Genomic DNA, 144179 nt, shown 5'->3' on the forward strand with positions numbered 1-144179 from the left:
TTATTATCATCATTATTATTCCTCTTTCTTACTTGGTTAAGACTCTAAATCAACACTTTACTTACTAGGCCCATGTTCTTTCTTTTTGAATTTTATGTGAATCGAATGGACAGATCAGTTATCTCCGTGTTATTGGATCTTCTTAGTACTAAGAATTTTAATAATGTCGTCGTTTTACTATTCATTGAATGTTTACACAATTGTGAATAAGGTATTTATTTATATTCATTTTATGTTTCTATGTATTTTGATCGTGTGCAATATCAATATTTATGTACCAATTTCAATACAGGAGCATTCTTTATTAAATGTTGTAATATTCAATTAAGATATTTTACTTAATATATTCCCAATTGCATATTTTGTTTAATCACTGAATTAGTACGATTTATAATTGATTACGTTTAATCATGAATGATATTAATTTTATCACAATTTGAGTAGAGATTGCATGACTTCAGTTTGATTTTATTTTTACCATATATTAACCCAGATAACCATGTGCAAAGAACCTTAAATTGACAACCAAATTATGATTTCATCCCTTTTTAGCTCCCCCAACTTTTTTTTGTTACCCCGTCCTTTCACCCCCCCCCCTCCTCACGTTCAAATTCATTCCTCGTCCCCTGTCACCGGCTTTAATTCAAATTCTCTAACATTTCATACATTTACCTATTTTATGAAAGTAATTTTATTGTAACAAAACCTGTACTACAAGTTCAGCAGCACCTTGGAGGGTGGTATTAGGGATAGACGAGACATATTTACTCAGGAGAATAATTCAATAATGATAATAATAATGATGATAATAGTAATATAGGGTGTTTATATTGCGCGTATATCCACCTCGTCATGGTGGCCCAGTAGCAGAGCGTGCGCCTCATGAACGGGAGGTCGTGGGTTCGATCCTCGGCCGAGTCATACCAAAGACTAATAAAAAGGGGACCTTCTGCCTTCTTGCTAGGCGCTCATTTAGACTGGAGAAGGGTAATAATAAAATATATCATGCAGGGCCCGCTGGTAGAGCAGTTTCTAACTGAAGTGGCTACCCTGGGTAAATAAAACATTATTATTATTATTATAACAAACATATGACTGAAATAGTGAAGTGAGCTCTTTTAACGCCTGAACGCAGTGACTTTGATTGGCTATTTATAAAACAGATAATCATGCCGAGTCTTTGTACCATTGTACCAAATTGACATATTTAAAGAAAATAATTGATCAATAAGAATTATGATTTGAATCTGAAGATATATATATTTACTATCTGGCACCAGTACAAATGTAGTAACTAGTACAAGTGTAGTAATTCTTCTTTATAATTACCAGGCTGTTTACAAGAAGTCCCTACATACATGATATATCCTTCTTGACAAGAGTAGCTAAAATCATGCCCTTTCATGCATGTTCCTCCATTAAGCAAGGGTCGGGGTAACACAAAATGCATCTTGTAATACATCCAAATTCAAGGCACGATTTTTGTCCTGCATAACTATATATCTTTCCCCAATACCATCCTTCATGAATTATTTGAGCGTGGTGAGGGGGTAGCAAAAAATCTTGGAGAGCTGAAAGGGATGAAATCATAATTTGGTTGTCAGAATAAGGTCCTTTGCACATGGTTATTTAAAAAAAAAAGTTGGAGGGGCTGAGGTTCCGCAGTACCTTGTAGGGTGGTAGCATTTATTGTTTAGCATATAATCTCTTCATAATAACAAAAAGTGCTTAGAATGTACAGTTTTCGGGTCGTAATAAGAAAAGAATGCAGCTCGCGCTTATTATTCGATTGGTGAGAAATGAGTCACTACAAACAGTACTTAACATGTCTTTTACACGTCAGTATAATTTTAGCTCGCGCTTTGCGCTTTTATTTATTGTTTAGTTAGGTATTCATCTTGTTTGTTATTTAAAAAAACTGCTCAGAACGTCACACTTTCAGGTCAAAAATTATGAACTATCAAAAAGATTGAACTTTTGTTTTTGTAATAAATCTAAGTTTTATTTCAGTTTTTAGTTATGAATACCCCCTGAAAAAAAAATCATTTATTAGCAGCCGACCATGGATAGATTTTGATGAAAATATTTGACCCCCACCTAATGGCAAAAGCTGGATCCGCCCCTGTGATATTATAATATAAATTAGGTATGATATTAAAGTAGCTAAAAATCCGACGAGGTGTCAACATGTTGTGCCCCCCCTCTCAAGTTCGGAGTGACGCACATGAATCCATACATACGCACCCGAGCACATTCACCCTCAAATACACACGCGCATCTTCAAACATGTATTTTACAAATACAATGATCTTAGATTATGTATTCCATGAACAGTTAATAAAATTATTGAAATGTGAGCATTATTCGAAACAATGTCGACTTTTTCATTGGCAAACCATCGTATAGTGGCGTTTGTAGGGAAGAAATCATCTGGGGGTTTGAATTCTTAGGGGGAGGGGGGGGGGGTGGGGTATTGGGTATTGTCACAAGCAATTCTTTCTTATTTTAGCACTGAAGCCAAATTCTAAACTTTGTTTATTCAACATCAAAAATGTTAACAGGAAAAATTGATTAATGGTGTAATTCTGAAAGTTGTGTTTAAATAAAGAAAATAATCTAAATTTAAAAGGTAATGATAAATTACTAATTTTGGCCTTGTGATGGCAGTGTTATCGATTGAGTTGTGATATAAAAACCTATGTATTTAATTACTTTAAATAGGAAGGGCTATAAAGTATTCAGCTCTTGCAGGCTCTTTTGTTGTAGGTTCCAGGTTCTATTAACAGGTGGAATAAACACTTAGCATTCCAAGACCCGCCCGAGGTCTATTGATTGTACAGTGCACCTAATTGCTGTGCACAGAGAGTAGGATCACTTTCATTTTGTTACTCTTTGAGACAGGTTGTTTTCTGAGAAGCAAGGAAGATATGACCCTCAGTTTTAATAAATTTTGGAGTTTTCATACCCACAATGGTGGTGAGTCTATTTTATATTTTATCAGTATATTTCAGCTTTAAAAAGATAAATATTAGATTCTTCAATCTAAAAGGTTATTTTGGTCTGATTTTTTTATCCAGATTTTGTTGTAATAATTATATCAATCAAAAGCTTGTTTTCTGTAACTTTAGTATATAGGCATAATTGTACGTTGTGATGTTTTTAACTATTTCCGGCTTTAAATAATTATCACAATTATATTGCAGTGATGGAATGGTTGTATTTCAGTATTTTTCAGGAGTGAATTTTTGTCAATTTTTCTAGGATTGATATATTTATGCTGATGAATTAATTCTATCTAGATATTCAGTTGATGCTTATTAAATTATAAGAAAGACATGTATTGATCAAATGATTTATAAAAGTAATCATTGAAATGTTACAAATTAGGATTTGCCATTTTAGATAATGGGAATTTATTTAATTTTCAAGGGTCCTTTGGTCAGGGAGCTGTTACCCATGGACAGCCATTTTATTTTTATTTGTCCTCAACCTTTGTCAATCGTATAGAGGTTCAAGGCCCCTGGGAACGATTATTTTTACATGTAAATGTGATGTAAATAAGAAAATGCTCTAACAAAAAAGGAGGGGGTTACCTACAAGATATGAGTAATTTTGCTTATATTTCTCAATTTTCATGATTTTACCACACCTAACCGGGTTGCAGGGGGTGCTGCCTATGGGGAATAACACACACGCAGCACCCCAGGCAAATCTTGCGGTGCCTCAACATCCCCGCTTACCAGGGCCATATATAGGGGTTTAGCATAAATGCAGAATTTGCTTGCTCCCAAACACTTACTTAAGCTATGGTCACAATCCACCGTGCGGTTTTTTTAATTAGTACGGTTTTTTTTTTGGGGGGGGGGTAGGGGGGAGGCCACGACCGTCACGTTTTCCTGAAAAAGGTGAGGAGAGTGGAGAGAGAAAGGAGGTAGTACCTTAATGCACGTCAGTCGCACGTTCGTGAGCGGTTGCGTGTATCGTACTTTGTGCACTTGGTAAGTGAGTTGTACTAGTCCAGGATAGAAGGGGTCGAACCTTGTTTTTTTATATATACAATGTTTTTTTATGGTTTCTTGTCAATTCGAGGGTGCTGATTCCGAATCTGAATGATGCCACTCGTGTAACCTTGAGCATTTTCTGCAAATTGGCAAAATCCAATATGGCCGCCAAAATATTCAAATTACCCATGAAAATCATAAAATTGTCCACACATTGGCTTTAAAGTACATGCAATTGTGCTGCCGGAGTGAAATAATATCTGAAAAAATGATTTTTGTCAAAATATTTATTTTCTTGATATCAAAATGGCCGCCATCATAGACCCCTGTACAATATGAATGGGGAAAATTAATTTTTACAAAATTGAGCACTGAAATGCAAGTAATTATGATCTATGAGTGAAGCAATGTCTGTAAACATGATTGCTAACGATATATATCATTTGTTATGTCAGTTATGTGATAAATCCTGTATTTTGATATTCAAAATGGCCTTCAAAAGCCCTAACACTATTATGTACAATGTGAATGGTGACACAAAAAATCACAAGAGTGAGCACTAAAATGCATTTTGTTGAGATAAACGAGTGGAATACTGACTAAAAACATTATTGTTAACGAAATTTATTATTTAACATGCCATGTATGTGACAAACCCTGTATTTTGATATTTAATATGACCGCCAAAGGCCCTAAAATTATGATCTACGATGTGAGAGAGGACAAAAACAATCACAAGGTGAGCACTAAAACGTATTTTTTTGTGGTAAATTAGTGGAATACTGTCTTCAAATATAATTTGCAACGAAATATATTATTCGGGTTTCATATTTGTGTTAAATATTGTATTTTGACTTTCGAAATGGCCGCCAAAAGACATTGACTGTATTATGTACAATCGATCTGGGAAACCAATTTTCACATGAGTCAGCACCATAACATGCATATGATTGTGATTTAAGAGTAAAATATTGTCTGAAAACATAATTCCTAACAAGATATATCATTCATTCTGCCAGGTATACAGGTGATAAATAATGTATTTTGAAAGTCAAAATGGCCGCTACAGGCCCTAACGGTAGGCCTTTTATGTACTTTGTGAATGGGAACATATAATTTTAACAGAATTTGGCTTTGCTTGACTAAATGGTGTTGCATGTATGAGTGAAATATCGTCTGAAAATATGATTTTGTAACCAAATAGATCATTTCTTATGTTATTTAGGTGATAAATGCTATATTTAAATTTCAAAATGGCTGCAATATGTTTCTTTGTGGAAATTATCTTTCCCCATTCAAATTTTACATATTAAGATAAGGGACTATGGCGGCCATTTTTCATTTTTAAAAGGCTGCATTCATCACCTTTATGACACAAGCTATGATATATTTCGTTAGAAATTATTGGGTTTAGACAATACTTAACACTTACATAAAAATTAAGCCATTTTCATAGTAAACATTTTGTCAAAATTATCTATCCCCAGTTACAATGTACATACTACTTTGGGCTATGGCAGCAATTTTGAATTTCAAAGTAAGGCCTTTATTACCTTCTCAATCATTATGTGATGTATTTAGTCAGAAATCATGTTCAAGACCAAATTTTACCTATACATCACATAGTTACGTGCGTTTTTGGTTCTCATTCTGGTGATGATTAGTTTCCCTATACGCATGTTACAGAATTTGTAGGGGCTTGTGCGGCCGTTTTGAAAGTCAAAATACAGTATTTATCACCTATGGGAGAGGAAATGTTATATTTCATTAAAAAAAATCACGTTTTCAAACAATATTTTCCTTATACAACAGAACTATATGGATTTCATAGTCAGGCAAATCCTAATTCTTTCAAAAGTATTTGTCCCCATTTACATTGTAGATAACACTGTAAGGGCCCATAGGGGCCATTTTGAATTTTACAATACAGCATTTATCTCATGCATGAAAAATGAAATGATATGTTTCGCCAGAAATCATGTGTTTAGACAATATTTCACTCGTATAGATTACAATTACATTCATTTTATTGTTTTTACTCTTGTGAAAATTAGTTTCTTCATTCGCTTTGTTCATAATACAGATAGGGCCTATGGCAGCCATTTTGAATGTCAACATGCAGCATAATTACCGAAATTGCAAGGGAAATGATATGTTTCGTTAGAAATCCTTGTTGTCAGACAGTGTTACACCAATATTTCGCAGTTATTGGCATTTTAAAGTCAAACAAATTCAAAGGTTGTGAAAATTATTTGTCCTCTTTTATATATTGTTCACAGTATAAGGGGTCTATGACAGCCATTTCGAATATCATAATACAGCATTTATCACATTAGATAGTATACAAATGACATAGTTTTGTTAATAGTCATGTTTTCAGACAGTAGTCCACTCGCAGGTCACAATCACATGCAATAATAGTGCTCTTGTTTGAAAAAATATTTTCCCCATTCATATTCTACATAATAAAGTATACAGGGGTTATGGCGGCCATTTTGAATATCAATAAAATAAATATTTTGTCAAATATCGCTTTTCCAATTGGTATTTCGCTTCTGCACAACAACTACATGCATTTTATAGCTAATGTGTTGGCAATTTTATGATTTTCATGGGTAATTTGCATATTTTGGCGGCCATATTGGATTTTGCCAATTTGCGGAAAATGCTCAAGGTTACAAGAGTGGCATCATTCAGATTCGGAATCAGCACCCTCGAATTGACAAGAAACCATCAAAAAACATTGTATATCTAAAAAAAACAAGGTTCGACCCCTTGTCTATGGGGCCTATCCTGGACTATACGTGCTTATACGATCTCCGTGCGATTGATCACGAGCAAGTTGTAATGTGCCATGACGTTGGCAGTACAGGGCAAGCTGTCACCCGTACTAGGTGAATCTATAGCCCGCACGCAGCGAAAGTCGTGTCTGCGCGCTCACAAATACGGAGGCAGTACTTACCACGTACGTACGGGCAATGGCGGCGGAAGCCCAAAAAATTAGGGGGGGACCAGCTAAAAATTTTGACAAGCAAAAAAAAAAAAAAAAGGTTATCAACCAAAATTTAAGGGGGGACCAACAGAATTTCTTGACAAGCAAAAAAAAAAAAAAAAAAAAGGTTATCAACTAAAATTTTAGGGGGGATCGTCCCCCCACCTCAAATTTAGGGGGGACAGGTCCCCCCGCTTCCGCCGCCTATGCATACGGATCCTTAATTTTTGCCCACGTTTTTTCAAGTAGACTGCACTCGCACTTGCAAGTATGGCAAGATGCTGTATGGAACCAAGCCTTCATTTTGAAACAACCCCTGCTCCGCTTGAACGCAAAGAATGTACAATTTTAAAGGGCACATTAATCTAACTGTTTCTTGATTATTTTTTTTTTAGCTTGATCTTTTTATTTTTGCGAGTAATGCTGAATTCTCCAGAAGATAACCAAGGGGAAAAGGGAAGGAGTATGCCGTATATCAATATAATGATTTTTGACTGTCGGCGGTTAATCGACACCGTTATCAGTATTTCATAAATAAATTGAATTATTGATTGGTAACTGCATCCCGACCTTTAGTACATTGCCTCAATATTTATTTCTGGTTTACGTATGCAAATATTTGTCTAGAGATTATATATTAAGGAACTGTATGCATTATGTAGGTGTTTTCAAAGATGGCGTCCAGATTGGAAGGCTTGCAAGTTTTGGCTTTTGCTGCTTTTGTTCTTGCAGTTTGCTTTGTTTCAGGTAATCTGCCTATATATTCAATTTAAAATCATATGTTAATATTCATAGAGCTGAGATATCCGATAGTAAGTGAAAGATGCAAATTGTTGGCATTTACAGGACCCCGTAGCGCTACCTTCTAGTTTTTTTGTACAAATATTGAGCGTGCATTATGTTGATAATAATGACAAGTTATTATAGCTCAGCAATCTATTAAGACCCACCATGCACTCTAAAAATATCGGGTAAAAAATATCCATGAGGGTAATTATGTGTCCAACCAACATTGGGCATTTCTTTTTGGCATTATTTTATCCAGTGTGATGAAGATTTTGCCCATTCTAAAATAATTGATTAAAATTAGTTGGACACATAATTACCCTCGTGCTGGTTAGAATTTTACCAAATATTTTTGCAGTGTGTGCTTTATATACACAATTTGTTATCAGACCCACTGGCGGATCCAGTGGAGGGGGGGGGGGCACAGCCGGCCCGTGGCCCCCCTTGAGATGCACAATTAAAATTTGTAATGTAAAAATGCCGTTAGAACATAAATGTGCCCCCCCCCCCTTTGGAAAATCCTTGATCCGCCCCTCATCACACCAAAAATGAATTTTGACAAATTATTTTTTTAATAAAATCATTATATAACATTTACACAATAAATTTCAACAGATTATAGTGATTACTCAGTTTTTGAACAGAAAGTGATCTAATGATTATTATTTCAAAGGGTACAGAATTCCAGAGTAGAAATGTAGATATCAAAACATCACTATGGCGATATGCATTTGTACTGGTCTTGTTCTGTTTGGTTCACCAAGTTCTGATATGTTGTGGAGAGAGAGAGAGAGAGACGATTCTGGTCGAGCTTTATCAAACAAAATTAATAGTCTAAAAACGATACTTCTAACAAAAGGTAAGCTATTACAATGTTTTATTGAATTCAATAGTTTTAATATAAGTGTGGAACGCGTGAGACGGCCTAAGTCTCGGACTGGTCGAAGTTCCCGGTCGAAGTTCCAACCATGGAATTTGCTTCTGACTATATGAGCCTTTAAGCTGCAGAGAAAAAAAAAATTGATAGGACTGACAGGATAGGATTAATATAGGATTGATGGGACTGACGATGGTTGTAAGTGTAACAGATCTAAGGTCTTTTTTTTTTTAAGTTTAGTTGAACTGCATATGCAGTGTCAAGCCAGTTTTCATGCTTTTCCTCCATGTTTCTCAGATATCACTGGAAACGTCCCAGATGGCGCAGTATATACCGATTTGCACAGAACCGCCCAACTTGCAGAAAGAATTGTTTTAAAATGCGAGTTTTATGGAATACCAATAGGAGTTTATTGGAAGAAAGGTGACGACCCAAGCGTCTCCCCAATTTTGATATCATGGGTGGAAGGAGAATCAAGTATTGGATCTTGTGTGCATGACAAGACGTGTGAGATGGATGAAACTTATTCTTTGATCATCAAAAACATCACCATAGCAGATCAAGGACGATACATCTGCAGGGTTTCAAACCACTTGGGCATTTTGATGCACAACTATTCAGATGTGGCAGTATTTGGTGAGATGAATACAAATATAGGCCTAATTCATTGATACTCGATATCTAATCAAACCACATTTTTGTTAACGAGGATGTTGTCATTTACACTTCCTAACTGAAACTGTTAAAGTTAAATTAAGATTGAAATGTCAAAGTAAAGTGCACTGGTGAAATGCAGATCATTTAATCTTTATATAGTTATTTAAAATGGACGTGTATCAATCATATATGATTATTTACGTCTCGGAATGGCATTTAACGTCACCCGAGACGTGAGCAGCGTTCGAACCTCTGCATCTATCTGTAACTTCCACAAAGTAGCTTGGATTACAGAAGCACGCAACACTCCCGGGTGTGGCGTTCAATTTAAGAGGAAGAGCTTTGGATATTAAAATCTATAGGCCTAATATTTACAAACATGATATTCATTGCTTATTATTTTTAACATAATAGTTGTGCGACTCAACAATGAAGAGTAATTAATGAAAATATTGTAATTCACTATGATTCAAATAAAATATAAATATGGACACGGGCGCATAATTGGTCATTAAACTGGTTTCAATTGGAATTAGTTTGCATGGTTTGGTAAATAAATTCTTAAAAATTGCTCCACCGATTCCAGTTCAAATAGCTGGAAATGATTAGATTTGTACTTCCAAGGTTACCAAACTGGTTCCAGTTAGCAGTTATCAATCGGAGATCCAACTGGTTTATGTATATTGGATATTGATCTTGGATAACGTCTAATTCCAATAATTTCTCTATTAATAACCCATTTGTGTATATTGCCTGTATCTAGCTACTCCAATGGAACCTTTCCCGGTCATCGAGCAGTGTGAGGACCAGCAAAGGCAGAATTGTACTATACAGGCCACCGACGCTACAAACATCACATGCACAGCTTTGAAATACTTCCCAAGTATGGATCTTTTCTTTTTACATGGCTCTCAAAAATGTGGGAGTAAGGCTAGTATGGAGTGGACAAACGCAGATGGAACAAATAGTAAAGCGATTTTCACTGAAGCCAGACCGAGTGAGATACCATACACATGTGTTGCATTCAATATTCCTGGATCTGAAGATCAAAGAACAGCAACATTTTCAGTGGTTAGGCCCACTTTGAATGATGTCACAAGTCCAACGCTGTCCATTACTTCCACCCCCGGGGCACCAAGTTTTGGAAAAAAAGAAATAATCATCGTAACGATTGGTAAGAATTGACATCAGAATTGAACATTGTTAAGTAGCTTTTTTTATTGAAAATATATTCATTCATACCCATAAACAGGGGCGGATCCAGGATTTTCCAAGGGGGGGGGGCACATTTTTCGGAGGATAATTTTGACAAGCCCCCCCCCCAAAAAAAAAAAAATGTTTTCAACCACAAATTAAGGGATTGTTTTATCATTGTTTAAAGATTATCTATACAATAGATATCAATATGTTAATTTTAACTCTAAATCTTATGAAGTTTGTAATGTTAAGTGTGGAGTACCACAGGGTTCTATCTTAGGCCCTTTGTTATTTTTAATTTATATGAATGATATCATCAATGCTTCACCCTTAATTACTTATGTTCTTTTTGCTGATGATACTAATGTATTTTTTTCACACAGTAACTTAGACACGCTTGTAGCAGTACTAAATAATGAATTAAATAAATTGTCCATGTGGTTTAAATCAAATAAACTCTCCTTAAACATTAACAAAACAAATTTCATGTACTTTAAACACATCAATTCTAATCATATATTCCGTGGCTCCATTAACATCGATAACATCCATCTTGCTGAAAAACAAGAAACCAAATTCTTAGGTGTATTAATTGACTCTAATTTAACTTGGAATAGCCACATTCGTTACATTAGCACACTTGTTGCCAGAGGTATTGGCATAATATTCAAACTGAAATATTGTCTTTCCCAAAGATCACTATTTATGCTGTACAATTCTTTTATTTTGTCACATATATCATATTGCAACATACTGTGGGGTAATTGCAACAAAACGAAAATAGACTCAATTCTACGCCTCCAAAAGAAAGCACTCCGCATTTGCTCCCACTCGCAATTTTTAGCACATACTGATCCTATTTTTCGGAACCTTAAAACATTAAAAATTCATGACATTCATACTTTCCAAACTGCCATTTTCATGTACAAGTTCTCAACTAAATCTATACCTACACCCTTTCAAGATATTTTTGTTTACAACAGCAACATTCATTCATATCCTACACGCCACTCATCCAACATCCACCTCACAAACCCGATAACAATATTAGCACACAAAACGATCAGACATCATGGCCCAGACATCTGGAATGATTTGCCCAATGATATTAAACTCACTGCATCTATCTTTTCTTTTAAAGCTTCATTAAAGAAATATATTTTATCGAAGTATTCTTAAATATCACACCTGCACATTCACCCACTTGCTGCACACACACGCACACTTCATTTCTTCTTTCTCGTTTTCTTCTTTCTCCTTTTCTGATGATTTGTGACGTAAGATTTTCTTCCAGACCTACACCTATAGAATATTTGGTGTCCATGTAGCCCCTGATCCCCCTTTGGCTGCTATTACTCAAGCATTTTTTTGCTTATATAGTTTGCCACTGCATTTGTTTTTCACTACTTTGTCTTATCTTTAAATTGTATTCATGTCTAAATTTTGTTATAACACTGCTATAAATTTGTCACTTTACAATGTATTTTCAACGATTATGTTTATGTATTGTAAATTTTATTATTGACTTTACAATAAATGCAGAAACTCCTGCAAAAAAAAAAAAAAAAAAGGGTATTTCGTACCCGAAAAATTTGACAAGCAAAAAAAAAAGGTCTTCAATTTCAAAAGAGGCATTTTTACAATACAAATTTTTTATTTTGCTTCTCAAAGGAGGGGGGGGGCACGTGCCCCCTGTGCCCCTTCCCCCTGGATCCGCGCCTGTCCATAAATCATGGTTTTATGTACACTATATATACCGTATTATGAATGAAACATGTCAGGGGAAGCAATAACGGTCTTTGTAAGCAAGATGGTCTTTATTGACATGTTTCTTAGATATTATATTAATTCATTTGATTTTCGAAACTATTCAAGGAAACCTAACTCTGGTCTTGTTATAGAAAACTGGTCTCTATAGGTGGTCAATAAAGAAAGTTTGAACCTACTCTATACTAATAAATAACGTCATTACAATTGCATTCTGCAAACTTAGCTTTGAACAGTTGTAGCCGTAGATTATAATGTTACGCTCCCTTTTGTATATTACTATTACAGTACCAGCAATAGCATGTGTCATAGCTGGGATTGTGTTACTGTGTGTTTTTCAACGGAGGAAGAGCAGAGGAGATGACAGTAAGTACCTGTTTGCTATGCTCTAATTCAGTATGATTTATATGAACATTTCATTTGGGATTGTTTATACAAGATAAGATAACGTAATAATGTTATCATTATTGTCAGTGATTCATAAACACTAAGATATTTTACTATAATTGCTTAAAAGCCCGAATTTTCATTTTTTTTTCAATTTGATACAACTACTAGTATGCACTTGTTCTTGCCTATTTTTCCCCACAGATTTCCAGGATCAAGAAATCATGCAAATGATCCCCCAATTGAAACTAGAAGGTAATAAATACTTTTGTCCAAAATGGGAAAGCCAGATAAGTAGTAACTTGGTCATGAGTTAAAATAATGAGGAAAAACGTATACTTTTGAACGGTAACCCGGAATATGCCAGATTATAGACTTCGCCTCAAGTTCGAAGACAGGTTTTGACAATTTTGTCCATTATGAGTTAAATAGTAAAATAATCAAATAATTACAGGGGCGGCACAGAGAAGGAGGCGACCCTCTATGGTTTTTAAAGTAGTGAACAAAAAGAAGGAACAAGAAGATACACAGGTAAATGGGGAAGATAGAGAAAGAAATAAGAAAATAGTCCATAAAAAAGAGGTCATACATGTGTAACTATATAATAACTCATATCTTCTGATAAATGATATGGCGTAACCTTTAGGACGTGGTGTAACCCTTTATTTAAACCGACCTGGCGTCTCCTTTCCTATCACGGCAGTCCAGCATATGGTCATACTTCCAACCAAAGGGTTATTTTTATCTCTTCCTTAATTAATCTTTATACAGTGGCGTAACAGGCGGGGGGCAGGGGGGGTTCACCGGGAAAATAAAAAAAACGGGGGGAAAGGGGGGGAAAGAAAGAAAGGGAAAAAATAGGAAAGGAAAAGGAAAGGGAAAAGAAAACTAAGAAAAAAACAAAAAAAGGGAAAACGGAAAGAAAACGGGAAAAGGAAGGAAAGAAGAACAATTCTCCCCGATATACAAATACATTAGCATGATTAGCGGATGATTAGTAAGACGGGGAAATAAATTAAAGATGTCAAAAAGGCAAACAAAAGCGGGAAATGAAGGTAGAATGGAATGAGCCAAAAGCTAAATTGGAAAATAAAGAAAAGGGACAACATAAAACTAACATGCTGCCGAGAATTGACGATAACGAGCGGGAAGAAAGATGGATGGTATAAAGCATAATGTCGCATGAAAGTCTATCATAAACTTGCTAAATCTCAAAAGCTACCGGGGGCTCTGTCCAAGACCCCGTGCAGTGGGGGCTCTTCATCTGTAACCTTTAACGGCCCCTGTTCCTGCATTAAACTTTGCGTTGAAGCTCTGGCGTACGGGGTGGGGGGTCCCACAGCCAAGGGGAAATAAAAGAAAATAAAGGAGGCAGCGAAATGAGATGAATGAAAAAAAATACACGACATGATGTTTGCTATGATGTAAAAATCTATCACATAATTAGAATTTCATTTCAAAAGGCAATTTTTCTTTCTGGCTTGCTTCGCTCGCTGGCGACTTTTTACAAATTTTTCCACATTTGCTATGGTGTGCCCCCTCAGAATATTTGGATGATTACGGTACACAACTGCATTGAATTTATGTGTTGTGTGAAAGCTATATAGATATACTAGCAATTTGATTAAAATTAGTGGCCATCTGTAAGGTTTAAAATGGCTTAAATATCAAGACGTTCCGGGGCTTTAAAATTGCTTTAATATCAAGAGGTTCCAAGCCTCCGCCCCGGACCCCACCAACATAGCACTGTTGTATGGATGAGTTTGGACCATGGCCCCCAAAAGTTCTACAAGCAAACAAAAAAAAAAGAGGAAAGAAAGAAAAGCAAAGGAAAAGTGTATTATATTTTTTCTGAATATCAAGTCAAAATCTATCTTCATGTTAGATTCTCATGAAAAGGTGATATCGGGACTTATATTAAGCTACTTCTTGCCACACACGCCCTGATGCGCACAATCATAACACATCCTATTCACCGTGGCGTACAAAAAAGAGAGAAGGGTGAAATATGTTATCTTTTTTTAACATGTCAAAGTCTATCACAAAATTGGATTTTTGTAATAAAATTTTCGCTCGCTCGCTTCGCTCGCTCTCATCTTTATTTTATTGCCCGATACACCATATCTTCCCCTCAAAATTTTTGCCTCATGACGCCATTGCCTGTTCCATGATATGACCGGGAAATTTTTGGCTCTTGCCCCCCCCCCCCCCCCCGGCCACCGATCCCTGTTACGCCCCCGTCTTTATAACATTGTGCCAACACATCTCCATTCTAGGAAAGCTTATATCTGAATATTAATATCTGTATATATTTATATTTGACAAGCCCAACCCAGTTAAACGGCCACAGGCTCACGCACACACATGCACCAACGCACCCTAACACACTGTTTGCATACGGAATACTGTGGATTGTTTCTTTTCAGGAAAACTTTCGTTCTATGAACTATGGATGCTGGTCTGTACCTTGTATGATAACAAATCCACCAATAAGTTGCTTTCTACATTTCGTGCACTAAAGATCAGTGATATCAAAGAGGGTTTTACCAGGCGAGAAGCTTATGAAGCACTGTGTAAATGGAGAATGGGAAATCAAAGAGGGAAAGGATCTGATATGTTGAAGGAAGCTTTAGGACTTGGAGGTGCCGAACGAGGAAGGGAAGTCATTAGTGGTAATTAGTCTCATGTATATCTTTTATTCAGTGGATATGACAGTGGCGGATCGGAGGAGGTAGGGGTTTAACCAACCCCACCTCGGGCTCCCTAAAAATGATTTTAATAAGGAGTATGGGACATGGCCATGGAAATTTTCCTTATGGGTGCTGCTTGTATTATTATCCATGTGGAAGCGCCGTGGTGTAGCGGTTCTGACTCTCGCCTTGTAATTAGAGGGTCGTGTGTTCGAATCCCACCATGGCCTAGCGTCCTTTGGCAAGGCGTCAATCCACAATTTGCCACTGTCACTCAGGTGTTAAATAGCTACCCGGTAGGATGCGAAAGCCTATGTAGTATGCCTAACAATTGAGTCTTGAAACTCTTGTTGGAATGCTCCCCAGGGAGTGGAGAAGGTGCATACATTGTATGCGGGTATGCAAGGATCCGATGACCGGGGTAATAATATATATGTAAAGCGCTTAGAGACGTCGCGTCGTTTCGATGTGTTAAGCGCTATATAAATGCGCATGGGCGGAAATCCCAGGAAGGACAGGGGGACGCGTCCCCCCTACCATTTTGGAAAGGGGGGACATAATATCAAATGTCCCCCCTACTATTTGTGGTCTTTTATTATGGAAAAATACACAATTCAAAATCGAAATTATACACATGTATCCTCTAATTTCGAAATATATATAAACAGATAGTTTTTGTTAAGTACTTGGATAGGAAAAGAAAAGGCATACCGGCCCGACTACTCTCGAACTCGCATCTAGCCCTTTATGCCAGCAAAAGAGTGATGACATTGATGACATCGATGGCCATTGCCAATTTCATAACTAAAAATGACGAAAAAAGAAAATCGCCCCTGGATACTTATCAGTAAATTTAGTGTATAGATGGTAGATGAGAATGTTCCATACCCCGTAAAACATACCTTTGTTAAACCAATTAATTTTCCCTTTATTACAAATTTACTTGGAATATACGAATATTTTCATTGTTCGCGTACTCAGTAAAAAGAATATTCTTCATGAGTTATGATTAATCCTTCGCAGTGAATTTTAACTATGTTTAATCCCCCAAAATTTGTTTTAAAATACTCTATTAACGAGACTTTTATATTCCATTTTTACACAAAATTCGTGCCGTGGGAGGGGTCATCATAGGTAGATCCAGGGGGCGAAGCGGCGGCCCGCCCCCTACTGGCGGCGCAAAATAGGAAGGTGAGGAGAAAATAAGAAGAAATATAGGGCGAGGAAGAAAATTAAATGATGGAAGGGGAGGGGAATAATTGGAAAAACGAAAACTTTCAGGTCATTGTGCAAAAATAAAAAAAATCGCTCGCTCTTTGCAAAAGTGGAGGTGCCGTGGCCGAGTGGTCTTAGGCGCCTGGCTATACATCACTGGCGTAAATCCGTGTTGATGGGTGGGGGGGATGACTGAAATATTTTGGCATTTTTTTGCAATCATGTTTTTAGATATGCAAGGAATTGTCATTGATATGTCCACAGTGGCGTACCGTGGGTCACGGCATGGGGGGGGGACCAGCAAAATTTTTGAATGACTGAGTGAGTGACCTAATAGAGACATTTTGAGGACAATGTCATTAAACGGATATGTATCTCACTCATCAAATAATGCGAGCGCGAAGCGCGAGCTGAATTTTTTTATATTCACACCTAAAAAGGGACATTATAATCAAATTTGTACCTGTCTCGCTTAACAATGCGAGCGCGAAGCGCGAGCTGAAAACTTAGATAATTCAGACCTGAAGTGGGGCATTCTAAGTTTTCTTTGTAGGAATTAACCGGGACCATACGTATTTCATTAACCAAATGATGCGAGCGCGAAGCGCGAGCTGAAAATTTTTGATATTCAGATCAGAAGAAGGGACATTTTAAGGACTGATTTTAGGAATTCATGAAGAGCAGACATATCTCACCAATCCATGAAAAATGCGAACGTAATCACGGACAGGAAATGTTTCATATATACGAAGACCTTAACATGGGGCAATCACTTTTGAGTCATGAAAAAAAAGCATATGTCACTACATAAAACAATGATAACTCAAGTGCTAAGAATTGGTTTATATTGACTTGAAAACGGGATGTTTTGGTACAACAGGATTATATATCTCGTTAAACAGACAATGCGAGCACCAGGAACAATTGAGACGTAGGCCCTGGGCAAATTATGTTTCATAAAGTTATGATAAAAATGTTTCTTATGTAATGTAACTTAACATAGGTATAATATAATATAACATTATAATGAATAATATTTTCTTCTTTCCCACTACGTTTCTCTTCCTTTCTTCCTCTTTTCTCCTTTTCCCCCTTTCCCCATTTTTTTTTTTTTTTGGTCAGCCGATGGGGGGATGTGCCCCCCATGTCCCCCGTAGTTACGCCACTGTATGTCCATATGGCAAATACCCCTCCAATATTATTATCTTTTTTACCCCATGATGGTTTAATGGTTTATTAGAGATTACATTAAAAAAATTTGACATTCCATCTTAATCCCTTCCCAAAGACCCCAACATTGATGAATTGGAAGTATTTCGTTTGGAAATGGTGAACTGGCTCTTTATTTGCATTTTATGATTCAATAATATTATTTTATTTGTTAAGCGGTATTTTTGGAAGAATTTTCACCAATAAAACAATTATCTCTTGTGATTTTTTTTTTATTTCTTTCGTAAAAAGTGGGGGGGATGTTTGTACAGGCCATCCCCCCCTCCTCGAAAAGTGGGGGGGATATATCCCCCCCATCCCCCCCGGGATTTACGCCAGTGCTATACATGGAAAGTCAGGGGTTCGATCCCCGGCCGCGGCACCTATGCCCTTGAGCAAGGCATTTAATCTACTATGCTCTTTTATCCTGCTTTCAAATATTAAAATGGAAATGCTATATGCATTATTTGTAACTAGGTGTGCACTTGTTCAAAAAATAATAATAATACACAGCCATCTCTTTATTTCAAAACGTGCTTAAATATTTTTCACTTTTTAAATCGAAATATATAAACTCTAATCATTTATTTAGGAAGATATCCATCTTTTTCATAATTTGTAGGTTTAAATCTTTAAAAAAAATTAGCTCGCGCTTTGTGCTCGCATTGTTTATTGAGATAAACTGCTTGTTCTTTATTTCAAAAGTGCTTGAAAGATCCAGTTTTCAGATCTGAATATAAATAAAATTCATTTCGCGCTTCGCGCTTGCATCAGTAATATGGTTGAGTCGGATACTATCCCGTTTATTGCTATAAGGTGAAAAGAAGATTACTTTTTTGGTCGGAAAATAAAAAAAATCAGGATACGCTTCGCGCTCACATCAATTAAAATTTAGTTGGATAGCTACCCTGTCCTTGAATTTAAAATATACTAATAATACCAATTTTTAGGCCGGAAATGACATATCTTCAGCACACACTTCACGCTCGAATCTAATATTGTTAGGTAAGATTCCTAGCCTGTTCATGATTTGAAAAAGTGTTACGATTGTCCAGTTTTTAGGTTGGAAAATAAAGAAACTTTCAGCTCGCGCTTCGCGCCCGCATTAATTGTTCAGATTCCTATCTGTTCTTATTTTTTTAAGTACTAAGAATGTCCAGTATTCAGGTTGGAAAAAAAAAAACTTTCACCTCTTGCTTTGCGCTCGCATTAATTGTTTAGGTTCCAATCCTGTTCATAATTTGCTTTTAAAGTACTAAGAATGTCTAGTATTTAGGTTGGAAAATCAAAAACTTTCAGCTTGCGCTTCGCGCTCGCATTAATTGATTAGATTCCTATACTTTTCATATTCTTTTTAAGGTGCTATGAATGTCCAGTTTTTCGCTTGGAAAATCAAAAACTTTCAGCTCGCGCTTCGCGCTCGCATTCATTGTTTAGATTAATATTCCGTTCATTATTAAGTGCTAAGAATGTCCAGTTTTTAGGTTGGAAATATATATTTAAAAAAAAAATTTAAATTCCTATCCTGTTCATATTCTTTTTCAAGTGCTATGAATGTCCAGTATTTAGGTTGGAAAATCAAAAAAATTTCAGCTCGGGCTCGGATCTATTATTTAGTTAAATTCCTATCCTGTTCATGATTTAAAAAAAGTGTTAGGAATGTCCAGTTTGAGGTTGGACAATCAAAAACTTTCAGCTCGCGCTTCGCGCTCACATTAATTGATTAGATTCCTATCCTGTTCATATTCTTTTTAAGGTGCTATGAATGTCCAGTTTTTAGGTTGGAAAATCAAAAACTTTCAGCTCGCGCTACGCGCTCCCATTCATTGTTAAGATTCCTATTCCATTAATTATTAAGTGCTAAGAATGTCCAGTTTTTAGGTTGGAAATTCAAAGACTTTCAGCTCGCATAAATTGTTAAGATTCCTATCCTGTTCATATTCTTTTTAAGGTGCTATGAATGTCCAGTTTTTAGGTTGGAAAATCAAAGATTTTCAGCTCGCGCTCGCAGCTATTATTTAGTTAAATTTCTATCTTGTTCATGATTTGAAAAAGCGTTACGAATGTCCAGTTTTTATGTTGGAAAATAAAAAACTTTCAGCTCGCGCTTCGCGCTCGCAATATTTATCGAGGCCTTTCGTCTTTAGTTAGGAATACCTCCCTTCTTCGAAAAATGGATATATATATATATAAACCAAAGAAGACTAAATAGAAACGCCGTAAGGAGACATAATCTTCCAAATTTTCGGTCATAGACCTTCTTCAGGGATATAAATCATCCTAGAAGGTCTACGACCGACAATTTGGAAGATTATATAAATCAAAGATTCTTTATATATATATATATATATATATATATATATGTATGTATGTGTGTATGATGGTGTGTGTGTGTGTGTTTGAGTTAGTAACTCTGTAGAACATAAAAACGGAAAACTCAATTGTGTCCCCCCTTCCTTAAAGGATAGATTTCCACCCATGTATTTTAAAATGCGGAATATTATTATTATTATTATTGGCAGCACCCCCTGGAATTCTAATACCGGTAGGTGTTTTTAAAAATACGAAACGTAACCAAAATGACATACATGTATATTTCTATTCGTTTGCTCGTCAGATTTTCTGGACCAAAATAACCTTCACTTCCTAGGGTGTACACTCCCTTATTCCTTGTCAAATTTATTGGGACCAAAATAAACTTTATTTTGTAGTGTGAACCCACCTTTTTTCTTGTGAAATTTACATCAGCACCCCCAATTAAAAAAATTGTTCCCAGTGCCCTGGTATGGGAGCAAACTCCAACACACCTAGCTTCCCTGTTACTGGTCTTAGACTAGTCCTATAGAGATCTTTCAATTGTCTTTCAGAGATCTTTTATGCAACAAGTGATCTTTCAGAATTCTTTCCATGGACTTTGCCTGGTCTTTTACTGATCTTTCAATGATCTCTCATGAGTCGTACGGTGATCTCCGCAAAAAAACTTGAGAGACTGCCGAAAGATCATTGAAAGACTATTAAGACCTTTGAAAGTTCATCGGAAGACCGCTGAAAGACTATTTTTCTGTAAGACCCTTGTAAGACTGTTTTGAATCGTTTCAAAAAGTTTTGGAGCCCATGAAGACAACGAAGACCACTGAAAGATTGTTCAGGACTCGTGTAAGACCTCAAAGGCCGTTGTAGGTTCATTGAGAGACCTCTGAAAGATCAACCAGAATCCATGGTCTTTCAAAGGTCTTTCAGCGGTCTTGTTCTCTATGGAATGGGGGTTTTACGAGAGTCGCGCAACTCCCTCTTAGCTGTAGGATGGTCACTTGATGGTCTTGCATAACATACCTTATTTTATCACGATCCTGCGTCACGGTGTCCAGTTGATTTGAAAAAAAAATATCCTAAATGTTGCGAAGAAAAATTGCCTGTTCGCCATGCTCCGAGATAAGCGTAATTCAGAAATGGAATACCAGAGTCCTTGCCTATTAATCGGCAGTATGCAACATGTTGTCATTCCCTGAAACTGATTTGGCAAAACTCTACTCAAGAATTGATGGATCTGGAAATATATACATGTTTTAGGTACGTGTGATGGCATGGAAAATTCAACGTATAGAATTGAATGCATAAATCTGAAGTATACGTAGTAAAAAGTTATACAGTTATTCTCCGGACACCATTCTTTAGAACATTTTGGTGATATTGGACCGTTTGTCCTATATCAATTTTAAAGTAGAACTGATTATATTCTATGGTAACCTCTGCAAAAATTAATAGAACACAAACCATCTAGGGCAAAAAATAAAGCTGTTTGAATTCTGCTGCTCGAATTAGTGAACTAGTGCAATATCAACTGTATGCTAGTGTTAACTACTCTTGTTTTGCTTAGGCATTATGAGGGATACATCGAAGAACGTTTCTCCACAAATTCTGGAGCACATCTTATGGCATGTAAAAGATCCCAAGAAGTTTGACCGCCTCATCCAGGTGCTGACTTTAGACCAATCGGAGGAGAGAAAGCCTATTAAATTCACCGGGAAGACTGGCCAGGATGTTCGCTTAGCATTGGGAGAGTTGATAAAATGGAGCAGCTGTGAGTTTGACGTAAATCCTCTTGTGCTGTTGAGTTTGGCAATGGAGGAAGCTGGATGCAAACCAGAAGACGCACTTTTACTCACAGGTAAAGAAAGGCATACCCGTCTTAGATCTGAAAATTAAAGTTTCAATTGACTAGCAAACTACCTAGGCCACACCTTTAACATTTAAAAGACTTGCATATTTATTAATATTAACACTTGTTAATACTTGTTAAGAGGAAACCAACCTGGTTTCAATTTGATTACTCTTTAAGGCATATTTAACCGTCGATGATCTGATTTAAAAGATCAGGGCAAGTGGGTTTTCAGAATTACTACTTTGTTTTATTCATTTTCATACATTATAAATGCTTTAGTTATTTGGCCAATACACTCAATACACTGTTGATTTAATATCATTTCATATTTTCATATACGGTAAGGTTGTTTATTCTTTTCTTTGAAGCACATACTTTAAATAGTTGCTATAGATACATGTATTTCTAAGGAGGTCGTAATAGAATATTATATATTAATGCGATTTTCTTTGTAAAAATAGGTCATGGAGTGCCGTGGCCGAGCCTGTTCAGACCGGCAGAGATAGCGCGATCTAGCGCGCGCTAGATCGCGCTATCTCTGCGGTGTGGAAGGTACAACGTCGTTTCGGTCCGCCCAACAGCGAGCCACGGCGAGCCAAAACGGCGTGCCACTGGAGCACCTCTTGGGGGTGGTCCACGAGAGATAGCGCGGTCTAGCGCGCGCTAGATCGCGCTATCTCTGCCGGTGTGAACCCGAGCTACGATAGCACGCCGGAAGTCATCGTTCTACACGCGGCTAGCATAATAGGCACAGCGATATCGAGCTCTCAACTAACTAGTACGGGTTCGTAATAGCGCGCGAAATCTTTGACCGCTCTGACCTCATGACGTCACGCGTCATGGCAACAGGACCTTTCAAAAAAGGGGGTGCTACGATAGACCGCGCTATCTCACTGCGGTGTGAATCCGGCGAATGCCAATGGGCGGACCGTGGATCGCGCTACGATAGCGCGATCCACGGTCCGCCCACGGTCCCCCTTGCGGTGTGAACAGCCTCTTAAGGCGCCTGACAATACATGGCGAGTCCGTGGATCGATGCACGGCCGCGGCACCTATGCCCGTGAGCAAGGGATTTAATCTTCAACGCTCTTTTATCCTGCATTCAAATAAATGGAAATGCTATACGTATGTTTGGTAACTATATGTGCACTTGTTTTTGTTTTTTTTAAATAAAGAAAGAAAGAACAAAGAATAAGATTGACACACGTACGGTATGCATTTATTATTGAAAATTTGTATTCATTTTATTCGAAGGGAAGTTGTCGTTTGGCACTATATAGTAAAGTGTTTTGCTACTTTTCTAGTGTCAATCGATTGCTGTGTGAATCACGAATCGCGGCTTAATATTGCATGTTTACATTGAAATGACTATACAAAAGCCGTTACGTTGCATCTTATTTTAACGTATATTTTCCCCTTTTTCAAATCGCAGTTCCAGATGACCTCCAGGCACCAGTAAACCGTGACCAAGTGAAAACCTTCGTCAATAAACTGACCGGCAGACACTGCAGACGATTGGACTTAGGCTCAAAAGTCAGCAGCTGTCAAATGGATGATATCATTGTACAAAATAATAATCATTTGCTCAACTCATCGAAGATTATCTGTGAATGGCTACGTGAATCAGAATGTTCCAATTACGAAAAGAGATGCAGACTAGATGACGCAATAATAGAAATAGGTCGTCATGATTTAACCGGTAATCATAATCGCCAGTATTATTATCAAATCCAATCACGCAGCTACGTGCATGCGGAATCTTTTATGGATTCAGTTTAACTCAGATTACATCTGTTAAGTTTTAATGCCTGTCAAAGCATGAAACTTTCATGAATGTTAGTACAGGCTATTGCCTTCATTCAAGAATGGGAGGTAGTCAGATATTGACATAATCTACAAATCTAAAATTGTTTTTAACTCCATATATGTCAATGATAAACATGGTTAAACAAAACATGCATTTTGTATAACAGTTATTATTTTCACATTCCACAGATGCTTAATAATAATTACTTGCACGTTTTGGCCTTGACTGCTGAAAATGAAAGGTCAATTTCCTCAAAATATAAGCTCAGTCGGTAAAGCGGGGGTTTCGGATTCCGGTGACCCGCCCACTGGGCATTTTACCTGACATTACCCGGGTTGTAACAGGTAATAACATGGATATTACTACGGTAACAACAGTGGGTAATAACAGGGAAATAGTAGACCAATCCTTCCCTCTTATTACCTGGACCTGATATTACTCCATTTACCCAATATTTCTCAGTATGATGTAACTACTATTTCCAGCATTTTAATGATATCACCACCTCATATTACTCTGTTTACCCAATATTACCCAATTAATGTCGGCTCATTAAAAAAACAATTAGTGTCATTAGGGTCATTGAAGCACATTTTTACAACTCCATACTCTAAGCCATATCATCTTATCCTATCCTAAAATCCTACATCCTAATTCTAATCCTATCCTACACCTATCCACCAAACCCTGTCATTTACTTCTATATATTGAGCGAGTTTACAACACTTGACAAATTATGGTTAACAATTATTCAACCCTAAAACATTTTTCTAAAATTAATGTCATGATTATGACTAATATGATATATAAACTACACATTTTTCTGAAAATTTTCTGGGTGGAATAATTGCATAAACATAAACACATTAATTATTACAGCTATATTAGCTAAAATTTTGGCCATTTATTGTAGTAATGAATATTCATGAGTAACTAATATTCCCAGCATTTTCCTGATATTACCATCTGATATTACTCCATTTACCCAATATAAATGGGTTCCGCATGGGTTGGAGGTCTCGTTTCCATCTGAGTCCTATCTGGGCACCATGTGGGTTCAAGTATATGTTTTCATCTGGGTTCCATGTGGGCCCATATGGGACCCAGATATCCCAGATAAGAACCGTATGTGATCCAGATACTTTGCTGTCTGGGAATGGAAGCGTTTCAACATTACCCATTACCCCTTATCAACCTGTTTGTAACTGGGTAAAATGTTGGTTTCATCAGGGTGATAACAGTAATTTTTTGGATTTTGAAAATTTCGCTGGGATTGCTGTAAGATTGCTCTTATTACTAAAGTTTGCGATGTTATAACCAATCAAAGTCATTCAACATTACCCTTATTACCCCTCATCACCCTGTTGTAACTAGGTAAATGTAGGTTTCATCAGGGTGATAACAGTAACAGGTATCAACAGGAATTATAATTTCGGTAATAACATGGTAAAAACGGTAATATTTGGTGTTACTCAAATTTCCGGGTGATATTACCGGTAATAACCGGTAAAATTGGTAATCGGTAACAAATTGCCCAGTGGGCGGGTTCGATTCCCAAGTGGTGCGCTAGTGCCCTTTGGTAAGGCATTTATCCTCATTACCAGGTCCCTCGGAGAGGACCTTAAGCCGTTGGTCCCCTGGTTGCTTGCTCACAGGCATTTGTGCTTTCTTAGCAGTCAGGTAAAACAACCTCGGTATAACATAACATACATTTTTCAATAAAGCACATATATTTTATCATTGTAATTTGTGTTACAGCAAAATTTGTTGTCCTTAACATTTTACTGTATTTAATATTATCATAGTTTTTTCATCACCATTCTCATTAATACTGTGAATAAAAAACTGAATATTATGATAATCATCATAATGTTATTATTATTGCTATTATTATTTTCATTATTACTATCATTATTTCATATTAATATAATAATTTCACATCGTTATCAATATTATCATCATCATTATTATAGTTATCATTATCATCATTATTATTATTATTATGATCATTATAATGATCATGACAATTATAGTAATGGTTTTTTAATCCCGGAGATAATAAGAAATGTACTTCGAGATTTCCCACTTTAAACATCGATGTCATCTGAGCCAGTGAGCGTGTTATTTAATTTGTAAAGGAAGTGTTAGTGTGGGAATGGGCAGAAATATAAAATTGTAGACCTAAAGTAGGGTCAATCGCGGGGTCAAACGTATTAAGTGTATGTTTTTTCCAAAGACAACTTGTTTAAGAGGTTATTTTGCACACAGAGAAAAACTCATTTAAGGGGTGTTTGGAAATAATTTGGTCATGCGTGTGTACAGCAATACATATGCCCCCTCCCCCGGCTCGATTGAAGTTAAAGCAGGCGTTATGAAGTCTTTTATTCGGTAAATTGCCAATTCGTTTACTGCCAACTCGTCGACTCACCACATGGTTTACTTTCATTTAGTCTAATGCCATTCCGTCCATCAACATTTCATCTAACGACCATGGTCCAATCATCTCTTTGTCTAATCACCAGTTCGCCTATTACACTTTTGTCTAATAACCAGTTGGTCTTATACCCATTTACTTTTCATTCATTTTGCACAATTAACACTTTAGTTTAATCAGACCAAAATGGTATATGGACTAAATGGCTATTGGACCAACTGGTTATTAGACGGAATGGCATTAGACTAAATGAAGTAGACCATGTGGTGATTGGACGCACTGCATGATGGTAGACCAAATGATAGTAGACGAGTTGGCAATTGTACGAATTGGCATTAGACGAATTGGAAATAAACCTTTTATTTAACATTCCTGTATAGTGGTATGATGCTTTATGAATTCTCTGTTGAGAACATAAAAGGCATATTTGGTCATGGTGCGTCAATATCAGCTAACTATAATATAATCTTATCTCAGAATGAACGATAATGTACATTTACCGATATATTTTTCTGCTTTTCTCAAAAGACCATTTTGGGACACTTGTTCACCGCCGTTATACAGGTCATCTGACAGTGGTTACCCATCCAGATTATGATCGATTCGGTATGTATAGGAGCGTCGCCAGCCAGCCCTAACTTTTTCTTTCATGAATTGTGTTCAAGTCGCGTAAAAAAGAGCCAGTGTGATAACTATTTCTTACGATTTTCTCAGGGAACTCCCTGATTTTCTTTTTCTAGAAACCTCAAGTCATTGCTTCTCAGCGTCAGGATCCTCCATGGGCGGAAATCACAGGGGGGACGTGTCCCCCCTACTCAGTGTCCCCCCTACTCAAAATAGTAGGGGGGACACAATATCAAATGTCCCCCCGACTATTTTTTGTCTATTATGATGGTAAGAAATACATCATTCTAAATCGAAATAAAACATGTAATTTGGGACGAGATGACCGTACTTTTGGGATGATAACCTTTTTTTTTGCTTGTCAAATTTCCCGCCCCTTGTCCCCCATAAGCGGATCCAGGGGGGCCGAGGCCCCCCCCCCCCTATTGGCGGAGCAAAACAAGAAAAAAAAAGGGAAAGAAAGAAGGAAAAATGAAAAAAAAAGGAGGGAAAAGAGAGAACAAGAAGAGCACGACGAGTGCATAAAATAAGATGAGGGGAAGACTTGGAAAATAAAAAGAATCTTTCGTGCCACTATATAAAATTTTCGCTCGCGCTCGCATTGCCTGTTAGGTGATTTTCATATCTTGTTCAATATGGAGCTCAAATATCAAGCATGGAAGTCAATATACAAAACATATTTCACCTCGGAAATCGAACTTTCATTATTTTGTGTGATTTACAAATTGATTTTTTAAAAGTGCCCTGTAAAAATGTCAGTTTTATGGTCTGAATAATTTTATTAACATTTGCTGCTTGCGCTGCGCGCTCGCAAATTTTGATTTATCAGGTACCTATTATTTTCGTGTATTACATAGAGTTTTCAAAATATCCCTTTTCAGGTCTGATTGTCAAGACGTATCAGCTAGCGCTGCACGCTGGCATTTTGATTGGCGAGTTATGTATGTTTCAATATTGATTATACAACAAACTGCTTAAAATCCCCTTTTCATGACAGTTTATCAAAAGATTTAGCTCGCGATTTGCGCTCGCATTAATGGTTATATTTTGTAATTATGAATAGGATGCATCAGTTAAATGTCCAGTTTTTATGCCATAATATCATCAGATTTCGCGCCCTCATTAGGCATTAATAAATATGATATTGATTTAATAATTAAATTGTCCCTTTTGTTTCATCTCGCGCTTAGCAAGAGGAATAGGAAGATAGTCATCATTTTCATGACATGTCGTAAGGATGTCCCGGTCCTATGTCAAAACTCAAAGTAATAATAATGAAAATTTTAGCTCTTTTTTTAAGTGCGATCCATATCCACCTTAAATTTTCATACAAAGTGCTTGAAATATAAAGCTGTAATTTAATCTTTTTTTTCAGATCGGATTATCAAAGTTTCATGATTTTCATGATTAAAGATGTATTTAGAATGCCTAGATTCTAGGTCTAAATATGAAACACGTGCGCGCATGTTTATTCAAATACTCAACTTGTTCTCTATATTTAAATCATTATCCAGTTTCAGATAACAATATCAACATTTTTGTGCTCGCATTATTACAGTAGGAAGACCCCCTATTACTCATCCTATTCATGATTTACAAAACATTGATTTTGATTGATTTATTTTATTTAAACACGGTAAAAAGCCCTCGTTCAGCCTATGGCTGTTTACAAAACATGAACAGAGTGGCCCATTTTTAGATCTAAATCTCGATTTTTTTTTTCTGCTTGCGCTTCGCGCTCGCATCAATTGTTGAATTATATAGCTATCCTGTTCACGATTACAAAAATTGATTAAAATTTTCGATTCTTTCTTTAGAAATTTTCAAAAACTTTCAGCTCGCGCTTCGCGCTCGCAGTTTTTGATTGTTGAAATATGTAACGCCTTCATGACTAAGTGCAAGAAGTCCTTTTTAGTATATATAAAAAATTTCTGCTCGCACTTTGCGCTCGCATGATTAATACTCATCCTTTTCATGATTTACAAAACATGAATAGAGTGTCTCGTTCAGTAAATATTATAGGACTAAATCTCGAAATTTTCCAGTCGCGCTTCGCGTTCGCATCATTTGTCTACTTATATACATATTCTGCTTTCAGAGTTACAAAAAGTGCTTAGAATTTCCATTCTTTAGGTGAAAATGTCAACAACAAAAATCAGCTCGCGCTCGCATTATTCGATTGTTAGAGGCTAACTGCACGCAGTCTTTAACAGGTATCTTTTCCATCAGTTCATTTCTGCTCGCGCTGTACGTTCGTAGTAATTATTCAGTTGCATACACATTTTTTTCAGGATAACAAACATTGCCCAGAATGTTCAAATTTTATGAAAAAATACATAGAATTTCCAAAAAATTTGCTCGCGCTTCGCGCTCGCATCATATAAATAAGGATTATGATATTATATATGACTTTATAAAAATAAAGCTAAGAAGTGACTAATGAGGACTACCCCTTCAAAGAAACAAACACAAATCATCTTCGAGCTGCCGATCGGGGAAAATATGGCTGAAACAAATTTCCGCCCCCCCCCCTATTGGCGAAGGCTGGATCCGCCCCTGTGTCCCCCTACCTTTTGGGAGAGATTTCCGCCCCTGGGATCCTCGGTGTTTTATTGATGTATAAGGCATGTTCAAGTGGAATATTCGACATTCCGAGATACGGCTTCTTCCAGAAAATCAAGAATCAAAATAAAATAAATCATGGTTCTCTTGGAGATTATTTGGAGATATATCAGTACAAACAGAACAATTTAAGCATAATAATATAATTTAAGCATAATAAAATGGTAATCTTGGGTTCTCATAAATATATTAGTTGCAAGTTTATAGACGTGACAGTTTAAAGGACAAGACCACCCCAACAAAAACTTGATTTGAATAAAAAGAGAAAAATTCAACAAGCATAACACTGAAAATTTCATCAAAATTGGGTGTAAAATAAGAAAGTTATGACATTTTAAATTTTCGCTTCATTTCACAAAACAGTTATATGCACATCTCGATCGGTATGCAAATGAGGGAACTGATGACATCACTCACTATTTCTTTTGTATTTTATTATATGAAATATTTTGATTTTCTCGTCATTGTCATGTGAAATGAAGTTTCATTCCTCCCTGAACACGTGGAATTCCATTATTTTAACATTTTGTGCTTCAGGCAAGGAGGTCCTAATCGTCAAATTCGTAAAAATTGAAATATTGTATAATTCAAACAATAAAAAACAAAAGAAATAGTGAGTGAGTGACATCATCGACTCTCTCATTTGGATGTAACTGGCTCGTTCATATAACTATTTTGTTAAAAATAAGCGAAACTTTGAAATATCATAACTTTCTTATTTTACATCCGATTTTGATGAAATTTTCAGCATTGTGCATGTCTGATTTTTTCTATTGATTCAAATCAACATTTTTCTGAGGTGGACTTGACCTTTAAGTATGATAAAGAGCTAATGTACAAACTTAAGGAAATTTCTCTGACAGTTTGATATGCAGAAAAAATTAAACGCTCCCCCTGACATTATTAAAATAAGGTCTAAAGCCATCACGCTACAACACAAAAACATTTCGATATGCTTTACTTGTAAAGAGCACTACCAAGTTTATATTGAACAAAGTCGACACGTCCCTATCTAACTTAGATATCCTCTATGAGCGACATGGCATGGTCGTAACCTGGCAATACATTGGAAATCTGGAGTGATGTCGGCCACTGCGACTGGGGCAAATGATCATAATAATATTCAATTGTGAACATTCACTTATTTTTTACTGTATATAATGTTTGGGTCCACAATAAATCGTTTCGCCGCTCTCGCGTGTACTTTAAGAAGCTATATATGCTTTTACTGGGATAATGAATCGATTCAGGAAGAAGTTGTCAGATTATGAACTGGTCTTAGTTTGAATAAATTATACAATGAGATAGTTTGATGACACAATCATCATCCATTTTTTCTTTTATTCATAGATCATACAACTATCTTTGATGATGACCTTGATCAGTATATCGAAGTGGTAAAACCTCTCTCAACACAGAAGTGCAAAGAGCTTTTTAACATTTCAGCCAACATGGACGGTGCTGAACGGAACGAGAACATGATAAAGGATGTGCTGGTCAAATGGAGGGATAGGACTATTGCCCTCAACCAGGTCAACTCTGTAAAAGATTTCAAGATAATCATCGATCTTCTAAAAGATTATTCTGGTACGTCTGTGCTGCGTGTCCCTCTACCTAATGTTTGATTATGAGGCCTAATTCATTAAAAGGGGTCTAAAATCGGATATTACAACACTTACATGTTTTTTTTTATTTATTTACATTAGTATGTAGATTGGCAATGACCAATAAATACGTGGGATGTAGAGGTTTTGGTTTAAAAAAAGGCTAAACGAGAGAAGGGTGGCAGGATGCAGAAGAATGGGGGAAAAATGATGAAGGAAAAGGGAAGAAGGAAAAGGGAAGAAGAAGAAAGGTAAAATAGAAGAGAAGGAGGAGGCGGAGAAAGAAAAGAAGTAGAAGAAGATATGGGATGTAATGATTTGAAGATGGAAAAAAAGGAGATAAATGTAGGAGAAAAGGGAAAGAGCAAATCATGGAAAAGATGAAGTTTGCCATAGGAGAAGCAGTGTATAGAAACGATTGAATAAAGATCAGGACCATTTCCTTCTGTATTCGACAGGGTATATTATTGTATGTTTGTGACACTAAGCCAAAACAATAGAATTATGGAAATAACAACAATTCTTTTAAAAAGTCAATTTTCTGTTCATGAACGGATCATCTCCACATCAAATGGTCATGGTCAAACAATATACATGAATAACATGTTGCATTATTTTTCATTATTGGATTAATAATCTATCAATATAATTTCGTTTTTACAGAAAGTGCTCTGTCAGATGATGAAATATGGGAAGCTCTTGCGTTTGTTTTTGCATCAAAGAAAGAAGAAGATCTTAGCCGAAAACTTGGCATTGATATCTTCGAACAAGCTTTTGTCATGTCTGTTCGTGGAAAGATACTAGACAAGTTTCGAAATCCGTTTATTCGCAAGGCAAACAGAAATATCAATCGCAATGAGTTGCGAGAAGTTCTCAGCTGCATCGGACTTGGTGGTGAATTTCTTTGTCTATTTTTTTTATTCTTCTATTATAATAAGAAATATAATTGCAATTGCTTCATCAACTCCACAAATAATTATTCAAACTTTTCCCTTAATGAGACACAACCGCGTAGCCAGGATTCAATTTTGGAGGGGGCGGTAAATGCACGCGAAGCGTGCTAACACTTTTAGAGCGCGCACCCTATAGGGGGAGGGATATCGCGATTTTATATATATATATATAATCGAATTCAAATAAAAAGAAGGCGTCTCTTGCGTCTCTAGTACCCTTATCAACTCGAAATCAATTGAATTGCTGTGATAAAAAAATTGTTTTCAAAATAAATTATGAGCTTGAAGATTTGAAATAAGATTGAAGAATTTGAAATAATTCCTCTTACCGCACGAAGCGCGGAAGCTTAAACGTTTTATTAAAACTGAGATAAGAAGTGGTACAAAATTTCTTCTTTGGTCACATCAGATTTGATATAAATTTCGTTAACTCAAGTCACAAAACAGAGTAGAAAACGAGTATATATTGTGCACGGAAAAATTATTTATTCACGCAAAGCGCGAAGATTTTGATGTCTCATCAAATTCAAATCAAAAGAAGACGACTTTTTCTGCGTCTCTAGTATCCTTATTAACTCGAATTCAATTGACTTGCTGTAATTAAAATAAAACTGTTTTCGAAAGAAATTATTAGCGCCCCCAAAATGGGAAAGGATTGAGGAATTCGAAATAATTCCTCTTACTGCGCGAAGCACGGAAGCTAAAACGTTTTATAAAAATTGAGAACAGAAGTGGTATAAAATGCCTACCTTGGTCACATCAGATTTGATTTAAATTTTGTTACCTCAAGTTAACTCGAGTCGCAAAACAGAGTAGAAGACGGATGTATGCAGGAAGGAAATAGGCCATATTCCTTCCTACAAATGGCGTTGAAACTCTGACTTTTAGATTTTTTTCTGAAACTTTAACCTGTTATAATTTCTAGACTATAACTCGATTAAGAAGGAAAAACGAGCTACAAATGTGAAAGGGATAATGCAAGCTAGAAGAGGAACTTAACTGTCCTTTCCCATGCTCGCGAAGCACGGAAACCTTTGTGATTTATTTTGGAAGAAAAAAATTTTTGCTCATAATCATTAAGCGCTTCCTTTTGTTTAAGAAACTTCAGTGATATTAAAAATTTCAAATCAATGGCACCAAAAAAAAGACAAGAGATGGATATGCAGCGATAAAGAATAAAGTTTCATATTTTACACTCTTTTGCATTCAATTTGCCTCCCCCTTTGAGCAGATATACTTTACCAAAATTACTTGCTGAAAAGCGAAAGAGTATCATTTGGGGAGTCCGCTCCGAACAGAAGAGCCGACATTTTGTGTCAATGTAATAAAAGAAAATACTTCTCATGCTCTTTACGCCCATGTATGATTTATAGTTTCTTGCAAGAATATACGATTCTCACAGCCGGGAAGGGGAAAAACGGGAGTAGAATAATGGTGTGGGAAACAAAAGGGAAAAACGATTTTGATATTTTCCCGCGCGGAAGCAAAATTCTGTATGAAGAGAAAAGCTCAACGTTTCGTTAAGGTTTTATTCTTTTAACAAAAAAAAAGAAGGAAAAAACAAAAAAGTTATACCTTTCTTCCCTTTTCTCCTTTCGCTTTTTCTTTTTCTCCTTTTCCTCTTTTTGGGGGAGGGGGGGAGGGGCGACCGCCCCCTGGCTACGCGCCTGCTGGTGACACATCAAATATTGATAGATCGACTATTACTGTTGGGGTATTGTGTATCGAGTTTAGGTAAACTGATCATGTTTTAATACATTTTCATGGTGATTCTTAGAAAATGAATTTTCTATGGTTTCCAAGAGAGGTGCAACCGAAAAATATAATCCCAGCAAAAAAGAGCACCGAGGTAATGTAGATAAGATACCCTTACCATGCTTACTTTGAAAGTGATTATCTGTAAACCAAATTGGTGCACGATTCTCATGTCTTTGATGATCGTGGTTCTTCCATCTAAAAATCGATATATACGAGCATCCGCAAATTAATCATGAATCATGATTCAGGAAACTTAAGGATTTTAGCAACAGCCTCGTTTTCCTGGAGATAATTAAATTTGAAATTCATCAATTCACAATGTGTTTTTCTCGAATCATATAATAGGAACACTTGTTCCAAACGAAATCGAACGCCATCAGAACTCTAACAGACTGAAAAGTTTGAACAGACTAGAAAAGGAAAGGGGCATTTTTTAAAAGTAAATAAGGGCATATTGAATAGGGCATATAATTACAGGTTAAAATGTTTAAATTTCATTATCAAAAGAAAAAAGAAATCACGAAAGGGGCAAATCATATTTTGAAAGGGATTATGCGATTAAAGGATGCACTTGGAGAGGGAGGCAGAACGCTGAATACAGAAGCCGGGCGCTCATCGGGCACAAAAAGAGTATGTGTTTTTAGGACAACATACCTGATATGAAGAACAGGCATAATTATGAGAAGGCAAAGGGGCGCTCGTTAACACATAAAACGGGCCCTTCTCAGGTGAAATGGGCAGTGAACATGTTCGTGAGGGGCAATGATTCGAAAAAGGGCACTTACAAGAAGGCAAGGGGGCACTTGCTCACACATAAAACGTGTCCTTTTCAGGTTGAAGGGGGTACAGAACACGTTCGTGAGGGGGCATTTTTGGTACAATACGAGAAAGAGCAGTTGGTAACACCTAAAACGGGTCTTCAGGTGCAAATTGTGCAAAGTACACGATCGTGAGGGGGCATTATCAGTGCTTCAAAAAGTGGAGGGTGTGCTGTGCCCCCAGCCCCCAGGATCACCGCCCCTGATCAAATAAAAAAAACAATTACCAAATTACATTTCACTCATTTGTTTTATCCAGAATGCATTGCGAAAAGGAATGAAACAAAATATGTCTATGAAGCAGAGTTGATTCGCATCGCCTGGGATCTGCTGATGGGGGACATTCTTCCATTGATGACATTGCTATCCATAAAGCCATCAAAAATCACGAGTCACATCAGTATTCCGCCGGCGTTAGACCAACGGAGATGCACTGTGGATCTATTACAAGATCGTATGATAAAAACTTTTGTAGACAAGGAGAGAGATCGCGAAGATTTCTGTGGGGAACTTCGAAAGATCGGGTTTCTCCGTGCTGCATGCTCGACTTTCCTTGGTAAGACTTGGTTGCAGTTATTAAGAAATTCATGATAGCTCCATGTAATGCACTGACATGTCAAATCACTGTGAAATGTACTCGTTGAGTTGAGAACAAGCAGAGTGACTAATATAAAAATATCAAACTTAAGCTTAGAATTTAATATCGTTGCACAACATTAATGCATTCAAACAATACACGATTTGGTCTATCGACAGTTTTTAATGCAAATATATAATAGTTTATCGATTTTCTAGCATTGTTATTGCTTCATTTACATTCTCAAATTGAAAAAATATAAGGTTGGTTAATATAACCTACCGACTGTTGGTTAAAATAGAATTGCATGTAGAACGATGTATTTTTTTAACCAACAGTTGATAGGTTCATAGCCAACCCGGTAGGTTGGTTAAAACATTTCTGAGAGCGGATGTGATTGGAGAATACATAAAAAAATAGATATATCTTCGTGGGAAGCATCGCAGAAAATGGGTAAGCAAATAAATAGAGTAAAATTCGCAAAGCAAAATGCTGAAAATTTCATAAAAATCGGATAACAAATAACGAAGTTATTGAATTCCAATATTTATCAATATTTTGTGAAAACAGCTGATGATGTCACATCCCCACTTTCCTTTTTCGTATGTTATTACTTGAAATCATAATTGTTTCATATTTTCATACATGTGTGAATGATGTGTCTCCATTATGGTGGAATAAGTTGCGGCAATAAATAACTAATGCATTTAGTCGGTTGTCAATCCAATTGTTTTAGTTTTTGGTAGAAAATTTTTGAATAAACATAAATTCATATAATAAAATACAAAAGAACAAGTGGTGATATAACATCATCAGCCCATGCATGTAATGAATATTCGAGAAGACATGCCTAAAACTGTTTCACCGGAATAATGAAAATCTTTAAAATTTAATAACTTCGTTATTTGTTATCCGATTTTGATCGAAGTTTCGGCATCCCTTTAAAGCATGCTTGGATTGAAATTGGAAAACGTTGATACCATAGTTTTTACTTGCTAGCACTTGTGCAATGCTTTTGCATGAACTCTGATTAAAGTGTGAGATTAATTCTATCGTCATTTATAATGATCCGTTACTTGAGTGTCTGAGAAATTAAGTTCCGATAATTCTATCAACCACTTCATACATTATCATGATTATTACATAGATTATGGAATAAGCTTAAGTGAGCTGATGGACATAATGTCTTGCATCGGAGATGCCGAAATGAAACAGATTCCTGAACATATTGGCCTCAGTGAAGAAGATGTTAAACGATGTCAAGACGAAGAAGGGAAGACAGACAGACTGAAACTCATGTTACTATGGAAGCAGCAAATCCGACCTGTGTCTTACCACTTTCGTTTAGAGATCGCTGTTATTTTAAGAAAAGCTGGGCTGAACAGTCTCTGTGAAAAGGTCGTGACAGGTAAAAATATAAGCTTATGCATGTTCCACATTGTGTTTTGGAAAAGGTAACGAACTTTCTAATTTTACAAAAAAAAATAACAATATAGGTTGTATCACTTGAACAAAAAAAATATTGGCATTTGATCGATTGAATAGGTTTCTAGGACCATGTACCACTAAACACCATCGTTCTGTTATTGCAGATGGTTAACTCGTGTGCTAATTTTACGAAATGAACATAAAAAATGTGTTTAATTAAAACGTAAAAAAATCCAAACAGTTATTCAGGTGTTATAATCCGTCTTGACTTATATATCTAATTACCTGTCTGAAGTCCAAAGAAGAAATATATCCTACAAACAGAGAAATAGAGTGAATTGCAGAGTAACATTTTTAAAACTGCAAATCCACGTACTTTGTAACATTAGACGATCTCTCTAAGTTAAAAGGTAAAACTACACTGCGATGTTTTTTGCATTGACCACTGATTTTTTTATTTCTATTTGACAATCGGTGGATATTTCCATTTTGTTATATAAAGTTCATAACTTCTCGTCAAGCAGATTAAAAAAAATATTGTTATAAACCTTAATGGCCATGTTACCCGATACGTCAAAAAGGGAAAATGATCAATGATTACCTAAGAGTTTGGATATTTAAAAAGCTTTACTTGCTGCAAGTCGATTTTTTTATCTAAAGAAACGTGTGAGACATAGACAGATCCAGGGGGCTGAGGGGCCCGCAGCGCCCGCCCTTGGCCGAAAAAGGAGAAAAAAAGAAAAACAAGGGGGGAAAAAAAAAGAAAGTAAGAAAAAGAAGAGGAAAATAAGCGGAGGAAGGAAAGCAAGTGAATAAAATAGGGGAGGGGTAGATTTGGGAAAAAATCCTGTCACCTTATATATAATTTTCGCTCGCGCTTCGCACTCGCTTTAATTTTTGAAAATATGTTATCCCGTGCATCTTTTTCATGATTAAAATGTGCTTAAAATTTCAATGTCAATTTTACAGGCCTTAATATCAACAAATTTCACGCTCTCCTTAGGTAATAACATTTTTATGAATTCCTTATAACTAAATTGCCCCCCACTTTTAGAATGGAATGTCGGAAAGTTTCATCTCGCGCTTCGAAAGAGGAATAGGAAGATAGTCATCATTTTCACATGATGACAAAATGTCTTTAAAAAGTCTCGGTCCTAGGTCAAAATAATTATTGAAAAAATATCAGCTCGCGCTTCGCACTCGCATTATTGATTTTGACGATTTTATTTGTTTTATGCTTTTTCAGTTGATGATTGTTTTGCTAAGTGTACATTGATAATCAATACTACTATTACGAACTTATTTTTGTGAGTATGCAAATTAAGTAATGAAACTTAGTTTAGGGGGTTGCTTTTCATACAAACTTTTTTTCGGCAAGCCCCTCCGCTTAAAATCCTCTAAAATACAAAAATCATCTGAGGCAGCTAATTTTTTTATTGTGTAAATCAAGTCTAAAGACCTAATTATATATGATATTACGTTTTGTAATATTTTTTACTTTGTTATGCTTATTTATGTACAACATTGTGAAACGGAATTCAATAAATTAAATGATTTTAAAAATGTATTCAGAATGCTCAGATTATTGGTCTAAATATAAAAAAAACGCACACGCATGTTTATTGAGATAAGCAGTTTGTTGTTTATTTAAAACGTGCTTAAATTATCCAGCTTCAGATAAGAATATCAAAATATTTCTGCTCGCCCTTTGCGCTCGCATTATTAATGTAGGAAGATACCAAATTACCCATCCTTTTCATGATTTACAACACATGAATAGAATGTCTTATTTTCAAGTTTGAAATCTCTTTTTTTTCCGCACATGCTTCGCGCTCGCGTCAATTTCTTAGTTATATATACCTATCCCGTTCATGATTACAAAAAGTGCATGAAATGTCAATTTTTTTTTAAGGTCGGAATGACAATTATTTAAGTTCGCGCTCCGTGCTCGCATTATTCAATTGTGGCTTACTGCAAAAAGTCCTTAACAGGTACCTTTTCGATCAGGCCAGAACGTATATAAAATATTTCTGCTTGCGCTTCGCGCTCGCAGTAATTAATTATCTAGTTACATGATACGCATCTTGTTCAGGATCACAAACATTGCCCACAAAGTTCAAGTGTCAGGAAAACATACATGAAATTTCCAAAATTATTAGTTCGCGCTTCGCGCTCGCAATATTTGAAAGGGGTATAATTTCGGGGCATAATTTGTGATGAATCACTCCTTCATGTATTTACTATTCATCACTGATTCTTAAATAAATCGCAGTTGTTTAGTGAATACATTTTGTGACTCGCCCATAGTACATCCCACTGATAATCAAACGGAATGTAATCCTGTCGCAATAACACACTTTATGGTTAGTGCATGTATAAACACCGTAGTGGATTTCCAACTTTTGAACGATGCGTAATGATTCCAGATCGATACGATGCAGATTTATAAAAAATTACTATGCAATTTCTTTTCCTTTTTCCAAAAATTAAGATTCTAATTCTTGATAACTATGTTTAAATTGGGTAAGTACAATAATTACACCATCATAAACCGTCTCAAAATACACCAGAGAGGGAGAAATCCACGATTGTCTAATAGATAGAATCTTATCATTCAGTAAAGAAGAACATTGTAGTCCGAATTATTATGCACCCTTTCGAAAAATGTTCGAACGCCTATTCGGATTAACGTTTGTTAAAATGATTTGCAATTGCAGAGGAGTATAACCCGCATATACTACATCCCTGCACTTTTTGTTCAAGTAAATAATATATCCGAAGAGTGCTTTTTTATTTAAAGGAAGTTGATAATGTTCACTTTTAATTTCTGTGATTATAACCTACTGATGCATGCAGCTGTTTTTAATACAACTGTTTGATATCAAAAGGTGTGACAGATGTAGGAATTAATCTGCCAATGAAAATGTTCTTTCTTTCAAAGGTTGCTTTAGAAAAACGACACCTCATCCGCTCGTTGTGCAAGATATATGCACCAATATATCTGATGAAAAGATGGCAATTTTATGTGATTTGAAGGGATTAGAAAAGAAGGGGAACCGTAATGATCTGGATGCACACGTTTCTGGCTGGTTGAACGATTGGATGGAAGCTTTTGATCCTATGAACGAGACCAGCATGAAATATCGACGAGACGTTAATGACGCATTGTTCAGGAATGGATTCTACCAACTTGCTGTGGAAATCATAGCTTTAGAAAATAATGGTTAGGATCATGACAGAGTACATTTGAGCAATGAATATACAAAACCTCGTATAATTGTATCTTCTTGCCACTTGTTTAATGAGTTACAATCAGTGTTTTTCATTTTGTTTTGCTTTTTGTTTGTTTTATTTTGCAAGTGTCTTGGTTTTACTGCAGTTTGGAGTTTCATCGCTTATAATGTGCAGTGTTTATTCAACTAGTCGAGTTGAATGATCGTTAAAGGTCAAGTCCACCCCAGCAAAATGTTGATTTGAATAAATAGAGAAAAATCAAACTAGTATAACACTGAAAATTTTATCAAAATCGGATGTAAAATAAGAAAGTTTAGCATTTTAAAGTTTCGCTTATTTTTCACAAAACAGCGACATGCACAACTCAGTGACATGCAAATGAGTCAGTCGATGATGTCCATCGCTCACTATTTCTTTTGTTTTTTATTGTTTGAATTATACAATATTTCATTTTTTACAGATTTGACCAGAGGGACCGACTTGACTAAATCATATAGTATCAAACAATGCTAATTCCATATGTTCAGGGAGGAATTAATCACTGTTTCACTTGATAATGAGGAGAAAATGAGAATATTTCATATTTCATATAATAAAATACAAAAGTAATAGTGAGTGGATGACGTCATCAGTCTCCTCATTTGCATACCAACCAGGATGTGCATATAACTGTTTTGTGAAATTAAGCGAAACTTTAAAATGTCATAACTTTCTTATTTTACAACCGATTTTGATGAAATTTTCAGTGCTTATGCTTGTTGGATTTTTCTCTTTTTATTCAAATCAATTTTTTGTTGGGGTGGACTTGTCCTTTAGCTTTCTTCTTACAGTACTTCCACATTCGACGACCACTGAAGGTAGCTTATATCTTTAAACGGATACTCCAGGCTGAAAATCATACGATTTGAACAGATAAATAATCTTTGTCGATTTTTCATAAATCAATCAAAACAATGAATAGTTTATCAAAATTGGACAAAGAATAACAAAGTTACGGCATTTTAAAGATTTGCTTTATTCCGGTGAAACAGTTCTAGGCATGTCTTCATGAATATTCAATGAGCAAACTGATGATGTCATATCCCCACTTATTCCTTTTGTATTTTTTAAATCAGTAATTAGGTTTTATTCAAATATTTTCCTCCACCAACTTAAAAAACTACTTTTGTAGATTGACAACCGATCATTCAGTGCATTAGACATTCATTGCTGCAACTTATTTCATTTTAAGCGAGACATGTCGTTCACACATGCATGTAATTATACGAAAAAATGAAATTATCATATGAATTATGATTTCATGTAATAACATAAGATAAAGGAAAGTTGGAATGTGATATCGTCAACCCAACAAATGAATATCTATGACGATAAGCGTATAACTGTTTTCACAATATATTGCTAAACTTTGAAATTTAATAACTCCACTATATGCTATCAGATTTTGATGAGATTTTCTGCATTTTACTGTGTGAATTTTACTCTATCTAGATATAGATATTTTCAGCCTTTAATATCTACGATGGATAGACTAAGTTTAGAGGGTAGGCTTGTTTTATAGAGATTACATGATTGCCGTATAATGGTCAGTGCAAGGATAAAATGTGTCAAGTTTTCAAACTTCTATAGATATACCACTTGACATGTCCGTTGTATTTTTCAAACAGCATTACTACATCGTAATTTCGAATTAGTCTCATAGCTCGCTGTTTGCTTAAATATGTTTTTTATGACATTTAAGAGCTTTCGATATTGTTGTAAATATCAATATACGAGTTTTTAAATCCATTCAAAGTTTTCAAACTTCTATAGATATACCACTTGACATGTTCGTTATATTTTACAAACAGCATTACTACATCGTAATTTCGAATTTGTCTCATAGCTCGCTGTTTGCTTAAATATTGTTTTTTATGACATTTAGGAGCTCTCAATATTGTTGTAAATATTAATATACGAGTTTTTAAATCCATTCAAAGTTTTCAAACTTCTATAGATATACCACTTGATATGTTCGTTGTATTTTTCAAACAGCATTACTACATCGTAATTTCGAATTAGTCTCATAGCTCGCATGTTTGCTTAAATATTGTTTTTTATGACATTGAGGAGCTCTCAATATTGTTGTAAATATTAATATACGAGTTTTTAAATCCATTCAAAGTTTTCAAACTTCTATAGATATACCACTTGACATGTTCGTTGTATTTTTCAAACAGCATTACTACATTGCAATTTCGAATTTGTCTCATAGCTCGCTGTTTGCTTAAATATTGGTTTTTATGACATTTAGGAGCTCTCAATATTGTTGTAAATATTAATATACGAGTTTTTAAATCCATTCAAAGTTTTCAAACTTCTATAGATATACCACTTGACATGTTCGTTGTATTTTTCAAACAGCATTACTACATCGTAATTTCGAATTTGTGTCAAAGCTCGCTGTTTGCTTAAATATTGTTTTTTATGACATTTAGGAGCTCTCAATATTGTTGTAAATATTAATATACGAGTTTTTTAAATCCATTTAACGTTTTCAAATGATATCACCTGGTGCTCAGAGGTTTGTATACTCTTGAGTCTGTTCACACAAGACTGTTATTCTAGGAATACACATGAGTATTTGCAGTATACTACATGATTTGTGTATCTCTTGAGTTACGAGGGTGCACGAGATTGGAAATTGAATTCAGTGGATCCGCGATATATCAAGAGATTTAAAGACAACTGGGCCCCGTCTTACAAAGAGTTACGATTGATCCAATCAATCGTAACTCTATGGAAATCCATTAGTGTCATAACTTTTTCTACAGGAAATTTGCACAATATCATTTGTAAACAAAAGAGAAACACAGTGATTTTTTAAGAAAACAATTTATGCATGAATATACATCACAGCTAGAAAATATTTTGAACAAGCATGCATAATAAATGTTGACGTTGCTGGCCGTCCATAGTTGAGATTGATCGGATCAATCGCAACTCTTTGTAAGACAGGGTCCAGATGTTATCTTATGTGTCTTGTGTATATATTCTAAAATTATGATGGATATATATAAAGCAAAATTTGATCTAGCCATTGAATGATCTGCTACCACAGAGAGCAACGCAAATGGTGCACTAATTCTCGTTAGAATAATAATTTGACCTGCACTATGAAAGATTGGACTCGTGACCTTCTCACCACAGCTTTTATAAAACGATGAAGAAGTTAGCCTTTTGCCACAGCAGCATGATTAAGCTTATAGCCAGACGCGGGTTGCTCGTCCGGCGGCATTATAATTATAAACAATTATCCGCAATGCGAATGCGCCAATGTCAAGTACAGTTTAGTGTCTAGAACTAGAAAGCCTAATCACTTCTGTAGATTCTGAAGGGAAAAAAATAAGAATAAAAATTTGAAGAAAAAAAATATAGGCCACACACTTGCTATTTTGTGATATCAGTGCCTTTCAACACATTCCAAGTTAGCTCTGAAGGGTAAAACCCTACTATCTCAATCAAGTCACTGATTTTTTTTTTAAGTTTAGTGTTTGGTACAGATTATGTGTTGTAAGCTTATTTTCTGCCCCTTTTCACATTGTTTCTAAACTGTTTAAAAGTGATTATTTGTGATTTCTTTAATCTCCTTGAATAATTGTGAATATTGTAATTTGATGTGATTCTTGATAAAAACATAAATACAAAAAAGTCACCATACTGAGAATATTCGGCATGAAAATTAATTTTATCAAACTTAGATTGAACCTCAAAGCATTTTTGTTACATATCAAACATTAACCCGCTGACAACTGAATTATATAATTGTTATATACTTTGTATAAGAACCACTCACTTTCAGTAGTCAGCGGGTTAACTACAACGAAGAGAGACCAGTGAAATGCTTACAACAGCTATCGAATGATTATATATAAAACAAGTATTCGATTCTCTATAAGAAGAATGTTTTATTTGGTGCAGAGAATGTGTTTTAAAATAAATTTAATTTCATTTAGATTTCCGTTATACAAATAGTAATAATAGAAATGTAAATCAGTGAGCAATGTCAATAAACATACAATTCTGAATGGGTAATATTGATACAAATGGAACAAATAAACATGATAAAAGGCAGGTTATTTTAATTATTTTAAATTACTCAAAAGAATTCATTTAAAATAAAAAAGTAATTAGAGACAAGCAAAAAATGCAACTTTGTTAAAACGATGATCCGTTATTAGTAAAGTGTATATATATATATATATATATATATATATATATATATATATAATCAAAAGAAGACTTAATAGAAACGCCGTGAGGAAACATAAGAAGGTCTAAGACCGAAAATTCGAAAGATTATGTCTCCTCACGGCGTTTCTAGTAAGTCTTCTTTTGTTTTCATATATATATATATATATATATATATATATATATATACATGTACTCATATATGTGCATATATATATATATATATATACATGTACATACAAGCATACATACACACACCCATATATACATATATATATATATATATGCATATAGATATATATACACAACAAAAAAAGTAAGTCCCCCCTTAAACAACCGTGTAGGTAATTTTATAAGCTACCCTCTGAGTAAATGTTATGGACGTATTTCACTTCATGCTTCAGTGAGCACCGTCAGAAGGCAAAAATGTCACTTTTCAAAAGTCACAAGCCAAATGTCATGACTTTGATTCCATTTTATTGGAACTAATTCCACATTCTCATCATAAAAAATAGTCAGAAGGCTTGTAAAAGGTACTCTCTAAAAGACGATACAACTTTTTTGGCTAAATTTCACGGATAAATAAACACAAGTCCAAATTTGCTATAATTGGATTTTTTACACATTTATATTAATAAAAATGATAGAATAGGATGACAGTTATTTTTGGAAGAGTTTCTTCAACAATATTCATCGTTTCACGGTTCAATGAACATTTATTGAAAACAAAAAATACGATTTTCAAATATCATAGGCAAGTATTGGTTCATTTTGGGAACTAAAAATGATCTTTTCTCAACTTTTTCGTTATGTTCATGACCAATTAACATGCTTCAATGATTCAAAGGCGTTTAATTAAATATCCACGCTTGAATGAACATGTGGAATGCGATTAGCTCTTTTGTACGTTATTGGAAAAAATGCAATTTGTTACTATGGATATCTGTCACAAACCTCCTTGCATAGTTCATTTGATTTGATTTTTATGAAAATCCCGATGTTTAATGCATCAGTGAGCACACAATATTCGAAAATTATGCAAATGAGAAGAAAGTTCAAGGCCTTGGCCCCACTCTGTCGTATCGAATGGTTATGTTGGTGTGCGCGCCTTTTGGATAGTGTTACTCTGAAGCCATGTACGAAGTTACATGAAATAACTATTGACAGAAGTAACAAAAACCGTCCATGAAACAAACCCTCATTTCATATTTGTTAAAATTTTTACTTCGTCTCTCATAGACTTGTGTACATTATGGGTGCACATGTTTAAGAATAAGTAACCCCTTATTCAATACGGTGGAACTTTTTTTCACGGCTATATTTAGCAACGTCATTTGGCAGTAATGTTTATCAACCTATGGGCAGAATTCTGTGCAAAAATGAAATCGATTTGTTTATTTATGGATGAGTGAGCACGCATCAAAGTGGGAAGATTTGTATTTTCAATGTCACAGACTCATTTTAAAGGGTAATAAAGTGAATATTTGGGGCAAATTCGGTTTCAAATAAGACTTTAATTGCTATTGTTTTTATCATCCATCATTTCTATCACCACACACTTTCCGAACTTTAAACATTTTCATGGTTGAGCGAGCACATTCGAAAACTTAGGAATGAATACTCTTTATACTGCATAAATGTATTCTTTTCCTAACAATTTCTCATGATCAGTTTAATTTATGGACAAATCAGTGGTGGGTCCAGAATTTTAAAATGGGTGAGGGGCCTATAATCGGGGGAGCCACCAACATTTTCAAATTTTAACATGATCTAACAAGTTGTAGAGGATACTACCATAAACCCCTATGATGATACGTCACAATACAGGACCCGGGGAAAGGTTTTCAAAGTGGGGGGGGGGGGGGCTGACCATGCAAAAAATCACAATCGTATTATGGTCATTTTTACATTTTTGTACATGCTTTTGGAAAAAAGTGGGAGGGGGGGGGGACTGAAGCTCCCCGCCCAGCCACCCCTGCTTCCGCGGCCCCTGCAATACATTGTGCTCACTCAACCATGAACATATGATATCAAAATTGTGGAGTGGCTAAATGATGGATAGTAAAACAGCATAACACCATAAAATTCACCTAAAGACAACATTTGCCCAACTTTGTATTTGCACAATCTGAAAAACGACTCTTGTGACTTCCAAAAAATTGTCATGTTTAATTCAATCTTTAATCACTCATGCATGACTCAACCGATCAATCTTATTTTCCCCAAGGAGTTGCTTAATGGTGTAGAAAACCACCTACGGAATATCATCTCAAAATAATTCCGTTCAAAAGTTACAGCAATTTGATTTAGGGGGGACTTACTTTGTTGTGTATATATATATATATATATATATACATGTACTCATATATGTGCTCATATATATATATATATATATATATATATATATATATATATAAATTTACATACAAGCATACATACACACACACCCATATATACATATATATACACACACCCATATATATATGTGGTCTAGTGGTTAAGGCACCGGCGTTCAAAGCTGGGGGCCCGGGTTCGATTCCCGGCAGAGACATTTTTTCGGCATTACCAATTTTTCCAAAGGGTAGATAGCTCTGGGGAACCTTGATTTAAGCTACGCCTACCATTGTTCTCTTCATCCATTTCTTTACAATATTTAAATAAAAAGAGTTGCCAAAGCTGTTGTACATGTATAACTTTACACATTTGTATACGTTCCCCCTACGTGTACTGTATCAAAGCAATAGCTTTGATCCAGCTGAAGCATGGCGGCTTGTCATTGTTCGAAACCCACCTTCACCCGACAAAGGAAATTATAATTGGTATAGTGTCGAAAATTTGTCTATCTGACGGTCAATCGGATCGGGGTCGCCCTAGCCACTAACCCGTCTCTGTGGTCTAGTGGTTAAGGCACCGGCGTTCAAAGCTGGGGGCCCGGGTTCGATTCCCGGCAGAGACATTTTTTCGGCATTACCAATTTTTCCAAAGGGTAGATAGCTCTGGGGAACCTTGATTTAAGCTACGCCTACCATTGTTCTCTTCATCCATTTCTTTACAATATTTAAATAAAAAGAGTTGCCAAAGCTGTTGTACATGTATAACTTTACACATTTGTATACGTTCCCCCTACGTGTACTGTATCAAAGCAATAGCTTTGATCCAGCTGAAGCATGGCGGCTTGTCATTGTTCGAAACCCACCTTCACCCGACAAAGGAAATTATAATTGGTATAGTGTCGAAAATTTGTCTATCTGACGGTCAATCGGATCGGGGTCGCCCTAGCCACTAACCCGTCTCTGTGGTCTAGTGGTTAAGGCACCGGCGTTCAAAGCTGGGGGCCCGGGTTCGATTCCCGGCAGAGACATTTTTTCGGCATTACCAATTTTTCCAAAGGGTAGATAGCTCTGGGGAACCTTGATTTAAGCTACGCCTACCATTGTTCTCTTCATCCATTTCTTTACAATATTTAAATAAAGAGTTGCCAAAGCTGTTGTACATGTATAACTTTACACATATATATATATATATATATATATATATATATATATATATATATATATATATATATATATATATATATATACAGTGCGTCCCAGAAAAAACGAAACCGAGATTTAGCGATGATTTATCATAACTTCATCATATATAAAATAGACAAATGACCTACCAATGTAAAGCTTAGAATCTCCTCTTTCATCTGGTATTACTTAGATTATTCCTCATTCACGCATAATTGAGCAAAAACAATTCGAAGAGAGGATGCCAAAAACTCATTTGGCGGGGGGTATCTGAATTTCAAAAAGAAAATCACATGAATAAAAAGTTCAATATCTTCTCTTTTCTTTGATACCTAAATCACAGAAAATGGTCAAGTAGTAAAAAAGTTATGATCCCTCGAAACAATGCTTGTATTTCCATAATTTCATTAAATAAACGTGTTTTCACCGGTTTCCCACTGAAGCTATCGCACGGTAACAAAAGACTTAATGCATGGCTGATCGTCAACAAAACGGAGTGTCGAGTGAGTTTGAACGCTAGCCTGTAAAACCTCTTCATTTTATGAAATAATTGAAATTCAAGCCTTATTTCAAATAACCAGAACTTTGTTATTTCTTGACCATTTTCTGTAATTGAGGTATCAAATTAAAGAGCAGATATTGAACTTTTTAAAAATGTGGTTTTCTTTTTAAAACCCAGATACGGCCCGCCAAGTGACTTTTTGGTATCCCCTTTTCAAATTGTTTTTGCTCACTCATGCGTGAATGAGAAATAAGCTAAGTAATTTCAGACGAAAGAGGAGATTCTAAGCTTTAAAATGGTAGGTCATTTGTCTATTGTATTTGCGATTAAGTTATGATAAATCATCGATAAATCTCGGTTTCGTTTTTTGTGGGACGCACTGTATATAGAGGGCCCCCACCAAATCCAACTAGCTTCAGCGTCCTGATGAGCCGCCTGTGATCGAGGCGCGAAACCATTGGTAGACCAGGGCCCCGTTGCATAAAACTTTTGCCGGAGTTTTTTACGGCAAAAAATCAGGAAACTACGGCAAAAAAAAAATTGCCGGAGTTTTCCATTGCATAAAACTTTGCCAGAGTTTTTTACGGCAAAACTTTTAAAAAACTCCGGCAAATCAAGTGGGGTTTTGCCGTAGCTCCTGTACCAACGGCAAAGTCCTAAAAACTCCGGCAAAACTATTTCAAGGCAGCTGCTCAGGATATGTCCCAAGTACCATATACAGTATTCACCTGTCTACGGCTTCAAGAATAATTAGAAGGGTGACATAAGCCTTGTATAGGCTACGCAATAAGGTAATTACAGAAAATTTCATTTAATTTAGTAAAAATAGGGCCTAGGAAGATCTAGATTTTAAGTGAAGTGGGGGGAATAATAGGTTGTGGTTTAATTTTTTAAAATTTATCAACCCTGTGACAGCTCAATAATAAAAATCTTCTAAGATAGAATCTAATTCTAGTTTAAGTAAATCTTAATGATTATAGTGTTTTTGAAAAGTTATGCTGTGAATAGAGCGATGCAGTTGGACTAAACCCTTTAAATTACTAAAAACATAAGGCTTTAAAGTTGAACTTGAACTTAGGCAGTCTGCTCTTTTTCTTTGCTACCGTGACCTTTATTGTCAGAGCCTCCGGCTGGCGAGTTGGCCGCTGGTTCAACCTCTATGCGATATGCGACGATGTGTTGTTGGTGTACAGTTGTACCTCCTAAGCCGCCTCTTTTTTTGCTGTTTTTTACCATTTAACCATCTTTGTAAATCCAAATATTTACAAGTTCTGTAAGACATACCAAGAAATACTACCCTAAATCAACTGAAATACTCAGAAGTATGAGCTAACTTTATTTTAACGATTGAACAGACTTGTACTGCAAGTTCAATTTTACGAGGAAAACTTGAATAGCAGTCAATACGGCCTAGTCCCACACTTGCAAAAATAAGTTGGAACTTCAAAGTAAGATTAGGACGCGCTCATTGGACATCTTAATTTCTCACCTTTGCCAGTCTCATTTTTCTTTAACAGGTCATAAAAACTGGGTGATGATTGAGAAGGAGGGGCATGCCGGAGGAGGTCTATCTTTCACTCAAAACAGACCTAACTTGTATTTTTCTTCCCCGTCGCTCGACTTGCTTCAATCCAAGACAGACGACGATCGAGCACGTAAACAAAAGGGGAAATGAAATATCCGACTGATATATTTATCAAAACTTACACTATATAGTACAGTGACCCGAAATTTGTGTGGATTCCTTTTTAATTTCACACTTGTGTCTACATAGTACATGTAAGTAAGAAAAACTAGCCATCATCGAAAATCCCTGAACGGGGACAACTGAGAGATGTTTTATTTTTTCTTTGTGGTTGCTTTATAAAAGCCAGGAATAAAACTCAATTATTGATAACCTCAATGATGGGACAAAACTGTCCCCGAACATCTAACATACAATGAGAGAGAGAAAGAGAGATAGCAAGAGGGGGATTATTCTGGAAGAGGGGGGGGGGGTAAACAGCCTAGGCCTACACATTATATTTACATTGGATGAAAATATGTATATCCAAATTATTTGACAAGGAACAAATAATTAAATTCATCAATTCAATCACACCACCCCTCCTCAATGCCATTATTCAAAACATTATATTGTTAGAAAAAGTGGAGGAAAAGATTTTGAATCACATTTGTCCATAATATTTCAAAAAGGTTCTTTTTTGTTGTTGTTGCTTTCTTGGCAATGTTAAAAATATTTCCAAAATATCCAAATGAGCAATTTCATAAAACATAGATCCATAGTGTTGAAGGTGTGGCAATTATATGGGGGGGGGGGGGGGGCGAATAAGACTTAATGTTTTGCTTGGTAATATTTTATGGAACAATCAATAATATTTTCCTTTATGGGCCAACAGGGATGGTGCAATTGTATTTTTATATTCGGAGGCCAACCTAAAGGTTAAATCATTTTTTTTCTACTGTCAATTAAAATATCAGTCACACAAATCATACATCTCTTTCTTAATAATTCTCCTTTCTTTTTCTTCCTCTTCTCTCTCCCTTTCTCCATTTTAAACAATTTAATTCTGAATTATATATTTAAAATAATTAAATTTGCAATTGAGAATGGGGAACACTTATCACTTAAGAACAGTTTTCTTCTCTCAATTAAGTTACGATCACACAACTCAGATGTCTCTTTCTTAATACTTTCATTCTTTTTCTATCTCTTTCTCTCGCAATTTATCCTCTTTTAAACAATTTATTTCTCATAGAATTATACATTTAAAATAATTTTATTTGCAAGCGAGAATAGGGAAAAACTTATCACTTATTAAGAACAGTTTTCTTTTCTCAATTAAATTACGATCACACAACTCAGACGTCTCTTTCTTAATACTTTCTTTCTTTTTCTATCTCTTCTCTCGCAATTTATCCTCTTTTAAACAATTCATTTCTCATTGAATTATACATTTAAAATAATTTTATTCGCAATCACTTATTAAGAACAGTGACAGTCAAAAGAACTCGTTATGAACCATTATAATACTTTGAATTTAATTGAAAATAATTTTTATCAAGTCATATTTTAATTTCAATGCTAACAGTATCCCATACCCTTATATGCGTATTGAAAGATGTGATTGAATGTTGACAAGGTCCCTTTTCTTTTAAATCAACATAAAAGTACCATTGGAAAACGTTTTGCAGATGGCGAATTGCAAGGCATCCTGTTGGGCAATGCAGGATATAGATTGGAACTATGGCTAATGACACCAGTGTGAGATCCACAAACAATGCTGACAGATCATATAACAGACTTGCAATATGAACATGTATAAATAAACTTTAAAACTGTTCTTGCACAGGGATTCCCATCAAGATTTCAGAACCTAAATTTTTATTTTGCATTGCAAGGCATTTGTTCAAATTCTACCGCAGTATTGAATGAATAACATTATCTTCTATCTACTGAGATGAGAATAAAGTTCAAGTTTAACTTTCTCAATCCTGAAGAATGTAGTCTTTGTCATTTTTTTGTTCAAAATTATGAGGCAATGACATCAACAACTTATGTCTAGGTCACATTTGCCAGCCGGTGGCATTATGGCGAGTCAAAATCAGCCATTTTACTCATCCTTGTACCAGCTTCATGTAGGTGGTTTGTATAGTAATACATAAAACGACTGATTTCGACTAGCCGTAAGGCCACCAAATGTGACCATGGTATCTCATTTTCATATTACTTGCTAAAATATATGCTTTCTGAAATTTCCAAAGTTCAAGGTGATTTACTTCATTTTCTAAAACAATATTCAACAGGTTTCCAGTAAAAAAAAAATGCAGAGAAAGTTGCATTGTTTAATGTTACTACTGATTTCCATTAACAAACTGCTGCAAACAATTGTGGATAATTACAAAAATCAACATGGATGATTTTAAATGTTTGCAGCAGAGCTTGCTGCATTCTGAGCGTCTCCTGCTGAACTTGCTGCAGATCCATGCTCCTGGTACTTGGTGTGCTGGTCATAACAGGAAGAGCACCTTCTCTTCTCTTATGCTGGGTGTCATCTTGGTGTCCTAAAAATCAACTAGACCCCATCTACCCTGGATGTCAATGGTGCCCCGGGAACAGCTTGAGGTTCCGCCTCAACCACCTTTTCCTCCTCTGGCTTCCCCATGTCCAGAAGCAGGCTGCCTTATGTGAAAGCTGCACATCAAGAAAATAATTTTTGACTTAACTTTAATTACATCTTCAAACCATTCCGCATTGATTTTTTTTTAATTGACTTACTATGATTCAACATTTTTATTTCATTTTGGAAATCTTAAATCATTTACCAACTCTGAACAAAAATCCCTCAATCTGGCAATAGTAGTTGAAGCTACTTACTATTCCTTGCAGAAATTTTCATGAGGAAAGAAGAACTATCCCCGTTAAAATTCAGATTTAATTAATTCAAAATGAATGATAGGAATTCTATGGGTTAGGGATAATTATTCTAGCTTTAACAAAGTGCAGTAATACCAATGCCACAATTATAAATGTTCTCCATGCAAACAGGGATCACAGCAGAAGGATCTTAAAAAAAAACTATGAAGGGTGATTTTGACTCGCCTCACCCCAGGCGCAGATCCAGGAATTTCCAAAAGGAGGGGCACTTTTGTCCAGAAAATGTTGACAACCCCCAAAAAACTGGTCATCACTTGCATATATACACAGTACTTTCAACAATTTTTTGGGGGGTGTACCCCCCCCCCAGATCTGTGCCTACCCCCCCCCCCCCACAAACACAGGGGATCTAGGCCAAAGAAGAATCTGTCAATAACAAATTTTGAAGTCACTACACACAGAACTGTTCAGTTATGAAGTTTTCCACAAATGCAGCAATTTAATTACTGAATGACTGAAATAGACAAAGAATAATACTTGTTTTTTAATTAGTATTTAGCCGTGACACCAATCCTTAACCCGTTGAGGATCATGGGGGTACATTTGTAAGTTTAGAAATTTATGCATCCGCCATTGCAACATCAAAAGATAAAAATATTAAACACACAAATTTGCCAACGATCTCTGGTGAATTTTTACATTTGACCTAACCTGATCATTGTCACTCCCAAATATATATTTGCCAAGTTGAAGTTGAACCATCAAAGGGTTCTTTATTTATCACAGGAACGATGTATATTCAGGTGACCTTGATACCCTCAAAATAATTAAAGTATAATCAATCCTACATGCATTCTTGGACAAAGTTTAAAATCAAACAGTTCTTTACTTATCAGAATAATTTAAGAAAGACAGGATGGCCAGACAACCCCAAAACCTGTCCTCGGACCCACCTCTGATGGGTGGATGTAAAAAATTTATAGATATTTTGGATTAGTTGCATGACAATTACAACAAAATAAAATTTAAGAGATAGTGATCTTTAATTCTTCTTGATGCATATAAAATATATTCTTTACTCTTATAAATAAAAATACATACCAGTCTTTGTCTGATTCCTAGCATAATCATTCACTCTTTTGTTAGATCACTCCAAGACCGCCTCAGGTTGGAGGCAGTCCGACCTGGGCAGCCAATAGCATCTCCACACAGGCTCTCTGTCTGGTTTCTGCAAACCTTTATTTAAAATGCAAACACAAACAAATCATAAAATAGGTATATGCTATATATTAATTGAAAAGACACTCTGCACTTTGTCAAGATTGTCTAAATTTATTTGACAAAAATCTCATTTCATGGCATGTAATTAATATTATTTATCTACTTTGTAAGTTATCAAAATTTAAAATTGCAATCTATTAATGTAACTAGAGTTCAAATCAGGAATTTATAAGAAAGATGTGTTGTACTCTTTCAGTTTTATTCCATGAAAATCTAAATCAAAACTTGTAATTGTAAGAAAATAAGATTTCATCATTTCCAATGGACATATCAAAGAAAAAAAAATCAAAATCAATAATAATTTTCAAAGAATTGCAAGAGGTAATTAAATGAACTTAACTATTATTGATTCAGGGCTACACAATCACTAGCATAGCCAGGTGAGATTAGGTACATTTTCTAATTTTTTTTTTTTTGGGGGGGGAGGGGGGTTGTATAAATTTAATAATCAACATGAGGATTCTTACTCATTTCAAATATGCCTGAAACAAATTTTTTTCTTTCTATTCAAGAAGACGAAACCTTTTTTAAAAATTGTATTTTATAACTACTTTATGTTCGACATTATCAGGCAGTAATGACTTCTTCTTCATGAATATTCTTTTCACTTTGAGAAACTTTGCATCGAGATTACCAACATAAAATATAAGCCTGTCTATAAATACTTAAAATGGTAGCAATTAGAATTTTGGCTAATTTGAAATTAAGCTGTATATCTTACCCTTTTACATGGTGATTGCTAACCAACAGCCTTGTGTGGTTTCTTCTCAAAAAGTCACACATGCACTTGAGTTGCTCCAGTGTATATACCTCAACTATTTAAGCTGTTAGATATTGAATGAGAAAATAAATAATCCTATTAGAGAGTCACAAATTAAGACTAGATAAAGTCACACAAATATTTGCATTGAGATTACTTTCAGTATAAATTATTAAATGAATATATACTAATATGTTTGTGCCGGTGAATTAAACCATTACTAGGATAGGACATTTTGATGGTTGATTCCAATTGTTGGACTTATTACAGTGATTCAAACTTAACAGAAAAAAATTAGCTCAGTACAAACTGGAAAAAAATATTTGGATTGATCATTGAAATTCCCTTTCAGATGATAAATAACCTAAAGGGATTTGTTCATTTCTTCAACATAATTTAGATATGCAAATTTATATGAACTTAGAATATCCAAATTCCAAAACTGCAATTTTTTAATCATTTTTTATTTTCTATCTTAATCAAATAATCAATGATGTTATGTGCAATTGAGACCAAAATCAAAATTCTAGCCCCTTAAAAAACATAGTAATGCATGTTAAATACTAACAATACAACAATCCCATAGTCTCCATTCAGCCCCAAAATAACATTATATATATGATTTGTTTCTCTGCAAGAATTTTTTAATGAAGGATTTTCAAGATTTTTACTTTAGTGGTCATCAGATCATTAATTTCAATGAATTCAATTAATTGAAATAAATTGCAGTGTTGGATTATAACAAGCTTTAAATTGAGACCAATTTTTAATCTCTAGCCACTGTATAGATTCACGTTCACTGGCGTACATTTTTTTTTGGGGGGGAGAGACTATGGACCCTCTAAAATTTTCAAAAACAAAATAAAGGGGATAACAAAAATTTCGATTTTTTTTTTTTTTTTTTTTTTTTTTTTTTTTTTGTATTTAAAAAAAATGTTAAAATTTTTGATTGCTCAGTTTTTATTAAAAAGATTTGCCCCCTACGCCATTGTCAGTGTCAGGCCCCCTCTAAATTTTTGGCACATTACGCCAAGTACTGTTCATGATCATGATGTCGCAAAATCATGTGGGGTCACCTATAGCAGATCCAGGGAAAGGGGGTCAATTGGTACGACTGCCTCCCTCCCCCCCCCCCTATTTTATTTCAAATTTTTAAGGGAGAAATTAAAGCCACCATTCAGAGTTGTCAAAATTTTTGGATCGCAGCACTGCACTGTAGGCCCTAGTGCCAATTCGCGCCCTGTACTGTAGTACTGTACTAAGTAAAGACACAGGCTCTAGATCTGCACCTGGTACAAGAGAGTCTATGCGCCAACCATTAATCTAGCTCTACAGCTACGCACCTTTTTTAAGGGCCTACGTAATACTAATAATAGAACATGTACCTCACTCAGCCTCAGGGGCTTCACGGTGGAGACCTCAAACTGACTGACTGAAGTCTCAACAGTGACGGTGGTCCAAAGTTTGCAACTTTGGCTTTGCATTCAATTCAATTCTAACATGAAAAATTGATTTGAACATGAAATTTTTATTTAATGATACTAATCATAATGTAGAATGTGTGATCATAGCAAGAGAAATACGATAAATCGATAAATAAGCTTTCCAAACGTGTCGATGCAGTTGGTGGTTTCAGCTGTTGGCGCACCAAGTGCGACCAGCGCGGTCACATCACCATGCCGAAGCTCCGGCGGCAATAGACATGGCCGAGACGCAGACCCCGCAGGCGCTTGCGACACAAAAATGGAACGATTCAAACGTGTTAAAAAATCGTGAATCTCACTTTCACGGTGCGAGCACGGATTCAAAACAATACACATATATTTTTGCAACTAATTAATCGACCTATAATGATAAAAATAGCAAATATCAACACATTTCATTTAAAAAATATCAAGCTTACCGTTCTATGGAGTCTCCATGATTTTTTCAGCAGCCGCAGATACCGATCGCGATATCGGGGTTCATCCTCGTTCAAGTTTATTCAGTCTTAAAAAACTCTGGCAACTTAAAAAACTCTGGCAAAAGTTTGCCAGAGTTTTTTTGCCATGAAATTTTGACCGAATTTGAAACTCTGGCAAAAAACTAAGGTTTTTGCCATATAAAAACTATGGCAAAAATAAGTCTGGCAAAAGTTTTATGCAACGGGGCCCTGAGGTGAGGAAAATTTCTACAACGCTCTGCTTCAGTTGAAACATCGAGCACTTCCCTGAACTTGATACATCCCAATTTAATTTGTATATATATATATATATATATATATATTTATATACATATAGTGTGTGAAAGAAATGGATGAAGAGAACAATGGTAGGCGTAGGTTAAAGACCCTGACCGGTGTAAAAACAGTCATATATCAAAATAAAGGTAATGATTCATACAATACGAATATACCAAAAATATTACATATATCTCCTTCCATTTCTGACAAATATTAAATAAAAATCAAAGAAACTGCTCCTCCAAAGTACGCTTCGATTGAGCACCCCCACGTCGCCTGGAAATGATGACGTCACGTTGTGTCAGGAGGGTTGTGATTCCATAGGTTTGTGTACAAAAGCATTGGGTATTTTCTTCCATTTCCATGTTATGAATCCAGTTTTTTTTTTCGTTTTCAGATGAAAATGGCACTCAAAATTATTCACTGTTCAAATTGTTGTAAACCTACAACTATTCACTACCTTTTTTGTGATTTCTTTGTTTGGCTCTTATTGGGCCTAAATTGCTATGTCAGGAAAAGTTGTTATACATAATCTAAATGCAGATAGAATTGAAATCTGCGCCAAATAAGCAGGAAATAAAATATGGCAAAAACTAGTTCAAAACTGTAGATTTCATAAATTCAAGCTTGTGGGTAAAAATATATGTGATATCCCTCTGTGATAGAAGTGAAGAGAATGAAATGCGTTATCTGGAAAGCAAAAAATCACCCAGTTTTTCTGTGTACAAACCTATGGAATCACGACGCTTCTTACACAACGTGACGTCACGGTCTCGAGGCAGGTGAAAAGCACAATAAAGCCTATTTTCTAAGCGGGGTTCGAAGCCCGATAATTGGAATATTCACAAGCAAAATACTCAGCTGGGAAGCGGTGAAAATGCATAAAGCATACCTTGCTGTATTTAATAGCTTATAAGCTTTCGATTGGTATATAATTTATCAATTTCATTTTCGGGTCCGGTCTGGATCTTTAAATCAAGGTTCCCCAGAGCTATCTACCCTTTTTGGAAAAATTGGTGATGCCGAAAAAATGTCTCTGCCGGGAATCGAACCCGGGCCCCCAGCTTGGAACGCCGGTGCCTTAACCACTAGACCACAGAGACGGGTTAGTGGCTAGCGCGACCCCGATCCAATTGACCGTCAGATAGACAGATTTTCGACACCATACCAATTATAATTTCCTTTGTCGGGTGAAGGTGGGTTTTGAACAATGACAAGCCGCCATGCCTCAGCTGGATCAAAGCTATTGCTTTGATACAGTACACGTATATATATATATATATATATATATATATATAAATGTGTAAAGTTATACATGTACAACAGCTTTGGCAACTCATTTTTTTAAATATTGTAAAGAAATGGATGAAGAGAACAATGGTAGGCGTAGCTTAAATCAAGGTTCCCCAGAGCTATCTACCCTTTGGTAGATAGCTATATATATATATATATATATATATATATATATGTAGTGTGATGATAAGTTTACTTCTACCAATCGCTGTTGAGTTGTGAATATTAAACATAATGAGATGAGGCGAGGCCAACTCAACAGATGACGCAGGACACCATTATTTGCTTTAGCTTTCGTCTTTTAATTGAGACTTCGTCAGAAGCGTCTGAAAAATATAAGGAGATACAACATCCAAGTTTGTTTTGCACATCAATGAATTATCACCAAGTTGAATATATTCCATAATGACAAATTAATGAATGAACAGATAAATCAATTAATGAATAATAAATAATTAATTCAATTAAAATAATAATGATATAAATGAAAAAGACATACCTGTAATTACAGACTATTGTGATAGTTAAGTATGACCGTATCCTATCTCGTTCTTTAGGAAAGTGGCAAAAATTGCAAAAAGAAAACATTGGTTGCTGGTTAGTGAAAGCGCAAAGCGCAAAGCGCATTGGTAATGCGCATAAAATTTATGTCACAATGAGTATGAATATGAGTATGAATATATATATATATATATATAAGGGGAAAAATTACAGCAAACGTGTAACAAGAGCATGTGCATGTCAAGGTAGGTAGATGAAGATATAAGTGGGATAGATGGGGAAAGGAAATCTCAGGTAGGATCTGAATAGGAATATGAAGGGATGTTTTGTTCAAAATGAAGTCAATGTAACAAAGCAAGGGTAGAGGGTCCAAAGAACAATGCATTTACACAGAAAGAGAAAGACCCTCATTGGCAAATGATGTATTTTAACTTATACCAAAGATTATATGTTTCATATAGTACAGTTCAAAGTTTGTACTGCGTGTAGCACAAAAAAATGTTAAATGACACTCTAGGTGGGTATGATATTGAATTTACAACATTATATTTTCTATATGTTTACAATAGTAAACAATTTTCTACAGCTTGATTAAATTTTATGTGATATGGTCCAATTATCACAAGGATATGAACATTTTAAACCTCTCCATCCAAGTTTAGGACAAGAATTGTCCGTCGAGCTCTCCTTAAAGCAGACATCCGAACAATTGTATCGATTGAAGCATTAAAAAAGTATTTAAAATCCTTTGTTTTCTTCTTACTTTTGTTTAATATGTTAATGTAATTTGATATGACCATACACACCCACACAATCAAACATTCTTTGTAATCCCTCCATCCCTCTGCGCCTCGGAATAGTTTATTAGATAGATGGCGCATAATGAATGCTGTGTTTATTATTATTATTATTATTAATATTACATGCCTGCGCCTTCTCGGGCATCAATTTGAAATCAGATCAACTAGCCATAATTTAGTACAGAAAAATGGTGTATCAAAAAATAACATGCTTATGAAAAGAATAAACAAAATTAATTTAGATATATACTTAAACTATACCAATATTTTTTTACTGAGAAGATTGCCAAGTCAGATTATTGTCATTATATATTTAAGAAATTATGTTCATTCAACAGCCTCTAATGAGATGTGATTAAGTAATGACAACATATATTTTGTTTACTTTGAAATAACATAAATTATATTCTTACCTTGTAATCACATCTTCGTAAAGGGGTTGAATATAATTTTCCAACATTTCCTCCTTATTCAAGGTTGAGAAAATTGGTGAGGACTTTGTACAAGAACTAAAGAAATTAGAACCACTAAATCTTGTATGCACTGGTATGTAGTCAACCTTTGTGTTAATTATATTTGGGGGTTCAAATAGTACTATTCAGGAGGACCATCGTGGGCCAGCAATGGTTTTCATGTAACTTGATGAACTGAAAATGTGCCTGGAAAATCGCAATTAATCTTATTACTTTTTCTTTAACCTCCATTAAAAAAAAATGTTTTCGATTGATCTCTGTATCATGAATTGTTAAAAACTTTATTAAGGACTAATTCTCATATTGAACTATCAGATGCAATTTTGTGGCATGCTCAACCTTAACACATACCATGCATACGATAGTCAAACATACTATCCAACATTTCCATTACATCTCTATATTCGATTAAAGATTATTTCTTAATATGTATTCATAATTTATTTTTTACCAAGTCAGAACTTATAAACAATATCTATTTCAGTCTTCAAAGTAGGTCTAGTTCTGCTAGTTAATATTTGACCCTGGTCAAGAGAACACTGACAACATCAACAAAGAAAATGAAAGCAATATTCATTCGACATCAAAGAGTTTTTATGAAACGTTTGAAATCACTTTTGGTTAAACGATTGAAAAATATTATCACATTTATAGATCAGTTCGTAGTTACCTCATGTACAATGTGACCTGTCATTTATTTCATTATGATAGACAGATTTCAAAGCAAGATATTACGTAAGCATGCCTTACATAGCAAGATTAAGAAATTGAATAGACCAGGTGACTAGAATAGCACATCAATAAACACTATGAACAAGGTATTTGTTGCATTTCTACTTTTGAATGCATATTATAGCATGTTGTCAAACTGAGAAATTCCAGTCGTTCGTGGACGCGTTGTTGTATTTGTGGATGTAAATGAAAAACACAATTCAAAAGAATATATGAATAATAAAGACATCAAAGTAGGTGATTATCTCATTAAGTTTTAAACCACTATGTCACTTTACTACCAATGACCTTCCTCTGATCATGCGCAGCGTGGAACCACGAACTGGCTTATTGAGACTGAACAGAGGCTAGATGTTTTTTCTTTGTTATCTAGTCATGACTATGAAATGTGAATGAAAGGTTATAGCATCGGTTTACGAAGACAATATTCATACAAATACCTTGTTTAATGAAATAAAAGAGAAAAACAGAGAATTACAGTGAAATTGCGCAAAGATTATGATAGATTTTCATATAAAATTTGTCAAATTCTATTTGCCTAATGTTTGTAGTGATTGTATGTGTTGGAACATACCTATAAGGGTCGCTGCCCTATTTTCTACACACAGGGACATAAAGTCAGGTTAAATATGTTCATATTCGGGCTTTCGCCGTATTTTTTGGAGAAATTGAAAACAAAACATTTTTGGAAAGGTTATTGCATGAGGATTCAGAATAATAATGTTTCCATTTGCACCGTGACCTATATGGCCGCCATCTTGGATTTTTCAAAATGGCCGCCAAAAATAGGGTTTTCGACAATATCTCAGCTTCCAAGTAACCTAGAATCATGATTTTGACACCTAAACCACCATTTCTGAGGTCAAGGAATCTATTGTTAACAATATAATCAATTTCAATAAAGGAATAAAATAATTTTTATGATATTTTCTGTCCTTTTCTACGTATTTCCAGACTCGAACTCATATTAAAGTCCAAATTAAGTATTCCAAGTTAAGCAACCTGAATATACCTTTCAATAAGGGAGATGTTAAACCAGTGTGTCATACATGCTTTTTCTAATCATTTATCATGTATTTCATGTTACGTGATCAAGGTCAAAAGTCACTTAGGTCACTGAACTTTGACCTTGTTTGGGTAAATCTTAACCAAGGTTAAATATTTTGAAAGGTCATAATAACCTTAGAGAGGACATGGGTAAGAAAGTACCATAGATCATCTTGCATGAGTTTCAAGTCACATGATCAAGGTCAAGAGTCAGTTAGGGTTAATGCACTTTGACCATGCTGTGATTTCTCTACCCAAAATTTAAGCATTGCTAAGAATTTGATTTTTCAAGCTAGGCCTAATTTTTGCAAGTCCCTATTCTATAAAACTCCCATATAATGTTCATCAAGTACCAGCAAATGGACAAATGACTTTCAGTTCTCCATGTGAACGTCAGTGGTCAATGGGGGTCAACATTGAAGAAATTAAAACGAGATTAGATTAGATTGTAGATTTCCAACAAGTTTGAATTTATCAATCAGTATTGAGTTAAAGATGTATATAACGATTAACAGGTATCTGTAATTCAATTACTATGATTTCAGGTTACTGGGTCAAGGTCAAGGGTCATTTCAGATCTATTAATATGGATAAGAACGTATATTTTGCTCATAATCTTTAAATATTTCATCACAGTAAATGAAACTTTTATAAGATATTTTTGGATCACAAATGTTATCAAATGAAAGGAAAATTTTCAGTCAAGGTAAAAGGTCACTTGAGGTCAATGAACTTTGGATGTAAGAAAAAATCATTAATCTTACATGAATGGTTTTTTGTTTTTTAAGTCAGCACTGGTGCTATATTGAGTTATTTAGTGCAGGTGATGCTGCCAGCAGTGTTCCACTTTGTTTAAGTTGAAAACAATATTCCCCAAAATAACATTTGACCTCCTACTGACCTGAAATTTCATTCATCAATTTACTTGATAACTTTTTTTCATGAAATATGTCCTTCCACTTTCAAAGTTATGTTAACACTTTAAAACCTCACATTGGTTAAGACTTTAATGTTGATACCACGAACATGGTCAAAGTTCATTAACCCTTAATGATCTTTGGCCTTGAGCATGGGACAGCCTGAAACTCATAGAAGTAGATCAGTGATACTTCATTACCCATAACATGTTGTGGTATCAACATTTCAATCTTAACCAAGGATTATTTTTTTGAAATGTCATCACAACTCTGAAAGTACAAGGATATATTTCATGAATATTACATATAATAGTTATCAAGTGGGCATGTCACCAAATCGACTGGCTCGTCTGGTCACTTAGATTACTTAGAGACCATCAATGGTCATTTGGTGTCAATAAATTGTTGTCAACTTACTAAGTTAAATTTTGACAGATCGCCTGACCTAGAAAAGAACTACCCTACTTGTAAGATTAATATTTATTTTCTTTTAAGAAAAGAGATAACCAGATTTATTTGATAATAAAGTTTATTAACTTCAAATTACATTTGACCTTGACTTAAAACATTCTTTTCATTTCATATCATTTGTGATATCAAATATATCGGTTGATGCAAACAGGTTTCATTTATTGTTATTAAGTATTTTTTCAGGTTATTAACAAAATATTAATTCTTATCCCAGTTAATTGATGTGACATGACCTTTGACCTTGTACCAGTAAAATGAAATTATTCTCGTCTTTTCCCATCTCATTTCTGATATCTTATATCCGTTATATGCATGTTTATCCTGACTAATAATTTCAAAAATTGGTCTAAAAAAAATCCTACCCTTTTTAAACATATTTTAATTGAGTTGACCCCCAATTAACCTTTGACCTTCGCTTAGTAACCCGCAAGTCATTCATCGATTTACTGATTAGGAATCAAATGCATGTCACCGGAATCAGAAACCCCCGTTTTACCGACTGAGCTATCGGGCCTCTTTTGAGACATGAAAGATTTTTTTTTTCCAAGTCTTCACCTCACCCTATTTTATTCACTCTTCTGTCTCCTCTTATTTTTCTCATTTTTTCTCCTCTCTTTCCCCGTTTTTCGGGGGGAGCCAGGCCTTTCCCTGGATCCGCCTTTGCCCTGTCGGCGGATGGTAAATGGTTTTTTTTTTCTCTCGCGAGCTGATCTGAACCACAAATCAGGAGTAGTACTGCAACAAGTCGGCAATGATACATAGAGTCACCGTAGAGGTCTAGTGCCAGTAGACCATTATGGTTATAAGATGAAATTAATATGCCTATTGGACTAAATGATGATTGGACGAGATGGTGATTGGACCTATTGGTGATTGGACCCATGGCAACGATACCAAATGGTTGTTAGCCGAAATGGGTTTAGACAAAGTGATAGCGAACCAACTGAAGTCAGACCAAATGGAACATGGACGAAATGAGAGTAGTCCAAGTGGTTATTAGACCAATTGGCTATTAGACCAAAAGGTAATAGACGTGGTGATATTGGACAAAGTGGATATTGGACCAATTGAAAAAAAAATACAATAAGACTAAATGGTAATAAACAAAACAGCTAGTAGACCAACTGGCTATTAGACGAGATGGTAATTAGACGAACTGGTTATTGGACTATGTTGATAGTTGTTGACTAACTAATGGTAGACGAAATAATATCAGACCATGCGATAGTGGGAAAAGGCAGTAGACGAAATGGCAATAAACCGAGAAATATCCATACAAAGAGTAATCCTGATTTCCAAATCTCTTTCTCTTGTCTCAAAATACTTAGTGAAAGCATATTTTATATCTTATCTGTAGCTCGAGTCCTGAAGAAAATACCGCTGCGACATTATGCGTTGCGACATGTGACATTATGCGTTGACACTTTGCTGCGACATTATGAGTTGCGACATGTGACGTTATGCGTTAAGCCCCTTTCACAATTGACGTACGACCACTTGCGACCTTTTGGTCGTGCGACAGGCTGCAACAGGCATCAATCGCCAGTCATCTCATAATATCGCACAGAGGCTTTCACAGTTGCAACAGCTGTCGTACAACAAAAACAACCAGTAGAACCCGTTGCACGAGGAAGTCGCTTATGATCCTATTGTGCTCGTGCGATCACATGCGAGTGTTGCACGAGGGATTGCGAGGGGAACGGTCGCACACAACGGTAGTGCAATGTTGTAAGCCGTCGCGATCGGTCTTGCAACAGTCTTATGGCCCATCATATTATCGCACCCAGTCGCAAGACAGGTCTCTGTACATGTAGGTCGCTAGCACATGTGCAAGTGTTGTACGACATCCAGTCGAGTAAATGCGACTACTTAGTTGTGCCACCTCTCGCACCAAGTCGTGCAACGTTGAACAACACTCCCACGATGATCGCCCGACCGATGGTACGACCCCGGATACGAGCTGATGCGAGTGAATCGGTCGTATTTGATCGCGTTCGGATTTTGAACATGTTCAAAGTTCAGATGTGACCAGTCACGACCACCTCGAGTTCGTGCAACCGTATACAACGACTGCGAGTGCTCGCAAGTCACCAAGAGATCGATCGTGCAACAGCAGGAAAAAACTGTTGCAGGCGGTCGTAAACTGGTCGGATGTCAATTGTGAAAGGGGCTGTACGGTCGCATACATGCGAATGCAACGGTAGTGGAATGTTGTAAGCCGTAATTTCGATCGGTCTTGCAACAGTCTTATATTATGGCAACCAGTCGCAAGACTGGTCTCTGTAGGTATCTAGCGCATGTGCAAGTGTTGTACGACCTCCAGTCGACTAAATGCGACTATACGTAGTTGTGTCACCTCTCGCACCAAGTCGTACAACGTTGAACAACACTCACACGATGATCGCCCGACCGATGGTACGACCTGATGCGAGTAAATCAATCGTATTTGATCGCGTTTGGATTTTGAACATGTTCAAATTCAGATGCGACCAGTCACGACCACCTCCGACCACCTCAAATTCGTGCGTTCGTCTACAACCACTGCGAGTGCTCGCAAGACACCAAGAGATCGATCGTGCAACAACAAGAAAAAACTGTTGCAGGCGGTCGTAAACAGGTCGTACGTCAATTGTGAAAGGGGCTTTAGAAAAACTACGACATTATGCGTTGCTGCGACATTATGCGTTGGTGCGACATTATCGGTTGTAACAGGCCCCACCTTCCACACCTCGCGCAAATCGGACTCTAAAGTACTATATAGTACACATATAGTGTCGGGGCAAAAAGGACATCCTTGAGAAAACATTTTGATTTTGTTTTATCATCCCCGCATATTTGACCCTAAACACGTATATTTTCCCGAGCGAAATAGATACCCTTTTTTCAATATTTTTGTGTTTTTGACACCCTTATCACGTTACGTATGTAACGTGCCCTATCTTGAAAAAGACATCCTTTTTACGTGTTTTTTTGGTCGCGCATGGTATCCACTCGTCAATGTAAGTGCCCCCCCCCCCCGGGATCGAGATATGCATCGTGTTCGATCATGATTACACCCCACCCCTGAAATGCCGGCACATCACGTTATAACTGCACATTTTGGTAACAAAAAAAATCCTGTCAGGGATAGGTGCACTATCGGCACAAATGTTACAAATTTCTTTAACCAAAATGTGCCTTAACATATCGTTAAAACACATTTAAGTAAATTGCACATTTTGGTAATTTATCAAAATGTGAAGTAACAGGGACAATCTTAGGTATTTTTCAAAATCCTCGCACATGGATGAACTCACATTTGTAGACGATCCCCCTTTGCACACTTAATGCATGAGTCGCTCTGCCTTTGAAATCTGTCTTCGCAATCTACTCGACACAGTCTCTGCACATAATGGGCGTCCCCTGAATTACTCTGGCCATGCACGGATGCTCTTCTACAAAAGAAACAAAAACAACATACAAGTTCCTTTTGTTATTGAAAGGTGACACGTGGATTTCGAAGCGAACACGCCCTACATTCAACCGCAGTTTTTCTACTAATCTTACGAAGGGTATACTAGTCGAAATAGATAGAGATTTGTCTCCTGAATGAGTTGTTATTTTTGACGTTGATGTGAATGCGCTGGGACCCTCTCCCTCTACACTGAAAATGGCGCGAATGATATATTTTGCTTTTCTCGTGATCGTCTGCGCAGTGTCGGTGTCTTCATCACCAGCAGAACTAGAGCTGACCAAAGAGAAGGTAGGGTACCAGTCCGAGACAGGTTGGAAATCACTTCAGCCAGGCAATAACCGTATGGGTCTATCCCCGCAATCGGTAGGCCATATAAGTTTTCATTTTTGCTTTGCTCTGTTTGTATGCAACTGTACTGGCGTAAGTTATGGTCATGGGCCTGGGGCAATGGACTACAAAAAAACTTCACTACCTAGAAAAAGGGGGAAAAAAGAAAAGAAAGGGAAAAGGAAATAGGGTTGAAAGTAGTATATCTATTTCTGAATATTATGTCAAATATATTAAAGTTGTGTAAAAAGGTACTTTTGTTCCATACGCCATTTTCTGGCACCTCTAAATTTTTGACTCATTACGCTATTACGCTATGTGCAACTTACCCTAGAGGACTCCGTGATAACATTTTCTTTAATGATTTTGATATTGTCATTGTAATGACAATATCAAAATCATGAAAATATCGATCATCACGGAGTCCTCTAGGCTATGTGAAACTGTATACCATTACAAGTATTACTTACATTTCTCAATGATATTTTGTCTTCAGGGGCACATTCAAAATAGACGCGATCATTATTAAAAAAAAAACGATGTGTAGATCGATATATCTCTTATCTAATTTACTTTCACAGCCCGCAACTATATTGCTGTACACACGCGCGACCACTGCAGACCACCTGTTTTAGAAACCCTAAAACAAGTTTTATCCATTGGTCAAATATATACCCCATTCAAGTATTTTCGCGTGGATTTTTTTTTTACAATTTTGCCCCCTCAACAAGTATAACTCCTAGAAATGCCCCCACTACCATCCTTTTTGCCCGATTCTGGCCTTTTTGACACACGCGCGTGATGGGTCATGATCAGCATATACTACCCTTTTTATGCAGTTTTTTTTCGTCGCGCGAGTGTACAGCAGCACTGAGTGCCCCCCGGTTTACTATGTTGCATTTTCTGAAAAGGGGTGTGATCCCCTCCCCCAATGTTAAATAATTCGTCTCTATCCTGCCAACTCGACTTCCTCATTCAAAAGTTATTTTTATAGACTTAATGTACACAATGAAAATGAAATTTCAAAGTGACTTAATGATGCTAATTGTAATTATTATCTAATAACTTTTTTTTTAGAAAGTCAAAAAGGGGCCTAAGCTTTCGATTCTAGCAGAATCTTCGTCGGAGGCAAAATGACAAACATATAAAGTGGAACAACCATAATATAGACCACAAACAAGCTGTTTTTTAGAGAGCTTCATTAACCCCTCCAGGGTTTACTGAGTTTCTAAAGTAAATTTAATTTCACGTAATTCATTAATCACTTTGTGTGCATATGCCTACATAACATAAATAACACAATAGTTTTTTTTTATAGAAATTTGTCTGATTGATAAAATTTAATGCGAATGTTACACCATGTGAATTGCGAAAGCATTCCAGAGATTCGTAAATCGGGTTTTTATATACCATGTAAACCTGTAAACATATTAGGCCTAGGCCTATCTCTTATTTTTTTAAACAACCCCAAAGTTGGTTAAGATATGAAGCTGTTGATTAAAATAGTCCAAATTCATTTTTGATATAATTTTGTCGCGGTGTTAATCAAGTTTCATATTTGAACCAATGTATAAGTTCGTTGTAAATATTCTGAGAGGGTAATATAAATCCATCTAAGAGCTCATTTGGATTGCACCCTATGCAATTTTAATTCATTTGAATTTGGCTAGAGTGAAGTAAAGACAAGCATGTACATGTGCAACTATTTTCATATGATAGACCTACTGACAATGTCGTGTGATATACTTGACGTCGATTTCAGGAATGTCTCTCTTTAAAACTTTATTCAAACAAAAAGTGTTGGCTTATGTTGTTTATTTTCATTTGGTTTATGAGGGATTTGACTTCAATTCAATTATTTTGCAGGCTTAATATCGAGTCGATCCATTCAAATTACCAACTAACATGCGTTACAAAAATATGGAAAACTACCTAAATTGATGTGTCTGGGTTGGGGATTCATTTTTTTTAATGTAATCATCCATTATTTTAGGAAATATTCTTATCCTTTCATCGTCAGATAAGAGAAAAAGGTCGTATGTTATTCTCCAGCTTCCGTCAGAGATCCAAAACCTTACTAACGATGAAACTTGAAGAATGGAAGTCTGCTGGCAGGCTTGAAGAGAATGAAGATGTTGCGGAGAAATATCGACATGTTGAGAAGGAAGCCGAATATGAAATCAAACAGCGCATCGTCGATGCCGTAAGTAAATATGTAATTTTACACCTCGAGAGTGTTTCTGTGATCATCATTAGCAAAATGTTAGAATGTATTGTAATTTTGAAACCTGAATCTGATAGCATATTGGGGAAATTATAAACAGTAGCAATTTGAAGCGAGTGAGCAAATAATTTGACCATTTGAAACGTAATCTAAAGTTGCGACTGATAATTGTAATCCTCATCATTCTCCCCCACTCCTCGTTTTTCTCCTCCTTCTTCCTCCTTTTTTTTTTTTTTTTTTTTTTCTTTTTTCTTCTCCTTTTTCTTCTTCTTCTTTTACTTCTTCTTTTTCCTTTCCTTCTTCCTTTACTTCTTTTACTTTTACTTCTTCTTCTTTTACTTCTTCATCATCATCTTCTCCTTCTTTCTCTTCATCTTCTTCTCATCATGATCAAATTATTCTTCTCACCTTCTCTCCCCCCCCCCCCCCATATACTCCTCTCTATCTGCCTTTCACTTACCTCCCCCATTCTCACCTACAGATGAATGGAGATGAACCAGTGGTTGATCCCGATATCCCCCGTCAATCCGAGGAGGTCACTGCTTTATTCATGAGGGCGCTCTTTGCTTCAACGTATGCCGAGCAGACAAGTAAAGAAGATGACATGATGCGAATACTCAAAAGCATTTTAGAAAACGAAGAGCATTGATTCATTGAAAAGTACTACGCGTATATGAATACAATGAGCTTTTGTTTTTGTTTTATAATCAGAGTGACAAACTTAGATTTTGAAAATAGTAATCAGTGTCGTAAAAAAAAATATTGAAATGCAACGTGCGAAAATGAGTGGTGTCCATTTTCAAAATTAGCGAAAAAAATTTCATTAACCGTTAGTAATTGCCGTTTTATGCGTAAACCTTGATCTTAAATTATCAAACTTACTTGAAAAGTCGAACCGAATTGAGTTGAATATTCTCTCCAATTAAACCTGCCAAAATCATGCTGTTAATTTATTGCAATACAAATGATACCAAAATATGAGCTGTTTATTTACACCATGCGTGACATTTGTCGAAGAGTGAAACCTTGCTGCAAAATTACTGAATGAAATTATTTTGTTTCAAGCAGGGGCCGCGGAACCGGAAAGGGGTGCTGCGGGTACTTCAGCCCCCACACCTTTATCCAAAACTGTGTACAAAAACATATAAATTACCATCTGAATATGATTTTTCGCATGGTCAGCCCCCTCCCCCCATTTTCAAAACCGTTCCGCGGCCCCTGTCAAGTTGACGATTGGTCTGTTGCTTCGTAATTATTTAAGACATTTGAACTTTTTTCCCATGGAAATTCACTCAAATATCTCGAGCGCTATAGTGTATTTATGTTTTCTCTTTTAAAAATTTCTACATTTGTGTATTTTCATCTTTCCGGTGTGGAGAATGGATGGGAATGGAAATAGTTTTTAGTCTTATTATTTTGTAAATTGATTTCTATGATAGTTTTAATGGTAATTTATTTTACTGGCATTTATATAATAAGTCCCGTCACCTATTATGTATTCAGGATTTCGTACAACCTGTCCACTTGCCTACAACCTGTCACTGTTATAACTGTACATTATCATACATGAAAAGCCATTTATGATGAGTAGAACTAGTACTGCTAACAAAGTACAAAACATATAAATCTTCCAATTCGTTTTATTCCCTTTATGTGTCACGTTAATTTAATTAGTTGATCTAGGCCTACTATATTACAACGGATTTTTTTTTTTCAATTTCAGTTTCCTCTTTTTCATTCTTCATTTAAATATTATGGATATAGATATAAATATGTATATTCATATGTAGATATAGATACATAACTTATTTACATCAATGTTATCAATTACATGCATTGATGTGTTGTCATATGATATATTATAGAGGAGACATGGAATATCTGGTGCAATTTGTCATCTTTTTAATTACTTATTTGCATTATATTATCACAATTTGCTGTTTGCTGTTTTGTTTGCAGTATATCATTTTAAATTGTTAAGTAAAGTGTTAGGTAATAGATGCATCATATCAAGTCAAAGTGCTCATTTCATATCATTGTTAACAGTTGACAAATATTTGTGAATGAAATAAATGAATTTCGTATTTTAAATCTTTTACATGTTTATGTTTTGCCTACAACTTTTACAGAAAACTACATTCTGTGTGGACTATTAATTACTGACCAGATTGAATTTTTAAATGGAAACCGAGAAACGAATAAAGGAAAAGAACTGTTTCTATTGAAAATGAATGCTGCTAGTAGTATAGATGATATAATTGACGATAATTGATGGTGGTGGGGGTGGTTGTGGTGATGCATGGACCTGTCCACGGAGGATTATTCACTGTTACTGGGGGTGCAGTGACAATGCTCAGCACCCCCAGTAACAATAGAATAATCCTCCGTGGGCCCTGTGGTGATGACGATGATGGTGGTGGTGATGACGATGGTGGTAGTGACAATGACGGTGGTGGTGGTGGTGTTGACGATGACGGTGATGAAATTACCAACATTTTGTAGTAAAAACCTTTTTTTCGCTTGTCAAATTTCTCGGAACCAAAATAACCTTCATTTTGTATTCACGGCGAAACCCTTTTTTTGTGCTTGTCTAATTTCTCGAGACCAAAAGACCTTCATTTTGTATTGAAACCCTTCCTTTTTTTTTTTTTTTTTTTTTGCTTTTCAAATTAACATCACCACCCCCAGTAAAAAAAAATTCACAGCCCCCCCCCCCTGCTTTTGAACAGTTGAAATTCAAACAGAATCTAATATTGGTTCATAATATCAGCATCAGGAAATTGATCGGGACCCACCTGTAAATATGGCAATAGATTGACATAAAAAAGAAACTACCTCAGATGAGCAATTACCTCAAGAGAATATTAAATGCATCATGAAATGAATAATTGCATTTCTCAGTGATAGATATTTAAATGTATCGCAATTATTCGACGAGACCAACATTTATTAAAGCAGGGCCCTATGCCGGCATCATCGACTGCCAATGGTTGTTGAGCAGGGTCGTACTAGCCAGAATTTGATGTTGGGGGGAATATTTTAACATAACTAACTAAACTTCAACATCACCACCACCACCACCACAACAACCATCATAAAAGTATTCACGACCATCGATATCACTATCACCATCATCTTCTTAAACATCACCACCACCAGCATGACCAGCGTCATCATCATTATAAACATCACTCTCACCGCCATCACATTTTAGTCGGCACAATATTTATTTCAAGAATTTAATACACCATACACTGACCACTCCTATTCTGTTTTATTTAGAATGGGTCACAATAATTTCTACTCACGTGTGAAAATAAAAAGTATCATCTACAAGCGAAAAAATGTGAAAAGGGCAAAGTATTTGATATATCATTGACATAATACGAAAAGGAGCGGCCACAAAATCAACCCCTTGGCACAATACAATCGACAGTTTGAAAATACGCCAAAGATGGACTGCCAGTCACAATGGAATAGTTTTTAACCCTAACTTAACTGGGCTATTTCAGACCAGGGGCCCGTCTTCCAAAGGGTTGTGATTGATCCAATCAATCACAACTATGGAAAGCCAGCAACGTCAAAATCTAAAATAAATCTTTGTTCAAAATATTTTTCTAGAAATTATGTATATTCATACATTCACTGTTTTGTTGTCACTTCGGTATGCTTCTCTTTGTTTTCAAAGGACATTCTGCAATTTCCTAAAGAAAAAATTATGACAGTGATGGATTTCCATATACTTGAGATTGATCAATCGTAACTCTTTGTAAGACGGAGCCATGGATAATCATATACAGATCTCGGCCGCTGATTGTCCAATCGCCGTGAAAAATTGCATGCGCGTCGAGCTGGATATACACCACAATACTTTATGGTAAAATTGTCAAAAAAAAACCCACAACAAATTATATTTTTGATAAATTATACAAATAAGCGCATGAAATTTGTAGTAAATATATTTTTGCCTTTAACTAACTATAAATTTGTTTTTCTTTTCCTCTTCTGAGGTACTTTATTTCATAAAATCAAATAACAATATAATCACATGTATACAAAATTAATCAACAGGTGTAGAAAAAAATGAGTATATACAAATGCAGAAATGGTAAGAGTATCTAAAACAGAAACTTTTCAAGTTCTTCTAACACATCTTTCTTATTTTTGTATTTCCACTGAACACAATTCCTGAAATCATTTTTAAATACCATCCAAATTGATTGACTATATTAAACAATTTATTCCTAAAGTAATTTAACATATATACTTTGTACACTGCATATTTTGCGTAAATTAATAATAGGTTAATCAATATAATTTAGACTCACTGATTTTAAAACCAATTACAATAATCTTTTCTTCTAAATAAATGTCTTTTTTAAACCAATCTAATGTTAAAATGTGAACCTTTTTCCAAAAAAAATCAGTTACTTGGTGACATTTTAACAAAATGTGAATAGATGATTCAGGTTCGTTACAAAATGAGCAAATAATGTTTGACGAGATCTTCCATTTAAAAAGATTTTCTCTAAAAGGCAAAATATTGTGCAGTAATTTGAAATTAAATTGTCTCACTTTATACATTTTTCAACTTAAAATCCAATACGTGCTTCCATTCATAATCTATTGGTAGTTGACATATTTCCCCCACCACCTTGAAACAGGGGGGTTCTCTTGTTCTGATTCATTTAGTAATAAATAAAAATGTTTTGCTCTCATGCGACAAACTTTAATGAAATCACCAGATGATATTTCAAACATTTCTGGTTAAATTTCTGTTTCATCTTTTGTGTAAATTGTATTTCTTATTTCACTCACCCATACTTTTGGAAATGCCTTTTTCAATTTAGAAAATTTAAAATTTATTAACAATGAATTTGTGCCCAATCATCTTTGTAATGAGTCACACGATATCCACTGCCCATTTTTAAAAAGGTCACTGACTTTTTTGATCCCGTTAGCTTTCCACTTTTTAAAATATAAGAGGTCATTTCCATGTTTAATATTGCTGTTGTACCATAATACTTGATCGAACACATCTTTAACGTTATAAAAATGAACATATCTCAGTTCACTCCAGTACACAAGTAGATTGACATAAAACTCTGGTAATTTGAACTTCGTACATAAAAAAAACAAATCTTTACTCGGACAGTTCATTCTCAAAACCTCCGATACATCTCCAATGTGGTTTATCCAGAATTTAAAAAAATAGTCTCCATTGTGACTTGTCACCTTTAAGGTATTTTGTGAACCAAGATAATTGTAATGATAAAAATTTGGTTCTTAGGTTTACCATATCTAAACCCCAATTTGCTGGAGAGCGAGTAACAACCGCTCTTGACTTTTTCTTTTTTTGAACCCCAAAGAAAACTAAATTAATTTGTTAAGTGTAATCATGGTATTCTTTGGAATTGGTAAAAAAATTTCCATAATATGTCAGGTTTCTCATTTTCCATACCCTCAAAAGAGATCTCACCTTCTCAATGTTAAGATCCCAATTTAAACTTTCACAGTCTTTTTGTTTGGCGGAAATGTATACACCGAGTTCCCTTTCTTGGAAAGAGGTAGACATAGCATTTCTTTTCATTAAGTTTAGTTTTGGGCCTGCTAAAAGACCAAACGTTTCAACTTCTTTCAAAGCCAAATTTCCAGACTCTATAGAGTTTACAAAAATAACAGCGTCATCTGCCAATTGTGACATAACGACATTCTCTTGAACAATACCAACTGGCATGACTGGATTTTCAATAGGAATTCGAATTCCATTAATGTAAGCATTTTGCTTTATTCTCACTGCCATGACTTCGGCGACCAGTATAAAGAGGAGACCCATAAAGGGCAACCTTGCTTCACACCTTGCTCTATTTTGAATTCTTGGGAGACCCAACCATTATTAATTACCTTCCCTATCGCATGGTTATAAAGAGTTTTAACCCAAACTTTAAAAGTTTCTTTAAACCTCAGTCTATCTAGTAACAGAAAAAGGAATTCGTGAGTAATTTTATCGAATGCTTTTTTGAAGTCTAGAAAAATTAGAATTCCTGGGGAGTTCTAGTAGTGAATGTTCAATAGTATCTAAACAAGGCGGATATTTTGTACAGAGGAACGTTACTTTAAATAACCAGTCTGATCTGCGGGGTGCGGAGACTATGTTTTCTAACGCAGTATACAATCTTTTACAGAGTGATTTTGCAAGGGTCTTGTAGTCAATGTTCAACAATGAAATTGGTATCCAGTTGTCTATTACTCTCTTGTCACCTTTTTTATGCAACAATGTAATGACAGCCTTGACAGCCTGTTCTGGCTTTCAGACAACTCTTGACTTTCAAAGCCTTCGTTTAAACTATCGATCAACATCTACGTCAAATCATCCCAGAAGCACCGATAGAATTCAGCAGTTAGTCCATCACTGCCGGGAGATTTGTTATTTCTCCATGTTTTTAACGCTTCAAAACATTCCTTTTCTGTTATTGAGCCTTCACAAGCCAACTGGTGCATCATCCTCAGAAAGAGTAGTTAAATTTGTATTTTTAGGTACTTTTTTATTTCGGAATGTACACTTGAAGACTTTTTTTAGTATAAGTCTTTGTAATATTTTGTTATTTCTTTAAGAACGTTTTCATTACCAGTAACGATTTTTCCATTTTTATTTATACAGTCAATTTCTTTTTGTTTTCCATTTTTCTGTTCTAAATTGAGAAAATACTTGTTAGATTTTTCGCCAGATTCCATCCACCGTTCGCGAGATCTAACAAATGCGCCTCTACATCTATGTGCATACCATTTTTCAATATCTGTTTTCAGATCGTTCATTCCTTGCTATGACGTTTTTTTCGTAATTACCACTGTCAACATTCCTGCACAATAACATGTACTTTTCGTACGTTCTTTTATACCATTCTGTCTTTTCAATTTGCTTTTGTTTGGCGAATTCCATGGTAAATTCTCGAATCCTTATTTTACACGTATCCCATTTGGTTCTTGCATTCATATAGCATTGAAATGATGTAGAGTTTATAATATTCTTAATTTTGTTCTTATAGTCAGAATCATATAATAATGAATTATTAAATGTCCATGCCCCCTTTCCTCTCCTAACACTTTCTATCCTTAATTTTAGTGATATGGCACAGTGATCACACTTGATTGCAGGTCTGATATCAGTACTTTGAACATTACAATACAATGATGAAGAGATCAACCAGTAATCAAGTCGAGATGATATACCTAACGATAAATGACGCCAGGTGAATTGTTTTCCGAGTGTATACCATTTTCGCCATACATCACTTAGACTAAATTTATTCTGAATATTTTGTAACCCTTTAATTTGTTCATAAGCCTGTGAACAACCTTGGGTATCACGCTTGGGATCTTGTACACAGTTCAAATCACCTCCAAATACGAGTAAATCACCTTTTTGTTTTATATCTTTTATCCAGTTATACATTATCTTGAAAAATATTTATTTTTCAGATTTTATAGATGGGGCATATACATTTAGTAGAAAGTAAACTTTTTTTCTTAGCACTTAATCTTACAGCAATTGCCCTTCCGTCGAATTTCACAAAAGTTTCGAGTATTTCAATGTTATCCTGTTTCTTTGTTATAGTCACAACGCCTTTAGAATGATTTGTTCCATGGTTGAAAAAGCACAGTTCACCACATTCTGATCTAAACGCATACTATTCCAGTTCAGTTGTTATGAAGGTTTCTTGTAATAAAATTACATTCGCTTTTTGAAAAGATAACCATGAAAATATAACGCCTCGTTTTTACTTTATTCCGAATGCCTCTGACATTAAGAGAAATGAGGTGTAGATTCTGCGTTTTCAAGTTAGAACAGATATGGACCATCTCTGCACCTTTCAAGAATAATTACTGTTCGATTCTTCTTTTTTTTCCTTTTTTTCTGTTTTCTCCTACGCTTGACGGGTTTTTTCCTTGTTTTTTAGGGTTAGGTGTTTCAGGGGATAGATACGAGTCGGATTCTTCTTCTTCATCTCCTGAAGCTGTTGCGTCTGTACTATTTGTTTCTTCCTCTGTGACTGCCGACTCTCGCGAACTTGCTTTCTCGCTACGTAGGTATTCAGATATGCCTGGTTGCCTGGACGGTGAATTATAGGATGGTCTAATACCACATGGTCTACTTATCAGTTCGTCCAACTTCACATAGTCTAAACTCATTTCGTCTACAACCAGTTCGTATAATATCCAATTCGTCTAATTCCCACTTGGTCTAATATCAAATTCGTCTAATTTCCATTTGGGCTAATAACCAGTTGGGCTAATTTCCACTTGGTCTAATATCCAATTCGTCTAATTCCCACTTGGTCTAATATCCAATTCGTCTAACGAGCAGTTGGGCTAAAACCATTAAGTCTAATTTCCAGTTGGTCTAACACCACTTGGTCTAATTTCCACTTCGGCTAATTTCCACTCGGTCTAATTATCATTTTGTCTAATTGCCACATGGTCTATTGACCGTTTGGTCTAATTTCCACTTGGTCTAATTTCCATTTAGTCTAATGTCCACTTGGTCTAATATCCAATTGGTCTAATGACCACTTGGTCTAATAGCCAAATGGTCTAATGACCACTTGGTCTAATCGCCAATTGGTTTAATGACCAGTTGGGCTAATTGTCACTTGGTCTAATTTTCATTTGGTCTAATTCACAATTGGTCTAATGTCCATTTATTCTAGTATAGCATCATTCATTATTATTTATTTTATCTAGAATGAGCAAATATGGTATGTAATGGATAAATACCATGCATCAGTTAATACATATCGCCAGGATCCGGAGGGGTAGAGCCGGGGTAGGGCTGGTAGGCGCAAAACCTCACCGTGAAGGACTATCGATGATGAGATAGTCGATCATCAAATGAATTATTCTAATCAAATAATTCTTATAATTAGGCCTGTATATCGATTATAAGATGATGATGAAAATAAAATCATACTCATAATCATTACATCACCGCATGCACATTTACAGAACAATAAGTTGGGGACCTTGTAGCTTATAATGGTCGAATGGCGGGGTTTCATGAGAATAAAATTATGATGAAGAAAGGAACGAAAATATAATGTAATTGATTGTGTGGATACGTATTTGGTAACCATGTTTATGCCTCTTTTAAATCATTGTGATGCACCATTACGGACGATACTTGAACTTGATGGCCTAGTTATGCAGTTTGGGGGATTCCAAAACTACAAAGCCATTAGATCATGTAATTTTGTTATGAATATTTTGTTTAGTTATTTCAATAGTTAGTTTGGAGGCAAATAACAGACCAATTAGATATAGTTTGATAACACTATACAGGTCTATCGGGTTAGCTCCAACAACATCACTGCGACCATCTTGGTAGCAGCCACATCATTCTGACGTGTAATAACACAGTATAGTCTACGCTTGCAGACCTTTATCAGTTATCACCACAGTAGTCATTCATCTTATATATCTTCTCATTCTGTTTTTTGTTCTACTTCTTCGCCTCCTCCTTAAAATGGATTGGCAAGGTTCCCACCCCATCAGGGAAATCAGGGATTTTTTTACGGTTTCTCCAGTCAGGGATTGCCTCAAATCCGGGGAAAATGCCTCAATTGAGGGCAAAATCAGGGAATTTTGATCGGCCCAAAAGTCGAAAGCACGATAGTCATTCAAACTCTGTTATATTTTGTTGTATATTAAAACAGCATTCATTGAATGACATGTTATGGTGTTTTTTTTTAGTGTAGCCTCTTTTACTACAATACAAGTATAGGCCTACTGGTACATTATACATGCATAACTAAAAAAATAATAATACATGTAATTTACTGCAAACTTAGAAAACATGAGAAACTGGGAATGGGTTTAAATAATTCGGGAATTTTTTAACTTCATCAGAGAAAAATCAGGGATTTTTGTTTTTTTGAAAACTTGGGAACCATGATTGGGTAATTAAGCCAGCGTTAACTATCTACAGTAGATCGTATACACAGAGGTGCATGGATAAATAAATAATATCGTATTTTTTTCCACCTCTATATTATAGCGTTATTTTACAGAAAAATAGCAAATTTGATTGTTTTTCACCAAAACCTTCAAAAATCCCCTGAAACAGACAAAAAAAATCACCAAAGTTTGTTTAATCCCCATATTTTTTTCGTCCCCACAGGCTTTCGAAAATCCCCATATTTTCAAAATTCAGTTGGGGACGAAATAAACGTCACTCTAACCAGGTCCATGCTCTAACTGTACTCCAATATCGAGGGGCGCGCGAGTGAAGATTCGAAGCCGGCGCGCGGAAAGTAACTTAAAAATTTCACAAAAAATTTGAAAACAAGTCACCATGCAGACTTTACAAATTAGACCAAATGGCATGTAGACGAAATGAATGTTAGACTATCTGGAAATTAGACCAAGTGGAAATTGGCCAAAATGGAAATTAGACCAACTGCACATTAGACCAACTAAATAATGGACCAAGTGAGGATTAGACCAACTGCACATTGGACCAACTGCAATATAGACCAAGTGAGAATTAGACCAACTGGTATTAGACCAACTAGTATTAGACCATCCGACTATTAGAAGAACTGGTATTAGACCAAATGCAATTAGACCAAGTGACAATAAAATACATTAGACGAAATGGCAATTAGACCAAATAAAAATTAGACCAAGTGACGATTAGCCCAAATGGGCATTAGACCAAGTGGCTATTAGACCAAGTGGTCATTAGACCAATTGGCTATTAGACCAAGTGGTCATTAGACCAAAAGAGAATTGGACTAAGTGGGTTTAGCCCGAATAATGTTAGCCCATCTGATGATTAGACCAAATGATAATAGACCATCCGTCAGTAACGCTTTCTTTTGTTGTGATTGGCGGCTGCTTTTAACTATAGATATGTAGCTAGTAGAATTGTATTTTTGTGAAAATATCAATTTTTATATTTCTAACAAATATCTTTAAAAAAATGCCAAAACATATTTAATTTCCTATGTATTTTATCGTTTTTTATTCTCATGTATTTCCTTGATTTTTAGAACCTTGGTATTCAATAAATCAATTTAAATCAACAAAAATTAAAATAATCATTCATTTATGATTTTTGGTTAAAAGCACAATTTGTATTGACTTTGTACACGGAATCACGTTTTTGAGCAATTTTGGGTGTCAAGTGACATGCACTTACAAAATGTTGCGTAATTTCGGAACAGCCTACCCGGGCGCCGCAAAATTTGGCCTCAAAAGATGCGGCAAGGCTTGAAAGTAAAATGTCAGTGAGCGGCGCGGTCAAAAACTTTCGCACGGCGGCGTAGTGATTAAATTCGTCGAGGGGGGGGGGTGATTTTTAAAGTATTTATCGAACCAAACCCACGCAACGCGAGCTGCTGGCCGAAAGGGGCAAATACCCGACCCCGATAAACAAGAAATATAGATCGCAAGTGAGCGGCATACAACATGACCTCCATGGCGCAACCACATTTCTTTCCTCCCTTTTTCAGCATAAAAAGAATCAATCCATATAAGCAACAAACTAACTTAAAATACATATATATCAGGAGTGTGAAATACACGAAACTTGCTAAATATCCAATTAATCGCACCAGACCTTCAGTCATAGAATGGTTTGATTTATTTATTTTAACATTCCAATTACAAAAGTATATACAAGTGTAATCATTTTTTCTCAGCATAACATAAAAATAAGCAAATAACATAATGAATAAAATATGCATATATACATTTTTACAATCTAATTGAAATATATTTATACCTGATAAATTTCATTTTTTTTAATTATTAAAACAAATAGCAGAAAATAATATATATTTACATATCTCGACATAATACATTTTGAAACGTGGGAGACCTCCATCTTCAGCTTAGAGCTTGAAATTGATAAAGGCCTCGAAAGGAAAGGGATAAGTTGACTTGATAATTCAAAGTCAACAACTAGTCCTGATTGACATTGTGCAAATTTCCTGTAGAAAAAATTATGACACTGATTGATTTCCATAGAGTTACGATTGTTTGGATTAACTCTTTGTAAGACGGGGCCCTGGATTTTAGCTTTTTCAGATTTTATATGACGATCCCAGTAGGCATTATGACATGTATGATTTGCGTACTCTTATTCCGAAGACGCAAGTCATGAATGTTCATATTGGGGTCCGGAACTAGTGGGAAAAATAATTTCGCGATCCGCTAGAGTACTTCACTTGATCACTCTAACCTACAACGACGTAATTTGATTGAGATAATGTCAGCGAGTTTGTATACTAGACTTTACCGGTCAATAGGTTTCTACCAAATATTTTAGGTACAGCCATGAAGATGAAGGTTAATATGTCAACAATTGCAAGAATCTTGAAGGTCGCATCATATGACGATAAACAGTCGGCAATCAATCCTGTACACAATGAGAAGAAAGAGAGAAAATTGATACAACATTGGTATATGAAAATAAGGTAGATGCTTTAGGGAAGTAGGGCCTATGGTGGCGATTTTATGTTATTGGGTGGGGGAGGTGGGGAGAGCAAGCTAAGTTTACTGCCTATGTCCATTTCAAGGTGACAATCAAATTTAGTTTCTGCCTCACCCACCCTCATTTGAATCCACCCCTTACCAAACATTTTATATATAATAATAATATTATAAGTCTGAATCAGTCCCTTACCAAACATTTTATATATATTTGCGTTTGGAGACTGAGCGCGTAACAGCGGCTCTTTCCTCCTCTGCACTCTTTCCTGTTTTACTGTTTATTTTGATTGTGTTTTAATTCTCTACCACCGACATTAAGAAATATTACCCAGCTTGAGAAATTCAAAGTTCAATTAAAAACCCACCTCTTTCAGAATGTTTGATTTAGTCAATCGCGCATAGAGACCTGTAGGTGTTATGCGTTTTTAAGAAATGTACTATTATTATTATTATTATTATAATATCAGGTCATACCTGCTGAGAAGCCACCCAGGAAAGCACCAAAGCCAGAAACAAAATACAAAACTCCGATGATCAACGGAACGTTTTCGTTTGAAACAGTGCTCTTTATAACAAGTGGTCCTAGAACGGCCCTTCCCGCGATTGAAAGACCACTGAAGTATGACATCATAAGCGAAACGAAGTAATAAGGTAGGAAGCCATCACATGCCAAGGCAGCAACGTTAATAACCGACAATATTAGGTACATGTTGGTAGGATCAAAGAGCCTGTTGGTTAAAACACCGGATGATATCCTTCCAGAAAGATTCCCGATAGCCGCACTTAAGGCTATGAAAACTGTGTTTCGTTCTGACGTTCTTTGGAGTGCTTTTGGTAAAAGGAAAGCATGCCAGCCGGTGTAAATGAACTCTAGCATGCAATAAGAGAGAATGACAAAAGCTAAAAGCGGCTTCGAGTAAAACTCCGTGCTTCTCCACCACTCTACTAATCTTCTCGTTAAACCATTACTTTGAAGGTTACTGCACTTTGTGGATCGTTCATCATCATCATCGTCGTCGTCGTAGTCATCGATCGGTGTTATTTTAAGGTAACTGCGCGTGAGATCTTGCTTCGTTTGAGAACACTGATGAGCGTCGCCGTTCTCAGAATCATCAATATCCAACCTTGGTAATGAGTCTTGATCGAATCTATCTTCTGAACCATGGAATCTTTGATTGAGTCCCATCTCTGACGTACTGTCCGATTGACTTCTTCCATCACCACCATCGTATTGTGCATGGTCTCTTGGATCCATAGATGCCTTGATGGTCATACCACATGGTATTAGATGCGTGGTAAGTGCGCCGATGAATAGTAGAACGTCCCGCCAACTGTAGACATCAATCAGCGCTGTGGCTAGGAGAGGTACTAGGATCATACCGACTGGGTATCCACACGTCGATATGGAGTACAGAAGCTTGAAGTTTTCACCAGCAAGTCTGTTTAACTCCTTTAAGCAAGTCATCCACATAATGCTGGCTCCGATTCCTGTAAATATATACAAGCTTATTATTTTCATAAGACCAAGCAACATCCAATTAACTAATAAATTAATGGGATACACTTTACCACATTTTAATGACCATATACAACACTCCAACGTCTTAGGACTTATTGTAACCATTGTAATTTTATTTTTCCCATAATGATTTTTTGTTTTCTCTAAATCATATTTTCTATGTGGGCAGTGGCGTACCGTGGGTCAAGGCATGGGGGCACCAGCAAATTTTTTGGTCACATGGTGGCCGCGCGAAGCGCGCTCAATTGCGAGGTTGGCTATACTGACCTGATAGAGACATTTAAAGGACTGTGCCATTAAACGGATATGTATCTCACGTATTAAATCATGCGAAGTGCGAGCTGAAAATGTTTGATATTCAGTCCTTAAAAAGAGACATTATAAGCAAATTTTCTAAATCATGATACCGACCTGTCTCACTAAACAAATAATGCGAGCGCGAAGCGCGAGCTGAAATTTGTGTATATATTGACCCCAGCCATGCCAACTAAGGACATTTTAAGGATTATTTTGGGGGAATTCATGAAAAGCATACATTTCTTACCATATTTATCTAATGCGAGCGCCAAGCGCTTGCTGATTTTCTTAAAATTACACCTGAAGACACGAAGCACTTTTAGTCGTCATTGTAAACATGATCTCACTAATCAAATATTGCAAGCGCGAAGTAAGATCTGATTTTTTTTTTAATTCAGACCAGAAGAGGGGCATTCTAAGGTTTGTTTGTAGGAATTCACTAACCGAATGATGCAAGCGCAAAGCGCGAGCTGATTTTTTTTTATATTCAGACCAGAAAAGGGGACATTTTAAGGACTGTTTTTAGGAATCCATGAAGAACAGAATATATCACCAATCTAATGTGAACGTAAGCGCGGACAGGAAATGTTTTCTATTCAGACCTTAAAATGGGGCAATCACTTTAAGTAGTCATGAAATAGAAGAATTGTGTCACTATATAAAACAATATAATAACTCGAAGTGCGAGGAAATATATTTGGTGTATATTGTCTTGAATACGGAATATTCTATGGTACAACAGATAATGCGAGCACCAGGAATGATGAAGACATAGGCCCTGTTACAACCGATAATGTCGCACCAACGCATAATGTCGCAGCAACGCATAATGTCGCAGATTGCGACATTATGCCAAAAGCATCCGACGCATAATGTCGCAGTCAACGCATAATGTCGTAGTTTTTCTAACGCATAACGTCACATGTCGCAACGCATAATGTCGCAGCAAAGTGTCAACGCATAATGTCACATGTCGCAACGCATAATGTCGCAGCGGTATTTTCTTCAGGACTCGAGCTACAGATAAGATATAAAATATGCTTTCACTAAGTATTTTGAGACACGAGAAAGAGAATTTGGAAATCAGGATTACTCTTTGTATGGATATTTATCGGTTAATTGCCATTTCGTCTACTGCCTTTTTCCCCACTATCGCATGGTGTGATATCATTTCGTCTACCATTAGTTAGTCGACAACTATCAACATAGTCCAATAACCATTTCGTCTAATTACCATCTCGTCTAATAGCCAGTTGGTCTACTAGCCGTTTTGTTTATTATCATTTAGTCTAATTTGTATTTTTTTTCAATTGGTCCAATATCTACTTTGTCTACTCTCATTTCGCCCACGTTCCATTTGGTCTAACTTCAGTTGGTTCCCTATCACTTTGCCTAAACCCATTTCGGCTACCAATCATTAGGTATCGTTGCCATGGGTCCAATCATCAATAAGTCCAATCACCGGGATTTTCTTCAGGACTCGAGTTACATAACTACACAATTGACGGCAGCGCGAGCCGAGAAAAATAGATTTCGGATCTAGGAACAGGACACTCTTTTAATGTTTTGTAAATCGTAAAATGGATGGGTAACTAGGTATCTTCCTACATTAATGTTAATAATGCGAGCAGAAGTTTTTTGATATTCTAATCTGAAACTGGATAATTCAAGCACGTTATAAATATATAGCACAAGCTGCGTATCTCAATAAACTTGGGTGCTGAGTGCGCGTTTTTTTTTAGATTTAGACCTCGAATTTAGGCATTTTGAATACATGTTTTAATCATTTCATTTTATTTCCGTTTCACAATGTGGTATGTAATGAACATATCATAAAAATAAAGAATATAACAAAACATAACATCTTATAAAACATAATAAGGCCTATACATTTGATAAACACAATTAATAACATTAAGCTGCCTGAAATGATTTTTTTTTGTATTTTAGAGTAAAACGGAGGGGCTGCCGAAAATAAGCAATACTTGTATGTGAGGCCAGCCCCAAAACTTAGTTTCATTACTTAATTTTACACAAATGCATAAATAAAACTTCGTTATAGTAAAACAATAATAGTAATAATTATCGATGTACACTTTGCAAAGAAAATCGGAACTGAAAAAGCATAAAAATATAAAGCGAGAGCGAAGCGCGAGCTAAAAATACTTCATATTCCAGTCCGAAAAGGGGTAAATTTAAGCACTTTTTCAAGCACTATGCATGAAAATTCTGAAGTGGATGTGGATGCGAGCGCAAAGCGCGAGCGAAATTTTAGCCTATATAGTACATGGTGATTTTTTTTACCTGGTTGCTAAGAAAGCATGAATGCTTGTAAGCAAGCAACCAGAGAACCGACGGCTTAAGGTCCTCTCCAAGGGACCTGGTAGGCATAATGACTATTATGCCTTACCAAGGGACACTAACGCACCAATTAGGAATCAAATGCATGTCACCGGAATCAGAAACCCCCGTTTTACCGACTGAGCTATCGCGCCTCTTTTGAGACATGAAATATTTTTTTTTATTTTCCAAGTCTTCACCTCACCCTATTTTATTCACTCTCCTGTCTCCTCTTATTTTTTCTCATTTTCCCTCCTCTCTTTCCCCGTTTTTCTCTTTTCTTTCGTTCCCCTTCCTTTCTTATGCGGGGGGGGGGCGGGGGAGCCGGGCCTTTCCCTGGATCCGCCTTTGCCCTGTCGGCGGATGGTAAAGGGTTTTTTGGCGCTCGCGAGCTGATGTAAACCACAAATCAGGAGTAGTACTGCAACAAGTCGGCAATGATACATAGAGTCTAGTGCCAGTAGACCATTATGGTTATAAGATGAAATGAATATGCCTATTGGACGAAATGATGATTGGACGAGATGGTGATTGGACCTATTGGTGATTGGACCCATGGCAACGATACCAAATGATTGTTAGCCGAAATGGGTTTAGACAAAGTGATAGCGAACCAACTGAAGTCAGACCAAATGGAACATGGACGAAATGAGAGTAGACCAAGTGGTTATTAGACCAATTGGCTATTAGACCAAAAGATAATAGACGTGGTGATATTGGACAAAGGGGATATTGGACCAATTGAAAAAAATACAATTAGACTAAATGATAATAAACAAAACGGCTAGTAGACCAACTGGCTATTAGACGAGATGGTAATTAGACGAAATGGTTATTGGACTATGTTGATAGTTGTTGACTAACTAATGGTAGACGAAATGATATCACACCATGCGATAGTGGGGAAAAAGGCAGTAGACGAAATGGCAATTAACCGATAAATATCCATACAATGAGTAATCCTGATTTCCAAATCACTTAATTCTCTTTCTCGTGTCTCAAAATACTTAGTGAAAGCATATGTTATATCTTATCTGTAACTCGAGTCCTGAAGAAAATACCGCTGCGACATTATGCGTTGCGACATGTGACATTATGCGTTGACACTTTGCTGCGACATTATGCGTTGCGACATGTGACGTTATGCGTTAGAAAAACTACGACATTATGCGTTGACTGCGACATTATGCGTCGGATGCTTTTGGCATAATGTCGCAATCTGCGACATTATGCGTTGCTGCGACATTATGCGTTAGTGCGACATTATCGGTTGTAACAGGCCCTAAGCAAATTATGTTTCATAAAGTTATGGAAAATATTACTTATGCATTAATATAATATATCTAATATGATATAACATAATTTAATATAATATACAATTATTTCTTCTTCCAGTTTCTTTTTGCCGCCAATGGGGGGGGGGGGTAGGCACGTGCCCCCACCCCCGTAGTTGCGCCATTGTATGTAGGCCTACTCCTGCTTTTTAACTTTCTGACATTATGTCAGCCATTAGATCGGATGCTGGAGCTCCTGATCAGGTGCTAGAGTTCCTAGCTCGAATTGGTTTATCATAGTGTACAGTTTCGTATTATTGGGCACATTGGCTTACAAGAAGATTTATTTAAAGGGATGGTCCAGGCTGGAGATATTTATATCTCAATAAATAGAGTAAAATTCACAAAGCAAAATCCTGAAAATTTGATCAAAATCGGATAACAAATAATAAAGTTATTGAATTTTAAAGATTGGCATTAATCTGGAGAAACAGTTCTTGGCATGTCTTCATAAATATTCATTAGGTGGGCTGATGATGTCATAATATCCCCACTTGTTCTTTTGTATTTTATTATATCATGGCGTAATTTCCTTCAGCAAGAAATTGATCCACAATGTGCTGCACTCAACCAAGTTGAGGTGAATGGGTACCGGTATGCTGTTTGCGCTATAAACGACTAGCTTAGCCGGGTAATATAGGAGCGCCTTGAGCACCTAACAAGGTGGATATGTGCGCAATATAAATACCCTATATTAAATGAAATTAGGTTTATTCAAAAATTTTCTACCAAGAACTAAAACAATTGGATCGAAAACTGATTAAGTGCATTAGTTTTTTATTGCCGCAACTTATTTCATCATAATAGAGACACATTATTTACACATGTATGAAAAATGAAACAATTATGATTTCATGTAATAACATAAGGAAAAGGAAAGTGGGGATATGACATCATCAGCCCACCTAATGAATATTCATGACGATGTGCATATAACTGTTTTCACATAATATTGATAAACTTTAAAATTCAATAACTTCTTTATTTGTTATCCGATTCTGATGAAATTTTCAGCATTTTGCTCTGTGAATTTTACTCTATTCATTTAGATATAAATATTTTCAGCCCGGACCATCCCTTTAAATCCTAATGTACATGTTTAGCTCCTGTGAGTCGTGTGGAGGGTCCTTGGATTGACAGTAAGGGAACGTGACGATACTGTCATCGAAGATTATAATGATTGATGACACACACAAAAAAAGTTTATATATATTATATATATAATTTCAGGACCTACCCATAAGAGCAAACAAGATGAATGCTACTGCGTTTGTTGTTACAAATGCCAAAAGTACAACGGCACAGGACTTCAGCATGGCGCCTATCAACAGAAACAACCTAGTTTGATTCCATCGGTTGTTGAGGACTCCAATTACTGGGGCTGAAGGAAAAATGAAAAGAAAGATTGTACGGGATAATGCTTTACCCACATCAGGATCTTTGAAGAGTACCAGTATAATGTATAGGTCTTTCTGTTATTCAACAGCTCTCCTGGTGACGGGAAGGTCGCCGATTTGCGTCCAGGAGCGCTTCAAAGTTTTTCGTAGGAGACTTAAATTGATGTTTTATCGCTCACTGATAATTTGTATATTTTACTTGTTGGCAAAATTACACTCTACAGTGTAAAGTTGCACTTTTTTTTTCTAATACATTGATCCAAGCTGAAGGCTGTCCTCTAAAACCATAATGTGTGGTCATCCAAAAAGGTTTATTTATTTATTCAGTCATTTATGAATTTATCTATCTTTCTATTTCTTTATCTATTTCTTTATCTATTTCTTTATTTATTTATTTACTTATTTATTCATTTATTCATTCATTCATTTTTTTAAATTTTTCAATGAATTAATAAATTGATCGCACGAGAAGTAGAGAGTTAGAGATTAAAATATCCTGAGCATCAGTACAAGTATATTCATAATAATTTCAATAAGGTACCGGTATTACATTGTAGATAAATAACGATTGATAACTGGTAGAATATGTAAACACAAAAAGCGGGTACGTAACCAAGATAAGCAACAAATTACTGGCATTGAGACATTTAACACTTAAATTGACAATTTGACTGCAAGAAATTACTTACGCGCTGGGAGGGGAACAGATATGCTTTCTTAAACGAAATCTCCAAGCTGAATAGCTGGTAAGAATGGGATCGTTACGGAGATTCAATGGCATACTGTCCCAAATTATAGAAAACTGGTAAAGAGTCGTTTTGGAAAGCAGGGGCGTCGACCCATTTAGGCCAAATCATGAATCAACACGGAGAGCGATCGTCAACATTTGGCGTCTGGCGAGTTATCAGATATGACAACTTTCCTTCATCTTGATTGGCTAAAAAGCACATGTTTATAATTGTTACTATGGTAACTGTCCGAAAAAAGAGACTTCTTTTGATAAAACTTTCGACAAGTTTTCGGTCAGATATAGTGCATTAAATCATTCGAAGTATTATAGACTTGAAAAAACAAGTCATTAGCCCATTGGTCAAAATAACCAGTGTGTTGTAACTGTTGTTGAATATTTTGTTCGACCAAAAAAAAATGGTAAAAATCAACCAATTTATTGGTTAGAATCTGCCAGAATTTTGTTTAATATTGTCCATTCACATATTGGTTACTTCGACAAATCAATTTTAAGAGCGTGCCTACTAGTCCTGTTAGGAAAAAAACCGAAATGATGAGTCCAATTTCTATACCCATTTTTGCAGAAGTTGTCTGAACTGATTTGGACGCATCAATGTCCATTACGCCAATGACCTCAACCGTTCCAATATGTAAACTTGATATAGGAAACATGGTCAAAACTATAAGCGATACATGCTTACGGACATGAGACATTCCATTTTGGATCACTCCACCCTCATACTTTAAGTGCTATGGTGTGTTTAGACCTACATATAATTTATAATGGAATTTTTTTCGCCACCCACATATTAAACATTTTGATTTCGTTATCTATGTATTAATTCTTTTATCGATTTTCACTGTGGCCTCAGGCACACATTGTGAGCATTGTCATATCCCGAATAAAGGTAGGCCTATATTGTTGGTAGGGGCCTTGGTAAAGGCAGCAACCACTATTATAGAATTGGCTATAGCCAATTCATAGTACTATATAAACCATATTGTAAATCCTTATGAACTGAGTCAAAATTGTGAATATCTTCCATCAGCTTATTTGATTCGTCAATTGGGAGGCAAAATCACGAATGAACATTCCAAAGGCGCTCTATTACACAAAGCAAACAAACACACCCACCCACACATAAACATACATATATATATATCTACATGTATGTATATAAAAATAGTCTGCTTCGGCATATGGAATAAAGTAATCACAAAAGGTTTAGTAAATGCCGTGGAAATAAAATCGTAAATTTTAAAAGAAATTAAGAAAAGAAATCTCAGACTAGCCAGGACAAATATACATGTACATGTGTACATGTACTATGCAAGACACAAAAGGGTACAGCACACATATATATACAGGCGCGGATCCAAGATTTCGTGGGGAGGGGGGCCCAAGTTTGACCTGATTTTTGGCGCCCATGTGTACTTTTCGAAAAATGGCGCCCCCTCCCTCCCGGCCAGGCTAACTTAAATGCCTTAAATGTATTTTGAATTATCTTATTACATAATCACATTAAAAAAAAGGCAATTAAAGACTACTTTTTTAACGTGTTCTTGAAAAAAAATAATCCATGAATATATAATGTAATATCAATGGGAGCGCGAAGCGCGAGCGATTGTGGGGGGTCTCAATTTGGGTTAACTTCTCACCAGAGTAGGCCCTACTAGAATATTGTGTGAACGGGAGCTATAGTTTCTTTACTAGTTGTTTAGAATAACCTTCAATAATATCAATGATAACCTCTTGGGAATAATGCAATCTCGAAGCAATCGACTCAATCTCCTCATCAGTGGCGAAGCTGTGATTTATTCAGCAGGGTTGCACGGGGGGGGGGGGGCGCTTGTTGAACTTTTGTAGAGGGCACCAAGAAAAAAATAAAAATAAAATGGGGGGGGGTAGAAGTTAAAGAAATTCCGAAATTTTATTCTTAAAAACACATTGACGTATCTCACAAGGCCTAAATAAATAATGATAACGCGAAGCGCGATATATTTGACATAATATTTGGAAAATAATATTATATTTTTTTTTTGGGGGGGGGGCAAAACGCCCATATCCTAACAGTCATTTCCTAGCTTTACTTTATAAACAACATTAATGTGCAATAATCTCATAAGCCCTATGCGAGATAAAAAAAATAATAGAATTTCATATATTTTGACCTGAAAATTGAACATTCTGGGCAATGTTTGTGAACCTGAACAAGATGCGTATATATGTAACTAGATAATTACAACGAGCGCGAAGCGCGAGCAGAAATTTTTAATGTGCGTTCTGGCCTGGTCGAAAAGGGACCTGTTAAGGAAGTTTTGCAGTTAGCCATTAAGACGATACATATTTCAACGATTAAATAATGCGAGCGCGAAGCGCGAGCTGAAAATTTTTGATATTCAGACCTAAAAGGGACATTATAAGCAAATTTTTTGTAATCGTGATACGTACCTGTCTCGCTAAACAAACAATGTGAGCGCGAGGCGCGAGCTGAAATTTTTGTATATATTGACCCCAAACAGGGACATTTTAAGGACTATATTTTAGGTATCCATTAAGAGTATAAATATCTCAGCATAGTCATCTAATGATAGTGCCATCCTTTGCTGATTTTGTTAGAATTACATCTAAACATATGAGCACTTTTTGTAGTCATTGCAATCATGATTATCATGTACGCATCTCACTAATCAAATACTGCGAGCGCGAAGCGCGAGCTGAAAATTTATGAAATTTAGACCTGAAGAGGGGTATTCTAAGGCTTGTTTGTAGGAATTCACTAAGTCCTTACGTATTTCACTAACCAAATGATGCGAGCGCGAAGCGCGAGCTAAAAATTTTTGATATTCAGATCAGAAAAATTGACATTTTAAGGACTGATTTTAGGAATTCATGAAGAGCAGACATCTCACCGATAAACTAATGCGAACGTTAGCACGGACAGGAAATGTTTTATATTAAGACCTTAAAATTGGGCAATCACTTTAAGTAGTCATGAAAAAGAAGCAAATGTCACTTCATAAAACAATAATAACTCGAATTGCGAGGAAATATATTTGGTGTACATTGATTTGAAAACGGGATTATACATCTCGTTAAACAGTCTATGCGAGCACCAGGAACAATGAAGACATAGGCCCTGAGCAAACTGTTTCATAAAGTCATGAAAAAAAATGCTTCTTATGTAACATAATTATGATATAATATAACATTATAATAAACAATAATTTCTTCTTTCCCCATTACGTTTCTCTTCCTTTCTCCCTCTTTTCTCCTTTTTTCCTTTTCCCCAGTTTTTTTTTTTTTTTTTTTTTTTTTGGGGGGGGGGCACGTGCCCCCATGCCCCCCTTAGTTACGCCACTGTATAGGTATACAGAACTCACCAATCAAAATGCGAGCGCCCAGCGCTAGCTCATAGGCCTTCATTTTTGACAATCGAGACACCTGAAAAGGAATATTTTGAGAATCTTATAAATACACAAAGATAATAGGTAGGCCTACAACATTTTAAAGTTTCGCTTAATTTCACAAACCAGTTATATTCACATCCTTGTCGGTATGCAAATGAGGAGACTGATGACATCACTCACTCACTACTTCTTTTTGTATTTTAGTATATGAAATATGAAATAGTCAATTTTTCTCCGTTGTCGTGTGAAACAACGATTAATTCCTCCCTGAACATGAGCAATTAGCATTGTTTAATACTAAATGGTTCAATCAAGTTGGTCCGTATTGTGAAATCTGTAAAAAATGAAATATTGTATAATATTCTAACAATAAAAACAAAGGAATTAGTGAGTTAGGGACATCATCGACTCTCTCATTTGCATGTCACTGAGTTGTGCATATCACTGTTTTGTGAAAAATAAGCAAAATTTTGAAATGTCATAATTTTCTTATTTTATATCCGATTTTGATGAAATTTTCAGCATAATGCTTGTTTGATTTTTTTCTATTTATTCAAATCAACATTTTTTGGGGGTGGACTTGTCCTTTAAGAAATGAATGCGAGCGCGAAGCGCTAGCTGAAAACTTGTTTAATGATGAAATGAAAAAGACATTTTCAGTTGTTAGATTAGAATATAAAATATTTTCAGCTTGTGCTTCTCGTTCGCATAAAAAAACTGTGAGGTCGGGATGCGTATATAACTAAACAGTGATGCGAGCGCGAAGCGCGAGCTCAATTTTTTTTTATATACTGACTTAATTAAGAAGGACTCTTTTAAGGTATAATTCCTATTCTAAAAGTTTTTCCTTTTTCTCTTCGTCTTTTTCTTTTCTTTTTATTTCCTTTTATTGCGCCACCATGGGGGGGGGGCAAAAACTTTGCCCCCTGGATCGGCCTATGTATATTGACTTGAAAAACACTAACATTTTAAGGACTTATGTACGTGTGATCGATGGAGAGGATACATACCTCACTAATCAAATATTGCGAGCGCGTAGCGCTAGCTGAATTTGATATTAACCCCTTTTCTGACCCTGAACAGGATACCTATCTCGCCAAACAAACTTCAAACTCGAGCACATTGAGTTTTGTCTATTATCGTAAAAACGGAATATTTTAATTCAGCCGCATTAATTTAACCTTTTTGGGCAGGAAATAAATTTCACTATAAACAGGCAATACGAGCAATGTTGCGCCCCCGGTCGAACCTAAATTTGCATGGAGCCCCCTAAGTTCAAGGTCAATTTGGCGCCCTCGGTTGAACACGAATTTGGCGCCATGTTAAATATCACTTTGCCCTCCCCCTTCTGAAACATGTATTTGTCGCCTTATGGTCAAACATCAAATTAGCGCTCCCCTAGTTCGAACATCAATTTTGCGCCCCGCTATTTTGAACATCAATTCGGCGCTCCCCTAGTTCGAACATCAATTTGGCGCCCCTCCCAGTTCAAACATCAATTTGGCGCCCCCATCTAGTTCGAAAATTAATTCGCCCCCTCCCCCTTGTTCGAACATCAATTCGGCGCCCCATAGTTCGAACGTCGATTTTGGCGCCGCCTAGTTATAACATAAATTTGGCGGCCCCCTCCTTCGAACATCAATTTGGCGCCCCAAGTTCGAATAGCAATTCGGCGCCCCCTAGTTCGAACATGAATTTTGCGCCCCTAGTTCGAATATCAATTCGGCGCCCTCCGATATCGAACATAAATTTTGCGCCCCTACGTCGAACATCAATTCGGCGCAACTCCACCCCCCCCCTACGTCGAACATCTATTTGGCCTTCCTAGGTTGATCATCAATTTGGCGCCCCAGTTGGAATATCAAATTGGCGCCCCTAGTTCGAATATCAATTCGGCGCCCCCTAGTTCAAACATCAATGTGGTGCCCCTAGTTCGAACATCAATTCGGCGCCCCCCCCCCCTAGTTCGAGTATCAATTCGACGCCCCTACATGTAGGTCGATCATCAATTCGCCCCCCCCCCCCGTCCCGTTCGAACATCAATTCGACCCCCAGCTCGAACATCATTTTGGCATCCCTTCGAACTCAATTTGGCTTCCCTAGTTCGAATATAATTTCGCCCCCCCCCCCTAGCTCGAGTATCAATTTGGCGCCCCCCTAGTTCGAACATCAATTCGGCGCCCCCCTAGTTTGAGTATCAGTTTGGCGCCCCCTAGCACGAACATTGATAAGCCCCCCCCCCCTAGTTTGAGTATCAATTTGGCGCCCCCAGTTCGAACATCATTTTAACATCCCTTAATTCGAACATCATTTTGGCGCCCTCCTAGATCGAATATCAATTCGGCGCCCCTACATGTAGGTCCAACATCAATTTGGCGCCCCATAGTTCGAGTATCAATTTGGCGCCCCCTAGTTCCAACATCAATTCTGAGCCCCCCTAGTTCGAGTATCGATTTGGCGCCCCCCTAGTTCGAACATCGATTCGGCCCCCTCCCCCCCCCCCCTAGTTCGAGTATCAATCTGGCGCCCCCAGTTCGATCATCATTTTAACATCCCTTCGAACATCATTTCGGCTTCCTCCTAGTTCGAGTATCAATTCGGCGCCCCTACATGTAGGTCCAACATCAATTTGGCGCCCCTAGTTCGAATATCATTTCGCCCCCCCCCTAGCTCGAGTATCAATTTGGCGCCCCCTAGTTCCAACATCAATTTGGCGCCCCTACGTCGAACATCAATTCGCCCCCCCCCCCCGTTCGAACATCAATTCGGCCCCCAGTTCGAACATCATTTTAACATTCATTCGAACATCATTTCGGCGCCCTTTTGGTTCGAACATCATTTTCTTTCCTCCTCTTCCTTTTTTTTCTTCTCGTCTTTCCCCCTCTTCCTCTTCCCTTTTCTTCTTTTCTTTCACACCTTTCTCTCTCTTTTTCCTTCTCTTCTTTCTTCCCTCTTCCTCTCTCTCCTTTTCCTTTTCCCCTTTTCCTCTCTCTTCCCCCTCTTCTTTCCCCGCTTCCTCTTTTTTCTTCCCCCTCCCCCTCCCTTTTTCTTCTCTTCCTTCCCCCTCTTCCTCTTTTTTTCTCTCTCTTTCCCCTCTTCTTCTCTCCTTTTTCTCCTTTTCTTTTCCCCTCTTCCTCTTTTTTCTTCCCCCTCTCCCTCCCCCTCCCTTTTCTTCTCTTCCTTTTTTTCTCCTTTTCTTTCCTCTTTTTCCTCTCTCTCTTTTTTTTCTCTTCCTTTCCCCTCTTCCCCTCTCTCTTTTTTTTCTCCTTTTCCTTTCCCTCTCTTTTTCCTTCTCTTTCTTTCCCCTTTTCCTCTTCCTTTTCCTTCCCTTCCTTCCCCCGGCCTCTTCCCTTTTTCTTCTTTTCTTTCCCCCTTTCCTCTCTCTTTTTTCTCCTTTTCTTCCTTCTCCCTTTTCCTCTCTCTTTTCCCCTCTTCTTTTCCCCTTTCTCTCTCTTCTCTTCTTTCTTCCTTCTTCCTCTGTCTTTTTTCTCCTTTTCCTTCCCCCCTCTCCCTCTCCCCTTTCCTCTTTTCTTTCCCCCCTTTTCCTCTTTTTTCTTCCCTTCTTCCCCCTCTTCCTTCTCTTCTTTTTCTTCTTTTCTTTCCCCTCTTCCCCTCTTTTTTCTCTTTCTTTCCCTCTCTTTTTTTTTTTGCCGAAGGGGGGGGGGGGCCAAGGCCCCCTCGGCCCCCCCCATGGATCCGCGCCTGTATATATATATATATATATAAGTAAGTAAATACTTAAGTAAATACCTGGATGACATATTCACACCTATCGTATCTATGCTCTATATATATATATATATATAAATATATATATATATACATATTATATATATTTATATATATATATAAGTAAGTAAATACCTGGCATATTCACACCTATCGTATCTATGCTCTCTCTCTATATATATATAAATATAAATATATATATATAAATATATATATAAACATATATATATATATATATATATATATATAAGTAAGTAAATACTTAAGTAAATACCTGGATGGCATATTCACACCTATCTCTCTCTCTTAACTGATCCCTCCACTTCTTTGGAGATTCCTGGAGTATCTATCGTATCTATGCTCTCTCTATATATATATAAATATATATATATATATATACATATATATATATATATATATATATAAGTAAGTAAATACTTAAGTAAATACCTGGATGGCATATTCACACCTATCGTATCTATGCTTAAGACGTACGCCAAGGACTCCTCAGATGTCCTTCGTATTTTGGAATCTGTCACACTCCCAGCCGACGGACCTCTAATCATATCTTTACCCTTTTGTGTCTTGCATAGTACATGTACACACATTTGTCCTGGCTAGTCTGAGATTTATTTTCTTAATTTTCGTTTTACCCAAGACTCTCAAGAAAGGTAAAAAAGGAAACATAACTGAATTTAAATCTGAATTTTAACACATTCCTTATTCTGTTCAAAGATTCAATCCTTGAAATGTCCCTTTTAAAGTTCATTATAGATCAAAACTTTTCAGCTCGCGCTTTGCGCTCGAATCTATTCTTATACATGTGTACATCATATTAATGTACATATTTTTCATGAACACTTCATTGAAAAATAAGTGGTATTCAATTGCCTTTGGATCACGTGATTATGAAATAAGATAATTCAACATGCAATTGAGGCACGACTGTGTTCGCCTGGCAGGGAGGGGGCGCCATTTTTCGAAAAGTACACAGGGGCACCAAAATCAGGTCGGGCCCCCCGGGGTGCAAAATCCTGGATATTCGCCTGCCTTGGATACTTGTTTCCGTCTCGGAGGTGTCACCGAGTTTCAAAACCGTCTTAAAACCATTTCAAAGTAGTCCCAAATATGTCTCAGCGAAGTGAGATACAGTACACGTGAGATGGAATGGAACATCAATTCTTTGGTAATTATATACTCGCAATCTATCGACACCCCCCCCCCTCGAATTTCTTAATGCAATGCTTGCTCGAACTTCTATATAAAAATTAATACAGGATAAATATTTTCAGACAACATAAATCTAACCATCAAAATAACCTACAGAAAAGAAAGAGTTGTAAATTCAATGGAATTGATAATGGCTGTCACAATGGGTAACCCATTAATAGTTTATCATCTCTAACGCGTTAGAGATGATAAAACATTTGAAAGGTTGGAGGAGTGACAACATTTTCTAAATGTTGCATTTACCACTTTAAATGGTCCTACGCAACACTTAAAATGTTGGATTCAGCTTTATACAAGGTTGGATGTAACATTTGGAAAAGGTTGTCACTCCTTCAACCTTTCAAATGTTGATTTAACATTCGAAATTTTAGAGAGCGGGTAGTTTGTGTCTTTACCGCATTTTGATAACCATATAAAAAGAAGATTAAAAAGTAGTAAAGAAAATTGTTCTTTATAATAATGATAATAATAACGGTAATAAAAGTAATTCTTATACAGTGCGTATCAATAAAAAGTCCTCCACATTGAAAAATATACAACATGTTGATAATTTTTTCACATATATTATTAGGCTTTGGTCTCATCTATCAAATGAAAGTATAATTTTTGATAGAATCTTACGCCTGAGTGAGCACTGTCCATTTTTGTAAAAGTCACAGAAATCGGTTTGCGCAGAGATGATGATTTTCACGCTGTGTCGATGGAAAACGGCGAAAAAACAACTAACCGCGCTGTACATTTTGATCTTTTGGGAGACATTTTTGGTTAATGGAAATAAAACAGATACATTTTAACTTTTTAAACATTTTTTTTCTCCCTAAATGAACATTTTAACCCTAGGTAAACATAACTTTTAGGCTGTTTATGCCAGCTGGATCTGAGGACATAAAATGAAACAAACCATTGTAACCAAAAGTTCATTTCAGACACCTCCAACCTTATTTCTTTAAGTTTTTTCATTTAATTAGAAGGGGTTTACATTTCATATTTCATTTCATACTTCTTTCTCCATACTTTCCCCAGGCATGACAAGGGATAACAGGGCAAATAAAGCCTGTTATTTCATGCGAATCACTGCTACATGTAAAGCAGATATTATCGCGATGGTCTAGGTGTGTGTGGGGGTGGGGTGGGGGAAGTGGCGGTCAAGGGAGTTTTTTTTTCAAGGAAATAAGTTAGAGAAATGAAAAAGATATCTTCAAATCAATCTTTTAGCTAATTAAAAGGCCATGCACTCTTCATGATTAACGTCTACTTTACTCCATATATAACTATTTCCAAATTTTACGCAAATCCTTTTTCACGAACTTTTTAAAAGTAAGTGGTGCTCACTCAAGCGGATAGATTTGTCGATAGTCGTATCGTCACTCGCTTTAAGACCTGTACCAATATATAAATGTGGAAAAGCTTCAAAGTGTAATTTTTTTTTATACGCACTGTATAGAAAGAAAAGGAAAAAAAGACAACGGTAGAAGGCAGAGGAAAATAACCAAACTGTGGCTCACAAGAAATGAGTTTTGGAGATTTTTGTATGATATTCGTGTTTTATAAGAAAGACCAAAGTGGTAAGAACCGACTAGATTTAGAGATGATTGACGATTACGATTGCTCAAAGTGTCAAATTGAGTGGCACAATTTGCGATTTGGTTGTCGAGGTTCTTATTTACAATAGCTAAAATATGAATTTGATTGCTGATTTTTAATCGTGATCGCATTTCAGACGAGACTAGTTAATGTCAAATTCATTTTTGATAGTTTGAGATTGACCGGGAAAACCTATAATACAAAAATACGTACGAAATAGAGGATTAATCCCGAATCATATATGACTTTATTAATATAAATATTTTAATGCTACAGTCACATAGACTTCTACGTTGAATAATGTCCGCTTTGCGTCCAAACAGTAATTTTTTCTGCGGATGCACACGGATGCCTTCCCGTCATAGTAAGCAGTGAAAATAGTGATGATTTCCTCCATCCAAGAAAACAGAGAAATATATAAGAAATGATTGGATAGAAGATGAAATAAGAATAAAACAACAAAAAGTAATTAAACACAGGCCTAAATTATTTGTGTGACTGTAGCCTAACCTTTACAGGGGAGGGATATTCTCAGGGGAAGATGTGTGGGGGTATTTGTCTATAATTTGTCCTTGGAGGTAACTATCTAGGGTACGGAGCCTTTAAAGCGCGATCGACTTGACAACATGGGAGATACTATATCTTGCCATGTCAACATAATAAGCTTATTATGTCGACATGGCGGGATGCGTTATCTTGCCAAGTCGACTTATACAAAATTGTATGTCGACATGGCGACATACGTTATCTCGCCAAGTAGACTTATAAAAAGTTATATGTCAACATGGCGAGATATCTGGATTCTCGACGGGACTTGTACTCTTCATATCTCGCCATGCCGACATAATAAGTCGACATGGCAAAATAAAGTGATAAAGTATCTCGCCATGTTGACATATAACTTTTTATAAGTGGACTTGGCAAGATAACGTATCTTGCCATGGTGATATCATAAGCTTATTAAGTAGACATGACAAGATAAAGTATCTCGCCATGTCGTCAGGTCGATGGCATTTTAAAGGCTCCTTACTAGGGGTAATTATCCGGGGTAATTGTCTCGAGGGTAAATTTCCGGGCGCGGGGTAACAGTCCCCGGCGGTAAAAATATGGAGATAATATTTTCCTTGGGGGCGATTGCCCTTTGGGTTATTGTTATAAGACCAAATGGTCATCATTCGATCTTTTGACCTCTCGATAACATTTTGATCTCACTATATCCTGATCATAATTTTACACACACCGCGGACTGTCGGACCCGCGGACTAACGGACCCGCGGACTATCGGACGTGGACTATCGGGCTGTAACCATAATTTTAAGCTAACTATTTGCATTCACTGATAACTCCGGATGAATTACTTGATAATAACAACTGCAGATCAACTCGAATCCAGATTTTTCATTACATCTATTTGGCTTGTCACATATACTCTACTCGTAATATTTACCAATCGTTTAATTTCTTATATGCAACGCATGTCCCCCTACCACCCACCCCCCCCCCCCCCGAAAAAAAAAGAAAACCAATGGAAGGTCTCTTAAACCAGCGCTTCTCAACCTTTTTTTTTACTCAAGGACCACTTTGACTCTCAATTTTTTTTCGAGGCCCACCTACCAAAATTTTAAGAAAGCGATGTGACTTGTCTCGACTCAAAGATAGACAATGATTATAATGATGAGCATAATATTAGTGCGTATAACTTTCAGTAGCCCGGCCTTTGAGCCCCTCCTCCAAACATTATACAACCATGGCAACATAACTTAATAACAAGAATGTTGAATACCTTCAACTTTCGACACACATTGCTTATGGTTTTGCATCACTGCCAGTCATGATGAATCCTCGCCCTTTTTAAATCGCTTTAAAAAGGTCAATTTTGATGAAAGTATGTTTTCGTGAAAATTGAACACAAAGCCCCGAAGCACGTTCAAAACAAACAGTTCAAAAACTAACTGCATTCGCAAAGGTCCGGTAAAAGGGCGACAGTGAACTAAATTCTACACAATATGCATACATGATGAGGTTCACATCAAAGTTAGATCGAAACCATCATAATGTGTATGCATATTGCAACATGCATAAAGCATGCTTTATCTTTGTTTGACCCACGTAGACCGATCAAAGATAACATATTCGGGCAGTCGGACAGGTCCAGGTCTGTGAAACATATTGCAGTTTTCCCCCATCTTTTTTCCTTCCTCTGGAGCTTCTCGCGGCCCACCTGGAAGAGCTTCGCGGCCCACCAGTGGGCCGCGGCCCGTGAATGCTTACGATCGGCACTGGTCGAGGCACGCGCATGCGTACTCTCAATCCGAAGACGCAAGTCATGAATATTCATATGTTGGTCCAGAACTCGGTGGGAAAAATAATTTCGCACCCCGGACATCCAATCCCCGGACATCTATACACCCCAGACATCCACCCCGGACATTTACCCCCGGACATCCACTCCCGGACATTTACCCCCAGACATCCACCCCCAGGCATTTACCCCCGGACATCCACTCCCGGACATCTACCCCCCAGACATCCACCCCCGGACATCCACTCCCCGGACATCTACACCCCAGACATCCACCCCTTGACATTTGTGGGTAAAGTGCATTACATTTGTGGGTGAAATTATTACATTTGGGGGTAGAGTATTGTTACATTTGTGGGCGTTAATTATTACATTTGTGGGAATAATGGGTGTAACATACCCCCACATCAATACGTGGATACACTGTACATGATATCATCTATGGCTATGTTATGCCTTTCAATTGATGTTTGCACTTTGCGAGCGAATGGTCAACAAATATATATCAAGGGTTATGGGAACGAATATAAAAACCTTTAAAAGTTGCTTTGGTCGTTTAAACTAATTATATTCTATAGATTAGACCGACGAATAAAATAACTTTTCAATAGCGAAATGAAACTTCAAAAGAAAATCACGATCCAAAGTTTAAAAAAAAAAGTTTGGGAGCATTATCGCTGCATTGAATAGCGTATTTTTTTGGAAAATCCGGGACCCGCACCACAATTAAGCGGCTTAGCAATGACCGTAGAACAGTTTTATACGACTGATTGCATTGCATGTACAATTAATCAATCTTGAAAATTAAGTGTACGATTAATCGCTAACCTTTGTATTATACGGAGCCCTGGTGAAATTATACTTCGGCTATAGATTTTTGAGCGTGAAAGCGGTAGAGTTGGCAACCATGTCCTAAGGTGTCTATAGTCATAAGCAAGCCATTAGCCTTATACAGTGCGTATCAAAAAAAGTTTACACTTTGAAAAAGTTCTGGGAATTAAAAAATATACGACATGTGGGTAATTTTTTCACATATAATCTTGGGTTTGGGTCTCATCTATCCAATGAAAGTAAAAGTTTTGACAGAATGTTACACTTGAGTGAGCACTGTCAATTTTTGTAAAGCTCATAGAAATCTGTTTGCGCAGAAATGCTCGTTTTCACACTGTGTCAAGGGGAAAGGGCGAAATCAAACTTACCCTGCGAAACATTTCTCATACATTTCCCTTGCAATTTTAGTCAATTGAAATAAAAAGAATACATTCAAGCATTTTGTAACAATTTTGCCACCCAAATTGAAATTTTAACACTTAGTAAGCACAACTTTTACCCTTTTTGTGCCAGCTGGATCTGAGGACATAACTGAATCTGAACAAAAGTTTATATCAGACATCTCCAGCATTTTTTCATTAAGTTTGTACCATTTAAAGTGGGTTTACATTTCTTTCTTTTTTTTCATTTTAAACTTGTTTCTTCACACTTTTTCCAAGCTTGACAATGATTAACAAGATGAAAATCAAGCCTAAGCCATTTCATGTAAATCACAGCTCAGTGTAAAGCAAATATTGTCTCGATAGCCTCGGTGTGTGGGGGAGTGGGGTGGGGCACAATGCACTCTTCGAAGTGTTTTGGGCAAGAAAACAAGTTAAAGAATGTAAAAGATATCTTCAAATCAATTGTACTAGCTAAATTCTGCATGTTCTTCATGATTAAGATCTACTTATATTCGCATAACTATTTCAAAGTTCTGCGCAACTCATTTTAAACTAACTTTTATTTTTATTATATGTCAATGATATTATCAACACATCTTCCATTTTATCATTTGTATTATTTGCTGACGACACAAATATATTTTTTTCTCATAAAAATATAACTTCCCTAAACAACATATTAAATCTTGAATTGATTAAAGTTTCACATTGGTTTAAAGCAAACGAACTATCCTTGAACTCAAAAAAGACCCACTTCATCCATTTTAAACATTCTCATATTACAGATACTCCAATTCACTTACAGATTGACGGTACACCATTAGAGCGGAAGACTCACTCTAGATTTTTAGGCGTCATCATAGATCAAGCTTTGTCTTGGAATGAACATCTGCACCATATCATTATATGTATCTCGAGAAATATTGGAATAATTTCCAAGTTGAAATTTATTTTACCTCATAAAACTTTACTTCTATTGTATAATTCGTTAATACTCCCGTATATAACATATTGTAACGTTGTTTGGGCTAATTGTGGTTCCACAAAACTTACTTCTATTTCTAAATTACAAAAAAGAGCAATTCGCATTTGTACAGGATCGCATTATTTGGCTCACACCGATCCTTTATTTTTTAAACAAAAGACATTAAAACTTGCCGACTTATATACTATTCAAATAGCTATAATTATGTTTAAATATATTAACAATCTGCTCCCTTCGTCTTTTGATAACATGTTTAAATTTAATAGTTCTGTCCATACTTACCCAACACGCATATCCGGAAACTTTCATCTCTCTAACCCCAGACTGTTAATTGCCTCTAAATCAATTCGACATCATGGTCCAGACATTTGGAATGATCTTCCAAACAATATTAAAACTTGTTCAACCATATACTCATTAAAAGCCACTCTAAAGAAAACTATCATTCAATCTTATCAACCCCTCGCTCCAAATTAAAACATTCACTCAAATATCAACATTCGCTATTTAACATTCTGATTTTACTCAACTGCTATACAGCACCTGCACCTGCAATGCACCCACTTGACCAGTAAATATCAATCTAAGTCACGAATCTTTTTATGAGGCCGCCATCCATTCAAGCCTAACCGCTCACGATGGTGGTCTCCTGCGTTCATTTATTACATTATATATATATGTTTACATTTATAAAAGATTAATTTATACTCACACTCTTATTTGTATTTATCATGTAATATGACTACATTGTTTATATTGTGAATTATTTTGTATATTGTAATTGTAAATATTTTTGTATTGTGTTTTTGAACGCAGAAATAAATGCAAGCAAACAAACAAAACAAACAAACTTTTCAAAAGTAAGTGGTGCTCACTCAAGCGGAAATATTTTTCGACAGTTATATCGTCATTTGCTTAAATGGATCATTTGCTTGAAATGTGGCCTATAGGATTTTTCTAAGTGTAATTTTTTTTTTTATACACACTGTGTATAGACTTTATGTTAGTGACTAGTTAGGAGCTTACATGCAGTGACCGGACACATACCTGATGAGAAAATGTATTTAAAAAAATGAATACTAAAAATGGTCAGTGTTTTTAATCAAAGCTCGAGTAGGATGTTTCTGGCAGCATTTACTTTGCATTTTTTTTCTTCAAAATTTCTGGGAGACAACGGGGGGGGGCCATATTTCCCCCATTCCCCCCCCCCCCCCGGCCTGGTGCCGCCACTGCGTGCAAGAGCTAGGCAATCAAAATACATGTACTACTTCTAGCATAGGCGGATCCAGGGGGCCGAAGGGCCCGGGACCCCCCCCCCCCCCCCTATTGGTGGAGCCAAAAAAAAGAAAAAAGGGGGAAACTAGAAAAAAAAGAAAATTTAAGAATAGGGAGAAGTGGAAACATAAAATGAGGGGGAGACTTGCTGGAAGATAAAAAAAGAAATCATGTCACTGTATATAAAACATTCGCTCGTGCTTGCCTTTTAGGTGATTTACATATCTTGCTCAACTTTAATTGAGCTTAAAAATATCAAATTTTGAAGTCAACATGCCAAACATATTTCAGCTCGGAAATCGAACTTCATTATTTTGTTTGATTTACAAATTGATTTTTTGCTGAAATTTCTGTTAAATGGTCTAAATATTAACATTTTCTGTCCTCGCTGCGCGCTCGCTAAAAACAGTGGTTTGTCAGGTATATTATTTTCCTGTATTCCATAAAGTTCTCAAAATATCCCCCGTGATTCAGGTCAGATTGTCAAAACCTGGTCAAAACTATCAACTAGGACTGCACGCTCGCATTTTTATTGGTGAGTTATGTATACCTTCACTATTAATTCTATAAAAAATTACTTAAAGGACAAGTCCATGCACCCCAACAAAAAGTTTATTTGAATAAAAAGAGAAAAATCCAACAAGCATCTGAAAATTTCATCAAAATCGGATGTAAAATAAGAAAGTTATGACCATAAAAGTGTTATGTGCACATCCTGGCTGGTATGCAAATGAAGAGACTATGTACGTCATCCACTCATTATTTCTTTTGTATTTTACTATATGAAATATGAAATATTCTAATTTTCTCCTCATTGTCAAGTGATACAATCAACGATCAATTCCTCCCTGAACATGTGGAATTAGCATTGTTTAATACTATATGGTTCAGTCAAGTTGGTCCTTATATTGTCAAATCTATAAAAAATGAAATATTGTATAATTCAAACATAGAGATAATTCAAACAATAAAAAAACAAAACTGAGTGATGGACATCATCGACCATAGAGATGTATACTAATATACTAATTAGTATACATCTCTATGTCATCGACTGACTCACCTGGTTGCGGGCCTGGTTGTGCATATATCACTGTTTTGTGAAAAATAAGCGAAACTTTAAAATGTCATAACTTTCTTATTTTACATCCGATTTTGATGAAATTTTCAGCACTATGCTAGTTTGATTTTTCTCTGTTTATTTAAGTCAGCATTTTCCTGGGGTGGACTTTACCTTTAAAATCTTTATTTCATGACAGTTTATCTTTGAACTTTTTTAACTTGTCTTTTATGAACTTTTGAACTTTCTGCTTTGTCACGTGTCAAGTCAGCTGATTGGTACCGCTACGTACGTACCAACGAACGTAGAGGGCAGCAACACACAAGCGTGTTGCTCTAAGGAAGGTCAACTCCGCTCGAATTTTGTGACCACTTTAAAAAATAAGGTGGGGTTTTGGGAAATTTGTCGAGTTGATTTTTTTTCATTTGTTAATTTCAAATATTTTTAATGAACAATTATTAGATCGGTTATTCTGGGTATAAATATTAAAAATATTACTTCTATTTTTAAAGAAAATATTTAGCTTAAATAATCATGATTTTGACATTTTCCCTCATTTTGGAATATTAAGCCTGTAACGAGGATACCTCATATCTCTTATTTTCTTCTGCTGAATTTCGCTGCACCACTAATAAATGCATAGACAACCACCCTAATAATCGAGGTCATTTTTCTGGCCTGGGTGCGCCGAGTCTGGCCCGGTCGCGCAGCTAGCTACGTTGATGATGCGCTGGGGCTTCAGGCGACTCGTCATAGATCTAGCAACTTAGACAATGACGTCTAATTTGCCTGGCCTGATTTGAAGTGTAATGGCTTCAGGGCTAATGTTTATCAACGATGATTGTTCAAGGTTAGATTTCAAATTTTAAATGTCATTTGACTTTTAAGTCTATAAATCTGAAATAAAGGCGCTGTATCCCCGAAATCCGGGTCTAAATTTCAACTCTGAGTCCGAGACCATGGCATGGACGGCGAAAAAACAACCCATGCATCGGATGCATTGCATTTGCTGCGCGCTGCGCTGCAGCTGCACTAGTGCACTGTGATGATGGGTTCAGCGAAGAGCTCAGAGAAAATAAGGTGGTTATATTCAATCCCGAAATGCTTTGCGAGTGGTCACAAAATCGTCTCGACGCAAATCACCTAATACAGCCGTCTGGTGAAATCGCTGATAACAACAATCACCGATTTGGTAATGATTTTAGTTTCCTGAAACTTATATTTGTAAAATTTTAAATATCAAAGTATGTTTTTATATGTATGTATATTCCTCAACATATTTTTTAAGTTATCTTTGATATTGTTGTAGTCATATTCTTTCATATTCGTTTTTTGATCGCTACTAATTTGTTGTTGTATTTGATCGGCATTTGATTTCGTTGGCATGAACAATAAAATACGCGCGTAGCTCAGCTGCATGCGCGTATCGAGTTGACCTTCCTTATAGCAACACGCTTGTCAAGGCCCTATATAAACAAGGTTGCGACACCGGAAGTAGCTGTCATTTGCTCATGGAGCTTTTGAATAGTTCCAAATTCACCGAAGTTTGTGTACAAAGTCAATGGGGGAGATTTTTCGACAGCAAATTTCAGGTAATAACAATTGTTATTAAGAAAAACAAAATGATAGTTTTTAAAGAGAATTTTATGTGCTTCATTTTGATATGATTGGTTTGCAATAATTTTGAATTTTAACATGCTTTTTTACTAATTTTTAATAGTTCCAAGGCGTAAACATGACAGTAAAGATACGGTATGGGACTGGCAACTGTAGCCGGCAGTGCGGCTGGCTCAGTAGCCCGATATACGCTGTGGTTGTGTTTCCTGACGGGTTGGGTCCGGACTCACGACATCTCCTTTAATTTTGAAAAGTTTACAAAAAATACAAGCAATGTCTTTGATTTTTTTTTTAGCTCAGAATGTAAGAAAATATTATAAAGAACAAATAATGATGGTGATAAGCATTAACCAAGCTATATTTTTTGCTTTATTTTGCTGAGAAGTGAGATAAAATTAAAAAAAAATGAAAAAAAGTCAGTGAGATAAACAACAGCAAGACTAAACTTCTACAAATACAAGGCTTCATTTTTCAGTGTCCGGACACCAAACCCCTCATCGATGTTCCACAGATCCAAAACAAATTTCCTGAAAATGAATCCCAAATTTTCTGAAATTCATAGACAATTCCTGGAATTTTCCATTTTGATTTTTCAAATCTGGCAATAATAATTAATACAGTGAGCCTAAATTTGGTCCAAGAAGTGACCAAAATCAAGAAATAAAAAATTTTTGTTCGTCATGTCCTCTTGAAAAATAGGAACAAAATTACGAAATGACGAGGGCAGAAAATTTTGAGCTCCGACGACGGAGCCTATGTCTGGATCCGGAGGAAGATCTAATGTTAGATCTAAATCTTTGTAAAATATTACATGAATATTTTAAAGTTGCTACGGTAAATTGTCATTTAATTGTAATCATGGGCGGATCCAGGATTTTCCAAAAGGGGAGGGCGGGAGGCACATTTTCCTGAGGAAAAAATTGACATGCAAAAATAAAAGGGACTTCACGTTCAAAGGGGGGGGGGGGCACACTTCTGCATTTTTACATTACAATTTTAAATTTTGCTTCTCAAGGGGCCCCCCTTGTAATTTTTGGATTTCCCTGAATTTCCTGGAATTTTTTTCATTTCTGGAACCTTTCCTGGAAAAAGTAAAAGTTTCTTGAATTGCGGGAAGAGTGGAAGCACCCCATCCTCTTGCACTCTCCAACCACTCTTTCTGTCTACGCAACATTCATGTACAATGCACACTCAAAAAGACAGATCCATTCAGTTATTTGTTTTCATTCTAGACTTAGAAATCTTTTTTTTTTTTCACAAGAGCGCTCAAAAACTTTTAATTTTGAGCATATTTTTGTGAGGCCCTCTGTGACTGATGCAGATCTTCATCTCCACAGACTCTCTTTTTAATCTCTTTTTAATTAGAAAAAAATTATAAATTTCAAGAATTCAATTTAGTTTTGTGCCAAGGCATTTTTTTATGATGATGAATTCACTGTATGGTCAAAATTGACTGTTCCAAAATATCAAGTATTCATCCAGTCTAGATTAAGAGAAAATTGACAATCTTGTTGACAATCTTGTTCACCACACAGGTTACTAACTGTGGACAAGGTTATCACAACCTTGTGATAAAAGTGGTGTTAGCTTAGCACTGCATTTTTTAAAAGTGGTTTAAGACCACATGGATGTTATCACAACCTTGTAGTATTGGACAAGTGCCCCTATCATACCACTAGTTGCATGTCCGGACAGGTTGGGTATCTAGACCAAAAATTTCTTCGACTAGGCCAAGTAATTTGAAATGGTTTGGAATTAAAATCAATTCTTTGTAGTTTTTCAAAGAAACTTTAAAGGCCTAATTTAGCATACATGCACATGTAGACCTCTACTCTGTTGATATGTATGGTTTGATAACTAAGTAATTACAAAAGCCAATGATAATACGTGCTTAGTTGACAAGATAATCATTGATGCACCAAACTTATCTAAGTTAGATCTAAATGTAGATTTTTTTTTCAATTTGATTGTGGAAAATAAAATAGGCCCTACATGTAATTGCTGCCGATTGATCTGTTTTGGATGAGAGGAACTACTGGATAAGCCAGTAAGCTGTGTAAGTATGATTGTTTGATTTTCATCATGATTGTAATAAGATGTGATTATATTACATACATGTAGGGCTACATTGTGCAGTCAATCTTTCTTATTTCCTTGAAATGTTCTCCTTTAAATCTTTCATCATGTATCATTCCGCCTGTCTTCTGACCGCATTTTGTGCAATGTTGGATGAGTTCGACTCTCATGAAGTTCCAAATTTAAATTAAGAACTTTCATTGGTGGCAACAGCATAAAATGAGGGTCAATCTCTCACTCTCTACCTATTGTTTCTTTTATTTCATATTTAGTGTACATGTAATGATAATATAGTTGGATCATGCGTTAATTTAGATAGTTGTAAAGAGGTTGTTTTATTAAGCAAATACGTTTTAATGCCAATATGAACTTTATATGGCATTGGATGGGTGAGGAGGTGCCATGGCAACATTAGTTTAGTCTGCAGGCACAGACCGAATGAAACTTGTTCTAAGTGTGGCTCCACGTAAGGACTAGCACATACAATACTTGCTGTCTGAGCGAGAGGGCTTTCAGTACACAAGGCATGAGTAGGACGACAAGAACACACTTGTCGCAACGTCAAGATTGGGTGGTCCTTTTCAGGACCAACATTTGCCCAAGAAAGATACATGATGACCATGAAACCTACTACACTATCTCAGATGTTTTTTGCTACACTATTCTTTTTTGCCATGGAAACTTCCAGAACAACATCTGAGATGGTACAGAGATTGAAGATTTTTGGTCTAGAAAATGTGCAAAGTATTGGCAGTGCAGAAATGAAAGTAATATTTAAAAAAAAAAGGAAGCTACATGCAAACCAACTGGATTACTAAACTCATTTGTCCATGTACTGACACCATGAAAGCATTTAGGGTTATCATAGACTTGGTGGTCAATGATGTTCGAATATGCCTTGTGAGAATTGAACTCACCCAGTACACAACAAAGAGTTTATAGCCAAATTGGTACTAGGCTAGACAGGAATAACCATTTCTAGGGATTTATTTAACAATTTCTGACATTTTACTAAGTGAGAGAAGCCAACACAGTTCAGCAAAACAACCAGATACAGATACTAAAGCTTTTGGTCTAGTACTGTACTAGGCCTACTTGGGTATTTCACTTTCCTTCGGAATAGTTTTACATCACGGTGGCAACTATGAGGATAACCCTGGCCTGTATCATATATGAAAATAAAATAAAGCATGTTGATCTCCAGAGCAACGAGGTACATGTATGTAATGCATTGAAATGGTATAAAATCCAAACACCATGGTATGTTTTTACAGGGCATAAAGGGTAGAAATATTAAGAACGCTATAAAAAATCTGTAGCGATAGGAATATAAGGAGGAAACTAGCTCTAGCCTTTTGTAATTCTGGTGACAACTGACAAGACCACTTATCCAATGTAATAGGTTATAATATAACCTAACCTTATCCTCAGTTAGTAACCCATGTGCTGTGTGGTGATTGAAATGAAATGAATAAGTATTTATTTACTTTCTTTTATATGTAATGTGTTTTTTTAATCTAAACTGGATAAATGCTTCATTATTTGGTACAGTCCTGGTTGTATTGTAAATTCATCTTATGCCTTAATGGCCCCAAAATAAATTGAATTCCCGAAATTAATTTTGTTCTAATTAAAAATAAAGTTTGTGGAAGTGAATATCTGCATTCTGCACAGCACTTATCTCACTTTCCACCAATTATTAATAGGCAATATGTTTCATCTTCAAAATCTAAATAAAAAAAAATGATTCAAATCAAATTGCCAAAGTTAATTATCAAATGAACGTAATTCCTAAGGATACCAATAACCTTTCTTATAACATGTTTGCATACACTTTTTTGCCTGTACATTTTGTCATGTTTATATTGATATAACTCACTGCATGTAGATATCTAGATCTATTAGTATTTCTTGTTCTTAGACTTGCCTATATTGGCCCTATTATTAGATCTAGTAGTAATATTTTTTGCTGTTCTTTTTTTGTTAATAGGGCCAGGGCCACATGGAAGACCACCAAGTTGATGATATGTGCCGCCTGTTATCAGAAATTGAAAAAAAAAAAATAAGGGCCCACTCAGTCAAAGTCAAAGACAAAGGGTCGACAAAGTCAAAGCACAAAGACAAAGTCTCAATTTCAAAGATGCTCAAAGTCAAATCAATTCATGTTTTTGAGCGCTCTGGTAAAAGAGATATCAAAATCAGCTAAATTTACAACGGCACAAATCTAGTACAATAAGAATTTAGGATACGAAACTAGTAATTTATGGCACCACATACATCTCCTAACGACCCGTGGGGGACCAGCAGAACCTTTCATCCAGCCCGACAGTTCCGGGGGAAATTAGTGCAGCGTCCCGCTCGGTACAGCAGCAGTGAGCATTTACGGCGTGCGACGAACTCGGTTGCCATTTTTCAAATCAACGATATTTCACGTATTTTGTTATAAGATCGTACAAATTTGATAAATTTAGGTGGTCGCTAATATATTGATATGAGTGTGCAGCGTAAAAATAAATTTCTAACGTCAATTTCCGATATAATTAAAAAAAATGATTAAAAATTGTGCACGCATTTCCAATGGTAGCAGTCGACAAAAAGGCCCGGTTGGAACTATTCGAGATCCTTCAAATTTGACCTTTGACCCCTGTTGTCGCAACCTTGTTTATATAGGGCCTTGACGCTTGTGTGTTGCTGCCCTCTACGTTCGTTGGTACGTACGTACGTACGTACCGTATACGCGTACCGGGTATATGTCGAATTATAACAATAAAACACAAATTTCTGAACGTCCTACCCTCTATACTACTTTGTGTTAGAAAATCATTGGAATTGGAATTAAATCATTATTTTGTTCAAATTGGCAATCAATCAGTGTGAGTGTGATAGATCTAGGTAAGTCAAATATAAATTATAAGCAAATGTTGGACAGAGTCAGAGCTAGCCTAAGTAACACTAACAGTAACAGTAACAGAGTAGAGACAGAGTCGGAGCTACGCGAGAGCTCCCTGGCCCTGGGCCTGGGTTACATGTCCTAGTGCACGGTACGACACGCTGCGGCAGGCTAACCCAGGGAGCTTCGGCCCGCATCGCGGGCCGGAGCCCAGGGGTGGTATTCTGAAAACGTTCTTATCTTTGTTCTTATCTTTTATCTTATCTCATTGAGATAAGAAGACGCTAAAATCATTGCAAATCGGTATTCTGAAAATCTTCTTAACGCGTTCTTATCTTTGTAAGGACTGCCTCCTTCTTATCTTCAACACGCCCATTTTTAGGATATTACCAATCAAAATGCACTTTATATTGGCAGTTTAACCAATAGAAGCGTTCCTTATGTCAAGAGAATATCATGGGCGCTGTGCGTACACTGTTTCTGGCGCATTGCGCGAAATAGGCATTTTATACGCAATGACTGATTATTATTTCGAGACACGTGCACAAAATAAAGAAAGAAAAAAAGTAAATAAAGCAGGTACGAATAAAGAACAAAATATGAAGAAAGACAGTAAGTAGACAGAAAGGTGTCAGAATGAAGCAGAAATAAAAAAAAAAGATGAAAGGAACAAAGCAGAAAATAATGAAAGAAATAAAGAGTAAACGAAAGTAAGCAATCAAAAAGGACTTAAGAAAAAAAAATAATAATAAAAATAAGGAAAAAGAAATAGAACGATTATCAATGATAAAGTGAGGAAGAAAAAATAAAGAAAGAAAATAAAGAAACTTAAAGGAAAAAAGTAAAAGGAAAAAATAAAAAAGATTAAAAAAGGATAAAATGAAGTAATGAAGAAGCGAAAAAGAAAAAAGTTTGAAAAAAAGACAGTGTGAAAGAAAGAGAAAACGAAAGAATAAAAAAATGTAAAAAGTGAAGGAAGAGAGGAAAAGGAAAATGAAACAAAGAAATAACGATGAGAGAGAAAAAATGAAAGGAAAATTAAAGCAAAAATAAAGATTATAGAAAGATAAAAAGAAAGAAAGAAAGGTAAATTCAAATAAAGAAAAGGAACGAAAAGGGAAAATAAAAAGTCAAGAAAAGTTAAGAATGAATAAAAAAAGAAAACAAAAAACATTAATGGAAAGAATAAAGAAAAATATTTTTTTTAATTGATAGAAGAAAGACACAGAGAGGAAAGTAAAGAAAGAGAGTAAATAAAGAATGAACGAAAAAGAATGAGCGAATAAAGAATAAAACACAACAAAGGAGGTAAATAAGACACAAGAGTGTCAGGAAGCAGAAATTGAAAAAAAAAAATGAAAGAAAGAATAAACGAATGAACGAAAAAAGAAAAAAAAGAACCCAAAAATAAAAAGTAAAAAAAGAAAAGAAAAGAGAAATAAGGGGAAAAAATAATATTAAGGGAAGGAAGAAAGAAAGAAAAAGGGGAAAAAGGAAAAGCACATATAAAGACGAAAGAATGAAAGAAAATAATAAGGAAGAAAGAAAAAGATTACAAAAATGTGACGGAAGAAAGAAAAATGAAAAGGAAAGGAAGAGAGAAAGGGGAAAGAATAATAGCAGAAATAAAGAATAAATGAAACAAAGCAAAAGAAAAGTAAAGAAATTAAAAGATTCAAAAGAATAAAACAAAAAAATATAAAAGAAGAATGAACTTAAAGAAAGGAAGAAAGACAGACACATAGAAAGGAAGAAAGACAGACACATAGAAAGGAAGAAAAAGAGAAAATAAATAAAGAAAGAAAGAAAGAAAAAAGGGATAGAAAAAAGAGACGGGAAATAAAGGGTGAATGAAAGAAAGGGTGGGAGGAATACTTGTGGGTACTTGTTACTACTAGTGGCCATCGATTTTAAGCAAGAAAGAACGCGGACATCGTGAGATGTGATAACCCTCTAGCTATCTTAAATATTATCATAAATATCGTGAAAGATGAGAAAGAGAAAAGATAAGAACGTTTTCAGAATACCACTTATCTTCATTTTGTTCTTATCTTTTTAGCGCGTTTTTGTATTATATGCGCGAGTAATACATTTACGCGCTCAGCATAGGATGTTTAGCAAGATAAGAAAAAAAGATAGGAAAAAGATAAGAACGTTTTCAGAATACCAATTTGAGATCGTGACGTAGATAAGAACGTTTTCAGAATACCGCCCCAGGACTCGTCCGTGTAATAATAGTATGATGGGGGGACCTAAAGCTACGCACTTTGTTTTCAAACAATAAAAACTATCCCAATTTTAATATTTCAACAAATATCTTTCACTAATTTGTGGCAAAAATTCTAAAGATCATTAACCAAGAAGAAAATAACGCAAAACTCACTAATAATAATACGAAAATCCCGCCGTGTTTTCCGAACGCCTCTTCATTAGCCACCCGATGTAGAAACTAGAAGGGGTCCTAAAGCTACGCACTCGATTTATCATGCAAAAAAATAGTATTAACTGTGCCTCAATTTCTAAAATATATTCATATTATTATAGGATAAAATGAAATTTAAGCGAATATAACTCCAAAATTCCAAACAGTTGTTGGTTTTCTCTTTACTGAGATTTACTGCAGCCTCTGTAGAAAAAATTGAATAGGAATCGTTCTTCACTCTGCAGTCACAGTTCCACACACAGAGTGCGCATTTGCCATAAAAACTGTATGCGCGATGAGTGGTGCGTAGCTTTAGGACCCGCGCAGCTTTAGGACCCCCTACCATATACGAGGCAGACATACTCTCCAAAATGGGGTAGAATTGGGTCGCAACAATAGCACTCAATAAATTAAAAAAAAAAAAATAAATTATGCACTTACCCTGATTATATGGATGAAGGTCTATCGGGACACAGAATCCTGACATCGAGGCACAAACTGGACCCTCATAAAAGGAAAAGTTAGACCTCTAATATTTTTTAATAAAAAAAAGGCTCTATGACTATGGCATTTTATGATTTTGATATTGTCATTTGATCACGAAGCAGTGAACCGCCTCCCATATTAATAAGAGACACATGTAAACAAAGATGGATTTCCCAAGGAAAGGCTTGACCCTTGAACCGCTTATGTATGACGTACCTTCGATTAACGTTAACGATGTTACAAAATGCCGTTTTGAAGAACAATTTTTAGATAAAAATTATTATTTAACAAATAATAAAATCTAATACATGATTATAAATAATTATTATTATAATAATTATTTTTAATCAAGTTTCAAATTTCATTATTTGTTAAATAATAATTTATACTGCCTTGGCTCCTCTCACCAATACATTGAAGAGTTGTTGGCCCGTACGTAACAGTAAACGTTAGATCTAACATTCAGCGGAAACACGATTTTCGGATTGTTTTTTTACATAAAATGTCACATTATAAAAAAGAAATTACATCCAAATTTACGAGAAAATATCTAAAATTCAGAAATATTGTACCTTAACCCGCAGTAACCGCTAATTCCTTTCAAATGATGATCAAAACATAGTCATCCTCGATCCTTTCGTTGGTCATCGTAAGTTGCCATCTTGGATGACGTCATCATCCTTACAGACGTATTTACTATCGCTATATATCGCGATTCATGCCGCGGCGTTGCGCTTGTCTATGTGCGTGCATTCGGAACTTGTCGCTCGCATTGATTGGCCAGGATATCGAAAATTCTAATCAGAAAGCCTTGATAAAAGCATAACTCAATGAACGTAGAGGGCAGCAACACATGGTTGCCAGTTTTTCTTCTCCGGCAGAAAAATAAAAAAATGAGGAATAAATCATCGGTAACGTATATTTTCGATATTTTCTTAGAATATGCGCAATCTCAAAAGAAAGATTAGAGTCTAACGAAAATAGAGGGCCATCGTTCAGGATAATATAATGTCATTTAGACCTAAAAAAAAAATGGGGAACCACCGTCTTAGTACAGCATCACTTTATTCAGTCACATGCTTGCCATTGGTTCCCTACAATGTATTTCCACCTCCATTCACTTGCACACAAGTGTGCACATACAAATTGACGAGTGGTTCCCTAAACCACATTTTGGCCAACAAGATGAGTTTGGAAGGCTTAATACTACAATGAATGAATGAGTTGAAGAAAAAAAAGGTTTGCAGAATTAGCAAGGCTATGCCGACAATGTATATTCCCATTTGTAGGGTCTTAATACTTTTTAAAACAAGATTTTGCCAATAATTGGGAAGATCTGCAGCCTGGATTCAAAGGAATGTGTTAAAATTCAGATTTTATTTCAGTTATGTTTCCTTTTTTACCTTACTTGAGAATCTTGGGTAAAAAAAATTAAGAAAAGAAATCTCAGACAAGCCAGGACAAATGTGTGTACATGTACTATGCAAGACACAGAAGGGTACATATATGATTGGAGGTCCGGTTAGATATCCACTCAGCACTGATGATAATTTTGTTAATTGATTTGGGTATTTCATTTCACTTCTTTTATTGGTTTTTGCAACATTTTTCATTAAAAGATTTTGACAAGAAAATACATATCTAGAATTTGACATAAATAATGAACAAATAATTTTGTATATAAATTATCAAGTGTATAATACATAAAAATTTGCAGTATTTTCTGTTACACAATGAATAAGATAGTTGCAAGGGTCATCACAAAAGCAAAGCTTTTCTCGTCATGATTGCAATAATTCTTAAATTACATTTTCGGAGGTTAATTTACTTAATGTTCTGAGATTCACTGCGCAATATCTTGGGAATTCCATTTGTAATTGTGATTAGAAAGACTTGAAAATGAATGTTAAAACATTAGGAGTGTGCATGTATCCTCTTCTGACTCTATAAAGATTTTTAAAGTCTTGGACCAAGGCCTTCAGGCCAAGGTGGTCACTTATCTGTTGACTATTTGAGTCTCTGATGAATAAAAAAGGGGGACAAAAAAGGATGGGGCAGAACTACTTGTTAGACTTGAAAATGAATGTGGACTGATATGCAGTTGAATGTTCTCGCAAGTGCACAATTATCACCGTGGCGTTGTCAAGTCATCAAGAATATCTTGTAACTGTATTATTCATCGTTAGCATGAGCTGTAAATCAGCTATTTATTGCAAAGATGTTCTATTTTTAGGTGAGGTTTTTTGTATTTCCTCTTATAGAAAGTAATGATTCAATCACATGGCAGTTGTATTCATCATCCGATCTCTCACCCGCTGCATTTATACAAATTGGGTCGGCAGTATATATACATGTACATTCGGATCCATGAAGGAATAATCAATTTGCCAAGAAGTAGTGCAGGAAAGTACGCTTTCCCATTCTGCACAAGAAGGGTCCATCCTTTAGAATTATAGAACGTCCAAAAGCCTCAGAAAAACTACCTGCAATTTAACCCACAGTATTTACTTGAAGATACCATTATTTCCACAAGGAAGATTGGTTTCTTTGTCTCAATGTTAAGCTGGTGTTCTTTAGGACAGTGATACTGGTATGTACTGTACATAAAGGTTAAATTGAGACACACAATGAGGGTCATACATGTACTTTGAGGGAAACTGTAGTAGATATATATTGTTGATCAATAACACCTCAAAGGCGCAATATGGTCAGAAAATATATGTACATGTATGTACCATAGATCATTTCAAAGGATTGGTTCTTTTTACTGAACGCTTTTCACCTATAGGCCTACCGTACATTGTAGATTCTGTGAAGTCAAAGTTGCTTTTTCATGGGGATTTGGTCACGATGTGTAGTGAAGCTCACAGAGTTTGATTTCTCTTATCTCTGAAAGAAATGTCCTTTGTGTACTCAGTAAAAGCTATTTAAAGTCCCTCTTTGCCTGAATAGCTTCTTTGAACACAAAATAAGGAAGTTTACAGTTAAGTTTGCTTTGTTACCTTGGCTCTAATTGAGAAGAAAAATGCCCTTCTCTTTTGTCTCCTCACAATTGAGAGCCTCCCAAAAAAAAATCAGTCAACACACATATTTTCTGATTTGGCTTCTTGCACAGAAATGTGAGATTCCTACATGTATGTATAGTACATGTGTGCATAAAAACTGCCCACGCTAATAATGTTAAATGCCTCCTGTGTGACGTGGTCAAGAACAACTTTCTTTCAAAAATATGTGGAAGTATTAACTTTGACTTTTAGTAAAATGGATTTTTCCCCTATTTTTCTACATAGTAATAACGAGCAGACATGGCATCAGACCTGTGGAGCAAGACAAGAGAGGCTGCCAAGACTAAAATTGATGACTCGGCTGAAGCACTGAATGAACTCAGTCAACAGATCTGGTCACATCCAGAGCTGAATTTTGAAGAACACAATTCCCACAAATTCCTCACAGACTTCTTTGAGAAGGAGGGTTTTGAGGTGAGCATTTGGTCAGACAATTTTTATGTACTACTAGTATATGCCCATCCTAGACAGGAAGTATTATGGTATCATGCTTGATGTCCGTTCGTCTGCCTGTCTGTCGGCTCATATAATTTGGTGACAGTGACATGTTTTCATCTTTAATACCCTTCTGCAGTCCTTGTAAACGCAATAACTTCAGTTTGACTTAACCTAAGCTCATATGATTGGTGTGTATGATACTAGCATGGGTACCAGGAAGCCCATTGATTTTAAGGTCAAAAGGTCAAGGTCACAGTGATATGTTTTCATCTTACCCTTCTGCAGTCCTTGTAAACGCGATAACTTAAGTTTGACTTAATAACCTAGGCTCATATAATTTGGTGTGTACATGTGTATTATACTATCATGGAGCCTATTGATTTTGAGGTCAAAAGGTCAAATGTTAAGGTCACAGTGATATGCTTTCATCTTACCCTTTTAAAGTCCTTGTAAACACGATAACTTCAGTTTAACCATGGAGGTAGAAACCTCCATGGTTAAACTTAACCTACATGTAGGCTCATATAATTTGGTGTGTATGATACTTACCAGCATGGATCCCAGGAATTCTATTGATCTTGAGATCAGAAGGTCAAAGGTGAAGTCGCCACCTTCCACTCTTCTTGCTTGACCAATAACTCCATTTTCTGCATTACAAGTAGGTGTTTTATGTGCTCGCCTTAGCGACACTCTTGTTAAGATTCTATTTCCCTTGGTCATTTTCCATGGTTTATGCAGACTTAGGGGATTTCAATTCTATTCTCCTGATCCTCCCTTGTTTTGAAGTGAATGGATTAGAAGAGAACAGGTACTTGCCAACACTGATCAATGAAAAGAAAATTAAAATGATATTTCCTATTTGAAGACACTAGATCAGTCACTTTTCGATTTCATACAAGTATGGCCTGATGCTAAAACAGTAAGAAGCAAGGTGTGAAACAAACAGACCTTTATCTAACAATTTTTTACGTAGTACATATAAATTATAATGTCTAGTTGATTTTTCCTATTTTTTTTTCAATAGTTTCCATAAAACCTGTGTGTCATCTTGCTTTGTCCATACATGTATATTGAAAATATTTTGTGTAAATTGATTTTACTCAATTTCCCCACTTTTCTCAATCAACATTTTGGAGGAATGTTTTCAGTTGCAAAAAAAAAATTGAATTATTTTCTTATATTTTTTAGGTTACAAGAAATTATCACCTTCAGACTGCATTCAAGGCTACATATGGATCTGATACTGGTGTCCATGTTTGTGTGATCTGTGAATACGATGCTCTTCCTGAAATTGGCCATGCCTGTGGACATAACCTGATAGCTGAATGTGGAGCAGGTGCAGGTCTGGGAATCAAAGCTGCGCTAGAACGTGAAGAGACACCAATAGGAAGGGTAAGGGATTGAGATCTGAAAATTAGAATATGGTACAAACTGACAAACAAGAGTGTTATCCCTAAAGGGAATCAAATGTCAGTGTAATGTTGATTTAAAGGAAAAATAAAATAATAAGTGAAGGTTTGAAGTGTATCAGATAATAAGAAAATTTTCAGAAGTTATGAAACACTATACCGGCATTATAATTATGTTATTGTGATGTAGGAAATACGCTCCTTTCCTATTTGCTTCACTGTTTCAAAATGGCTCAAAATGTAATCTTCTGTCAAAATATTTTACTCAAATGTATTATTGATATCATATTTAATTACCACTCCAGGGGAAAAGTGGCTAGAGACAAAAATGAAGAGATGTCTTCTGACTCTGCTCCATTTGTCACAATTTTATCACAAATTTCCAATTGAGATGTGCATTACAGTGATCTCATTTTTCAAACGATCTTAACTTCCTTGTTTCGTATCCAGATTCCAGAAGACTTTATTATTCAGTTCTTTTTGTAAAATTTGCAAATGTTTTTTTTTTTTTTTAACTCAGGCTGGTTTCCGAGGGACTTGAAATATTCCAGATGTTCCTATTTATATGACACTAAATAGATCCTTGTGATATGATTGGTTGTAATTCAGCCCATTTTGCAGTGACGTCATCAACCATGCAATTTTGGGTCCATTCATCGTGCAAGTTTGGATCCATACGATTTTGTCCATTGCACGCACACACCGAGACTGCAGCTGCAGGCACCGGCAGTAATGACGTAATGTTCAATCAACAGACCGAACTCGCACTCGCACATTCGGTGAAAGATGAAATAATGATCCATTCAGCGAGGCGTAGCCGAGTTGAATGGATCATTTCATCTTTCACCTCATGAAGTATTCCGTCCATTGCACTAATAAACATTCATCATTTGTATACTATTCCCTTCAGCCCAAGACATCTTGGTAAAACAGCATTATGAAACACCACCTTCACACCTGGACCTTTTCATCCAAACCTGTTTTCTATACATGTAGGTGACTGTCCTAGGAACTCCTGCAGAGGAAGGAGGAGGGGGAAAGATAGATCTCATCAATGCAGGAGCATTTGAAGGCATTGACATCGCCATGATGGCGCATCCTTTCCCAAACAATGTATCAAGACCGATGATTATTGCTGTTGCAAGGTGAGGGTTTATGCCCCCTTCCCCTCCCGCTCCCCTGATTCATTATCTGATGGGGCCAATTTTACCATATTTTAAGTTTGACCAAGTAACTCTTGAAACAGAGCTAAAACAGTCATAAAAAATAAATGTAAGGAAAAAAAATATTTCGAAACTTTTCTTCTCCCCAGTCTCTTGCATCAGAATCATTCATTCATTGATAAAGATATTAAAAAGAAAATGACTCTCAAAATCATTAAATGTCATATTTGCCTTTATTTTCCTGGAAAATTTGTGTATTTGTAACTTGTGAAAATATGCTGTGTAAATCTGTATTCCGAATGAAAATACCAAGATTGCAATTTGATACCTGGATTGTTATTCACAGAGTTGTAGGCCTACTATATTTTAGTAAAATCATTTTTTTAGCTTTTATTGTAGTCGAACACAAAGTTTTAGAGAAAAACATCACTTTCGTTCCCACGTAAGTCTTTTAATAGCATATTATATTTCTCACTAAGTCTTTGAGTGGCACGAGCACTGATACATTATGTAGTTCTCACTATGGGTGTGTTCAATGTCGGTTTCCAAATGTAAATGGTAACATGAATCATGATTGAAAACGTGATTAGAAAACGCAGACATAATGAGAAACAAAGGGTGTGTTCAATGTCCTCCTTTCCTGGTTGTAAAAGTAATTGTCTTTCAAATCATGATTAGGGGGGAAATTTGAATGTAAAAAAAGATGCGTTTGTAAACGCGATCAGTTCAGGTTCTACGACCTTCAGCATCGCGAATGCAACATTGAACACGATTGGGTTTTGAAACGTCTTTAAATTTGCTCTTGCAGTAGAAGCGTACACAAGCTGGGGCCAGAATTGACCTTTCTTGTGATTGGTAAAACTGCTCAATAAAGCTGTGCTAACGAGAGCGGGAAATTTAAAGACGATTAACAAATAATCAGCTTTGTATTTTCGACACTGAACAGTGCACTGCTGATCGTGTTCTGTGTTTTGTAATTGAGTTTTCAATCATGATTCATGTTGCTGTTTAAATTTGAAACTCGACATTGAACACACCCTATTGCTACCCAGTACCCACCCTTATTGTTGCTAACAACTATTTATGCCATTTCCTGGAACTAAAAGATTCATCATTCTTCATGAAAATTGATTCTTAACCTATTTGGTGTTGAATTTGAACTAAATTATTCATATTCATCTAACCATTTTAATCAGAAAAAAATTACCATGTTGGTACATGTATGGATTCATTCAATATGAACATTTTGCATCATTACACAATTTTACCAAGGATCATATCAATTTGATGATAGTATCTTCATTTGTCTTTTGGATTATTATTCAGATATTCAGGAAATATATATAACATTATGCTTCTAATTTTTTGATAACTTTTATCATGATTGCTATTAAGAAAGCATGAATGCTTGTAAGCAAGCAACTAGAGGACCGTCGTCTTAAGGTCATTTGAGGCTTAATTGAGGCTTAATGCCTTTAAGGGCACTAGCGCACCAAGTGGGAATTGAACACAAGTAACCAGAATCATAAACCCTCGCTCTACCGACTGAGCTACATGTATCACGCCATCTCTATCAATGATAGTTGTGTTTATCATGGTTGAATATCATTTTTGCTAATATTAATACATGTAAATCAAAATGGCCTGTATTCTGAAGTCAGATTTAACTTTAACAGTAACTCTTTGATAAGAAAAAAAAAAATTATGTTTATATTATATATTTCTTATGATTACTCTTTTGTTTCCTTTTGCTTTTACAATGAAAAAAAAATCATTCCGGGACAATTATGAACAATTTGGGTGTCATATGAGTTTATAAATTGAATATGTACTGTCAGGGATTTGTGCTCCAATTGGCTCTCCATAGATAAACCACAATCTTAAACCAGGGTTTAGTTTAAACCCGAGTTCAGAATACTGGCCAATGGGTGTGATTGATTTCATCTAGTGTGACTCAAATTTTTATCAGACATGCGTTGATGATAGTCTGCAACAAATCAAGTGCTCAGTTCTTGAGTGATAAGACATCATTACCGCATAACAAATCACTCATTTAATGTACTGTACTCATGTTTTTGTCAGAAGATGTGCTCTCACATTCATGTTGTCATATGTGCACTAACTTGCTTAAAGGAGAATTTAATATTGGTAATGATTTATTTGGAGAAAAAAAAGAAAGACAGAAAACAAAAATCACAGTGAAAGTGAAATTTGACAATAAGAGATAAGCTAAAAGGATGAGGCCACCGCATCCCCTACAACTGGTCCACAATCTGATTTGGAACAAATCCCAATTTGTTCATTTTCTGAAAATGTAAAGAATCTTTTTATTTGAGGTTCAAATTAACTGAAAAAATACTAATATTACATTATTTGATGATTGCAAGCTTTTATTTTGGAGTAAAGGCCAAGTTAGTTTCAAGTCATAGCCTATCGTACGGCTGCTGTAATGTCATTACGACTAGATATTACATTTGAAATTTGCTTTTATTCTATTAAGGTTGATACATGTAGCGTAGTTACCGATATGAACATAGGTATTTGTACGATGATTTCGAACATTATACAGTAAGATATTAGGTATTAGCATCAAATTCTACATGTTCGTTTTATTCCAATATGGGATCGCAGTCTAATCGTAACGTGTGCGGTGTCCTTAAGACTATATATCTGAATTAGCAATTTGGTATGTAAATTGTTGATAGAGTGGCAGGTATGGCTTTTCAATATGTCATGTACTTAATAGAGGAAATTGCAATTTACCATATGCTCCTTCTTCTCAGGACATTAGGCTTGTAAACCCCAAAATAACAGATGTACATGTAGAATATTATGATAAGTTCTTATTACATGTATGATAAATCCTATAACAGAAAAAGCATGATACTGATTAAAAAAAAAGAATGAAAACAGATCATCTTCATCATCCATATTTTTTCTGTCCTATTTTCATTTAAATAATCATTGTCATTGTAGTAGTAGCAGTTGGAGGAGGAGGAGTAGTAGTAGTAGTAGTAGTTTTTGTTGTAGTAGAAGTAGTTGTAGTAGTAGAAGTAGTACCATTATTATTACAATCATTTTCTTTTTTCTGTCCCATTTTCTTTTAAAATTTTCCTTGTCATAAATATTATTATCATTTATTGCTATTATTATTATCATTACCAAATATAATAATCACAATAATTTTTTTATTTCCTATTTTATTTTGAATAATTATTATTGTCATCAATATTATTATTGTCTTATTGTTATTATTAATATCATCATGATGATTGTATCATTTTGTTTTAACAGGATGATAATATCATATAGTGGTGTTGCATCCCACGCTTCAACATGTCCCTGGGAAGGAGTGAATGCATTAGATGCAGCTGTTATGTGCTACAATAATATTTCGGTCATGAGGCAACAGTTAAAACCCGAATGGAGAGTTCATGGTACGTTATTAATAATGATAATAGAATCATTCTTTTATGACATATTATACCTTTCAAAAAAGATCTCTGTGCAAAGCAGGCAAAAAAAGAATGAGGAAGAAAGGACACAGGAAAGCTGCTGGAAATGCTACTAGATGATGTTTTTGTCACTTAAATGTTTTCAAAGCAGATTTGAATTGTATTATCTTGCTTTAAATACTGTTGAAGATTTCAAGTTTGGTGTTTTGTGCTGGTGGATGTGTTTAAAATGTTCTAAACTAAAAAGGAGAGCTCTGCAAAAGCATGCCAAGCTCTGAACAGAGGATTTACTTGGCTTAGGTTCAATACAAGGATAATTTCTGTAGAATTTGAGAAGTGTGATGAAATTATTATTGCCTCATGATAATATCTTGCACAACGAGAAATAAATCCAACCTCTGATCATATTTTGTAAAGCACTTTAAAGGAATGCAGCCAGTTGAAGCCTGAAGGGTGTTAAATGGGGAGGGGGAATTTGACTACAATGTTGATGGAATACACATCTTTTTGTTTTGACTTTGGACGCTGCCTACCAATCATCCAAACACGCGCCCAAACTCTCCACACGTCTTGCAGCGCAGCTTTACTGACAGCTACGCGGAGCTCAAGCTCAACTGATCGCCAGTGTAATTCTTGCACCCATTGCTTTTGGCATGAGGGAAGAGAGATGCGCGATCAGCCAATCAGCTATGGATTCCATCTACTGCAATGGTATGGGGATTCTTCCAAGTGTGGAGTGCAACAGAAGAAAAACCTTGGAACAGGTTTTCTTTGGCACCTGGCTATGGAAGAGAAATGGTATGCAGTGGAACGGAAAATTGGGTGTAAAAACGGGGGTCCCTTCCGCGGCACATACCCACTGTCCAAAATATACTGAGAAAACTTTCAAATTTCTCACCTATTGTTTTTTACTGGGTTTTCGGCAAACTTTCATATATTGATCTTGTTTTTAGGCATTTGTTGAAATAAACTTGATGGCAGGGTGAACTTCACTTGAAATGGAAAGCGAGGGTGCTGAACTGAGCTCCAAAATAGACGTTGAAACTTGAATATTTTATCTGTACTAAGACTACAGACAATATTTACTGTATAGTTTTCATGGTTTAGAAAGCTTTGTTACACATATTGATTATGATTTTTGATAATTTTTTTTCTTTGAAAATTTATGTGCAAATTAAATTAAACATGTCAGGATGATCATATTCCAAGCTCTGAGGTTATTTGTCTAATGATGGAACAAAAATGAAATTACAACAATCAGGGAAATACATATTAGCTCAGCTAAGCTCATACATGTAAGATAGAGATTGAGATTATAAGTTATAGATCAAGATTTTATAAAACTGTCCATGATAGCGTTGCAGTGTTTGGGAGGATGTGCCACTTTGTGAGAGTTTATAGCCGGGGGGGGGGGGGTGGATTGTACAAAGGTGTCTGTGCAAGTAGCAACAAGGAGCAACTTTTTGTCACAGATATCTTATGATGCTCCATTTATTTAAAAGGCTCCTTTTGAATATATTACCTCAAATATATTTCATTTTTACTTTGAAGTGAATGAAAACCATTGCTTACAAATAAAGTAGTATTTATTTTGTTATATAAAAATCAGTTTACAAATATATAATGTTAATAGTTTATAATAAATTGTTAAAATGCGCCTCATACATTGCATCATAGTAGACAGGTGACACGAAAGCTGAACCCTGCAATGACCCTTTCGTCCAATCGGTTCCAGGATAACACTGTTATTTTCATGGGCTTGTGTCTTTTTCCATCTGTCAGGTATATTTTCAAAAGGTGGGGCCAAGCCCAATATCATACCTGAAGAAGCTGAACTCACCTATTACCTGAGGGCACCCACACAGGAAGAACTTTCACAGCTCAAGAAAAAGATTGTGGGATGCACTGAGGGTGCTGCCGTGGCAACGGGGTGCAAGGTAAGGAGACTATTGCACGAAACTTGCTACCAATCGCGAGTCACGTCTCGGTCGCAAGACCAAATTTTAAACCTTGTAAAAGAAAGTAGAAAATGATTTCTGTATTAGATTGATCAAATGACTAATTTTAATTTGTAACCCCATTCTTTCTTTCATATCTTTGTTTTAGTTCATACTCTGGCCTGTTTTCTGAACATTGGTTTAATTTAAGCTAATTATCTTGTAGCCCAGTCCCTCTTTTCATATCCAGACTAGTGCACAGTCACAGTGGTCTTAAGCTATGTAGATATACATTATGATGTGTGTCATCACCATTCTTTAATGAGTTTGCCACATCTTTTATTAGAAGTCAATGATCTCTACTTTTATGTCCATCTTTTAAGCAATCTCATTGGATTGTAACCCCAATCTTTTCTTTCACATCCAATGCTGAGTCAAATATCCCTGAGGCTATGCTTATGTTTTCACAAATCTTGCAAGATTTTTCAACCCTCATCTGTTCATTCATAATGTCATATCCAATGGTAAATTGATGATCTCTAAGATTACACTTATCTCACCAATAAATGATTGGAAGTTCCGTACATCTGTATATTTGCACAATGAATGCTATGCTAAAATTTTTTCACCTATCTTATAGGATTATACAACCCCCATCCTGTCTTTCATATCTAATGCTTAGTTAAAGAGCTCTTAGCCTATGCTTATTTCATCATCAATGGTTGAAAGTCCTGTCTCTTTCTTGTGTTATTGCTCAGGATATGCTAATCTTTTGATCAATCTTATACATGTTGTAGGAGGGTAACCCTCATCTTTTCTTCCACATCCAGTGCTCTGTCACAGATCGCCGAGGCTATGCTAATCTCATCACCAATCCGACCATGGCATCGATCTATGAGAAGGAGGCCGGTGATATGGGCGTGGTCTTTGATAAAGAGGGTGGCTCGGGTTCCACCGACATGGGGGATGTATCCTACGTGGTCCCTAGCATACACCCTTTCTACTACATGGGTACTACTGCAGCCAACCATTCTAGGCCGTTCACTGCAGCTGCAGGTATGTACACCCTGTGATGTTTCTTTGAACAAATGTACAAATTATTGGGATTTTAGAAAGCTGAATATGATAATATTGATGGTGATGGTGATGATGATGACGATGACAATGATGGTGATGAGGATGATGATGATGAGGATGATGATGATAATAATAATTTATATCCAGCATTTAGGTGTGCTAAAATCTATACCATAGCACTTTCAAATGTAAATCTTTTGGGGAAAAGATGAAAAATTTGATGTATTAGTTACCAGATAACAAAAGTGAGTAGAATCTTCTGTTGATGTGTTTTAGTATAATTTCAAATGTGGTAGTAGAGGCAGCTTTCCGAATGGAAAAAGGGGATGTGGTTCTAAGCCATTAATAATAATAATAATAATAATATGTCCATTTATATAGCACAGTTACTATGTGCATATACTCAACTGCGCTTTGATACTTGGTATCATATTATTACCCCGGCTGTAGCTAAGCCGCCATATTAATAGGCGCTAAAGCGTTCAAGGAATAAATCCTACCGGGTACCCATTCACGTCACCTGGGTCAAGTGCAGCACAATTTGGATGAATTTCTTGCCGAAGGAAATTACGCCATGGCTGGGATTCAAACCCACGACCCTCTGTTTCAAAGTCCGGAGACTATTCCACTGGGCCACAACGCTCCATTCACTTACATGGGCAACAGCAATGCATTTCGCTGAAACTTTGCATTTTGATGAGGATTACTTGACCATCATTGAAAGATACATGACAACAAAAAAGAAAAAAGAAACCAAACAGGTGTAAATAATCAAAATTTACAATGCTCTATTGAAATTGAGGGGATGATTATGTGGTAATTATTAATTTCAACTGGTCTCTATCAAATCTCTACCTCTCTCATCCCCATCTCTCCCCACCCCCCCCCCCCCCCCATCACCGTGTGCGTGTCTCTTACTCATATATTCTTTATCATAGCAATTAATTATCTACTCATTACCAATTCTATCTCTGATTGATTTTCAGGTGCTCCAGAAGCCCAGGCACCGACTCTGATCCAGGCTAAGTCCATGGCTCTGACAGCTCTTGAAATCATGAAGCCTGGAAATGAGGACGTCTTAGCAAGTGTTAAAAAGGACTTTGCTTGCCAGATGAATGGAACAATGGCATAGTTCATTAGAGTGATCCGTGAATAATCGATAGATTTTAATATTTAACTTTTTATTATATGCAATTGAAAATGTATTTTATTTCCTCATCCCTTAAACTATTCCTTATATGTACATATATATTGCTCATCTTTTTATTCAAACTTTGATCTCAGGAACTTTGAAGCTGATTGGAAAGACTTACACTAGTCCTAATTTCTATCCTTATATGAGGAATTTTAATCCAGTCTTTTCAGATCGCTTAATTTTCCATTCATACATAATTCATATAGAAGTATTATAGAAAGTGCTAAAATACAATATTGAATATTGTAATACATGAAATCTAAAATTTTGTATGTATCATTATAACTTTTTATCGTATTGATGAGCTTCAGGTGCCATGTACTGAACATCATACGTGATCGGCTCATGTACTGCAAGTGCATTTTTCACTGATTTTAATCTAGTAAAAAGGGAGATTTAATTTTATTTATCTCTAATCATCTTTAGAAAAATAGAGGTATTATACAAGAAAACCCACATACATGTACTTGCAAACAAAGGCAGATCATGCAAAATATGCATTCAAACAAAAACAGAATGAAATAATGAGAGACGTGTGCGGGGATGAGCTAATTAAGCAGGAAATGAGACCTTATACTTGAGTTCATCCCTGATGAATAATATTAATGATTTTAAACTAAATGTCATATTATTGAAAGTGATATCAGATGGTATGTGCCCATTTTATACAACTCATTTCTGTTTTTTTTTTAGGTGATGAATTTATTAGGATATCATTCTTGCTTTTCTACCCAAACAACTGAAAAAATAATGAGCACAACGTTATGAGTGATGTGACTTTGAAGATATCACTCTCTACTAGTGATTAGAGTAAGAATGTACACTTTTTTGTCAAATATTAAATAAGTAATAGCAATACGAATTTGAAGTGCAATTAGTAGCTGATGCATAACAATCTGTATCAGAGAGATAATATGCTTTATGTTATATGTTAAATCATCCATTGCTAAATCATGATCTCCTCATGAAATAACAAGAACCTGAATGAATAATATAATATAATATTCAAAAAGAATATTATAATTCATAAATGATCTGAATATTTTTCTGATACATTTGTAAAGGTAAAGTTGCACAAATCATCATTGTCATAAAAAATAGTAGGATTAGAATTGTATTATTGATCTTAAATTGAATAGAATGAACCTTGAAATACAAGTATTTGCACAAATGTTAAAAATCTTGTTGAAATAATCCAATACAGTGATTTCAGACATGTATATCACTTTATACAGTTTTTAATCCGAGGTATCAGTAGTCAAAATGGAGTATACCTACTTATTTTAACAGGTTATTTTTCTACATTCAGCAATGTAGCCCTATAACAACTATGTAGAATTCTTTTTTCCTCTTAGCGTAGATTTGAGCAGCGATCTATTGTGTTGCCCCCCCCCCCCCACTTGACGAGCATGATGTCTCTTGTATGCCTTTAATCTGAGGCAATAAAATGTATTGTATATTTACATTGTTTTCTATGCAATACTATGGTATTTTGCCTATCAATGTACAGTGCGTCCCAGAAAAAACGAAACCGAGATTAAGCAATGATTTATCATAACTTAATCACAAGTGCAATAGACAAATGACCTACCATTGTAAAGCTTAGAATCTCCTCTTTCATCTGATATGACTTAGATTATTCCTCATTCACGCATGAGTGAGCAAAAACAATTTGAAGAAAGGATACCAAAAACTGATTTGGCGAAGGGTATCTGAATTTCAAAAAGAAAATCACATGCCTAAAAAGTTCAATATCTGCTCTTTTATTTGATACCTTTATCACAAAAATTGGTCAAGAAGTAATAAGTTATATTCCCTCGAAACAATGCTTGTATTTTTCTATAATTTCATTAAATAAAACGTGTTTTCACCGGTTTCCCACAGAAGTTATCGTATGGTTAACAAAAGACTTAATGCATGGCTGGTCGTCAACAAAACGGAGTGTCGAGTGAGTTTGAACGCTAGCCTGTAAAACCTCTTCATTTTATGAAATTATTAAAATTCAAGCCTTATTTCAAATAACCAGAACTTTGTTATTTCTTGACCATTTTCGGTAATTGAGGTATCAAATTAAAGAGCAGATATTGAACTTTTTAAAAATGTGGTTTTCTTTTTGAAACCCAGATACAGCCCGCCAAATGACTTTTTGGCATCCCCTCTTCAAATTGTTTTTGCTCACTCATGCGTGAATGAGAAATAATCTAAGTAATTTTAGATGAAAGAGGAGATTCTAAGCTTTACAAAGGTAGGTCATTTGTCTATTGTATTTATGATTGAGTTATGATAAATCATCGATAAATCTCGGTTTCGTTTTTTCTGGGACGCACTGTATATCTTAGTTGGATGGGTGTTCATGTGCCAACTTTAGTCCAGATAAGGAGCATGCTAAGTTGAATTAGAAAATATTAATTACAGATTATCAGTTACTCAAAATTTCCTTTGTGGGGCATGTGGATTCTATGTGATAGCTGAAATGAATTACTAGTACATATTGATGCAATTATATAATTACCAATACTTAAAGTTTCCATTTTGCCTTTTATAGCTGAAATAGATTACATATGGATACAATTAATTTGGAATATTGCTTGGTGTTCTCTTAGCATTGATTGAGTTGAAGGCAATTTTGGATCAGACTTTTATGGAGTGCCAGTCATAGACTTACTATTCACAAAATACAGATTGTTTCAATCCTTTTAGTGTCCCCAAAATAAATTTTGATATAGAGAAAGAGCATTCAATAGAAGTGTGGATTTAAATTCTTAAGTCTGAAGTTAAACCACCCACTGATTTTAAATGAATGATACTGTTTGTGTAATTTAGGACTTGATCATCACATTCTATTTCAGTGCAAAATGGACTTAATTCTTCAATATTTTCTTAATATATGTTACATGTTTCATGTTAATGCTAGGATTATTTTAATGAAGAATTTTACTCACAAATCAGTTGTATAAAAATACCCTTGTAAATTCGGCTCGGTGTAAAAATACCAACTCAATTAAGTGTTATTAATTTGGTGCAGAAGATCTACAGTATGATTTTAAAATGTTACCCTTTCCATTAGTTCGACATTATAATTCTAATTTTCTTCTCAGAATATTTCTTTTTTAATCTACTGTACATGGAGAGGCTTTTGGAATTTTTTTGCAAGGGGATTTAAGACTGGTCATTTATACCTCTGTCATTTATACCTCTGCCATTTTTACCTCTGCCATTATTACCTGGCACCGTAAATTCATCTTTTTACCATCAGACTTTTAATAGAAATATTGGGAAATTAACATTTGTCTATTAGTATTTAATTAAAAAATACTTGTATAGTGGATACAGCTCTCTGAAAGTAGATAAGTCTCTTATGATAGACATGATAATATATAGATATACTGTATGTTTTTAGACTTTATTTGTATTTATAATGATTGGAAGTCGATCATTGAATGATATTTAGATCTTTGATGAAATAAAGATACTATTTTGAAAATAAGATGTTCTCTTTTTATCATTTTTTTTTAAATTTTTCATGGAGGAAAAAATATCATTGCTCACTGTATGTCAATTTCATTTCACAGCTGTTCTTTATGCACTCCTTATCTTAGTAATAATTGACAGTGGCACCATAACACTTTGAGCACACAAAAGATTGAGGGGCAAATCATTTTGTTCATAATGGTTATAGCCCCTCCAAACGTTTGAACGGAACATTTCAGCGCCACTGACAACCATTGCATACTTGATACCATCACGTATCAGAAACCTCGTCCACTTCCTCCTCCTCCTTTTTCTTCTGCTCTTATCTTTCTCTTCCTCTTCGTCTCCCTCGTCTTCTTCCTCTTTCTCTTCCTCTGCTTTTCCTTTTCTTCCTCCTTTTCCTTTCTCTTCCTCTTCCTCCAGCCTCCTCATTATTCTCCTCTCTCTTCTGTCAAGAAGGCATTCTCATGAAGAATTTTGTCAGTGATTTTCTCTTACTAATTTGCTCTCAGCCAAGCAGATGTGAGGAGAGTCTGTGAAATTCACAGACGAAATCTTTTCGAAACGCTCTCTTGTGAATATATACCTCCAATGATAATCCCCTCACATCAGTTACCTGTCTAGATCAGCTAATATTGGACCAAAACTTCATTAAAAAGGTTTGCATTGATTATTGTACAAAACAGAAGAGAACTTCAAACAGCTTCAAACTCGTATTTATAAACTTGTGTTTGTAACTTGATCATCCACTGTGCTTTAATAGCAACCTCTATAGGGATGGGGTGGGGGTCTTGCACTGCAGGCTCTCACTCCACCCACCCGTGATAATTATCCTCCTTTTGGTAGTCTGTTTTATCTTATTATATTTAGTTTGATTTGAGCTTATTATAGTTTACAAATTTAATAATCATGCTAAGAAACATTCAAAAGAAAAGATCTTACTTTAACCTATGCTATAAGAGGCCAATTATTGATTTGAATATGTTTTAGGGTTAAACATGGAAAATTGTAAACCATAATTTGTCAAGTATATGACCTAAGTATTTTTTGTTTTGTTTTAATGTTTCTTAACTATTATCTGTAAGGGCCTCTATATTATTATATACCTCTCTCTGTATGTCATAATTATATTTATTTATGTAATTGATTTCTAACTGTGTTTCAATGTAATTGTCCATAAAAGTGTTTATTTGTAATATTGAGAATGATCCAATATGTGTGGATTTTAATCATTGAATTATGAAACTAGCAGCTTAGGCATGGGCCGCGGTAGCAGTTAGGAGGGGGCTGGAGGGGGCCACTTTTTTCCAAAACCATGTTAAACAACAACAAAAATGACCAGATTTCAAAACCGTTTCGCGGCCCCTGTTAGGGAAATCGTAAGTATAGGCAGTAATCAGGGGCTGATCCAGGATTTTCCAAAAAATTAAGGGGGGCACATTTTCCCCGATAATTTTTTTACAAGCAACAAAAAAAGGGGGAAGGCCCTGGCTTTCAAAAGGGGCCGGGGCACGCTGTGTTATAACGGCATATTTTTCTATAGTGCCTATCAAAAGGGGGGAAGGGCTGGCGGTTTCCCCCCCCCCCCCCCCCCGATCCGCCAGTGAGCGTAATGAGAGAAAAAAAAGAGGAGCATAGCATACCGCGCAAAAAGTTGCTTAATGCAAGTCCCGAGCGAGTAAGAAAAATAAAAATCACCTTTTCATGATGAGAATCTAGCTTAAAGCAGACATGATCAGAAAATAACATACACTTTTCCTTTTCTCTTCTTTTTGTTCTTGGTTGTAGGCCTGTATTTTGGGCCGGGCATGGCCCAAAGTCCCAAACCCCGGCTGTGCGCCAATGCTATGCGGGTGTGGTCCTGAAACAGAGCCCCCTGAACCTCTTTGATATCAAGACATCTTCCCGATGCCTGCTATTTTTTAAAACAAATCCTTTCCTCAACACATTACTTCAACACGTTGCGTAATAAAAATTTTCAGGGGGCACAACATAGCAAATGTGGCAAAAAAAGTTGCTCCCGAGCGGGAGAAGCGAGCGAGAAAAAATCACGTTGAGACTCTAGCTTTGAGATAGATCTAGAATGACATGATATTCAGAAAATTACACAATATCTCACAATTCCTCTCCTTTTCTTTTTTTGATCTTGGTTTAAAACTTTTGGGGGGCATGGCCCAAACCCTTCCATCTGTATGCCAGTGTTCATGATGCGGGTGGGGTCCGGGACGGAACCTCTTGATATGGAGCCATTTTAATCTTGCAAGCGTAAAGCTTTACTTAGTTACAAGGGACATAACATGTATAAGGGGATGTGTCTAGCCTTGGCTTTAAATTAGGACTTTTTTTGTCCAGATTGAGACCGTTGTTGCATATGACCTTATCCAGTTTATAATCAGGTGATAATAGACTTCATACACAATGTTATACGCCATCCATTTTTCTTCCCGTTAATTCTTTATTTTCAATCCTCGGCAGCCCGTTGCTAAGTTCTTATAATGGTCCTTCTCCTTTTCTTCTTTTTTCTTGTTCCTTTTCAGTTCTTCATTTTTTAATTTAGCCTTTGGCTCATTCCATTCTACCTTCATTTCCCGCTTCTTTTTGCCTCCTTTCTGTCCTTATATATCCCCCATTCTTTCCCATGCCATTTTGTCATTTAATTCACTTTGTTACTATAATTTCCGCGGGATGATTTGTTGATTCTTTCTCACGGTGTTCTTCTTTCCTTCCTTTTCCCTTCCGTGATCGATTGTTATGTTCTTTCTTTCCCTTTTCTTCAGTTCACTTTTTCCCTTTCCCTCATACCCCCCCCCCCCTTCCCTCCCTTCAGGCTCTGTTCTATGTAATTTTTTTTTTGGGGGGGGGGCTTGAGAAATTTTCGATGTTGGTTTATTCAATTCAATATAAATGGTCTATATTGTAGGTAACCTAATACTGACTTAGCAGATATAGTGGCCCCCCCCCCCCCCCCATTATAGCCTATTTCAATATCATGCGAGGAAACGTTACTATTATACAGCGATTAAGCGAAAAAAAATCACATTTTCAAAATGTTGAGAATTTTTCATCTATAACATGCATCGGGGTCTGATGGGTGTTATAGATGAAGGCATTTAACGATAGGGGGTAGGACTGGTTATCATGAAATGGGTTTGTGACTTTGTGAGTGTTGGTCTCTTTAAGAGCGATATTACTCTCAAAATTTAGAGACTTTCGACCTAAAAAGGTAGGCCTACTATAATAGAAGATGGCAGGAGATGGGGTTTTAATGTCAATGATACCCCTTTAGAAATATTACGAGGGAATCTGCACCAGGGAGATTTTTTTTGGGTTTGTTTGTTTGAAGTGAAATCTTGCATTTATGCACTTTATCTTCCAAATAAATGTAAATCTGCAACATCGTTAAATTACTATGGGATACTCAACATAAACGCTGCAAAAGAATACGACCCAGTGATCACTGCCCTGTATAACACAAAAGTCTATACACAATATGAGAATACAGTCAAACCATTCTTTATGTTGCTTCTAACATGGGGCGGGGACTATCGCCATGAGAATATTAGGGATGCGGCAAACATCGATTTGCCCTGCCCAATGACAACAAAATGAAAAAAAAATGAATCCATTGCAAAATGTGTTTGAAAAAAAAAACATCTGAAAGCTCTATAAAACCATCAAACTTGACATAAAAATACTATTAAACATATTTTTTGTTCAGTGTGCTTCACGTGCAAAATTCTGCATTATAATTTGGCGCAGAGCGCGCCGAAAATTTTGGACATTGTCTTTACCTACCCCCTCTCGCCATCTGAAACATGGATCAACACTCTTGACTCTAAATTATTTATTCAATAAGTTTAGCCTCAATCAGGGAATAAATTATGTAGCGACAGAGCCATTTCTTTAAAAAAAATCCTAAAAAGAATGACAAATTAAAATTCGGCTTGACAAAACACGGACAGGTTTAGAGTTAAAACTTCAGTAGGCCTATTGTTATATTCGTGGTGGGTATATAGGGATGTAATACACAAACATATAACGTCCTTAAAGGCTTAAAGAGAGCATGTTTTCTGCATTTCGATGCATGTGTTTTTGTGAGGGAGCGTTGAGCGACCGAGCGAGAAAAAAAAAATCGAATTTGAACAGTAAAAAAACTTTGATTTTAAGGCCTACATATGTATCTATTTTTTTATTTTGTGGTCGATTTATATTTTTTTTTGGGGGGTGTGTGCTTGAGCGATTGGGGGGGGGGGGGCTTCAGTCCCCAATGCCCCCCCCCCCCCCCTTAAACCGCTCCTGCATGCTCCCCTTCCTCTCTTTTTTTCTTTTTTAAAATGTTTATCCCGGTGAAACCCCCCGAGGGAGGGGGCAACTAGCCTACCCCCTCATTACGCCACTGCAGATCTTGTTCATTTTGACTGCATGGAATTTGTCGTGGTACCCTTGTTAATTTGATACACATTTACTTTATTCATTTACTTTTGTTCATCGCTTATCGCGTCACTGCACCCAAGCCACGCCCATTCAGACACGCCCTCTTTCCTTCACCCGCGGAACTCCATCATTCGCCTATCAGGCCCAGTCTCCCCAGCCCGGGCCGCCCGGATGGAAACGGCCACGCCGGTCTAGCCGTCTAGCCCATCGGCGCGACATGCATGTGTTTACATGCTCTCTGCTAAACTCCCCGCGAGCATATAACTTGGAGCTGAACGGTTCTGAACTCGCATGATATATTTCTGACTGCCATCAGCGGATATAAGCAGGCATATCTGAGATTATATCCTACATAGAGTAAATCCTGTATAGTGATTGGTTCAAGTAGCATCATGTGACCGAATATATTTCAACTATGATGTTGCGTGACGTCAGACCTCGATATATTTTTGGATATACCAATATTCTGACGTCATTATTTCACAAAACTGGATATCTCGGCGCACCGGCTTGCGCGCTCTCTCTCTCCCGGGCGCGCAAGTCCAGCGCGATGCGTCAGCGCAGACACTAATCTGCGTTCCGCTGGGCGCGGTGGCTCGGAGAAAAGTAGGTAATTCAACAGGACTTTGCATGCTCAGCGCATAGATTTTGATTTTGGATATAAATTATTAAAAGTAGGATATAAAGCAAATATATCAGGCGTTTCATTCGAAAGCATAGTGGGAATTATTAATCCTCGGTTGGACTGGCAAAACTACTATATTTCCCTCGGGGCTTCGCCCCTCGGGAAAAAATAGTAATTGCCAGACCAACCTCGGATAAATAATTCCACTATACTTTCTCAAAGCCCGATATATTTGTTTAATATTAGCAGGTATCGTATTTGTCTCGAGATTACATACCGTATGGGTACTAGTATTCAACCCGGCATAATTCAAAGATTTTGACATATTCCCCAAAATATTTAGAAATAGGGAATTCATCTTAATTTCACACCTTTGTTATTTCCAGGGTAATCTGTTGTCGATATTTTCTTTGTCAATCTGTCGACTGTATGCGCGGAGGATCGAATTATGCGGCGATGGCCTTTTGCACTGAATGGTACTAGTATTCAACCTAGTGAGGATTGATAGCAAATCTCAAAAGGGTTTAGATTGCTAAATTAGATCTAGATCTATGTAAATTTCTGGCTTTGATTAATTCCCTGTTTGGTCTCATCTCAAATGGTCTAGTCCATAGTCGGATGGGACAAGGGCAGATTGAGAGACAGGGCCATCTTTCATCGCTAGGTTGAATACTAGTACCGATGGGTTGAATACTAGTACCAAAAACCGTCGCCGTATAATTCGATCGCCCGCGCACACAGTCAACTGGTTGAAGAAAAAAATAACGGAAAAAGAATAACCAGCATTTGCTCTTGGAAATAAAACGGGTCTGAATTTCAGGTAAATTCTATATTTCTATATATTTGAGGAAACTCTCCAAACGGGTTGAATACTAGTGCCCTTACGGTACCGTACGGTAGTTAGATTAATTGGAAAACTAAAGTGGGTCTGAGTACCGGTATAACGTCAATTTTAAAAAGTTATTCGTATTTATTTTATATCGTAACGCGTTCTCTGTGTGTGGCTGTGCAGCTGTGACTGTGTCTGTGTGAATTGAAAGAGGGACAAATTGAGGGCAGGGAGATCTTTTTTTAATTGTGTTTCATTAAAATTGAAATTCCTCACAAGTGTTGAATCATCATCTCACAGTGACAGACGGCCTAAGCAAAGCCAAAGCGGGGCCAAAGCAACTAGGCCTATTCAATTCAATTCAAGGTTTTATTAAAAACATGAGTCGCAGCCAAATGGCTGAATTGGTCATGACTCATGTATACAAAGTAAAAACATTTAAAAGACTCATTACATATTTCAAACATTAAAAAGCAGTAACCTTTGTAAAAACTGACATGAGAAATATGTGTATAGGCAAGAATACTCAGGCAATGAAAATTTATATACATGTACATAAGATAATGAGGAAAAGGTAAATTAAGATAAGAATATAAAAACAAATAAGTAAGCTGCAAAAGATCAATAAAAATACATGGATATTAATAAAACAGTTGATTTCCTCATTCATGAAAAAACTTGATATTGCAAGTAGGCTGGTATTGTATTTGTATTGCTTTCAAATGAGCAATGGGTTTATTGATTAATGATTGGGCATGTCTTTATTCAGGAGATCTATGAAATATGGTATGGGGCTATTGCGAAATCGATTTGTCTTACATTTGTATTGCTGATATCTAGGAGTATGTCGGAGATTGATGGTTAAGTTTTTTGGAGGAGGTAACCAGGTACTGAATGTTGGATGTTTGGTTAAAGACATTGCGAAATCCAGGCTGAGTTTCTCCCTTCTGTATTCCAGAGTAGGAATTTCACATGATAGGCAAGCACTGGCATAATCTGTGTAGTTTGGGCCCAACATGATTCTACAAGCTCTTTTTTGAATTTGCTATGAAGTATGATCATGCGAATGTGCCGCAATACGCCAGACGGTGGCCTGTACTTATAGAGAAGAAGAAGAAGAATGAGGCAGAATCTGTTGACTTGTCCTTTTCTTTTTTGCTTTCTTAACATTACTCCCAGTCTAAAATTATTTAAGTCTAACTTTAAGACTAATACCTCAGAGGCTCAGCAATTTGCTCTACGGCGGCCATATGGCGAGTCGAAAACAGCTGTTTTAACATAATAGATCTAGTTCATAGAGTCTAGATCTATCTAGAGGTGGTTTGAATAAAAATTAATAAAACTACTGTTTTCGACTCCCCGTACGGCTGCTGTAAATTACAGTGTAATGTTAGAGCAAATGTGACTGAGGTGAGACTTTGACTTTGGTAACTAGGCCATTCTGTGATTTTAGGAAGTGGTCACCAAATTGAATCTACCTCCTTTCAAACATGTAAAGATACCTCGTTTTAGATATTTATGTAAAATTCTATGTTTACGATGCAAAGCTCTTAACTGGTTCCTTCTTTCCTTGTGCGAAATTAATTGGGCTCAGATTTCCGAGGGTGGTCAAGTTTTCAGTTGACATTGAAAATTCCACATAAGGGTTTAATTAGTCAAATGTGGAATTATAATTTTGTTATTAATCCATCTACCTCACATTCCCTGCTCTTCAAGATCACTCACAAAGTTTTAAAAAAATGATTACAAAATCGATTCTCTAAATAAATAAATCACAAACAAGATATATTATAAGGGGATAAATTATTTTGATAATATACTGGTACTATATCTCTTCTTGAAAATGGAAACCAGGGTGTACAATTCTGGAGAATTTTCCGTAGCTGGTTTCCATTTTCACGAGTAGATTAAACTAAAGACAGATTACAAGTGAGAATCTATTTAATTAAATCTCATTATCTGTCTTTATCTACTCTTCACTCTTCGTCAAGACAGTTGTTAAGGGAGAGTCGATCTGGGATTTGTTTGGCTCTTCATGCAGACTTGATTAGGTAATTTTTTTCTTGTTTTTACTGCTTTTGGGGTTCTAGCGCTATTGTATATCATTTGGACTCTCTTCTTCCTCTGGAGTCTGGTTACCATGTCGAATTGGAACAATAGAAAGCTCGCTGCACAGGCCAAGATAGATGAATCAGCCTCAGATCTAAATAAAATCAGTCAAGAGATCTGGTCCCATCCTGATCGAGCTTGGTTACAATGAACATCATGCTCACAAGATTCTCACCGATTACCTAGAAAAGGAAGGTTTTGAGGTAAGATATGTTTTTTCGGAGGTAGGGAACGTACGCAGTGTCTCTGTCAGGCCTATAACAGAGAGAAAAAGATACTTGTTAGATATCTGACATTACACGAAATCGCTGTAGACTGAGGCCCGTATTCTGAACTCGGGTTTAAATCAAACCCTGGTTTAAAGTTTTGGTTTAACTATATGGAGAGCCAATTGGGGTACAAATCCCTAAGAGTGCACATCAAATTTATTAACTCATTATGACACCCAAATTGTCTGTAAATGATAACTGAAGTATTTTTCTTCATTATGAAAGGAAACAGAAAGGTAAACATATGAAATATGCAATATAAACAGAATTTTTGGCTCTATAATTTTAGCACAGAGTTAGACTGTGGTCTAAGTTAAACCTGACTTCAGAATACAGGCTAAGAGTCCAAGGGAAATCGTATTGGTCAGGCAGGTTAATGATAAAAACAATTTATTCTTCTTAAAATTTTTAAACTATTTTATTTATTTTAAAATCATTTTCAAAGCTTTTTGATTGGGCCAATATTATTGTAGGTGATGGAGTTAAAGGAGGAGATTGAAACTAGGAAGAAGAATGGAGAAACACTTTTTAATTGTGGAGGGAACATCCATACTGTTTACAAACAGTTGAGTTTTTATATTTTCATATTTTTTCAAACAGATTCTGTTATAAGTTTTATTAAAAATGGAGTCTGTTGCTAAGAAATGGTTTCAATTCCATCATGGATAGATGGTTTGAGTTTCGCATTTCTTCTTTTCATTCTATTTTTTTTTCAATTTAAATAGTGATGAATGGAAGGGAAAGTATAAAAATTTGTGAAATTAGAATGAAATTGGGAACCAGAAGTATGACCACCATCTCTTTTATGGGGGAGGGAGGAGATGGATTGCCATTTTGTACCAATGCATGATGAACTTAATAAATCTGATAGTCAATGATAAATTCTATTTTGCTTCAATTGCACAAGGCATGCATAAAAATAGTGAATTCATAAACAATACCATTGAGAAGCATGAATGAGCATGAGAAAACAATTTTCCAAAAAAATTTAGGAACTAGACAAGCTCTCAGTTTGTTAACTAAAGTGAACGAAGTCTACATTTAGGCCAATTTTTTTTTCTTTCAGTTCTAATTTGTTAATTAAACATTATTTGTGCTCTTCAAATCCACTATTTTGATGTGGGCCGGGAAGGCCAAGTGTATAAGAAGACATATTTTTAATGGAGATATAGATAGACACAGTCACACAGACATGACCCTCTTCATTTAATTTGTTCTTCGTCTCCATTATATTCATGTTATATTAGATGATGTGATGTTCCTGTTGAGTTGCTGTTGTACTATTATTAATTTCCTCTCATCGACAATCAAGCCTCCCTTACAATAGTAGGTGTTTATTTTCAAACCCTACATTAGGTTACAAGAAATTATCACCTTGAGACTGCATTCAAGGCTACATATGGATCTGATACTGGCGTCCATGTTTGTGTGATCTGTGAATACGATGCTCTTCCTGAAATTGGCCATGCCTGCGGCCATAACCTGATAGCTGAATGTGGAGCAGGTGCAGGTCTAGGGATCAAAGCTGCGTTAGAGCTTGATGACTCTCTGGTTGGCAGGGTAAGCTTATATCTTTTTTTACGAAAAGTCCTCTGTTTATAATTGTAAGGAGGTGTTTCTTGTATGGTTGTCAAGAGGTGTTTATTGGATCAATAAATAATAAAGCTGATTTTAGTCTCTATGACCTGAGGTGAACCTTGGTTCTGTTATTCTGTTGATCAGGCAGACATAAATAGGAAATCATTTTCCTGGTATTGCATCGCAATTTGCTCCACATTCTGCATAAAGTCTTTTGTATGACATATTTTTACATAGGACTGTACATTACTTAGTTGAGAGCTTTTCTTTTATGACCAAAATTGCTATTCAAATTTGTAAAGCAAAATTATTCCCTGATTAATCACTAAACAGCGATCAATGCAGCATATGTCAAAAGAAATTACATAGTGCTACACACTTTCATCCAACTTGACAATCCGACTCAATCTTTATTATATAGATTGTACAATAAGTTTGTAGGAACGTCAAGACACTATAAAAAACTAAATGCCATTGGACATATGCTCTTCCAGTCATAGTTTACAAAGTTCTTGATATTCCTTCTTGACACACAGCATAATGATGATAATTATAATAATATCCTTGATATGAATACACAAATTTTCACACTTTCAGGTGACGGTGCTTGGTACGCCAGCAGAAGAAGGAGCAGGAGGAAAGATAGACCTGATTAACGCTGGAGCCTTCAAGGATATGGACGTAGCTATGATGGCACATCCATATGCTTACACAGTACCACAACCTCTACACTTGTCAATGCTAGAGTAAGAAAGATTAAGTGCTTTCCACAAAGATTATATCATCTACTAGTTCTAAATAAGATGATCATGAAGCTGTTACATTTCACATTTTCAAAATTTTTCAATATCAGGATACTGTATCCTGGTGGGTTTTTGATAAAGCTGTTGCTAAGTTATGAACAACTTAATGAGTGATTGGTGATACTTTCTTGTGTTGAATGACAAATATAAGATTTTAATTGGTGTTGATTTAGTTCCGAAGAAAGGGTCACTCGTAACTAACGAATAGCTTATGAAACACCCTCCTGATTATGTTTAAAAAACAGAAAGTGTTCTAAGAAAACTTGATGAAAATGTATAAAGTGATTTATGATATCATTTATCACAAGGTGATTTGTATACAGAGCTCATGTGGCTGTACAGTAGAATGGAAAAGTCCAGCCCTCACATTAGCACAAGCAGCGGGAAGGCAATAACATTGGGTGTCCAACTCACTTCCCCGTATTTCCCTACAAATTAGCAATTGGGGTTCTAAGGTGCCTTGTTCTCTCTCTCTGTGGCTTACCCGAGTGGGCATGGACTAGTTATGACTATGGACAACATCACTTCAGTAGAGGTGTATTCTCTACTATTTTCTTACTAAAGGAAAGAAACGCCATGACTTAAAAGGCGACATTCAGAACCTCAACGCCATGGTCATTTTTCACAGGTATGCCAATTTTCAGTCTAAAGTCTGAATTCAGACTATTAAACATATTTTCTGCCATTTAGAAACAATTTTTGGCATTTAGGAAAGTGGTCATTTTGAATGACTTTTAGACTTTTATCAATTCTAATTGATATCCTTTTTTTCTTACCTTGAAGGTTAACAATACACTACACTGGCCTAGCTTCCCATGCGTCTGCTGCTCCTTGGAGAGGTTTAAATGCCCTAGATGCAGCTGTCATGTGCTACAGTAATATATCGGTCATGAGGCAACAGTTTAGACCGGAATGGAGAGTTCACGGTAAGTAAATTGTAGAAGTTCTGTGTATGAGCAAAATTTGGGGGACAAAATCACAGAATTGACAAAAGTACAATTTATTGTG

General features: G+C 36.0%; 4 protein-coding genes, 1 long non-coding RNA gene, 1 other non-coding gene and 1 pseudogene across 7 annotated transcripts; 4 read left to right on the forward strand and 3 right to left on the reverse strand.

Moving 5' to 3' along the window:
- Positions 1-8496: 8496 nt before the first annotated feature.
- Positions 8497-41066, forward strand: LOC135155802 (uncharacterized). The gene is made up of 12 exons (XM_064106053.1): positions 8497-8638; positions 10077-10487; positions 12566-12643; positions 15091-15336; positions 21656-21946; positions 23373-23639; positions 26710-26787; positions 30778-31014; positions 31695-31925; positions 34820-35116; positions 36285-36545; positions 39507-41066. The coding sequence occupies exons 1-12, from the start codon at positions 8497-8499 to the stop codon at positions 39791-39793; spliced, it is 2826 nt and encodes a 941-aa protein (XP_063962123.1). The 3' UTR covers positions 39794-41066.
- Positions 41067-51058: 9992 nt separating this feature from the next.
- Positions 51059-56416, reverse strand: LOC135155858 (uncharacterized). Its single transcript, XR_010294981.1, has 4 exons — positions 56369-56416; positions 54427-54529; positions 53526-53660; positions 51059-52241 (listed from the first exon to the last, which is right to left on the reverse strand). It is a non-coding gene; the product is annotated as an uncharacterized LOC135155858 (long non-coding RNA).
- A 1301-nt stretch (positions 56417-57717) lies between these two features.
- On the reverse strand, positions 57718-57789 carry TRNAG-UCC (transfer RNA glycine (anticodon UCC)). Its single transcript has one exon. It is a non-coding gene; the product is annotated as a tRNA-Gly (tRNA).
- An 8569-nt stretch (positions 57790-66358) lies between these two features.
- LOC129269269 (uncharacterized) lies at positions 66359-71016 on the forward strand. Of its 2 annotated transcripts, none has more exons than XM_054906744.2 (3): positions 66359-66662; positions 68722-68904; positions 69407-71016. In XM_054906744.2, exons 1-3 carry the CDS (start codon positions 66570-66572, stop codon positions 69572-69574), a joined length of 444 nt encoding a protein of 147 aa, XP_054762719.1. In that variant the 5' UTR covers positions 66359-66569; the 3' UTR covers positions 69575-71016. The 2 variants fall into 2 exon arrangements, with proteins under 2 accessions (XP_054762719.1, XP_054762718.1); XM_054906743.2 differs by having other exon boundaries at positions 66379-66737.
- Positions 71017-81212: 10196 nt separating this feature from the next.
- Positions 81213-89654, reverse strand: LOC135155803 (uncharacterized). Its single transcript, XM_064106054.1, has 4 exons — positions 89581-89654; positions 88145-88305; positions 81892-82905; positions 81213-81343 (listed from the first exon to the last, which is right to left on the reverse strand). Exons 1-4 carry the CDS (start codon positions 89652-89654, stop codon positions 81213-81215), a joined length of 1380 nt encoding a protein of 459 aa, XP_063962124.1.
- Positions 89655-112249: 22595 nt separating this feature from the next.
- On the forward strand, positions 112250-130181 carry LOC129269273 (xaa-Arg dipeptidase-like). Its single transcript, XM_054906749.2, has 8 exons — positions 112250-112408; positions 118605-118793; positions 120006-120209; positions 121223-121371; positions 124684-124826; positions 126627-126781; positions 127612-127837; positions 128845-130181. The coding sequence occupies exons 2-8, from the start codon at positions 118620-118622 to the stop codon at positions 128988-128990; spliced, it is 1197 nt and encodes a 398-aa protein (XP_054762724.2). The 5' UTR covers positions 112250-112408; positions 118605-118619; the 3' UTR covers positions 128991-130181.
- Positions 130182-140506: 10325 nt separating this feature from the next.
- LOC129269984 (xaa-Arg dipeptidase-like) overlaps positions 140507-144179 on the forward strand; it is a 6311-nt pseudogene continuing 2638 nt past the window's right edge.

This window comes from Lytechinus pictus, chromosome 10 (genome assembly GCF_037042905.1).
Source record: "Lytechinus pictus isolate F3 Inbred chromosome 10, Lp3.0, whole genome shotgun sequence".
In the NCBI taxonomy this organism is placed as follows: Eukaryota; Metazoa; Echinodermata; class Echinoidea; order Temnopleuroida; family Toxopneustidae; genus Lytechinus; species Lytechinus pictus.

Bases quoted from the DNA above. Each gene is read 5' to 3' on its own strand.
- LOC135155802 (XM_064106053.1), top strand. From the start codon at position 8,497: ATGGCGATATGCATTTGTACTGGTCTTGTTCTGTTTGGTTCACCAAGT. The intron at 21,947-23,372 runs GTAAAGAAAGGC...TTCAAATCGCAG, and splicing joins AGACGCACTTTTACTCACAG to TTCCAGATGACCTCCAGGCA. The intron at 35,117-36,284 runs GTAAGACTTGGT...ATTATTACATAG, and splicing joins TGCATGCTCGACTTTCCTTG to ATTATGGAATAAGCTTAAGT.
- LOC129269273 (XM_054906749.2), top strand. From the start codon at position 118,620: ATGGCATCAGACCTGTGGAGCAAGACAAGAGAGGCTGCCAAGACTAAA. The intron at 120,210-121,222 runs GTAAGGGATTGA...CTATACATGTAG, and splicing joins AAGAGACACCAATAGGAAGG to GTGACTGTCCTAGGAACTCC. The intron at 121,372-124,683 runs GTGAGGGTTTAT...TTGTTTTAACAG, and splicing joins ATGATTATTGCTGTTGCAAG to GATGATAATATCATATAGTG.
- LOC135155803 (XM_064106054.1), bottom strand. From the start codon at position 89,654: ATGGACATTGATGCGTCCAAATCAGTTCAGACAACTTCTGCAAAAATG. The intron at 88,306-89,580 runs GGTTTTTTTCCT...TACAATCTTTCT, and splicing joins GAAATTGGACTCATCATTTC to TTTCATTTTTCCTTCAGCCC. The intron at 82,906-88,144 runs GTAGGTCCTGAA...ATATATTTACAG, and splicing joins CATCTTGTTTGCTCTTATGG to GAATCGGAGCCAGCATTATG.
- LOC129269269 (XM_054906743.2), top strand. From the start codon at position 66,570: ATGGCGCGAATGATATATTTTGCTTTTCTCGTGATCGTCTGCGCAGTG. The intron at 66,738-68,721 runs GTAGGCCATATA...TTTCATCGTCAG, and splicing joins TGGGTCTATCCCCGCAATCG to ATAAGAGAAAAAGGTCGTAT. The intron at 68,905-69,406 runs GTAAGTAAATAT...TCTCACCTACAG, and splicing joins AACAGCGCATCGTCGATGCC to ATGAATGGAGATGAACCAGT.